This window comes from Oreochromis aureus, linkage group 14 (genome assembly GCF_013358895.1).
Source record: "Oreochromis aureus strain Israel breed Guangdong linkage group 14, ZZ_aureus, whole genome shotgun sequence".
NCBI classification, from domain to species: Eukaryota; Metazoa; Chordata; class Actinopteri; order Cichliformes; family Cichlidae; genus Oreochromis; species Oreochromis aureus.
The window spans coordinates 22,056,276-22,200,454 of record NC_052955.1 but is presented as its reverse complement, the minus strand read 5'-3'; the positions used below and the strand labels follow the sequence as shown (position 1 = coordinate 22,200,454).

Sequence of the window (144,179 nt, the reverse complement as noted above, 5' to 3'; positions counted from 1 at the left end):
GCGGTTCCACTCAAAGTAATTTGTGTTGGAAATCACTGGTCTAACATCAGGTGAAAATACTGTTGAATTTTCATTACTTTGCAAAAGCCCCTTATTTCTTTAAATTTTGCTAGAAAGCGTTGCGATTTACTTACACGTGTGCAAACATGCATGGAAATGGAAATGCAAAACCAGAGGTGGTACAATTACAAAAAGCTTGAAAGTCAATATTTGATATGACTTTCAAGCTTTATTCTTCAACACAGCCTGAACTCTTTTAGACAAGCTTTCTTGTCATTTCTTTAAGTAGTCTCAGCAATAGTTCTCCAGGATTGGTGAGAGACATTCAAAGCTCTGCCTTTTGTTCTGTTCTCTGTCACGATGATCCCACACTGCTTCAATAACGTTGAGATCCAAGCTCTAGGGAAGCCAATCCATTACTGATACTGTTCATGGTGTGTTTTTCTATCCAGCTGTGCTTTTGCTGCATTGGCATTGTGTTCAGTATCATTGTCCTCCTCCATACATAATGAAGTCTTTGAACCAATAATTTCAAATTTGGATTCACCACTCCTTAAGACCTGTTGTCACTGAGTTTTAGTCCAGTTCTTTGGCATACATCAGCCTTTTCTTACATGGCTCTGTTTCCCTTCCTTCACAATGACTTCTTGACAGCTGCCCTTCCACTGAGACCATCTCTGTCGAGGCTTCATTGAACAGTAGATGGATCACCTAAAGGGTCAGCTGCATCTCTCAGGTCCTGTGTCAGGTCTTTGCTGGATTATTTTCTGTTTCTTAAAAACATGACTGTCAGATATTGTTCATAGATGCTATAGAGGTATTCCCTATAGTTTTCTGGAAATCACCTTGCTGTTGCAAAAATACAGTTTTATGCATGTCTAGCAGTTTTCAAACATTCATTTAAAGAAATGGGAAACATGTTGTGTTTTTGTGAAAGGCTGCTAAAGTGCCTAAAGACAATTTAAAACTGGGTCTGCGCTCGTTCATCAAGTTAGGTGATTTTTTATGCTTAAATGATTCACAAACGCCACCAATATATAATAAATAAATCTGTAATTGGTCATGGTATGACATTTTTTCCTCAAATAATAGAGGCATCCCAGCTTCACTTGTTAGTTGTTTTTCTATCTCACCTTTCCTAACCTTGTACATCGCTTCGTAATTCTTGCTGCTTTGCCTTTATTTTTTTGCATCATCTGTTATTTTTGACATATCTCCATCTCTCTGTCCTGTGTACCTGCATTGTTTCATCAGTCACTTTCACACGACTCCTAAATCATTCCAATCATCCCGCCCTTCCGCTTTTAGGCCTCTGTCTTCCTGCATCTTAAAATGCAAGACCGATGGAAGCAACAAATCCATCCATCCTTCCACTCCTGTATTTATTCCTCCTTCTTCCTCACCAAATCCATCCATGCTTTAGTCTCTCAGTGGGGCGCCTAGAAGATGTCTTCCATTTATTATTTATTTCCATCTCTTTGTCCAGCTGCTCTCTACTGTCGCATGTACACACACACAGACACACGGGAGTCTGTCTCTTATCCTCTTATGGGTTTATTTTAGTAAAGGCAGTAGCACAAGTATGCACGTTTTGTATTTCAGTGAGCACCACAGAGGATAGAAGTCACATCTCAATTAATAAGATTTAAATCAATATTTAAATCAAGTCATATTTTTTTAAGAAAAGGGATAATAATAAAAATACATGGATACATAGAGCAATAGAAACAGAAGGAAAGGAGTATTTATTGAGATGGGTGAAGGAAGGAGACAGATGGAGATAAAGACAGAAGGGAGAGAGAGTAAAGGCTTTGTTATACTAAATGGGTGCCAACTGGAAAACTGGCAGAACAATTTGAATCACCAGGGCCCTCCTCACTTTCACTCCAGTCAAATACTGACTGCATCGATATTCAGACTGGGTAGACCTGGTGGCAGTTTTTAAAGGCGATGAAGCTTCAAAAGGCAAAGAAGTATCAAAAGTGGAGACAGCTGAAAACATTTCATGTTGATAATGGCAGAATCTAGCTAGCTAGCTAGTTAGACCCTGATGAAGACTTTGAGTTGAAATGCCGGTGTCTGTCTTTTTTTTAACTGCTCAATTGCACTAACAAATACATTTTTTAAAGTTTTTTCCTTAACAGGTTGCCTCAGCAATCTTTCTCTTTTTTCTTGAGTTTTTCTGTCCTACTGATGAGCACCTGTTGGAAAAGCTTTAGAGCCACCTAAGACTTCATTTTATATATACAGTGTTTCCTGATTTCCTGTGATTGCCCCCTAAACTTAATAACTGCAATCAAGCATTTGTGATAACTGACAATGAGTCTTTTACAGCGCTGTGGAGGAATTTTGTCCCACTGATCTTTGTTGTAATTCAGCCACATTGTAATGTTTTCTAGCATGATCTGCCTTTTTAAGGTAAGCCACATCATCAAAGTCCTCATTTTGTTTTTGTTTTTCTTAAGTCTTTCAGAGGTGGACTTGCTGGTGTTTTTTTAATCATTGTGCAGAACGCATGTGCGCTTCAGCGTTAGGTCACGAACAGATGGCCGGACATTCTCCTTCAGGACATTTTGGTAGACAGCAGAATCCATGGTTGCATTTTCCACAGCAAGTCTTCCAGCTTCTGAGGCACCAAAACAGCCCCACACCATCACACTACCACCACCATGTTTTACTGCTGGTATGATGACCCTTTTCTGAAATGCTGTGTTACTCTTATGCCAGATGTAATGGCAAGTTCAACTGCTGTCTTGTCAGTCCACAGAGCATTTCCCCCAAAGGTCTGGGGATTATCAAGATGTTTTCTGGCAAAACTGAGACAAGCCTATATGTTCCTTTTGCTCAACAGTGGTTTTTGTCCTGGAAATCACTTTTACACACAGAGGGTTCTGGGTAGGTTTGATTTTTTTTCCCCCCATAATAAGAAACACCTTCATTTAGAAAGTGCATTTTGTGTTTACTTGTGTTATCTTTGTCTAATACTTAAATTTGTTTGATGATTGGAAAAATTAAAGTGTGACAAATATACAAGAAAAACAGGTAATCAGGAAGGGGGTAAACACTTTTTCACGCCACTGTATATATAGTAGAAAATGAACTGAACATGAGGCTTTTCTGCATAATTATTTATAACCTTTTTTAGATATAAACCGAGAATCCAACCGAGACTGTAATAAAGTGATTTTAGAATACCCAAAAGGGATTCTGACTGTAGAGCCAATAAACAGCTCTTAGCTGTTTAAAATTACTTTTAAAATAACCTTTTGTGGTTTAGTGCCTTAAAACAAATGGATTCTGTGAGCACTCGAAAATACAAACACTCCCAGTTTTGTGCTGCTCTGATTCTGTGAATGCCAATTTGCAAATGTATCCTTGATGTGCAAAGAAGAATTTCATTGTCACATTATTGTACTCACTGATTTCAGTAATCTTTTGCTGCTCCATTTATTCTCGCCACAACTGTTCCCTCTTAGAGGCAGCTGGCAAAATTCAACAGTTTTTTTTTTTCTCCATGGGAAACCCAGAAGGAACCTGGCCAGGATGCTATCCCAGAGCAGGGGGAACTCTAATGCCGGTCCAGAAGCGGGCAATTTCAGTTTTATCCAAATCATTTTATGACCACTGTTGAGGACAGAACTACATGTACTTGAAAAGTGTATTTGAGTGACAGCATATTGTTATCACACTCATATTTTCACAAGCATCACTTTATTTTAAACACTTGTCTTTAGACAAGTGTGAAAAACACATTCTAGCATCAGATCATAATGTATTTCTGGCACTGCAATTGCTTTTTAGATGTGTACTTTTGCCTTTTACTGTATTAAACCATTCTCTATTTTCTTGTTTTTACAGTGCAGTAAATTCTTTTTTGTTACAAACAGTTACACAAAATGAAAGAGTCGAGAAAAGTAAGTGAAGTTGGTTTCCCAAAATGTGTGGTGGTGGTTTGACATACAGTGTGTATGTGCGGTTGTTTGACAGAGTGAGACAGATTCCTCAACTCCTTTCAATTATCTGGAACTCAAACTGTTCTGAAGCTGATAACACATTCTGCAGCCCACACAACTGCACAGGGGGGAAGAACAACATTTTGCTTTCAGCACACAGTCCTTGAGGTGTGTGTTTACTCAACATGTGTGCTGTGTTATGGAAACGGCTTTTATGCATGTTTGTGCCTATGTATGTGCAGGAGGAACATTTTTTTTTCATTCCTAAATGTTCCTAGCATTGTGACTGTACCTCCGAAGTAAATTTGAACTGATGTGTGAGCACAAATACAAAAATCCTCAGGTCACATTTGAGGAAAAGCACAATACACCAGACACAATAATCTCACACTACAAAGCCTAAAAAACACACACAATGACCAGAGAAGAAATAAGCAGATATTCTGCGATAAAATAACCAGACACTTTATTAGGTACACCTTAGTAGTACCTAGTTGGGCCCTCTTTTGCCTTAAGAACTGCCTTTTTCCTTTGTGTCATAGATGCAAATTCAAGTTTATTATTGTTATATACAGGTAACAATGGCACAGCACTGCCGTCATTGAAATTCTTAGACTCAGAACAGCCTCAATATAGCAGATAAACAAGAAAATATTAGTAACTATATTAGTTTTTTATTAGAAAATATTTTTAAAAATGAGTTGTACAAAGTTTTGTGTGGAAACTATTATATTCAAACTGTCCTGTGTTTTAGCAGTTCAGCTGCCTGATGGCTTGTGGGTAGAAACTGTCCCTGAATCTGCTGCTGCGGGTCTGGATGTTCCTGTACCGCCTGCCTGAAGGCATGAGCGTGAAGAGTGTATTGCAGGGGTGGCTGGGATCACAGTGGATCTGCTGGGTCTCCCTCCTACAGCACTGTCTGTAGATGTACTGGATGGCAAGCAGTTCAGTATTCCAGAGCATTGCAACTGCCGTACCAGGACACAGCCAGGCAGAATACTCTTGATGGTGCATTGATAGAAGGTGGTGAGTTTTCAGTCCAGGCCAAACCTCTTCAACCACTGCAGAAAGAAGACCTGCAGTCTCACTGCCTTTATGATCACATCCATGTGATGTCAGCAGATCTCAGATCCTCACTAATGTTGATCCCCAGGAACCTGAAGCAACTGACTCTCTCCACCTCTGTCCCCTCAATGTAAATGTGGCTGTGTTCTCCACCCTGCAGTCTTCTGTTCTCCACAATAAACTCCTCGGTCTTGCTGACGTTGAGCAGCAGGTTGTTGCAACAACACCAAGATGTCAGGGATTTCACCTCTGCTCTGTAAGCAGACTGTCTCCATCTAAACAGCAATCGTGGTGTCATTTGCAAGTGTAACGATAGTGTTGGAGCTGTGTGTGGCTATACAGTCATGGGTGAACAGAGTGTACAGCAGGGGGCTGAGCGTCAGTGTAGATGATGTGACACTGCCGATCTGCACCACCTGTGGTCTGCCCGTCAGGAAGTCCAAGATCCAGTTCCATTTTAAGACACTCATGCGCAGATCCTGAAGCTTCATGACAAGACTGGTGGGATTACAGCGTTGAAAGCGGAGCTATAGTCAATAAACAGCATCCGCACGTATTTCATTCATTAAATTCAAATTTATTTACATAGTGCCAAATCACAACAACAGTTGCCCCAAGGTGCTTGTCAGTTTTGGCCGGCGGTCATAGGTCCCATCCAATAATATGACACGAGACTGGAATAAAATATATCCATGGACTGGAAAACTTTATTAAAGAAGGCACATGTTAACACAGCATAAACACCAACACCAGCTAAAAAGAAAATGGGGGTTAACTAATCAAAATGAAAACATAACCCTCCACACAAACAAACATACAATAACATTAGAACCCATAAAAACATATACATACTTCCAACACATACTATAAACAAATCGATAACATAAGCTTCAACCATTACTATCTAAATTAAAACCATACTCCCCTAACCTGGCACACTGGTCTGCTCCAGGAGCTCATAAGCAGGTGATTGCGCTGCTTTCACTCTTTTGTTCCACATCCTGCAAGAAGCAACCAGGACAGGTGAGTACTGTTACCAATTTTCTTTTTACACAAGTGTTTAGGTTACTGACAAGTGGTTAGATGTAAGCAGCTCTAACTTTGGCTCTTTTCTGACACAGGTAGGATGGCCAGTCCCCTTGTCTCTTCACCTTTACAAGCTGTCAATTTAATCCTACATCAGATAAACCTAATAAAGAATTCATAAGAACTAATGTGTGTTTTCTTTTTTATGTTTTTAAATCCCAGTCAGTCAATGAATTAATAAAAATACAAAGGAGGTAAAGGAACCCCTGGACTCAATTCCATATGCTTTATATTATAAAGACCCTCCAATCATGCAGAGAATACAGAGAAAACCCCAGCTATGACCCTCCATGACCAACAGTGGAAAAGAGAACTTTCTTTTAACAGGAAGGATAAGCAGTCAACTCCCCAACACTCTAGCTCTTCCCCTTGTAGTCTGTTATGGTCTTTACCTTACTACACATGTGTCTGGTTTTGAGACACTGCAAGAAGACTCCACTTTTTCCCTGTACTGTCTTTAAACTGTTTTTTTAATTTAAGTCTGTACATTAAGCTGCACTACGGCATCATAAATGCATTTGTTTATGTATCCAGCAACATATTCAGTGTGCTCATTTACATTATTCTTGGCAGCAGTTTGGAAATCACACCAGTCTGTAGTGCGGAAGCAGGGACGCAGGACAATGTCTGGTTGGTTGGTTTAATGCTGAACCAAGTCCGTCATTGGCTGCTCATGCTTCACCCTCTGCCTACAGACTGATAGCAGCAGGACTGAAAGGGAAATGATCTGCTGAAGGCTGATGAGGGGCGGCATTTGTAGGCACCTGTGAATGGAGATGTAAACATGGTCCAGGACGTTATCGACATGCACTAAAAAGTCAACATTTCAGTAGTACTTCGGCAGAACTTTCTTCAGGTTGGCTTTGTTAAAGTCGCCAGCCACGATTAAAGCCCCCTCTATGTGTAGCACTCTCTCATGGTCCAGTGCCTGCAGTATCCAGCACCAACAAGATGCTGGAAACATTCTTCAGAGATTTTGATCCATGTTCACATGATAACATCACAGAGATGCTGCAGACTTGCAGATACACAACCATGATGTGAATGTCCATTTCCACTACATCCCAAAGGTGTTCTATTAGACTAAAATCTGGTGACTGGGGCCATTTGAGTACAGTGAGCTCACTGTCATGATCTAGAAACCAGTTTGAGTTTATCTGAGCTTTGTGCCATGCTGCTTTATCCTGCTGGAAGTAGCCATCAGGAGATGGACAAGATGAGGAATAGCAGTAAGGTAGACAGTGAAGTTTAAAAGATGTTCAGATGGTACTAAGGGGCCAAAAGTGTGACGAAAACACCCCTTTGACCATGTCTACAGTACATGCTTAAATGTATGGAGGCACTAGATTTGATATATGCTTTATTGAGCAGTTGAAGAGGTTTACCTAATGAAGTGATGAGTGTCTACACTGATATAGATTTAGATGCTTGTCCAGTTTGACTAGTTGGCCTATGTTAAAGCAAAGATTAAAGATTATTTGACTTTTATTTTTATGCATTAATATTTCTCATACACGTGAGAAGAGAAAGGGGCTCTACCTACTTCGATGTTACATGAAATTTTCATATTGCAGGATGGACGTTCTTCCTTATAGTAGGAGTCAAATGTTTCTTGTTAGGATGTGAGGGAGCCATCATCCCTGCTTCCCATTTTTTCTTTGGCTGACACACAAGCAGGTGCGAATGCGGTTCATGAATCTGGCCTGAAAGCTTGTGTTATTCATGTCAGTGTGTGCACAGGAGCACTGGGAGCAGTGTATCATTGACCTTGAAGGGGTAACAGCCAAATTTAAATCAGGTGGAGTTTTCACCTTTTATCTCTCTTCGGCTGGGGCAAGTCAAAGACTCGGCATGCCACGTGAATCAACCTGGTGTGCAGCAACTATCTGCTTTCTTTTGTTGTTAACTGCATGACTTGTCACACATGGGCAGAGGAAAAGAAACAAGGAAAGGAGAGAGAGAATTTAAGAGGTGACAAGGACAGAGGGGAGGGAGGGTTAAAGGAAGAGGCTGATGGACAGAGAAGAAAACAGGGAGGAAAAGAAAGCCACACAGACATGTTTGTTGTTAACTGCATGAATGGACACAGACACACAAGAAAAGAGGACAGAGGAGGAAAAGAGACAGGGGTTCGCAAATGGAAGATACGCAGATGAATGTGTGTTAAAGACGAAGGCACTTTGGTTGGTTTCAGTGTTGCACAGTTAAAGAGAGAATGGTGTGGAAAGTGTGTGTGTTTGTGTGTCTGTGTGCTGTGGTGATAGAACAGACACAGGTGTGCTGTAATCCGTCAACCCATTTTCACCAGCTGTGACGAAGGTAGAGTCATACATGATTTAGAAGAAATGTTTTTAGAAAAAAGGTTAGAAGTTTGAAAGGGACAGGACACAAGGAGGACACCTGAGATTGTGCATTTATGCTCCTTGCACCTCTTAAAGTGGGTAGTTCACATATGTTGCAGTCGTAGTCGAATGGAGAGATGGAAAATTGGTCAAGGAAAAGAGGTCAGACAGTATTTGGAGTTGGAGACTAAAGTCTGTTCCCCGAGTTTGAAAAATTGAGTCAAAGATCATTCGGAATGTTACCTGTAGTTTAACTGGGTCCATGCTTAAAATACACCCTCTTTTTAAATGGACACAGACCTTTCAAGATCTAATATAGGTCACAGAAGCATAACATTTTATTTTGCCTTTATTAGACAGGACAGTGCAGAGTGTAGGCAGGAAACTGGAAAGAGTGAAAGTTATTGGCATGCAGTACGGATTCTAGCCCTCGTTATATGGGTCGCCTGCTCAGCCATGGAAAGTATAGCGGCACCCCAGTGACATATTATATGCTTTATGTACTCTTTAATCAGGTCCTTTAGGGCAAAAAAAAAATATATCAGTAAAAGAAAAAAAGTGACTTATTTATGTAATTTTTGAATGTGAATGTAAATATAGATGGTGCTGGGGGCTGCATCCCAGCAGGGATTTAAATGGATGAGATTAAAAAAAAAAAGCAACATTTTAAATCTATGTTAAAATAGCAGAATCTCAGCTAATGATTAGGATATAAACCAAATTGAATGCATTTGGTTTAAAAGTATCTTTTCTTTATGGTGTTTAGGAAATTAAGCCATGAGATGAGTCTTTGAGACTCGTTGGCTTAATATGTGAGAAATGTCCTGCTGCCTAGTATTTGTTTCTGATACTACATCTACTGAGTGGCAAATCTCAAATATTAATTTATAAGACTTAAGAACAAAACCCACGTCATTAAGGCACAAACAACTGTACAGTATAAAAACTCCATTGGTAACACAATTAGTCTCAAACTAGTGATGATATCCTCACATAATTGTCTCTTGGAAGATTTATGGGTTTTTTTCCAGTATTTTAGCTATTTGGCTATTAAGAACATTTTCAACACAATTTTCATGCAAAAAGATTTTTGGTCAGCTGTAAGTCACTACTGCTCTCTTTACAAGCGCATCAGAGATCTCTTGCCATTACATGTGTGCACCCAAAACACAAAATACACACACAAAATATCTTAATTGTGGTGACACTCTTTGACATACTGCATTAGCTCCTTGCCCATAAATTAACTTCCTAAAAATTCTGTAATCTCACAAATCCAAACTTTCAGCACAAAGTCAAATATTTCCCTCAATCAACCCTTTGAAGTTGTAAAGAGAAAGCAAAATGTCTAACAAATGACGAATCCTCACTACATTAAATAAAGGTTGCTTTTTGTCAAATTACAAACGGACTGGTTCTTATTTACTGCTTCTCTACTTGAGCACTCAAACCACTTCATACAACATATCCCATGCACATGTTTTCTAAGTGATTTCTATCTAACTTTCAGATTCCGATACACACATCGGGCACCACTCTGTTCAGTATCTTGCTCAAAGATTCTTTGGCATGCAGACTAAAGCAGTCAGGGATTGAACAAACAACCTCCTGATTAGCGGATGACCGGCTCTGCCTCGTCAGCTACAGCCACCCAAGTTGTGCACTCATACAGATACTCATCAATGGATAGAGGATAGAAGCAGAGCTTTGGGGAAAAAAAGTCAGCCTGAGAGCTGATCAGTGCTTCACTAATGGAGTTCTGTGGAGTCATAGCTCTGTGGTCTCCTAATTGACTCCCTGTCATCTACATATCATTTACATACTGTTACCCTGGGCGACGAGGTGTATGTCTGTGCTCCTCTGTGTAGCTGAGTGGAGATGAGTGCAGTGTAAACGCTGTTAGATAGACCCATTAATCATGTGCTTAACCTCATCAGGAACTACACACACGTACTCGCACAGTGCGAGACAGTGAGAGTTTTAGAGAGAAACAGATGGATAAAAAGAGAGATAAAGAGACTAAATGAGGAAAAATATCTCAAACAGCTGTTAGCAGTGGGTGAGTAAATTGTTAATCAACCAGTAAGCTTATTGTTGAACCTACTTTTCTTCCTGGCCACGTAGCTGAGTGAAAATGGACCTTATTGTCACAGGGTTCAGAAGCAAGTAGTAGTTGAAAGTTGACTTACAATACAATACAATACAACTTTATCTATATAGCACATGTAAAACCAAAGGTACACCAAAGTGCTTCACAAGAAGGTTAAAACATAAGATAAAAGATAAAATGCTATAACAGAGTACAAAAAATGGATTTGATGGATTACAAACAACAACTCTGAAGAATCAGCTTTCTTTTTGTAACTTATAAAATGCATTTTAATTATAGGAGAAGCAAAAGCTGGACAGGGAGGGAGGAAGTGGAAGTAATGGAAATACTTTATGAAAAAAGGAGAAAGCAGTAGGCTAGTGTAATCAATTCATCTTTTTCCTTCCTTCTGCTTATCCAATTCAGGCTCACAGGAGAGGCTGGAAGCTATCCCAGCTGTCATGGGGTGAAGGGCGGGGTACACCCTGGACAGGTCGCCAGTCTATCTCTGGGCTAGGCTAGTGTAATCAATACTGAGAAAGATGGGGACAGAGACAATGATTATCAGAGAGATAAAGACTAACAGAGAGATGAGGAGGGGACCAAAAAGGAAGAGAGTGAAGCAAGGCAAGAGAAGCAGAATTACTAACTGAGCGAGAAACCTGCAAAAGCCTGAGAAACCCTGTGTCCCAAAAAGGAAACTAAATCCAGCTTGATCCTATTCCTGTGTTAATCTGCCAACAAAACCAAGATGATGGGGAGAATAATGAGATTAAGTAACAGAAAGCAGTGTAAGCATTGGGACACACACCTGGAAATATAGATGCAATAGACCCTGTTTTCTCTGCTGGTGGCATCTGCAGTTAGTAATTACTGGGACATTGCTCTGTCTTGTCCTTAGAAAAAATACTACAAAAAAACTGAAATCTCCTGGGAGATAAATGCAAATTATACTAATTTGTGCATGCAGATTAGTATCTTGCAGTAGCAAGCTATTCTGTCTTTCAGCCTTTATTGTGCATGTCAGACACCCTCGATCTATCACAGCTGTCACTCACTGCTACGCTTCACTGGCACGCACTTGAAAGCATGCAGACACTGTGGTGACGAAACGTTAGTGACCTGGGAAACCGTCCTTTAGCTGCAGGACCCGTGTTCAATCCTGCATGACAGCAGCCATCCATCCTGCTCAAGTGTCCTTCAGCAAAACACAGAATTCCTTCTAAGTCAGCTCCTCCAGTATTGATCGGAAGTATCACACAGTAGAAGTACAAGAATGAAACAGTCTAAGAATTTCACCGTGCCAGTACAAGCATTGCATGTGTATTATACGACTTCTGTATTAACTTCCAGTCTCAACCCAGTCGCGATCACACAGATCGAATGTTTGTGTGTTATTTGGATGTTGTTAATATGTGTGCACACGCGTCGTGGGATAATGTGTTATTTTGAAGTCTCATCTGATAAAAGGTGTTTTTAGTGTGTAATGACAAGATTGCAGAGCAGGGGCTCAGCAGGAGGCAGAGGAAGAGAGAGGCTTAAGAGACACTGTGAGAGAGAAAGGGAGAGAGGTTGTGTGCTAATCTTGTGGGAGATGAGAGAAGAGGCTAACAGAAAAGAGATGAAAGACAAAGCAGCCAAAAGCTGGAAGTGGCACGGGGAGATGGAGAAAGAACAAGAGGACTGAACGGAGAGAGAAGGAAAGCCAAAAAGGGAAAGACAGTTGTTGGAGGGTTTAACCTAAATTGCTCTAATAAAAGGAACACTAATTGGGAGATAAATGGGGAAAGGGCCCAGAGAAAATAAGAGGGGGGCTAGAAGACACAACTGATGTTGTAGTCCAATACATTTGATTCATTTGGGATTAGCCTGTGGTGAGGTGGTGTAGACAAACATGGAAAAGTAAAGAGCAAAGTACTGAGATTTGATCATGGTTTCAAATCCAGGAGTTGAGTTTTCAGGATGCTGTCGCCACAGTGACATCTCCCATTGGTTTCTGAAGCCTCCTTCAAGTTGTATGTTTTCGCTGTCACAATCTTGGTTGTGAAAAATCAGACGTAATGAGGAAGTACGGGTCTCACTGTGAAATCCCATGTTCATCGGCAAATGGCATATAATTGATAATCCTTTGATTTTAAACATGGTGTGACACAATTTACAAAACAAATATATTTTTTACTTTTATTAAGAATCACCCAAAAATGTCACTGAGCCAAGTCAGTCAGCTTTCAAGTCAGAAAGCTATTTTCCCACAGACCTCTATAGGACTGGAAATATTTTTGCAACCACAGTTATCACAGTCTGGTGGCCTTCAGATAGAACGTAGGTTTTGGGTAAGTTTTTCTACACTGAATTCATTTTTCAGACATGGAAGCTACATGACTTGCCTCTGACAGCATCCCAGGGGCTGTGATTAAAGCCTGCGCGGACCAACTGGCAGAGATCCTCACCAGGCTGTTCAACCTCTCCCTGACTCATATAGAATAGAATAGAATAGCCTTTATTGTCATTGTACAGGGTACAACGAAATTGGAGTGCCACTCCCTTGGTGCAAAATGCAATAATAAATATAAATGTAAAATATAAAAGGTACAATAAAACAAACGTAAGTACTTCCAAAAGTAAGTATGATATTTACAGGATAGCAGCATTAATATAATGACAGTATGAATAGCAGCATAATATAATGACAGTGACAGTATGGTATGGCTAAGCAGGTTCAATTGTTTTTGTGCTTATTTACAACGGTGATAGCTCTGGGAAAGAAGCTATCCCTGAATCTGTTTGTCCTGGTTTTATGTGACCTGTACCGTCGGCCTGACGGTAATAGTTCAAACAGTTGATTGCTGGGGTGAGAATGGTCCTTGATGATATTGCCAGCTCTGCTGAGGTACCGAGAGTTTGCAATGACCTCCAGGCTGGGCAGAGAGCAGCCAGTGATCTTCTGGGCTGTGTTGATGACCCTCTGCATTACTTTCCTGTCTGCAGCTGAGCACCCTGCATACCATGTTGTTATGCCGTACGTTAGGATGCTCTCTATGGTGGCTCTGTAGAATGTCACCAGCAGCCTCTCCTCCAGGTTGTTCCTCCTGAGCACTCTCAGAAAGTGGAGACGCTGCTGGGCCTTTTTTACCACCGCAGTGGTATTTGCAGTCCAGGAGAGATCATCAGAGATCTGCACGCCCAGAAACCTCATGGAGTGTACCCTCTCCACACGGTTCCCGTGAATGTAAAGTGGGGCCGGGTCTGCTCTGCCCTTCCTGAAGTCCAAGATGAGTTCTTTAGTTTTCGTGGTGTTCAGTTGGAGGTTGTTAACTGAACACCACTCAGTCAGTCTGTTGACCTCATCTCTGTAGTCCGACTCATCCCCCCTTGTCACCGTTATGTCACCGTTCCCACCTTTCTGAAGACCTCAACCATCATTCCCATCCTCAAATAGTCTGGTATAGACAGCCTCAATGCCTACAGAGCTATAGCCCTCACATCTGTTGTCATAAAGTGTTTGAGCGGATAGTGTCTCAGCACATCAGAGACCGCCGTCTACCTCCCTCCCTCGATTGATACCAGTTTGCTTACAGAGCAAATCGGTCCACGGAGGATGCCGTCACCATCACCCTTCAGAGTGCTGAGCCACCTGGAGAACAGGAAGATCTACGTGAGGATGCTTTTTGTGGACTACAGCTTACCATTCAACACTATAACATCAGACTTCCTCACCACCAAACTGGACCACCTTGAAATCCCCCCTGCCAACTGCTCCTGGATCAAAGACTTCCTAACCAACCAGCCTCAACCAGTCAGACTAACTGGTCCAGACTAATAACCTGGACCAAAAACTGCTGCTAGCCTTCTACTCCTCCTTAGCGAAGAACGGTAGACTTCTGCTCCCTGGGTGTTTGGTACACAGAGCATACAACACCACCCAAAAAATAATTGGCTGCCCTCTGTCATCCCTGGAGAACATCGCTAGATCCTCCTGTCTCAGGAAAACCAGAGCCATCACAGGTGACCTCTCGCACCCCGCCCATCACCTGTTTGACCTACTGCCCTCTGTTGAGCATCTCAGGTCAATCAGGTCCCACACCTCCACTCACAAACAGCTTCTTCCCCTGGACCATTCGGACTGTCAGTAAACACTATGCCCCCAGAAGACTGATGTGATTGAGATTTTAAAATAACATGTGAATGTGCAACTGAACAATTAATTTGGTGGTCAGGAATAAGATGAGTCAACTGGGAGATTTTTGAGATTTTATTTTGTTAATTTAATCGTGTTCCTCTTTGTGAATTATACTTGATAAATAATTAGCTGAGAAGAGCGATTTCAAGTCCATGCTAATAGCAGTTGTATACTGAAGATAAAGCACATTCTCGTTGCTGGAATTTCTGTCATTCACAAAACAGGAAAGTGACTGAATGGCAAACAGTCTCTTGAGGTGACTACACAATCTACTGGTTCATTAATTAATGCAAAATAAGACCTCAGCCTTAAACTATATGTGCAGTTGTGCCCCATAATCATTTAATAGCACACGTTATCTCTGCCTAGAGGCTGTGAGCTGTTGTCTAATTCCTTTGTTTTACATCCTACAGCTTGCTGGATGTATCTAGTTTAAAACCAAAATAAACCTAAATAGGTGATTTTAAAGCCAGTTTACAACAAGCTCTTCAATGAGTGCGTTTAATGAAAATGGTTTGTGGGGACTGAGACGCCCGCCCCCGTGCCATTATACACTAAATGCTAATGTTTCACCAATCGCCTGTTGTTGGACTGATGAAGGCCAGTGGGAATTTTTTAAAGATCGCTTAACCCTAATGCGCATGGGAAGAAGATTTTTTTGACTATATGCTTATACGCTTTTTAACAAAAGCAAGGAAAAGAAGGGCTGATCACAGCCTCTGGCTGTTTGCTCGGTATCAAATTCTTCATTCATCTCTGCATGGTAGCTTCTTTGCATTGTTTGCTTCTCTCACCACAGACAGTGTGAATTTAACATTAACAGTATGTGGTCCCAAAGCAAATTGAGGTCTTTTGCATTAGAGGTGGCTGGGTTAAGATCGGAGTTAGAAGGCAACAGAAATAAATCCAGCCACCCATCAAACAGGTGAGGAAAACCCACTGACTGAGGAACAAACGCACTGTTTTCTGCAGAGACTCCTTAATTGTCTTTAAATTAACATATATACATACAAACACACACACGCAAAAACTAGAGAGACTGAATTTCACTGTTTTAAAGACACACATGCACAAACATATACAATCACAGTGTGAGTGAGGGTTATTAAATGCCTTCATATCAAAACCACACAGCTCTCCCACTTCAAAGAGGAGTAGAGACCTGAGGCACACAACACAACTTAAAACTCACTATCTCTGCTTACACGCACACACACGTCTGAGGATAGTCTATTAAACTTTCATTTGTTACCCTAAACTTGACCCTTACCATTACATACCAAACAGAAGCGGAGAGGAGAAAGATGTCAAAACTTCTCTCCATCACGGACGATGTATCCCACCCTCTACAGCTAGCCAGCGAAGCATGTTTAACCCAAGTAAAATGCTCCACTGAATGGGCCTCATTCACAGACACCACATATGCATGTTTCTCGCAACAAATCTGTTATTTGTCAATGTTCAGTTCAATCTTGCCTGAATTTTTCTTGCACTAAACAAATTTAAAACTGCCTCACATCATGTATGAGAGCAAATGATGGGTCCTATGTTCTCTGCTTTCTCTGTACTATCATAGGGTCTTTACCTTACAATATAAAGCACCTTGAAGCGACTGTTATTGTGATTTGGTGCTGTATAAATTGAATTGTCTCTCAAATGCTACTGCTGCTACCGCTATTACAATTACTACTATGATGACTAATAAAAACAGCTATTATTATTGTTATTATCATTAGTAGTAGTAGTAGTAGTTGTAGTAGTTGTAGTAGCAGTAATGTTTCATCATGATGATTTACACTTTTTCAAAACATCACAACCTAAAAATACTCAGAATGGGAATTAAACATGTAACAATCAGATATAAATTGCATGTGATGAAGACAAAATGAGGAAAAACCTCTAAATATTCTAACAGACATTGTGTTATCTTGTCTCATCCCTCCTTGCTGGATGCCATCAGGTGCCACTTAATTTCTTGGCATTATCCCAAAGATGCTGGAGATTGTGAATTTATTCAACAATTCTGACAAATCATTCCACCATTTCTTTTCTTATGGTCTGTTTCCTGTTTTCCATTTGATGTCAAAACTTTACTTTTTTTTACTTGAGTTGCAATGAGTATCTTAGGGGAAACAATAATTATCACCCCAGTTATGTTCACCTCAGCCTGTTTTCTTGTTTATTTTTCATCTCTTTTGTGGAAACATGTTGGAAATGTGCACCTCCTTGGACACTATTGTTTCCATTTCTTCAATCAGATTTTCTCCCGCTTATTGCTTTAGTGGTGCTGGCTGCTCTCTTACAACAATTTTCATTGCTTTCTCCACTTCACCTCGAGGAAATCATGTTTCCTGATAAAGAGGAATGGGGCTGTAACAGTTTGCAGGTAGATTTAGGAACAAGTAGATTTATTCTCATCTTAATTATTTTGTTTGGCAATAGAGACCAGACAGGAAAGCAGAGAGCAAGGAGGGAAATAGTATACAGGAAACAGTCATCATTAACCCAGCACAGTTATAAAATTATTTTAAGCTGATTTAGATTTTTTAAATATGTATAATGTTTTCATCTGTTATAAAGCATACATAACCACTGTGTTACATATGCTGCAGGCCAATATGGATTATTTAACAGTATTTCATAAACACACAGAAACAAAGAGGAGGATGGATAATAGACTTCATTCATTACAATCACAGACTTTTGTTCACGGGACAGCAGAAGTAGGTTTGTGTCCAGGTTATTACCAACACTACTACAGAAAATGGAAACAATATCTGGAAAATATATCTAGCTCTTGCCCCCACGGTGTTATTAGGACTAAAACACTATATAGAATAGACAGTTGGAAGTAAGAGGTTATCGTGATCTGAGTATGACCAGTAGTGTTCCAGTCTTCTTTGGGAGTAAGTTCTGTACCATCCATGAAACTGAGACAGACAATGCTCTCCTTCAGCCTTTAGGTGACTGTACTCTGCTGTGCCTACATCAGAGTTGTCACAATAACCCTCTTTTTAGTCATGGATATTGAATTTGAGCGATTTGTAGTCATCTAAGTGTGTGTGTGTGTGTGTGTGTGTGTGTGTGTGTGTGTGTGTGTGCCCTAGGGGATGTTTACAAGATGTATTTTACTCCATTTAAGGTCCCAGATCACATTTCACACATCTCTTCTTATTGGCTTCCTTTTCCTGCACATCGATTTTTTGGTTGCTTCTTAGCTGATTATAAGGAACTATCTAAGATAAATAGACCAATAAGCCAACAAATAGATAGTTTTAACTGCACAAAGTTAAAGTAATCGCCACCGTGTCTCAATAGAGTTTTGGAAATTAACTCTATGATTATTTCTTATAAATGCAACCAAACAAAGACATTTTGACTGGCAAAAACCAGTTAAACCAATTACAGTTTGCTTTGCCCATCTGTCATTGTGCCAGTCTGAATGCTGCACCAAGCTGTCATTGCAACATACACTAATTATAGATGAAAGGGCAGGAATGACTGGAGGAACTGCAAACTTACTCATGCACTCATATAGCCTCCTTCCCTCTCTCTCTCCACACACACAAATGTGCCTTCTCACACAACTATGCTGCTGTGTGTACACACGTCTACATGCACACAGCAGGAAATGGTAAGCAATCTCTAATTGGGGTGATAATAAGATGTTTTCTCTTCAGCTCATTTTGGTATCCTGTTCATCCAGATTTTCAGCACTTTAATCAGTCTGGACTGGACCTAGAATTTCCTTTCTTGACAGAATTTCAGAGACAGTACTTGGAAAAAAATCGACTGTTATATTCAACCCAAGGTCATCTCCTTGTACATCAATAGAGTGCATCCAATACTACTGTTATGTTTGGATCAATCTCCTTATGGTCAATTGATTGTGTTAGTGTAGAACTTGCTAAAAATTGTGATTCAAGGTAATAAATTCACAGTGCAAATTAGCATGAATGTTAAGGCAATGGGCACTTCAGCTAAAGCTTGTATCACAGCCAGAAGCCAGAACTTTTTTTATTTTATTTTGCATAGTTTCCTAAATCTTTGATTGCCCCTCATATTTATCTTCGTGTATGACTCATATAAAAAACAGTTCATTCGTTCTAAAAGCCATTGTTTTATTTAGTTTATTCATGTTTTATTTCAACTGCAGACACTTTGCAGGTCACCATTAAAACGTTTAAAAACCAAGTGGCACAGCACTGCTTACAAATTAGAAAAACAAAAAATGAATGGATTGCACCATACAGCTGTATAGCCTGCATATGGATCTATGTGACCACATAGGTCTACACCAGGGGTGGGGAACTCCAGACCTCAAGGGCCGGTGTCCTGCAGGTTTTAGATATCACCCTGGGTCGACACAGCTGAATCAAATCATTAGTTCATCACTAGGCCTCTGGAGAATTTCGAGACATGTTGAGGAGGTAATTTAGCCATTTAAATCAGCCGTGTTGGATCAAGGACACATCTAAAACCTGCAGGACACCGGCCCTCGAGGCCTAGAGTTCCCCCACCCCTGGTCTACACAAATCTAAAAGCCTGTGGGGATATCAACGTGAGGACAACTTTTGGGACCAAATCTAAAGTCCTGTTTCAGTTACGCAACCGCATAGTACTTTTTTCTTTCTTTACACATTACTTAGGCGAGAGGTTGGCATCATATTTTGAATACGTCTGTTTACACATACCCCTATTTGTAAGCATGCAGAAGCAGAAGTGCTGTCTTTGTGCCTGCCAGCAGCAGTCTGTCTCCACATTTGTCACGGAGCATGATCAAGTGCTTAAGTCACTAAGATGCAGCAGCAATATAAAGTATTTTAACAACATTAAAGTAGCTGCACTGTCTTTTTTCAAACAGTCTTCAACAACACCTTTATTAATGCAAATGACCAGAAAGTGACCATTTGAAAATTGACACTGTATTAAAAGAACAAGTACGAAACTCAATGATAATGTTCAGAGGTGAGCTGAACACTGGGAAAATGTGCTTGTGGGCTGATTATTGTTAATTGGAGTGCCTGACCTTTGATTGGGCTTAGTGTACTTTTACCTTAAGTAAGTCAACAGTGTCAAAAATGAACAGATTAATGCTCTTGAATCCCACACTTATGCTTGCATATTTTCAGAAATATATTCATTATTCGATAAAAGAAATCACCTCTGCCAGGAAATCTGGTGAATTTCTATTTCATGTCCAAGTTACCTCTAATTTACTGAAGTCATTATACTGTAATAGCACGGTTTTTCACAGTGGTCAGTGTTTTATATTAACATTTTCGCCTTTGGATTACTGCCTCATGAATAATTAAAATGACTAATTTAATAAAAAAACTATCTACCATGTTTCTTCAGTGTTTCTCGTTAGCACATGTGTATCCAAAATCCGTAGATTCATTGCTTTGGAAACCAGTCTGCCAACGTAGTATTAAATAGCATTACATAGCTGATGTTCAATTCTGACACCAGTGTAAGAGCCAAAAAGAGAATTCTGCTTATTTGCTACTTAGACAAATATTTCAAATATGTTCATGAATATATCAGGAAGGAGATCACACATCAGTAATATGAAATTTAAATTATTAGCTGTAAGAAGAATGTCTAGTCTGATCTAAGGTTCCTACATATCAGAAAAAGGATGATTATGAAAACTATTCTGGTTAAAGATGGCAGGAAAAAGATTTGTTAGTAACAACATCAGATCGAGGAAAATCCAGGCCTATGTTTTTAATAGATACTGGACTGCCTTTACTTTAAAAAAAAAAAAAAGCAATCAACACGGATGTCTTTCTTTCTTTGTACTCTACTGTCTGTTGTCCAATTTAGCCTTCTAGTCCTACTGTTGCTTTCATTGATGCAACTTGGCTCTTATTGAAGTTTAGTGATTCTTTCAAAGCTTATGAAAGCAAAGTATTTTATGAATGTACATTTATTTGGTCACATTTAGTTTTTTTACAGCAGACGAAAACAGAAGAGATTAGTCTTGTGGTGTAATTATGTGGCAAAGTTTAACTGGTTAATGTATGAAGAGTAAGAGTCACAAAGTTGAACTTGAATAGTGGTGTGAAATATTTAGATTGGTAGTTTGGTCTGGTAGCTTTGTTGTAGATCCCATTAACTGCTTTGATTTGCTGTGAGCTTTGTTCTAGCTTGGTTCCCTCTTTGTTGGCTTTCTGAACATTTTGGTTAGTGCGAATATCTTTTGTTCAGAAGAGCCTTTTGGTGTGCTGCTGTGGTTGATGCCCATATTTTAATTCCAGCTCTGGTTGTTTGTTGCTGGAGTTTTGGCAAAGCAGTGCTGTGTTTGTGTGTGTGTGTGTGTGTGTGTGTGTGTGTGTGTGTGTGTGTGTGTGTGTGTGTGTGTGTGTGTGTGTGTGTGTGTGTGTGTGTGTGTGTGTGTGTGTGTGTAGCTGCAGACTATGTGGTGTTGGGCACTGGTGATAAGACCTGGTGCTCATTTAAGTGCCAAAGACTAGATTTTCACTTGCTGTTCCTAGGTTAATTTTTTTTCCTGTTCAACCTATTTACAAGGATAGATTTTCTATCTGGGGTAGATGCATTCTTCCCTATACTACTTATGATTATCAGAAATGATCACAAATCTCTGTAATAACAACCAGTTAGGCCAATTTACTATACCTGCTAACATTCACTTTTACTCCCCACCACTCCTTAATTTGTTCCTGGGGTAGGAAACTGGATTTGGGAAGGGGGTGGGTGTAGGCTCGTTTGTGGACCAGATTGTGTGGTAGCCATTTTAATTAATGGGGGTGTTTTAATGTTACCTTCTGTTGTTGCTTTTTTATTTTCTCTTTTCAGAATAATTTGCAGTGTCAAGGTGGAACGTCATGAACGCTATGGCCTGCTGTTTTGCTGGCGTGGGAGGACTGTCAATTAATGCGGGTCACGTGTGCCTTACAGCCTATAAAAGCCTGCACAGGTGAACTGCTCAGTCTCTTCAGCTGAGCTGATCAACTTATTAGGGTATGTTTAAGTAAGTAAGTAAACTTCTTGCCTGAACTCTCTCCTTGAGATATATTTATTATGTTGTAAGAGGTGGTCTATCAATCAAATTATATTCATGTTAATAATAATAATGATAATGAAGAGATCAGATCAACATGTGTGTCTCATCTGGAAGCGTATCGCTATTTCAGTGAGCCATCTGGATATTCAATCAGCGTTTAGGGAAATGCAGAGTATTAAGTGACTTGAGTTGGTATTATGTACCTAAAAGCTAATTGGAATATCCCAACTATAAACTTGATAGAGGTATCCTATTTAGCTGATATTCAGTAGAACAGATAAGCCTGTCTACACCAATTAAGATGAAAATAATTTACAGATGTTTAAGTCGGCTTTTTTTTTAAAGTGGCTTACTGCCAGGAAAAATTAGACAGCATCTAAAATTAAGAGGCTTCTCCACTATAAGCTTTTGTTAGTTCAATGATGTTATGATAATATGCAAAAGCTGAGTCTTACTAAAGTGGCTAACTGCCAGCTAACTGCTCGGGTGCATAGCTAATCTTTACTTTTCTGTGATACTGCTGTCTTTGAATTTGTAATAAGGGTAATGATAGGATGATCCTATCTGTTTTCCGAGCATCCAGTGCAGGCAGGATGCCAGCCAACTACCCAGTTGGAGACCGGCACTGCTCTTCACTTTCAGTCAGTGCAACTCTACTTTCAGCTCAGGTTATTTTACTTTTCCTAGATCTTTATGGATCAAAGCCTGTTTTTAAAAGTCCCATGAAATAGTTTGACCTTAACTAAGGTGAATGATATATAAAGCACTGGCTTATTCTGGCCAGGGAAATGCTTGATTAAAACAAAAAATGTCACAAACTAATAAACAGAATATAAACAATGATATGGTGGTCCTGAAAGGTCAAACCCACTGCAACTTAAAAAAAAAAACCCATCAGCAAATAGAAAAATGCTGCAATAACGCACAGACAAAAAAAATACAACTAAAGCAGAATAAAACAGAGTGGAAGCTGAATAAAAAGTTGGACAAAGACAAAAAACAAAAAAACCTAATTTATCTACAGTATTATATGAGTCATGTGATTAGAACACATATTACTTTGCATCCTTTTCTCACAGTAAAGAAAATTTTTCCTTTAAATGTCTCGATGCAATACTTTCCATGTTTTAGTTTCTATCATTTCTGTAGCTGTTCCGTCGTGTTATTGTCTCCCTAAACACCTTGCATGGTTTTGCCCCTGTTTATGTAGCAGACCTGAGACCACATTTCAGATAATGTCTGAACTGTTCTACACTTTCTTTAAATCTAGAAGTGATCCTTCCAGCACCTAAACCTTTCAGCCCTTCTCAACATCTAATGATTAAATTAAATGTCCACTAGCTAAGGTTAGCTTTTTGGAAAGAATTTGGTACTTGTTTGACTTTTTTGGGCATGTGCCTTTTAATTTTAATGTGTATGCATATACTTTATGCTGCAGTATGTCTTATTTTTTAATTTAAGACTTGAAGTACTTAGTAACTGTACCTTTAATTTCGCCCCCTTTGGTTGGGTCCAGGCATGATTTCCCTGTTTAAAGTGTGCCTAAAGATCTGGCTTGCCTTACGATACTGAAATCACACGTTACATATACATATTTCCTCATATAGATGCTTGATGTCACTTCACTTTTCAGTGTTTCTAAGTCATGAGAGCAGCTTGCACACACAAGTTAAGTTTGAGGACATAATTTTATTGTTACTTCTTTTTTTGTTTAGTTAATTTTTGGAAATCTGCTTTTAGTGTTTTCAAAACTATTTACATTCTATCTGTATTTTCATCTTTTCTAACATGTGTCCATCAAAAATCCCATCATAGTGCTTAGCTGTGTTTTTTTTTTTCTTCATCTAACTAGCAGGTCTTCTTTTTATCTGTTTTTCTTCCTTGAAACCACCTGCAGATGGTGGAGAAAGAGATTGGATAGTGTGCCAGAGCACAGAAAAGGAAGGTTTTGTTTTTTTCCTTAATGTGTTCAGCCATATGAGGGAAGAACTGGGATGCTGGCCAGCCAAAATACTATCAAAGAAAACACACCACATTGTGAAAGTGTAACACACTGCTGCACACACACACACAACCAACTGGCTTGTTGGTAAAAGGAAGAAGAGAAAATGAGGCAAGTGAGTAATGACTAGGCATCGTAGGGAGAGGAGAGAGGAGGGGAAGGATGAAACTGGTTTTGAGGCAGAGGGACAAAAAATGAAGCCTAGATATTAAGGAGATAAGGTGGCAAACACAGCTGATAGGAAGGCAAGATGTAGAAAAGGGAAAGGAGGAATACAATTTAATTTCCCACCACTACCACTATTGACAGGTAATTGGACACGCCCTTTGGGACAGTAAGACAAACTCAGACTCGGATGGTGAACAATCCACAGTACAACACAGACCAATTTAGAGATACCTATACAAACAGACAACAAGCACAAACTGAAACAAAAGAACAAGGTCAGAGAAAGAACGATATGAAGGAGATAGAGTAAACAAATAGGCAAAAAATTACAATCCATGTGCTACATCACTAAAATGTGCATGCATGCTTGTACAGACAGGTTTGACATTTGATTACCATTCTTGTCCCTCCTCCTGTGTCTGCACTTCTCTCCTTTCCTCCACCACAGTCCATCATTTTATTCCCTCTTTCATCTTCTGTACGTTTCATCTGTTGTGTAAAAGGATTGTGCTGCTCTTTGAAACAACAGTTGCATAATGAACTGACATGACAATGTCAGCAATGCTTGTCCGTGAACTCTGACAAATCTTTCGTGCTTTGAAGTGTAGTGTAAAGAGCAAGTCATCACCGAGTTCATTCACAGCAGCAGTCTAGAGTGCCACAAAAAGGTATTTTGTCACCTTCCTGATTTCTTCGTTGCATATTTCTCGCACTCAAATGTTTCAGATCATTAAACAATTTTTATATTAGACAAAAATAACATGAGTAAATACAAAATACATTCATTTCTCTTAATAAATGATGACTTCATTTATTAAGAGAAAAAACGCTATCCAGACCTACCTGGCCCTTTTGTGAAAACGTTATCCTATCCCCTTTTGTAAATCACCAATTAATTGTGATTAAGCACATATTTTTAGAAGACTTAATTACATTTCACTACCTATTTCCAGCACTGATTACTTCCAGACCCATTGAAACTAGAAGTCACTTACATAAAATCTTCCTAACAAAGTGAAGGGGGCTAAAAGATCTCAGAAAGTAACATATTATGCCATGATCTAAAGAAACTGAAGAACAGATGGAAACAAAGTCGTGGCATCTTTCAGCCTGGAAAGGGTTACAGAGCCATCTCTAAGGCTTTGGGACTCCTGTGAACCACGGTGAGAGCCATTCTCTATAGATGGAGAAAACTTGGCGAAAGGCTATCAGCAATGACATGACCTTTTTTATCCAATAGAAGCACTCGTATCACACGTGAACGAAATGGTGGTTGTTTAACTCTGGCTTCAGGCTGACCAAGATCAGGTTTTGGTGGACGTGTGATCATAACACAGGTGTGCCAAACAGTCATCAGTGGGGTGGAGGAAAGAGTCCAGCCACAGGTAAGCTTCCTTGATAGGTGAGCACTTAATTCTTGTTGGTCCTTTCAAATTCTCCTTCATCCAAATAGCTGAAGATTTAAAATTTGCACCAGCCTCTATTCTGTGTACCTATGGAGAAACCGAAAACAAAGGGGAGGGAGAAAACAAACAGTCTGCAAGACATGTGACATCGAGCCAGGCAGGATGAAATCCCTTTGAGCAGGTAGAAGCTCCCAAAACTTCCTCTAAGTTCCAATCTAATATGGCAAAAAGGAAAAACTGTGAAAGTCTATGTCAGGGTTCTGGAAAGGATACTTCGTCTGTTGGTCGAACCTTGGAAACAGGAGGAACGATGTGGTTTTCGTCCTAGTCATGGAACACTGGAACAGCTTTTTACCCTCTCGAGGATACTTGAGGGTGCATGGGAGTTTGCCCAACCAGTGCAGATGTGTTTTGTGGACTTGAAGAAGGCATTCGACCGTGTCCATCGCAGTGTCCTGTGGGAGGTGCTTCGGCACTATGGCGTGTCTGGCCCATTGCCATGGGCCATTCGATCCTTATACAGCTTTTGCAAGAACTTGGTCCACATAGCCGGCAGTCAGTCAGACTCGTTTCCAGTCAGTGATGGACTCCGCCAGGGCTGCCCTTTGTCACTGATTCTGTTCATAAATTTTATAGATAGAATTTCTAGGTGTAGCCAAGAGGTGAAAGGCTTCCACTTGGGTGGTCTCAGAATCTCATCTCTGCTTTTTGCAGATGTTGTGAGTCTGTTGGCTTCATCAGGTGACGGCCTCAAACTCACACTGGAACAGTTCACAGCCGAGGGACGAGTTCCTGCCCCAAATGGAGTATCTAAGGGTCTGGTTCATGAATGATGGGAGAAGGGAGCAGCAGAGTGACAGACAGATTGGCGCTGCAGATGCAGTGATTGGGACGCTGTACGTTGTGGTGAAGAGAGAGCTGAGTGTAAAAGCGAAGCTCTCACTTTTCCCCTTCATGACTGTGTTTTTCAATCATAATATACTCAATATAACTTCTTTTTCAGATTATACACGTTAAAGTCAGAGATTAGTGGTCTCCTCAGTGTCTCACTCACTCCCCCCTCCCATCCTCTCGCTCTCTCACACACCCTCCAAGGCCATTCTGCACAAACAAGTTAATATATACTGATTCTCAGTTAATGGCCTGTTATTACAGTAATTCTTATATTGGTTAAACTTATACCTAATTATATTCTGATCAGTATTAAGCAACTAATGATGATTAACTATCAACAAAATCACACATAAATTATGATTCTGTGTTTATTTATTAAAATATACTTAATACATCTCTCTTCTTTAAATCAAGGATAACGATGGGCCGGAGACACATTTCTTGTTCACATTACTGCAGCAAGTCTCATACATACATTAATCTGCCATGGTCGAAGCTGAATCACATCTATGCACACAAAATCCAGACACTAAAATAATTTTCATTACTCAAACTACATTTCTCATTTATCATATTAATTAGACTTATACTTTTTAGATTAAGAATTAAAGATGATTTACTAAGCAAAAGCACATATATGCATATATGGAGTTGAAGCAATGTCCCAAAATAAAGCAGTTGAAAAAGTGTTCTAAAGATATGATCTTCATGAGTTACAAAGAAAGGGAAAATGTTGAAATTCAGGGAATGTCTTTATTCAGAAAGTTTCATGACGTGATGTATATATTATATCAGAAATCTGTTCACTATTTTTTTACTGCAGATTATATCAGTAAAGAAGCTGACTAAATATTGACTGATAACTTATGGCAAAGGGGCGGGATTAAATAAGTGTGTACTTCTTCCCACTCCCTTTCGATACGTAACTGAATCGGAACAGTTGAAGCAATATTGAAATGTATTAGCTTTATTTTGTATAGCATTATTTTTCTCTTCTTTTCTTTGCTAAATGTTTTTGTATATTGTTTACATGATCGAAATAAATTAACAATCAATCATCAATCAATAAATAAATAGATAAGCTCTGCTATTGCACTCTGTTTCTCTTTTAACATAAAAGGCTGGATGTTAAGGCCTGTTACCTTCACTCAGACGTAATAAGCCTGGAATTTCAGTCTCTTTTAATTCCACCTTTCTTGAGAACTGTTTTGCATATTTCAATTGCTGCTGTAATTAATTCCACTGTAGCAGCAGTATGAAATTGTTCAGTGAAAATGAAAAATGAAAAATGTAATGTGTTGGGTAAGTATCTTCTAGTTCATCATCCATCCATCCATCCATCCATCCATCCATCCATCCATTTTCTTACACTTATTCTAGGGCTGGAGGCTATTCCAACTGTCATTGGGCGAGGTACATCCTGGGCAGGTCATCAGTCTATTGCAGGGCCAACACAGAGACAGATAACCATCCACACTCACATTCACACCAATAGGCAATTTAAAGTCACCAGTCAACCTAATCCCACTAATTATGTCTTTGGACCGTGGGAGGAAGCCTGAGTACCTGTAGAGAACCCACGCAGACAAGGGGAGAACTCCACACAGAAAGGCCAGGTGGTGGCTTATCTTTAGCTTATCTTGATGTTGTTTATGCTGCTCATTTAATCCAGTTCTAGTATAAAAATACACAAGACTATTATAAAAAGCAATACAACACCAGTTGTATTGTGGGTTAAACACTAATTCTCAAAGCCCTTCAGCTAGTTAGAAAAATATAGTATCCAATGGAGAAAACAGGATCATCATCAGTGACATCACAACACAGCTTACATTACAAGTCAGAGCGATTTCTTTTTCTTTCCTTTTTTTTCTGTGCAGCCACTGGGACTGTGTATGCCTGTGGGTGGTTTACTTGGTATCTCGTGCTCAGCTCATAGTTGAACACTTCCAAGAGACACAATGGTTTGCTTTCTATCAAGTGTTTTGTATATATGATCGCATTAAGCTGCTGGGCAGTGGGTGTCTTTTGAGCAGCCTGTAGACTGTCTACTGAATAATAAGTGTTTTCTGTGATGCTTTTGTCACTGTCTGAACAAAAACAAAGAAAAAAATATTTTTATTTACTTTTGACTGGCAAGACAGCATGTTTGGATGGACTGGGCCCACCCCTGCACTCAGCTAGACATGGTCTAGTTCATTGGTCCTGTTGTTTTAAATGAAATAATACTAATAATTAAAAAAGCTAAATGTGTCCTTTAACCATTGGAGGAGGACAGAGGAAATGTTAAAATTCCATTGTCAAACTAGCAACCTTCTTGCTCTGATGGGGAAAACTGAAAACACACACTCAGAATTCTTGAAAATGTGGGAGGTGCAAGTTTGAAGCTAAAATGTGAAGATATGTAATTAATGTTAATTTTTATCAGAAGAAAATATCATCTTTTAATGAGCGAACACTCATCCATTCCTTGATTTACAAGTAATGATTTTCTCAAGTATTTCATAAGTGAAGACTTTATCGGTTGAAGAATAAAAGCTCTCACGTTGATTACCACAGTGTGACTGCACTGTATTTTAAAAATTAATTAACGTAATACCCTTCATGATATGAATACTTGTTTTCCAAGGATTTAAGGTTTCAGAAGTCTCTTCTTGACCTGGAAAAAACTCATTTACTTTGTGCTTTGTTAAATCCTTGACATTTTGGAGGTCTTACACTTTTTAATAAAGAAAGAGTTATCATGGAGAGTTTGTGTGATACACAGTTTATTGTAGTTTTCAAATGTATAGCAGCTAATGGGAGTAATCCAGTCTATTAAACTCTTCTCCTGTTCATTCAGTGTATACTAGAAAAGTGTGTTGCTATGCCAACCAATGGGAGACATTGGTGCATCTTCAGACCTTGAATAAGAATAATTCACTTTTCAGTTTTTTTTAACATAACCTGAACCGCTTAAAGAGTAGAGAAGCATTTAAATAAATATTACAGATAATTTAGATATTCTGTAATGTAGTATAAACACAGGATTTTTTTCAAATAATAATTTCCTTTACCCTAAAATAATCCTTTCAGTTGGGGAAAGGATCATGTCTCAGTTATTGATTGGAATAAGTCTTTCCTGTTGTTTTACTTGACTGAAATGAAAATGAGTCAGTATCAATCTGAGTTTAGTTTTTAATTGAATAATATATATATATATATATATATATATATATATACATTCTTAATGTTTTGCTTTAGTCAGCAGCCACTGTCTGATGAAATAACAATGTATTTTTTGTTATCCTTCAATTTCACTGAGGGAAGGAAAATCTTCCCCTGGAAACTCAGCTTTTCCAGAAATAGTTAACATGTTCTCCTTGAACAGCTCTCTCTCTCTCTCTCTCTCTCTCTCTCTCTCTCTCAGTGCTTTTTGTTTTCAAGGGAAAACAAAAATAATATTTTTCTTAATGCTTTTTTTTTTTTCTTTTACCATCACATTTTCACACAACCCTACATTCACAGATGTATTTTAGTACTTTTGCTTTGTGGTTCTCCTGTCCTTCCCATCTGTTTTTAAAGTTAGTGCTACTGGAATTTAAGCATGTTATAAACTCCCATGTAGTCTTTGTTCATTTATCAGATGTTTTTTGCATTTCTTTCACTTGTTTTTTTAAAGCCTTGGCCTGCTGTATGAAAACAGCGATTCAATTACCAGGCCAGTTTATTGTTCATGAGCAAAACAACTTGATTTGTTTTCACTCCTATTCAATTTGGATGAGTGTCCTTGAAGTCAGGGTGAATTCTACAACATGCCTTTCTCTCTGTGATTTCCTGGACCCTACAGTTTTCTCCTCTTTCTCTGTTCTCTTCTTCTAACTAAACCAATATTTCTGATAGGCACTTAACTTTTACTGTTTCTCTCCCAAGTCTCCAAGTCCTTCTTTTAAAAATTCATTCTCTTTTCACGTTTCCCGTTTTCTTTCTATTTGTACAGTATGCGTCCTTCAGCCTGGATTCAGTATGGGTTAAGAACATTTAGATTTTATATTGCACAATTAATTTATCGTTGATAAAAGTCAGCCAAATGGAACGAAATCTTCAAAGCAGAGCAGAAACCTGAGACTCAGGTAGTGGGTCACCTGTGAGCAGCTTTGATAACCTCACAGATACAGCTGAGACTGGAGGGCTTTGGGACTCAGCTCTAACTGTCCACCCAAAGCTCTGTGGTTTGCACCCCATAAAATATCTAATAAAGACCAGAAGAGGACATTTCACAGATACTTTCCAGAACATCTGATGGGGAGAACTCAAATATTTTATCTTCTTATTATGGCACCGACTGTGGCGAACAGAGGTTATTTATACAAGAAATTAAAGCTTATTTTTTATTAATTACATGGCGACAAATAACTTCATTTAAAATAAATATGAATTGCAAAAACTGTATCTTTTTCTGGCAGAATAAACTTAGCTGATCAAAAGGTGGATCACTTTTTAATTGTACTCTATAAATAACTCTTTACAATCTGTACAAATGATCCTGCGCCATAATTTAAAGCAGCCAGTTCACCATATCCTTTGCATCTCAATTTTTTGTTTTTTTGTTTTTTTGCTCTGCACACCTGTATTCATCGCTTCGGGTTGCATCCCCTTCCACCTATATTATAGCTGCAGAAGTGATCCACTGACATTCTGCTTGAAGGGTATGTCGACCGGACGCTTACACCACCCTCTTTTCCCTGCTCATGAAAAGAGCATGTTTCTTCTTTGGATGTGGCAGCTTCTACATTGAAAGATAAAATTCACTTTTGAAATTCAGTGAACGTCTGTAATGAACGACCCTTAACTTGACTATGTTTCATTTGTTACTGGGTTTATTGGCTTTACTGTGCAATAAAGTTTCAATTGGAGGAAATATTACTATGAAATGAAATACGAAGAGGTAGTTTTGCATTTTGCAGCCCTGATTTATCATCAGAGCTCACACACAAATTACCATAGGTGTTTCCAGGTAACAGATAATTATGTGTTTATCTTCAAATAAAGTGTAACTTTTAGCATTTTGGTAGAATTCATTTTTGCACTAAATTGCCGCCTACATTTCCTCATTATTACAATGTTACTAACATGTAAATGTCACTATATTGAATATGTTGACTTCCAAATACTGCACAGAAATAACAGATTTATTGCTCACAGTATCATGTTGCTACAAAAATAAAACTATGCTGTTACTAACTTTTGTTACTTTTCTTTCCACATTATTTAATTTTCCACAGCTATTGATAATTAAATGGTATCATGGAGAGACTACCCTTTTATTTAATGTAACATGCAACCAAAGACCAAAGATAGATAGATAGATAGATGATCGATAGAAAATATCATTAAGAAATGCAAACAAAGAAATAACAGAGCTTAAAATTTTCTCACACAGGAGATAGCTGATCTAGAGAGCAACAGATTCTCAGACTGGGGCAGGTGGTATCTCTGCTCAAGGCTCAAGGTGCCCAGAGCAAAATGAACATGACAAATGGCTTTGCCAGAGAAAACTGTCAAAAAATGCAGTAATAACAAAATAAACATACGCTGTCTAGAGAACAAAGCAACAACCATTTATTAATATTTAAAAGGTCAGACTGTGTTCATTAATAATGTACTTTTTGTTTGCATTAGAATGAATGCAGTGTAGTTGTTTGGGTTTCTTTTTCGTTGTTGTATTAGTCTCTGTAAAATGACTTTAAAAAAAAAAACTGTTGATGTTGCCTAAAACAGGCCAAAGTGTTTTTTCTCATGTTTGAGGTAGGTACAATAAACCATTGCGGTAAACTCGGGGATGCTGACAATAAGAGACAACACTGAAACCATTATCAGCTGTGTTTAACCACATTCTCACTAATTAAAGCTTGCAGTAATTATTAATGTATTTGTTTATGCTGCTTGTTTTTAGTACTACTAAGTCTTCTTGACGGTATATTGCCCCAAAAAAACTCATTCCAAATTTTTAAAAAAGGCCATGAGATTAAAATAACATAAAAAAAGGAAAAAAATAAACAAACAGACCTTTTTACATCAGGCATTTTTACTAGAGTAATCATAGGACCGGTGGAATTAATGTCTCCATTAAATGTACCAGTCAACTCTAACTCTGAACCAGCATGTACAAAAGCAGGACCTCTTCTAAGTAGAATGTAGCCATTATGAATACACCTGTGCTTTCCTTACTGTGACAATTCAGAATGTCTGCGACTTTTAAGCGATAAGAAAAGCTATGTCAAAAAGATTAAAATAGGAATACCATGTAATATGGATTTAACCTGATCTTTATGGAGGGAGTATTCACACTGCATGATCACAGATGAGTTTTAAAAGGTTTCAGTAATAAAGATTTAGTATGAATGTTGGATTATATGAGTGACACAGGCAGAAATAAATCCTAACTTTAGAAACATCCATCCAGTGGCGGTCCTAGCCTGTTTGGCGCCCTGGGCAAACAATCCTCTGCCCCCCCCCACACACACACACACACACACACACACATACACACATATGAAGAGAGAGAGTATGCATAGTATGCAAACGGCTACTAAACAGACATCATAATTCGTCATACAATGAGAACTGGACAAATCAACAATTGACACTGACTAATTAATATTATATTATTGTATATATTGTTTGGAGTTTAGTCTGTTACTGTTACTTTTTTACCATTTCTTCTTGGAGGAACTGTAACCCACATAATTCCCTTAGGGATTAAGAAAGTATTCTGATTCTTAATGTTTTAGGATACATGACCTGCCATTATCCAATGACACATCTGTTTACCTGTATCTTTGCTCGTTTCTCCTTCTAGGAGCCATAATTAAATGTATTGAATTTTAATGATCACTGGGTTTTCATTTGTTTGGTTGCTATGGTGATGTGTAACGGGAGTCACGTGGGTGCTAGCGGTGACATTAAGAGTCAGTCTGTCTTTCACTGGTTTGATTTTGACAGAGAGGAGGGCTGGGTAGGCTCAGTTTTTGTTGACCGCAGCACAACGAGTTTCCCCTGTTGCATTAGAGCCTGTGATGTTTTAAGAGTTTGAATCGCGAGCCAATCACATTGCTCTGTCAAGTTTTCAAGCACTTTAACAAACAAGCAAGCAATTCCACCTCTCGCATTATTGCGTAAAGTTGACAGCGCGTCAGGCAAATAGGCAGGCTCAGTCCCCGGCCTCTAGCGACTGTGGAAGTCGCTACACTCCTCCTCTTCTTTTCTCTTTTTTTTAAACTGAGCACCTGATGGCTTTGATCTTTTCTTGTCCATCTTGGTTTTAATTTTACACTCCAGTATGAACACCCATCCACCAACCAGAGGATCACCACAACATAACCTAACAGACCTACACCTTAGTTCACAGATTCGCTTTGTCTAGGGTGTATTTCTGGGATTTCGCACAACCCAGGATTCAGATCATAAATACATAATGGGCTTGGATTTACAACATTATGAATGAAATGTGCTCTATTTGGGAGCAACAGGTCTCCCTCCCCTTTCCACGGGTTGTGTGTGAGACTTTAAATCAACAAAATATAAAATATACATTTCAAATTGTTATTGATCCCTTTACCCCGAGTCCTAAATTGTATATTTATTTTTTTACTCTTAAATATTTATTGTTTGTTTACTTGCACTGCTGTAACTGGGCCTCGTCGTCTCGTCTCTCTATATACTGGACTGTATGTAGCGGAGATGACAAAGTTTACTTTGACTTCAGCAGCGCGCAGGCGCACCGAGGGCTCTCGCGCTCTCTTTTCACGTATAGAATTTCGAAAAAATTATAAGTCTGTATCATGATGTCTGGTGTTTTCGTGTTGTTGGTTTGTTTTTATTTTGTTTTATTTTGCGAGTTGGTTATTAGATGCTGCTCCAGCCAGCCAGAGAATCCCCCGCCGCCCCGCCCTCTCCTCCCTGTGCCGCAAGCAGCAGGCGCACCTCGCAAACGGAGGGCGCCCTTACTCCCAGCAAATGGGCGATAGAAAACCGATCGGTGCCTATGCCATCCCTAATATGCGCTGGCATGATGTCGGGGCAGCATGAGTACGAGCAAATTTATTTATTTATTTTTTGCCCGTGATGCCGCCCCCACCACGATGCCGCCCCGGGCAACCGCCCGTGTCGCCCGTATCTAAAACCGCTACTGCATCCATCCATCCTCTTCCGCCGGGGGCAGGGTACACCCTGGACAGGTCGCCAGTCTGTCACAGGGCTAAAACACACTCATATTCACACATATAGGCAATTTAAAGCTTCCAGTTAACCTATCCCAAACATGGGGAGAACATGCAAACTCCACACAGAAAGACCCCTGTCTGAATTGAACTCAGGACCACAGCGGATTAAACCATGCCTCCTACATGATGTGAAACACAAAAGCAAAGCCTGTTCTTTATAAGAAAACTTGTGTAAAACTTTCTTCTGCACTCAGGCTCATATTTCAGCTCCGTTCTCACTCAGCTACACATTGTGATTGTGGACTGTGAGCTGCCGTGTTGAAAGAGTGATTAGCAAAAGGTTAAAAAATTAGGGCTGGTACAAATGGCTTTTATACTAATTGGCAAATGTTGGATGGAAATAATGAAGGAGGTGCTGTTCGTAAAAGGAATTCATTTATGAAGTGCAGTAAACACACAACGTTCAAATTAAACACTTGATGCTGCACTTGATGCTGGAGGTAAATGCAAATTTCAGATTTTTCACAACAATGTTTGGACAGAAAAAGTAAAAAAGTTCATTGGTTCTGAGAACCGATGAACTCATTTTTGGTAGGCTGCCCTGGTCTCACTAAATTATTACTAAATTTCTTCTGCAGTGGCAGACATTCAGGCTTACCCAGCCAAGTTCAGTAAAGGCAGCAGTTAATTAGGGAGGGCTGATGATTAGAGAACATTTCCTAATGCTAGACAACATGATTTCAAGTCCTGCATGTGTGTCTCTGTAAGCGTGTATTTGCATTTGCACCGTGAATATTACTGTAGTGTACTCATTAAGATATAATAAAGGAAAAATAGTGAGACGTTATTATGAACCAGTAATAGCTGCATGAATCAGCCTGTAATACTGGAGTGCTTTCAAAGTAATAAACATAAGGAAACAAAGCAGGTGTCAAAAAGTTTTTTTCTTTGTAAACTTTAAATGCCCCTCCAGCCTGTGCTGCTATACAATAGTTATGTTCTGTCTTATTTAAAAAAACATGAATCGATCTTCAAAGGAAAACATGGCTCAAAGAAAATGTAAAAGTGTATCTAAAGAAATTACAGTAAGATTAAATAAATGATTTCATGCCGAAAAAGAAACTTCTTGTCAGATATCTCAGCAGTTAAGCAGCCTGTTCATCATATAAAATCCAGTGAAGCGTTGAGATTGATATGGCGGGCCACAGATACGGTCCTTTTATATAACGATAGGGATCAGAGTGAACGGTGATGGCAGATAAGAAATAGTGGCCTAAAAGGCACTCGCAAACATATATATATGTTGGCTTGAAATGACTTGAGCCACAGGCGGTCTGAAGCAGGTCCCTCTGAGTCTAATCTCTGCATTTGCTATGATTGACTGACGGGATTGCTTATCTTTGATAGGATCGTTTCGATAAAGTTGTCCTCTAACTACACTCTTCTTTGTCTGTTTTCTCTGCTTTCATCTTTTTCCACATCTGTCTTGTGAGTTAAATCTTGAAACTGCTCGCTACTGTTTATTTAAATGATTTTTCAAGCGTAGCCATTGATGTGGAAGTTATTGCATATAGCGATATGGGAAAAAACTGAAATAAAAATCATATTTCAAAACACCAAATGTTTGAAAGATCCCCTGTTTATTGTTCTGTTTTCATTCTCTCCTGAAAAACTTGTAGAAGATTGCGTTGGACAGCATATTGTGTTCTAATATTGCTTTTCTGTTACTCATAACAACCACCGACATAACAAGGCCTCTCACTGTCTAAAACTATTAGTCTAAAGCAAACATCTGTTTTTGTCTTAAATAAATTAAGAGAAAAAATACGACAGAAGTTAAAGAATCAGTGTGTGTACACTAAATCCAGAGAGTTGGTGGAAATGTCTGACTTTTTTCTTTTTACTGCTTTCTACAAAACTGCATCCTGTACATCAGCTAACATCTTGTTATTCCTTAGTCTGAATGTAACTGTAAAAAAAACTTCACTCATACGTGAGACGGAGGGATTCAATTTATTATTCAAGTAAGATTGGTGTCTGCCTGCCTCTATATTGTGCTGCACTCTGTGCTGACATCAGGTTTCACCAACTGTTGTAAAGTTTCCACTGAAGTGAAGCGAGCGAGAGCCACGACTTGATTATTTTCAGATTGCTGCAGAGAGACAAACCTGATAAAATTCCAAATTTGATGCATCTTCAGTACAACTATAGCTGTGTCGTGCAACTTTCTCAAACCAGTGATAAGTGATATTTTAAAATAACAGTGTAAAAGTAGTCCTGCAGAGAATATTCACTGGAATTTTCGGCTTTATAAGTGTCACACCGCTGTTTTGCTAACCAGCCCTCAACTATTTTGGTTGGTTCTCACCTCCCTTACTTCCATTTTCAGTCCCTGCAGGGAGCTCTTTTTCAGTGATAATACTCTAAAAGCCACTTTTATGCTTTAGCGCCAAACAGCAGAGACACAATTAGTGATTGACATAATGGGGCATGTAGCAGTTTGGAAGTGAGTAGAGAAAGTTGTGAATATTGCATTTCCACCCATCAATTGGCCAGAAAAACAACAGATATGATAAAACATATGATAACTGTTGGATTTGTAAACACTACTAATTCCATAAGCAGATATATGCCCATAAATAAGAATAATTTGCATGAAAGGGACATATTTGCAATACTGACAGTTTTCTGGTGTCCTTTTGAAGGAACCCTTGGAGTCAGGTGGGATGCAGAGATTGCATTTGCTGAAATGCCATCTTGAAAACAATGGATGTTATCTGAAGATGGAAACAGGGTTTCAAGAGAGCCAGTGGGGAGTACCTTTGGACAGATCTTGCCTATCCCTGGCTTCCATCCTGTGGACGCGGCGTGCATCTCGTCAAACCCCGCAGCCTTGCCCATGCTCCAGATGTTAAGATCTACACCCTTTAAATGGCTTTATTAAATGCTAGATCGCTAGCAAACAACTTCTTCAAGTCACAGCTGCTGGATTATCTGTATCTGACAGAAACGTGGCTTCAACGTGGTGAGTCTGTAGCTTTTTCTGAACTTCTTCCTTCAGACTGCTCATTCTTCAGGCTCCCTCAGATCTCGGGTAGGGGTGGAGGTTTATCTACTGTGTTCAACACCCGTTTTCATTGCCATCAAACACTCATTCTCCAGTTTCAGACTCCAGCTGTTTGAGCTACACCTGAACAGTCCTTTGCTGTGTGCTCTCATATATTGTCCTCCTAAATTTAATAAGGACCTTATCCAGGAGTTTTCAGATTTTATGGCCAGAATTGTTCTCAATTTTAATAGTCTTTTAGTCCTTGGTGATTTTAATATTCATGTCTGCTGTGAGTCTAACCTTCTGGTCAAGGACTTTCTAAATGTTATAAACTCTTTTAACCTGACACAGTGGGTCACTGGCCCCACTCATGAAAAAGGACACATACTGGACTGGGTGCTATCTCAGGGGTTGGATGTGTGCAGAAATGTCTGACTTGCATGTCTCTGATCATCTCTCTGTTTGCTGTTCTCTATAATGTTACACTGCTCTGTAGATTAGCCGTGCACTCCAGCACGTAAAAGACGAGCCCTTAATGGTTTAATGGCGCCTCAATTTTCTGCTGCATTTCTTGATCCTGGGATAATTAACTTAAGCTGTGAAAGCATCGAGGACTTTTCTGATATTTTTAATTCCACCTGCACTGATATCTTGGACTCAATCGCACCACTCAGGACCGTGCCCTCTAAGCCATTGTCAGAGCCATGGTTGAATAAACATATGCACTCCCTTAGACATGAATACAATGCTGAATGGAGATGGAAAAACTACAGTTGATAGAACTACAGTTATTCTTGACTTTTAGTCCATTACACTTCACAGCTAGTAATGTTTTTTGAGAAAACACTAATGCTAGCATTGACATGACACCTTACCTTACAATTCTCACAACCCTGTTAAAATACACACAAAAGAAACATAACAAGCACATATTAAAAACATTAAAATATTATTAAACAAGATTTGTGTGGTCTTGAATTTTTTTATTTGTCATTGGGGGTTTTTTAGTCATTCATGTAAAGGAACCTCATAAAAATGTTATTATTTTAAATTCATCAAAGCAGAACTCTGTCAAAATGAAAAATATGCTCTTTTATTTTCATTTTTAAAGTCTTTTACTTGTGTTTTTAATATGGCGATGAGTCTGTCTTGGGCCACTGAAAGGAAACTGTAAAACCTCTCCCCTTTCAAAAAAATGCCTTTGATGAACACCGAGTCGTGATGCCACACAAGGTACAAACACATCCCCCCCCGCCCAAAAAAAGTATGAACAGCTGCAGACAATAAGGAAACATCTTTTAATTCTCCCTCTCAGAGTTTTACACACAATCCTAAGATTATGCACATTTCATATTAATGTTGACAGTTGTTTTATGCAACCATTCTGTTGTGCAGGTGTGACACCAGATGTAATAAGTCCCAGTACAATGACAGAACTGTACACAATAATGTGACACAAATCAGCATGCTGCACTGGTTGGACAGGTTTCCCTGCTGTTCCTTCAGATACAGATTTAGATCCCTGCAACCCCCCGCTACTTTCTGCCAAATGTGGACAAACACTGCATACTTTGACAAGATTTAGCCCCAATTAAGGAGTCATATGCATACAAATTCAGAAAATATTTTCAGAGTCCAACCATATAAATGTTTTTCCTTTGTGGTTTTTCTCACAGCAGCTCCCTCATCTGTAAAATTTGGGCTGGGAGAGTATGGTAACTTTGGGTTTAATTAGTTGAACTAAACTTGATGAGATCTTGTGGTGTGCATCCAAGCTAAGATAAAACCAGGGGAGAGCTGAGTTTTCAGTTATCTTGCACCGTGAGCTGTCCTCATTAAAACACATCTGATGGTTGTCTGCAGAAGATTAAACGAAAAACACCATGAGGTGCTCTTATTATAAATACTGAGTTCTGCTGATTACAAACAATTGCCTTCATCACCCCTGCTCCTTTTGCTTAGCAAGTAGATATCCTCTTTAAAGTCCATTTCCACTTCAATGAGGGTTCAACTGTAGACACTGTGGAGTTTGTAAGTTTTAAAAAAACAGAAAATCAGACAATGATACATTCAGAGTTATTCACAATCTATTTAGCAAGAAGAAAACCACCTATTTAGCGTTAATTCATTCAGTGACTAAACCACCAGCCTGACCCAGGTGAAATGCAGGCAGGTAGATGGAAAGACATTTTATTCATCCAGTGAGTCATTCTGTCACTTTTATAGCTCGAGTCGTTATGAAACACAAGGACACATGGGGCAGGGTGCATAAATGATGTGTATGCATAAAGCCCATACATATGCTTATTCCTCCACATAAACAGGTATTTATTAGGGGAGTCTGTGAATGTGCAAAGATCTCGGATTCTTTAAATTATAATATTTTTTAAATGATTTTTTTAACACAACCCCAGCCTGATGTTTGGAGATATGTCAACAAAACATTTAATATCGATTTATGTTCATTTTGGAAACTTCTTTTGTTCTTGTGTTTTTTATAAGGCTGCTAGAAAAAATAATACCTTTTGTGTGCACAGAGTTTAAGTTGGGAATCTGCTGAGTGTTCAACGAATCCATCACTGGCATGAAGGGGCAAAGAGGGGAGTGCATTTGGTATAAAAACTGAAATGGCACAATGTCAACCCGTCACCATTTCATGCTCTGTTACTATGGAGACATCATAAAGGAGCCCTGTCATACCCAGTTAAAAATATGAAGTATTTACCACTCGTTGCCATGTTAGTTCATCCTCATTGTTTGGAATCGTGAAATGTGGACAAAAGGCTGAAGTCCTTGATGCAGCTAAGGCATGAGAGGATGAGAAATCCTCTGTGCAAACATGGTCCTTGATTTCAACAGCTTTAAGCCTTTCTTCAAAAGATCCTTTTAAGAGAATTTAAAATGTAAAAAGTTCTTAATGTGAAGAGGAAAATCGTGATGATGAAAGTATTATTTCTATAATCCTTGTAAATAATTTGGCTAGTAGATTATTTGCATACAATAAATGCAAATGACCAAGAGCTCAAAGCCTCTAGTCATTGACTTCTATACTGTGTGCACTTTATTGTACTTTTAACAACTATGTAAAAAATTAAAGCCAGCATTATTACCGCTACTCAAAGTAAAGACATAAAGCAGATAACAAGTCAGAAGTCTGAAGGACTCTATCGCAGTTTCCTTCTAATTTCAAGCCTTGTGTAATTTATGATAATTCAAATAGATGGTAGAGGATTTAGTAAATTTTAGTGTTGAGTAGTTTCAGCAGTGTTCTGACAGTTTATTCTTTCATGAAATTTGTGCATATATGTGGTATTTTGGTGCCAAGCACAAGACGCAGGTGGGAAGAGAGGAAGAAAATAGGTAGGGGGTTGTGCAAAGCTAGTTATTGGCATTCTGGTAGAAAATGTCTATTTTTGCATGGAGAATAGGAATCTTAAACCTATGTGTGATGTTGGCACCACTCTGATGACACTTTGCCAATGAATATTCAAATGTGCATAAAGAACGAAATCCAAAATGTAATTTGCAACGGATATGTATGGACTACAAAAATAACATTTATTGTGGACCTTGCTGAAAAAGTCTTTGCAGGAGGAAAGACTAGATCCTAGAATAGATGTTTGAAATAGGCTCTCAAAGAGCTTAATAAGAGACTATAACAGTCTTAAACAAGAATTTGCAGTACGATCTAACACTATCTGGTAAAGCTGGGCATACACTGTGTGATTTTTCCAGTCGCGTTATTCAGCTTCAGCTCAAACTGTACGATTGACTCGCAGGGGTTAGAAGTTCGTCGGTCACAATGCAGGGTCTCACACTATACGGCCCGATGCTCTGATGCGACCTGAGTGCTCACACTGTGCGTCCATAAAAATGAAGGTTATAACAGAAAATCTGTCGCTCGCTCTCCCTCTCTGTCTTTCACTCACACAGACTCACGCCACCACCATCAACTTTGCTAAATTGCTAATGAAAAACATCAACCAGGCAGCTGTGATTGAGCAGTGGTGTAGATCCAACTATTTTCACGGTTGTTGTGGTCGTGATAATTTTGTGATGCCACATCGAAAAGACTCAGATGGGCTTTCCAAAGTTCTACAAGTGCCTCCATCGCTTGTGTCCAGCTCACACGCTGCACTGCTGTGCTACTCTGTCTTTTTCACCGACATTTACGTGTTTGCGCGTGCGCAGTGTGAGCGGCTGCGGTGACACCCTCACGACGGTCGGGAGGATTTCAAACCAAGCGATTGATGATTGGGAGCTGGTCGTGAGGTGTTAATCGCTTCTCGTTACCCCATGTATACTACACGATGCACGACGCACGATGAAGGCCAAACTCGGGCCGATCACCAAAACGGCTGAAAAACTGAAAAATCGGCTCAAAATAGGCCAAAAATCGCACAGTGTAAGCCCAGCATAATGAGGAGTAAAGAAGAGGGTAATAATTGCTAAATTAACAACCAACTTATACATTGTATCACCAATGGCTAGTAAGGTGAATCATACTAATTGAAGCTTTATTTGGGTAGCAACTGGGTAATAATGTGGAAACAAACATGCACCTATGAGGCTAAGCACATTAATACGAGTGTAGTTACATATTGGTAACAATGTGATAACCTCTATGTAATAAAACAGTAACATCTCTGTATTGGGATTTTCATTACCTGTAGTATTGGTTGATGTTTTAACATATTTGGACATTATTAGGATGTTATGAAGTTGGAATAAATGCTACCTTATGTCCACCAGCTTTTGTTACTGCTTGAAGGTAACAGTGTAAATATTATTTATTAATTATTTTAGGTTTTTTATTGTAAATGTTTTATTTAGATGTTTTATTTATCTATTTTTTGTTAATATGTGTTTTTGTATTTAATTTCATTGTTACGCCAGGATGCGCGGTGAGGGAAACATTAGACTTTACACTGTCTTAACTGAAGTAATTGCTTTATTATCTCATGCCAATATCATGCACATACAGACAGCAACATCTCAAAATGGCCCCCAATCCATTTCCTGCTCCCTTTAAATACTCTAAAGACCACGCCTTCTCAATTCAGACTGGCCTATAAAAGAGCTGCAATTGAGGCAGGCCACCTTTTTACTGGGAAAACAAGATGGCCACCACAGAGGTAACCTGCAAAACACTCTGTTACATGAATGCTTCCCAACATTCATTTTCAGCTATGTTGCCTTTAAGGTGCTCCAAGGGCGTAGATTTGGCATGGACGGAAGGGACATGTCCCCACCAATATCCAGTGATTATTGAATTGTCCCCACCAATAATTTGATCTCTTCGAGTAAAGAAAAACAAAACTGATAAAAAGAAAAAAACGATCTGTCAACATCTCATTCACCTAGCGGTGCAGAAAGAGTTAAATTACGTTCTCTACTGGAGTCCTACCTCATGTGACAAATATGGCCAATGTGATTGGCTGTGCCTTTCAGGGAGCTTTGTTTAGTTTTAGCAGCAGCAATCCTGCGCTGCGCGGACCTGCAAGGAAGAGAGGAGGATGGCAGCAAAAAGGAAGAACCTGGATATAAGAAAGTATTTTTCAAAGAAACCTGTAAGTCACTTAAAGCCAAGTTCACTCATAAAATGTGTCCATCATAATAACGTTACAGGCTATGCTAGGCCATACATGCCAACCCTCCCGATTTTTCCCGGAGAATCCCGAATTTCAGTGCCCCTCCCGAAAATCTCCCGGAGCCACCATTCTCCCCAATTTCTCCCGATTTTCCAACCAGACAACAAAATTGAAAAACCATATCCCAGATTGGCCCAGCCAATTCCAGTTTCCAACAATGGTTACTACTACTGCAGCTACTTAGTTTTAATATTACTCTTATTACTCTTTCTGGGTTGCAAAATAAACTTTTAACATATTTTCAGGTGAGAATGTAGCTGTGTAGGCTTTGTGAGTAAATCTGTTTGGCTGAGATTAAAGTTATTAGATTAGATTAGATTAGATTAAATAAAACTTTATTGATCCCTCTGGAGGGTTCCTCCAAGATTTTCACACAGCTGAATAAATGTCAAACAGAAAACTGATTAAACAGAAGTGTGAGATGGCTGAGAATTTACGCCAGTGTCCGGTTATATTTTAGATAGCAAGGAGCAGATGGCAGAGTTTCACTCCACCGAGAGAGCTTGTGACGTAATTCTGAAGGCTAGACCGTCCAATTTCACTGTCGCTCATTTCCGGTCTACCCGGCTTTCGGAGGACCCAGCCCACTTAGATCGCGAAGGCCGGGTCCTCAGGTGGACGCACCCTCTGAATTTGGACACCCCCGGCCTGTTTCCGGCTGGACAATAATAATGGTGACATTTAACTTATGTTATCCGATAAATAAAACACTGTAAAATTCAAGTTTTTTATATATATATATATATATATATATATATATATATATATATATATATATATATATATATATATATATATATACATATGTCTACCACTCCCCCAAACGGCCCTTTTGAATGTCTCCCTGATTCTGAGGTCTCAAGGTTGGCAAGTATGTGCTAGGCTTTGGCCCACATCAGTCTAATATTGTATGTAACCATGAATAACGTGTTGCCATGTCCACCAGGAGAGACTGGGCAGTATAGATGTAAAACAAATATGCCAGCAGTTCATCTCAGTTAATGAGAGAAGAAGACATGTGTTTGGCTCCTTCACATAGTGGACATTGAGTTGTTGTGTGGGACACCAGTAGTCCATGTCCGTTGCTGTAACAGTAGTTCATGTTTAGAATAAAAACTCCAAGCTCATTTATTTGATCGGGGCAATAGTGCCTAAAATGCTGCATAATTTTGCTGAGAGATCTTTTACTTTGTTGTAATCTTATGAGTAGTTTTATGGACAAAAACCACCAGGTCATTCAGTGTTCCCTTAGTGCTAATGTATAAGAGATGTTGGTGTACTATAACTGAAGTAATGTTGTTAAGTCCTTAAAGTCATATTCTTTTATTGTCATGACTGTATTTGAAGCTATTTTTTTTTGTATGATACCTGATTTATATGGAATATGGCTGAAGTAAACTAAAGTCTAAAATTCTTAGTCAGTCATTTGTTTAATAGTAATTTAACATTATATAATTCACATATAAAACTATAAATTGTAATTTTAAATGGTTTAAAAGCATGTAGAATAGCATATGCAGGCAAGTATATTTCTCCCTTTTTTTTTTATCAAGAAGCAAAGACAAAAAGGGAAAAAAAAGAAACAGGGCAGGGTTCGGTGGTTGAATCATCCGTCTCCACCAATGCCAAAACCAAATCTACGCCCTTGAGGTGCTCTATAGATACAGCTGGGATGGATTGGATTGGATGATGCTGTGGCTTATCACCTGGAAACATGCATGTTATGGCTATTTTATATTACAGCACTAGGAAGTAAACAAATTATATGTAGCTATACAGTCAAACATAGCTCAGAAAAATTTAATGGTGGGCCAATACAAAATGCTTTGGTTACATAAACACACTCTGATCACGCCATAAGACCTATGATTGTAACTACAAATACATTTTTAAAAACACACACACTTTAACATCCTGACTATGAAAGTTCAGTTAAGCTACCACTGTTAACACTACTATAATTAACATGTTATTATTATTATTATTATTATTATTATTATTATTATTATTATTATCATTACTAGTGTATAATGATGTTGCCCTTACTTAAAAGTAATCAGGGCCAAAAATCAAGTGTTGTTTTTCTCATTGACTTTGTTTTGTTTTTATTACATAAGCTTAGTCCTTTGTTTTAGGTTACAAGATTAATTACAAGCACAAAATGATGACCATATGTTGGGCTTGACAGATGTGCTGTCCTGGCAGTTTTGCTAGTTTGTGCCTCTGCGAGTGCAAAACCGTCTAAGTTTGCTTTATGTGGAAGCTCCAGAAAAATAATGGGCAACACTGATTTGGCCTGCTTGTTTCCTGTGTAGACGGGAGAGAAGGGAGTCCTCACAGGCAAAACACATCCAGGTGTAACAATGGATGCCCCAAGTGTGAACGAGGAGGGGATGTTTAACACTTGCAAATGAGATTCCACCAGATGTCGTGGGTTTAAATCTATCTTAGGATGTTGGCCACATGTCCTCCAATGCTTTCTTTTCCAGCATGTCTTGTATCAGTCCACTGAGACTAGATCAAGAAGGGAAAATATATTCAAAAAGAAACTCAAAACATCAAGCCACTGAGTGTGCAGGCAGTCTGGGGGAAAAGAGGTTTCACGGTTTACACATAAATCATTCAGCCACGCAAGTAGTGATGGTACATAGAGTAAATAATAAAGAAAATGAACATTAACAACCTTTAAAATATATTTTTAACAAACCCTTGTATTCATATGCAAACCTGTCTCTGAATGTCTTTCCTTTCTGATTTCTACCATTCAGGCCCACAGCTGTGAGACATCTGAGGATCTGAGGTTGTTTATGGACCTTTCCTTTCCTGTACTGTTTCTATTGTACCCTATAGCACCTTGTACAATTCCTTTGAAAGGTCCAGTACAAATTTATTAATATGTATGTGGGTGTTTTTCAGATGCACACAACGTGTGGACTTCTTTATCTACTAATATGACTTGGTGTTGCATTTGTAAGAGGATTTTCAAGGCTCTCTAGTCAAGGCTAAAACTGTCTATAAAGAAATGTTAGCATTACTATCTTTTTTCTTTTTTTTTATCGGGTTTGCACTGACTCTGTGGTTTATCTTCTAACCTATTAAAATTATAATTAGATTTTTTCCCTACTTTTCAAGGTTTAGATTTAACAAGCACTAGAAAGAAACACTCACTGCGGCTACGCTGATAATTTCACGACCTGCCCAGGACACCACGATAAAAGTTCCTGCTCTTTGTATTTCTTCTTCTTCTTAATTCCATCATGCTGACACATGTCTGTGTGCAGACTTTTGTTTTACTTTACTTTGTGTGAACATTAACTTGAGAACATGACAAGAATTCAACATGTACACGAAGTCTGGCCCCTGTAGAGAAGATGGTCTGATTAAATTTGGAGTGCCTTGCTGAATTGATTTACATATTAATAAATGAAAAATAATTTTCCTGAAAGCACTAGGACTATTCAGTGTTGTAAGATATAGTTTAGCTTAATACTTTTCCAAGAATGTTGACATGAGTATCTGCTTTAATTAATGAATTCAGCAACACAACTTATTACATTTATTATACAGTATCCTGGTAATTGTGATGGGGTGTTGTCAGCTTAAATGCCTTTTGTTTTATTCATACTCCTTTCAGGAAAACTTTTGAACATGTACACATGCAAAAGTGACCGTTTATAAATAATTAATTCTTCGTGATGATAATGACTCTTAGGATGGTTTTGATTTTGTTTTGTACTGCGTTGTTTTACTCTGTTGATTTCCTGTTTTAATCACATTCTCTTCCTGCTGTAAAACTCCAAGAGTGAAACACGAATCCCAGTTTGATATTGGGTGCTTTCTCAAAAGGAAACTCCAGGTACTACATGTTCTAGAGCCTCTGATAACATGGATGACTCTGTGTCCATCTTTTTACCTCCTCTTTAGTAGTCATTCCCTTCTGTAATTCTGGTAGTAAGGATATATTTTTCTTTAACCTTCATTAAACTTCATCCATTGTAATTCTTTATGCTTTATGAATAAAGACAAAAAAAAATGGAAGGGACAGGAAATAGAGCTAACAGGTGGTGATGAGAGTAAAGGAGAACAGGGAGACAAGAATGTTGAAGAGCTGATCTGGCGATGGCTGCCTGCCAAGAACTACGGAGCAGAGAAGTGAGAAATGGAGTAGATCAGGGGAGCAGAATGGAGTTGTAGAGATCAGACTGGGTATTACATATGAGAGGGAAAACAGAGCAGGAGAGAGATGGAGAGATGTGTGGCCTGAAAGTTGGGACAGTGCAGTATGAGGGAGAAACGCAGTGGTGACTGAGGTGAATAGATGAAGGGAGGAGATAATGGGAGAGGAGGGAGAAGAGAAAGCAGACAGATTTATTGCATGGTAACAGGAAGCAATAAGTGGGATGGAGAAATGCACAGCACTTCATTTTTTGCAAATGGTCACCTCCCTTTTAAAGGTTGTAATGCTCTAGTATAATACAGTGTGCTAGTATATTTGTCCCCATGTTGGATTAATCCATCTGTCAGCATATGCACAAAATAATGTGAATAAATATGGATAAATTTGATTAGAATTTCCTACCAAAGCTTTACTGATTTTTCATTTTGGACATCACAAACACTGTAATTTAATAAATGAAGCATTCCTCTACTCAGAAGTGCTTCTTTGCGAAGATTGAAACACTGATGAGTGTTGATCTGAAGGCATCTGAATTTTCTTTTTCTCCCTTTGCTTTCTACTCTGAATTGAACTCAGCTGACAGGAGAATCGAATCGTGAATCTGTCTACGTCACGTCTGAAACAAAACCCTGGTCCCAACAGCAATGTTTGATCTCTGACATTCAATGTGAGCTTTAACATACCACACTTCTGAATTTCATGCAATTGCTTTAATTAGTGTAGTAGCATAGTAGTACTATTGCTTTTTGCTCAGTGAAATGCTGGGATAAGCTCCAGCCCCGCTCGGTGACCCTGAATTATTGGATAAGTGATTAAAAAAATGGATGGATGAATAAATGGATAGTAGTATTATATTCTCAGCCCAGAAATGAGAGCGAGTGACAAGAGAAGGACAGCTGCACACGCACAAACACTGTTTACATTGCCCAGCAGGTCTCTTGCATGCATGTCAAAAACTGCATGAGTACTATAGCTCCCTCCACCTGTTATGATTACGTGTGAATGAAGAATAACAGAAACCTCCATCTAAGACTGAATAAAATAACGCTGTACTGTCAAAAGTGAGGGGTCTGTATGTAAAGGATGGAACTCTAATCCCCACTTTATTTTACTTTTAATCTAACCGAATATTTCCTAATTGTCTAATAGTTTCAATCAGTTCATTTTGTAAATTATATCACTAAATAGATTTAAATCACAATATGGCAACATATGTGCAGATGTGCAGCATGCCCTTGGGTTCTCATTCAGGTTCAGATTGTTGTTTGATATGTGAAAACCTTTTTTAAAAACGTACAAAATGGCAGTTATTCTGGCCAATTAATATAATTTAGCATAATCAGTATTTTGGAACGAGGATAGCAACATTATCCCCAGCAGAGTTTTTATTTTTTACACGTGCAGCTCTTTGCAGATCAAGAAGGCTAAGCTTCCTTGTGGAGTCTCAAGCCACAGGAGCCAGCCAACAATACTGAGATAGACTGTGATGCTGAATAATGAGCCCACAACCTGGTCTTGCTAGATACTGTAGGTGACATGAATAACGAGGATGAACTAAGATTCTAAGGTCCCGATTTATTTAACTGTATGCCCAGTTTTACTATAATATAATATAACACATTTCAGAGTGAAAGGTATAAAGGTATAAAAATATTTTTCCAAAATGTTTGCAGTGAAAACAACGAATGTCAGTTACATGCTAAAAAATGTTAGTTTTTGTTTTTTAAAGGTTAGTTTAGTTTTAGTTGAGTGTATCAGATGTCTGCAACAACTACAGCAATCAACAAAAAAATCAAATACTCACAGTGGCCAGTCTGGAGAAGGTCATCCATTTTTCTTTAATTTTATTAGAAAATATCCACACACCATAAAAATTACATGTACAAAACTATAAGATTTGAAATTGCTTTATGTACACATACAAAAGATAAAGCCCAAAGAAAAAAGTGAGAGGAATACAGGAGGGGAAAAAGTGAAGACAATGTGTTTTTATTTTTTTGGGTGGGGCGTGGTCGTGGGGTGTGTTGCTTCTGGAATAGGTCAAAAGTTTTGAGGTTCTCCATCTAGTTCCTGGTCTTCTACCCGTCTGCAGGGAGCTGTAATCATGACGATAATCATTACGGAATGGCTGGGAGTGCAATTCCATGCACAGATATGAATAATGCATATCTGTGATGCCGTATATATCACATATCCCTTTTACACAAACCAGAGTCAAAGCACGAAAATGGTAAGGGAGATGCTAGTAACAAGCACCTGGAATACTCTGATGATTAATATAAAGGGATATCTGCCAGACACACGAAGATGCAACTCCTCACAGATAGAACATTAGGTAAGATGTGGCCTGTTATCGCTCATGCCGTGTGCACGTAAATGCACTCCACTGTGGTAATAATGAAAGAGATAATGGAGATGTGCAAGGCCTAGACGACAACAGCCGAGCTATTAGCAATGTAAGTTGTGCAGTAATATACAGTCATACAGCATTTTTCTTCACATTAAACTATTCTGATTTGTAGTGCAGAACTCTTTTTCTTGTAAACTTATTCTGTGATGAAGGTTCAGGTTGATGATGTTTTGGATAAAAATCTCGGATGATATCAATAATGACTCATGATTTGGAACCCTGCTACTTTGCTTGTTTTCTCTTAACCATTAATTTGTCTTTCTGGACTTCAGACATGCGGCTTTCCTTCTGGTCACTGGGTCTGAAAGACAAAAAGAGAAAGAAGTTAGTTTGGATTTGATTGGAGTGATTTGTTGTGTCACACTAATCCAAATTTAATGATCTTTACAAAGGACTAAAAAAGTTTCTAATATAGACCCAGAATTGTTTTAAAATTTCAAATATATGAGGGTTTAAAATGACTTGTCCTACTTATTTCCTCACCACAAGACACGCTTTGTTACCACCTGATAGGCACAGCAGCCATATTTTTAGCCTAAAGCTAAAGGAAATGTGCCTTTTATCTGAATAACAGCTGTTCTTATTGTGTCAGGGGCAAAACATCTGAAATGTGTTTTTGTTTGTGTATAAAAAATTTTTTTCTAAAAGGCCACAGGGATTTGACCACTTTTTATTTTTCATTTCTTCTGTCAGTTACATCTCTGCGGATGAGATCAAGCCAAATCCACAGACGATTACACTTCAAATTGAAGAGAGCACTTAAAAGAGGTATTTCCTGTGCAGCCCGAGTGAGAACACATCTGCATCCCGTATGGGTTGGTTGTGTCTTGTTCCCATAAAAAGAGACAAACTAGCAACTAGGTTAGTGTTAATACAATCACCCCAAGCTAGACAGCTTTGTCACTTTCAGTGCTCTGGAGTACATGGAAAATCAAGTGTTTGACGTGATAACAATGATAAACCTCAACTTTGTGCAGTCAACTTATCACGTACAGCTGTTAAACCTGCAAAATAGTTATTTAATATTAATGTGTTTCAAAAGCCTCTAATCTGACAACAGCTACAAAATTACATAATGGGGCCTCATAATCCCCTGTTTAATCTGAACGAATACCTGTGCAATGCAGTATTAAATGACTATAGATTTATTGAGAAAATGTGAACGAAGGCATCATACTCTTTGTAAAACTGGCCTAATTAGTACTGTAATGTTAGCATGCTAAAATGATTTCAGTAGCGGTCACAGTGTAAGTGGTCCATGTGGGGGAACCTGGTGCTCATTGACTGGCGTGTAGAAAAGAGACGATTTAATGGTGATGCTTAAAAATAAATACATAAATAAATATGGAAAAGGGGCGACCCACTGGACCAGTGGTTGGTGTGTGTAACACATGGGTGCAAATGCCATAAGCAACGAGCAGCAGGTTAGACACCTGATAAGTTATTGTGCACACCAATAGGGCCATATTGTGCTCTTTGTGAACACCTGAAAGACTCACCCTCCAACACCATCCACACCTATCCTTCCTAAGACAAGCACAAGAAATCAATCTAATGATGGGAGTTTCTCTTCTGCCTGCAAAAGGAAATTATTTTCTTCTAAAAGATAAATGCAAGGGTGCTAACTTAAAGTCTGTCTAGTTGATAGATGTGCAAATGCTGGTTATACCACTGAATTCCCGCCACAACAGGATGGAAAATGTGTGTGTGCGTGTGTGTGCGTAGTCTCGGTGACACCTCCTGCTGCAGGAACAACTGCAAAGATGTGTTTTAATCATTTTGCCGGTATTCATTAGCCTGGTTGCCAAGATAACTCCCCATCAACATCTTTATCAGGTGTATAGCAATTTTTCTACTACGTAACATTAGATTTTCAAACATGAGTGCTCGTTAGCATCACAGCTTAAGTAATAGCCAGATGGTCTCTTGTTTTATTTTTGATTGTCACTCTGCATTCAGACAAACACATTGCATACATTATCCTGACTACTTTGTTTAAATGCTTGAAATGAAAGTTGAATTATCAACTAGGTGACTAAGTTAATTAATGTCACACTGTATTAAAATGTATTGAATTTCTAATTTCTGTGAGTATAGTCATAGAAAAGCAATTAATCTGCATTCGCTATACTTTATCTTACTCTGTGTACTAGAGCAATTACAGCCATGCAGAATTTCATTTATCGGGAAGAAAAATGCAAAGCTGTAGCTAATTATATGGAAATTGATCAAGGTGTTTTATGTTTTGAGTTGCCATTTTGTAACCTTCTGAAAAGCGCTAACATATTAGTTTGTTTCTGTCCCCCACCCACTCCCCCCAAATGTATCCTGAAGGTGCACCATACATCAAGCAGAGCTGTGGCCTGCTGATGAAATACAGGTACACTTTTCTGCGTTAGCAGAGGGCGGGAGAGAGAAAGAGAGAAGATTTTTTTTATACACGGGACATATATAATTATATGTTCTATATCAAGTAATCAAGTAATGCTGAGCAGCAAATTTTCAACATTCAATTATCACTTTCCTTTTTCCAGCTACTGCTATTATAGGGATTGTCTCTCTCTCACTCGTGCTCTCTCTCTCTCTCATGTGCATACACGTTCCTCTGATGAAACACAGTTGACTTTTACAAGTCCGTGTATCACTAAATGTCAGCCAGTTTCACTTGCTATCATGTTTAATTTTTAACATGGCTATAAATATAATCACTGCTCCCACATGCAAATCACAGGCTCTCAGTGCCAATTAACGATTATTCAGCTGTCCTGAGTGCAGCATCGTGCTGTATACGGCAGATAAAAACAAAACAAAAAAATGCCCACTGCCAATAAATCCATCCATCAGATTTAAATAGTCTTGCTATTGTCGATAAATGGTGAAACTCTGCCACGATCGCTGAGCGCTACAGTAATATTTATAAGCGGGGACCAGGTGAAGGTAAAATCATTGCTTTGCTTATTTTTAGCTCTGAAATTCATATTCCAAAACTCACTCTGTTTGATGTGATTGTGGTGGTGGGCTGTCGACATTTATTGAATACACAAATTGACAGCAATGCTTTTAAATGGCTGATTATGCTACTGACCTTCCCAAACTGACACTGGAGCATTTAGAGCAATCTCTTTTGCATAACAAATCCTGCTGGTGCTCAGATGTATGCATGAAAAACAAGAAAAACAATGGCTTTTAACATTCTGCAGCCCAGTCCTAAAAATGATTTTAGTACTGAACGTGGCCCAGAAAGATTAATTTTGTTTTCTGAGGAATAGTTTACTACTCACAGACCCTGCTCCCAGGAATACAACAGGCTAAAATGCAAAAGTTTTGAACTGAATGATGCATGCACCAGTTAGCTGCGATATTAAAATGAACACAGGACCTCTGGGTATGTCCTGTGGTGTCTGATAGAGTGCTGGCAGTAGATCTTTCAGGTTCTGTGAGTTTGAAGGTGGGGCCATGGATTAGGCTTGTTCTATCTAGCACATCTGGCATATGCTCAGAGTGGGCTCCTATTTTAAGCCATTTCTGAACAGGAACATTGCCCTGCACATGCCATGGAATAATTGATAAAAAAAAAAACTGAATAGTTGTTATATTCAATGAAGGACCTCTTCTTGGCATCACCTGAATATATTTATACATTTTAAAAATTTCATTTTCTATATTATTAAAAACTTGAACCTGTTTCGGTTTAATTGACAAAGAGATGCTCAAGTAAACTGCAGGGCACAGCATGTAAAACCAGAGGTCAGTATGATACAGGCAACTGGCCAAACGGGCAGTTAGCCAAGCTAAGAAAAATGGTGAACCAACCAATGCTGACATTGGCCTGACAGCAGCCACTAGTGGGAATATGTATTTGGGTGGTCAGCTACATTCAAATGTTCTCATGAATGAACTGTCTGCTGAATGCCCTGAATTATTAAACTTGTTTATTTTTTCAGAATTTGGTACAAATGTTGACTTAGACTCCAGAAAGAAATAATTAGGCGCTGCCAGTTAAAGATCAAGGTCAATGTGACACATCTGTTTCATTCTTGCAAATCTCTCAGGAACACAGAGAGGAAATGTTATCACATCTGGCACATCTACCTTCACTTTGACTCACGGGTGATCAGATCAGAATTGGGAAGTCAGACTGAGGAAACACATTTTAATGATTTTTCATTTTCTATTCGAAAAGGACAAAGACCAAGTCTACACTCTAATTTTCTGCAAGAACACATTTTTTACCATTATTTGTTGGGAACAGAGGGGGTGGATTGTGACCATAAGTCAACGCTGTTCAGATACTGAATTGCTATTACAAATGTTTGGTGTCAACTTTTTGCATTTTGCTTTAATTTATGTATATCAGTCTGGACAGATGTAAACTGCAGCTTGGCTGGTTGGTGGTGGCATCAGGGAGTAAGTAAGCAGAGAGCAAACTTATTTAGCCTCTGAAGTCTCATCAGGCGATACACATATTTTTTTCATCATTCACTTCTTCATCTAAACGTATTCACCAACTCTGCTAGCAATCAGTGGAGGTCTGGTGTACGTCACTGTGACGTATAATTCTACATCTGTATCTTTCTAAGCATGTCAGTCTAACCACCTTAGGTGAATATTAGAAAAAAAGACAAATCATCAAAGTTCACCAAAGCTGACTGGTAATTTTCCCTCGGATAACGCACTGGAAATGACTGATGTGCTAAATTAGAACATTAGTCACCTGTAGTTTCTTTTAACTCTGTGTTGTTAATTACTTTCACCTCTGTGTAATTCCCCTCCTGTCATTCCCTCATCAGCACTCAGTGTATAAGTAGTCCTGTCTCCCTGTTTATTCTCTGTGTTGTTTGGTTCATTTCCTGGTTTATGGCAGTTTATCTGTTTGTTACCCTTTAGCGTTTGTTTATTAGACTTTTTTCTTAGGCTTGATTTCTTGATTTTTGTTGAACCTTCGTATTGTGCATGTGGGTCCTTGCCTCTACACTCCACACACTGTGGCACAATGAGCTTCTGAAAGGAAAAGGGCTGCAGCCAATCTTCCATCCCAATTTATTGACACAGACCTGTGATATTGCATGTTCTTTCAAAATGCTGACTTTTTTTTCCATTTTGGTTACAGTTCTGTCAGATAAGCCCAACTGCTTAGTCTCGATTTAACTTCCTGAAAAGAGCTATACTTCTTTCCAGAGCTTTAATCCTTCTATTAAGAAAGAGCTCATTAATTATGACCAATATGGATTTAAGCGTTAAAAATACTCAAAAAAGCAAATAGAAAAAGCACAAGCAAAAAAAAAATTTAAAAAAAAAAATCTTTAAGATTTAAAATTTCTAACCACATTAAACCCTTAAATTATTACTAGTTTTACATTTTAAAATTACAGTTTATCAAATATTATGATTTGTGGAAAGACATCTGATGGCACCACTCTCACTTTTGGGATCCTTCAAAGATATATTCTAGAGCTACTCCAATTCATTGTGACCTGACGGCAGCAGTACCGCCCTTCCCATTATTTAGCACTTCAAATGCAATAAATAATCTCATAAAAATCCAGCGTTTTATATTTTTAATAAAAAGTGACATTGTAAAACTCTTGGCTCACAGAACTTAATTATCAAGCTCTCATCCAAGTCTTTGTAAGTGATGAACCTTGGTGACAACCAAAGGTTGGTAGGGAAAAATGTGTATTCTCCAACTGGGTGGCAAGTGGTTGCTGGAAAGGTGACTTTAGGTGCAAAGAGGTGTGAGAGGATGCACTAAAAATCTATCTAGGGACTGTTTGCAGTCAACTAGGCTTGTTCCAGTCACACTACAGGTGACCAAAGCAATCTGGGAGTGACCAAAACAATAATTTGCGAACGACTCCTTCTACAACTTCTTGATTTCACCAACTAGGTTGCTGGCTGTCTATTAGTTGGGTGACTGAGCTCAGAGAACATGCATTTTTCTCTAGCAGCTGGAGGTTGCCAAGGGGTTGGTGACCAAGCTCTACACTTGTGTGATTGGGGGATAAGTTATCGGATATATATTTAATTTTTTTGGAGTATGACGTCAAAACCCTTGATACTTATTAACTATTTATGTATCTCTCCACTTCCACCTCTGCAGGCCTTGATTTCACATATTTGACAGCAATGTGAACTCAGCTAAAATATCTTTTAAAAAAAGAGAATTCATTGCAAACTACATTATGCCCAACACAAAAATATCTCCTCATGGTACACTTGTGACAGAAAAAACACTGTCCCAATTAAAACTAGGAAAAATAAAGATGAGTGTTTTCTTGGGGGGAAAGAAACACCTATAATATGCCTTGTACGTAAGTGAAAATGCATGTTATAACATCACACAAAGAATGAAACACATGCTCAGAATGTACTCATTAAAATACATGCACGTATCCACTGCATGTGACATGACGTTTCCATAGGAATATCTCGTCTGGCTGAATGTGTGTCCACGTGTTCACACATTTGTTCATCTGTGCACATCATCTGCCTTGCAACAAGATCTTTCATTTGCCATCTAGAAGAGGCATCATACAATAAACACGCTTAAAAATAAACATGCATTGTGTGTATGCATTGTCATCTGTGATTCATACTATCATTTTTTTCTTTCTGAGTAACCAAAGACACCCTTATAGCACAATACAGCTGTATCTCAATAGACACTGCATAATCCTCCACACATCCCACTTGCTGTTCTCCTGTTTTCTGTGTATTCTTTCTCCTTTCGTTCTCCTCCTGTTTCACTCCTGCCCGTCGCCTTCACATCTTCTCTTCTCTCCTCTTCTTTTTCAAACTGTTTTTCTCCTTTCTGCTCTACAAAATCTTTATTTACGTAGCTTCTTATCATCCTCAGATTCTCTTTCTCATTTCACTCTTCTACCTAACAGTTCAGTTCAACAAGCCTTATTGGCAAGATAAAATTGTGGCTGAAGCACTTGTGTATACCAGAACACCACATTAGCCTATAGTGGACAAGCATGCATGCATATTTTGAATGATCTCACGGAGCCCCCATTTCCTGCTGGTGTTATCTCTCCCTTGTATGAAGCGTTTTTAGCATTTCTTTCCTACATTTTCACATTATTCTCCCTCTGGTACATGTGAGCTTCTCTCACTGTTAGGACGTGCTCTTGTAAGATTCTCCACTTATATCATTACAGATCAGACACAGCAGTAGTACACACACACACACACACTGACAAAGACACACACTCCATGCTAACAGCGTAGTCTTTTTGTGTATTAATTTTGTGTATTTTCCTTTTCTAATATCTTGAACAGCTGTTTTTAGACATGTAAGTGTAATTGACAGAGACCTCATACACTTGTACAAATAAATCAAATATAATGATTTTGATCATGATGTTTTTGTTTTTTTTTTACCATTTTTGACATGCATAAACTGATCAGTATGCCTTCTTTTCACATAGAGATTATAATTAATGCAAAAAATAGGATCTTAGCATAGTGACCTGTGCTTAACCTTAGACATAAAGGAATGTCTTTCATTTGCAGAAAAGAGCAATAAATAATATGAGAGAGGAGATAACAAACTTGCATCAGTCATTCATCATCATTAGTGTGTGCAGCATCTACCAACCATCATTCACTTTAATATCTTACAGAATGGAAGGTAAAAAAAAATGGCTGTCATTTTTATTAGTGAAGATAATGTTTTTTTCTTTGTTTCTTCCCCCAGCTGAACGATCATGGATAAACACTATATTTATGTAGGATGATAAACCAAACTGAGCTCATTGAACTTGTTAAGGATTTTATAAAATCCTGTCACATTAGAAAAAACAATGTCATAAATCAGTTTGACACGTCAGTTAACGAATTACATAAATTTGTTATCAATCATGTTGCATTATGTAACAATGCAAAAGACCAACCAATGCACTTTTGAGATAATGCTGTGCAGTCTGAAGAGGTCATTACAAAAATCAATCACTTTGTGTTTAATAACGGCGTGCTAATTGTTAATTATTATGATCAGAGCTGGGTTTGCTAGTGTCAGGCTTGCTAGTGTGCAACATTTGGCTTTTCAAAAAAGCTGGAATGACATCAATACCCTTTATGTCAATGCAACAATTACAATGGAATGAATCAATTTCTCTAGTTCATCACACACTAACAAGTTGGCAAAGATTTAAATTGAATGTACAAAATAAAAAGAACTTCAGCCAAAGGCGCTAAAGGCTAGTTGGAAGATAAAAGAAGAGAAATGTTCGCTTATCAGTTTTGTCTTATTTCTCTCTCTCTCCCTCTCTGCGGACAATCATCAGCATCAGTAGTCAGAGGAGATGCTTACTGGCGTAAACAGTTTCTGATATCTAAACCACTTCTGCAATCACACTTGTGCTGGTCATGGCTTCACGAGTTCACATAGATGCACACAGACAATTACTACGGTCATAGGTATATAAAAACTGTTAACTGTGATTGAAGTACTCTTAACAGCCACTTTGGTTCTTGGGTTTGTGTGCCAGACCAAGAACACTGACTGATTGATTCATTGCTGTTGCCATTACTGAATGAACAATGAAGGTGTCTGTGTCACTTTGTAATTGAAATGCAAATTTAAGCTGGAGACACCATCATTACTGGTTGTCCCTGCAACATCTCATAACCATCACTTACCAGAAGAAAATAACATCTTTGTTGTGCTGCCCAGTCAAAACACAGCAGAAATCACACGTTTCCTGTTACATTTTATATCCCTTTAACGTTATATACAGGAGTAATTACATGTCTGTAACATTTTACAAATTGTTTTGTTTTTATTTTACTTACTGAATCCGTAACCTGTGGTCAAACTGCAACTACATTTAGTTTCTGATGTGAATAAACTGGACTAAGTAAGTACTGTAGGAAACTGTAGCAGAACCCAGAAAAAACTGATAAACACAAGCGTGTTTTTAGAAAACCGCAGAAAAAAGGTCAACACTTTCTCATATTCTTAACTTTTCTATTGTTTCTATTGTTTGCATCTTATTCCCTGACTCATATCAGATGCCTTGTTACCTCATTTTAAGAGAAATTACCCCCCAAAGCTACTTATAGTTACTTATAATAGGAAAAAAGTCTTATTTTTATTAAGCTGGCAAGTCTATGGATGGTCATTTAACATTTTATGTGTATTTCTTGCACTGTTTCCCCACAATCAAGCTAATTTCTCTCCATATTTTTTCTCTTATGATATCAAGAGCTATCCCTCACAGTGAGCTAATTTCCCTACATAAACACCACTACAAAAACAACTAATCACATTGTGCTCTACACAACACAGAACTGCTGTTAAAGAAAATTATTGTTTGTTAACAGCAAAGGTAAATGCCCTTAAATTATGAGAGGAAATAATTCTGTTTATATTTCATGGCAATTACACCATGGCCTTAAATTGCCTATTTTTGTGTAAACACAATAATTGGATCAGTTAAATTAAGTCTAGTTGATAAAATGCTCTTTGTAGAATTATGAATCTCTTATAAGCAAATTATTAAAGCAGTGTTTCCGTCTGTGGCCAACAGAGAACAGTAAATCTACTATTTGATTAAAATTCATTTGAAACAGTGTGGGTGCCATTGACACTACATGGCAGGGGGGAACCCAAATTATGTGGAGAAAGATATACTTTCAGTGAGAACAGCTAAAGCTGCATGACCATTCTAATCTCTGCTGTTTTTCATTTAAAGCCATTTAAGATAAAAGAGGCACTTCCTTTGTAGATTTCTGTCAAATAAACATCCCTTTATGGAGTTTGGAACAAGATTTCTAAAACGACAACAACAAACGAATATTGTTGTGATTACCTCTAATAAGAGGATAAATTCAATCTGTAAGTGAAGATCTCTTTTTAGGCTGAGCGCTGGATAAGTTCTGAAGCATCAGACTTCTGTACTGACTAAGCAGATATTGTTGATCACCCCATCCCCCCATACAGGCAAAGTCCATCCCCGGGGCTGTGCTGTTCCCTCATAACCATATCCTCCTGCAGCATATTATATTCTCCACCAGTATTCAATCACAGGCTCAGGCGGGAAGGGAAAAAGTGATCTGATGGACAGAGGGAGTGATGTGTATGAGATAAGGAGTGACTCAGACGGTAAAAGACCAAGAAACAAACAGGATGGGGATGTATTTCCTGTCGCCTGTTGTGATATTGCCATAGGAGAGTATTAAGAAAGCAGATCGTTTAGCTAGGATAGTTCTCTAATTGTCTAGGTGACAGCAATTAGATAGGCACTCATTAAAGCATTGCCCTCATTAGGTTACAGACTACTCACTGCAGGAGGAGAAATTGCAGAATCTAAGTGTGTCTTAAACTCAGGGGCAGGACTGTGGATGGCCAAGGTGACTACTGGTGGCTTACTGGTGACCATATGTCACGCTAATTAATGAGCCTGGGTCTTTGGGCTCAAGAACTTCTCATTAGGCTCCTACTTTGGCTAGGTTAAAAAGCTAATTAGCAGATTACTCACCTGTTTAAGGGGGCGAGGAGAGATGTAAGGGAGGTTCATCAGGTCCTCACCTGTCCAGTGGAAAGCAGAAGACATAGAGGCCAGAGCTGCAGAATACACACACTAGACCCAAACCAGTCCTTGGTAATCTGGTACAGTTTAATCAGTATCAGAACTCTGATCACTGTACAGTTCTAGTTAAAGTCCTGTTGGGTCCAGGTTTTTTCAATTCAAGTTTTACTATGTACTATGCTTTCCAAGGATAACATTTTTATTAAGAAATATCAGGGTCTGGTGAGTTAATGTCCATCTCCAGTTCAGCCCAGGAACAGCTTTGCTTGGTTCAATTTAATTGAATTATTTTATTCCACAGGGATAAAAACTGGTGAGCCACCTTGAGCCAAGAAAGCAGCGTATGTTCATGCCCAAAACAGACCCCTCCAGTAGCTTTTTTTAATTCTTTTTTTAACTGTTTGTGCAGTCTATCACATTGTATTCCTAGGCTGAATGTGATTATCTATGCATTCATCTTGCTTGCTCACTGTTCGGCCTTTTCTGTCCATGCATGTTGAAGTTTTTGTCCATTCATATGTTGAACATATCCATATGCCCCTTTATACGTCTCCGCTTCAACACTGGTAGAGATGCTAAAAAGTAAAAACAAATCTCTTCCATGAAAACTGATTGGTATGTCACACTGTCAGCCAGATCCTGCACCAGCTGGCCAATCAGCAGCCAAGCAGACACCAGGCCTTGACACAGTTGTCCAATCCAGAAATGAGAACCAGGATAAGCACTCGAATGTAAACCGAAGACTACAGGTCTATAACCCTGTGATATTCATGGCGACAAATTAATGGGTACAGTGAGATACAGGAACATAAGCTATAGGGCCTTTATTCTTCAGGTGGTTTCACCAGCTTTTCCCAGTGGGAAGCGTCCAGTCTTCACACAACAACATCAGGGCTCTAAAAGAAAAGAAGATTGAAAACAAGGTTTGAAAATAGAACTGTGGGTATACAGTGTTAAGATGGGGGGAAAAGCAAATTACTATCAGAACAAGAGCAGGTGTAAAAATGAGTATTTAGAACCAGCAGATCATTTTTTAGCTGCCTTAACTTAAAAGATTAAGAAAAAAAACTACTGATAAAGTTTTCTGACAGTACCTCCTAGGGTATAACACACATAAACTACTTTTATAGGTAGTGAAGGTTCAAATGTTATGTTGTTGCTGGCTTTGTTTTAAAATCACACCTGGCTTAGAGCCAGACATTTGAAAAGGACAAGGCTACAAATCATGTTTGGATCAGTTTAGTATTTCTAAAGGTTAAAGGATGCAATGTCTTCATATCAAAATGGCCCTTAAGAACAAATATGTACACATTAGTATGAAAAGGGTGTAGCTTGTGTTCTTTTGTATCTTAAGGTGCAACTGCTGTTTGTCGAGAGATACAATAAATGCCCACGTAAGGAGGGTTTGCTGACAAGAAAAAGCAAAGATGAGCAATAGCTGGGAGAGTGATGAGGTTGTACTTGTTGTGGCAGTATGTTGCTGCAGGTGTTATTTGTAATGTGTCTGTTTGTCGGGAGAGCATTTCTTAACTGTATCTGTCAGCAAGAATATTTCATAACAGCATTTATGTACAGCCAGTGCTTATTGTGTCGGTTTAATAATGAAGAACAGTCTTTTTAATGCCTTGGACTGTATTCATCCATCACAACCACTGCATATCTCCACAGTTTTCTCCTTCATCATTCTGCACTCCACTCACCTCTTCTCCTCCATCACTCTTTGAGAGGAAAAGGTAGTATATGATGATCATAAAACAGTATGAGGGGTGAAACACAACCAGACAGACAAAGTTGTTATAAATTTAAAACAGAAAAGAAAAGGAGACGTAATAATGGATAGAAGCAGTTTCAGCAAAACAGCAGCCAGCAGAAACAAGATGAAAGGAATGTCGGGAAGAAAGGAAGAAGGGAGCATAAAGTGAGGAAGACAACTACTTATTTTTCCTGAGAATATAGTTATAGAGTACTATGCAAAAGTCTTAAGCCACCCATTATTTCTTTATATTTTGCTTCCAAGTAGCCAGACTTTCTTGTAATTTTTTAATGTGGTCTTGAGCAATAGTTCTCCAGGCTTTCTGGAGGTGATTCAAACTTTTTCTTTGAACATTGCCTTTTTTCCCCTCTCATTTTCAGTCCAGTGCCTATACTTTACCATTTTCAGAGGACTTAACACTGACCTATAAAACATTCAAACACAAAAAGGCATCTAACTCAAGGGATGAACCAGTGTTGCATCTACACATAACAAAAACTTATCAAAAACTTCACTTTTTTTGTTGGAATCCATAAAAAATGCCAAAAATAAGACATTTTGACAGGCATAAAATAGTATCTTTGTGCCAACAAGATGATTCTCAAAGAGCTTTTAGCCAAAAACCTGGCATATCTCAGCATTGTGTGCAATGTGTCCCTACAAAATGTGAGCAAACTGGAAAGGTAGATGACAAAAAATAAGTTGCAAGTCTAAAAACACTATTTACAGCAGATTAACAGCATCTAGAGGTCATATCTTTCAGAAAAGAAAATCCAACAACTTGATAAAACGCATCTTGCTATGTAGCTGATCCATCAACTATTCACTGAAGCCTCTTTAGAAATGGTCTCAGTGGACGGTTGATTGTCAAGAAGCCATACTTACGGAAGAGAAGCAAGGAGAAAAGGCTGAAGTATGCCAAATTATACACTGAAAACAGGAAAAACACAAAAATGGTTCCAAATTTTTTCTGTCTACACCAAACAGCTACTGTTGTACTTTTGACCTTTGTTTTGTTTATTGGATGAGATGATTCAGGTCTGATGAAACAAGACATATTGGCAATTTAACAATTCACCAGTTTAACAAACAGGGGCATCAGCAGGATGTGGACGAACAATAAACAGCCACAACAGCCTGGTACCTCCTCCTCATGCTGCTCACCAGCTTGGTCAGACACACTTCTGATTGTTCAGTCAGTATTTATCCCAAGTTAGCCACTGTGGCTGTGCTGGTTATGCTGTGCTGGTTATTCTAGCAGGAACAGCAGGTCCGAACAGATCCCAGAGTGTTGAGGTCAGAAGTGCAGGCAGCATGTTATCTTGAAGGATAGAGTTCGGTCCCAGACTGTGGAGATGTGGGATTGCTACTGGTTGCATAATTTCTCTCTGCATTGAGATTGCCTCCAGTGATGCAACCCTTGTTTTTCCAGCGAGGGAGACGCCACCTAACACCATAACACTGCCTCCACCAAAAGCTGTTATCCTGTTGGTGGAGCAATCATTGTAGAGTTCTTCTCCACACTTCGAGCCTGTGATCCAACCGCTGTCGGCAGACTCTGGACTCATCGCTGAACATAACATTCCTCCACATGTTGAGGTTACAGTGTTGTGTTGGCACCAGTGCCAGAGCCTAATGGTGAAGGGCAGTCATGTCAGGCCTCCTGGCAGCTGTATGAGACCAGAGATGGGCTGTTTGCAGTCTGTTCCGCAAATCATTGCGGAATCATTCTGCAAATCTTGATTCTGCAGAAGACTGCCTACAGTTCTTATCTGCTGACAGGATGAGAAATGGTCATCTTTTGGTGTTCTCTTTTTGGGACGGCCACTTTTCATCCTGTCTCTGAAATCACCAGTTCTGTGGAACTTGCCCTTCAATTGGGAGATTTAACTAGGGCTCACTCCAAATAAAGCTGCAACTTGGTTTTGTGGAACATTAGCTTGAAGTTTAAAGTTGACCTATAGCACGGGCCCTATCCAGATTAGTCAAATATAGTATGTTTGGAGCCGATTCCATACTGTTGTAGCGGGGTCCATGCTCACAAGTGCTGGTAATCAGACACCATTAAGCCATCTGGGGTACCAGGAGCTCAAGACAAGAGTCAGTAGCAGAACAAGCTGTTTGGCATTGTCAGAGAAGATCTGGCAAGTTTTCATAGGTGCAACACACAAACTCAACTCTGCTGATCAACCCACAAATGCATTTTCCTTACAAATGTCCCATCACTTAGGGGAAATACACAGGCTTTCCAGTGATTAAGATTAATGCCAAGAACAGTTCTTACAACAAATAATTTCCTTACTTTTCATAAACTAAGGGAAGTAAAGTTCATTAAGTAATAAGGGGTGACTCAAGATTTGTGCACATTCCCATAGCTGTCAAAAATTAACAAATTATAACTAATAATTTCTCAGAATTGTTGAAATAAAAAAAAAAACTAAACAACCAAAAATGTGGTATAACTTTACTCAGCCAGATTTTTTAAGTAACTGGCAAGTTTGCCCAGTAGCCAGAAATGTAAAGAATTTTCAGTTTATGTCCACACAGGTCTTTGAAAAGCAGCAGAATTTCACAAATGATGAACACGCTTACTTTAAAAATGATAATTAAGTAAAATGCTATTTAAATCAAATGTGCCCTAATTGTTATCAGTCATCTAAGGGACTAATTCTTGTAACTATAGGTATTTTCATGATTTAAAAATGCTATTTTCAGTCATTATAATACAGCAGAGGCAGGAATTTCAAGGATACATCTCTCAAATGTCAGTACTCAAAATCACTAGATAATGAAACACAATTGTGGTTGCTGTTATTTAGCTACAGTTACTAAAGGGTCAGATTGCAGCATGCTGCAAAGACGTGAGGCTGCAGTAGGGAAAGACAGGTTAGGAATAATGACATAGGTAAGAGAAAGGAAGAAACTGCTTGCTACAGGAGAAAACAAAAACCAGGGAGCGCTACAATTTAAAGTGGCAGTCATTACTCTGTGTGTTGTAGTGGCACAATCTCTTTGAGAGGCTGAGAGACCTTCAGATGTTAAAGTCCCTCCATTCCACACTACGAGGCCGCCTGTCGTCTGCTGCTGGAGGCGTCCAAGAGTCAGACAGAGAGAGGGGGAGAGAAATGGAGAATGAAACGGAGCAAAAAACAGCGAATGAGAAAGAGGAAGCAGACGAAAAACATTGATATAGATACAGCTAAACAACAAAAGAAATAATAAAAAAAAAATCTATTCAGCGGAGAGAGAGAGAGAACAAGCAACAATGTCAGGGCAGTCGGAAAACGGGTAAAGAAGATGAGAGAAAAGCATGTGGGAGCACTTGTGAACAGCGGGAGGGGAAGAGGCCTGGCCGATTCCAAGAGATGTATTCAGAGAGACAGACGGCAGTGAAGAATGAGGCCGGGCATATGGGATGACAGTGAAAGGAGTGATGATAGATTAAAATACACAGAGGACAGACAGGCTACAGGGTCATGGATGGGCCACGGGGAGAACACACACTTGCACTTCACACAGACTCGCACATCCTTGCGCTGTGCTTAAGTATTTTTCTATCCTGACTAACCTTGTGGGAACATATGTACTGGCTCAAGGCAGATAAACCTTGTACATAACCACACACAAATGCAGGCACAGACCTGCAGGGATTTGGTGACTGACCCTGAGCTTACATACACAAATTTTTTCCATCTCTTGTAAGGACACTGCACACTGCATTTGTTACCTGATGTCTTGTCCCTAAATTAACCTAAATGTTCAGTCTTAACCTCATAAAAGAAGCGGTTTATCTTGTTTTTTTTCCCAACAATGTGTGCGTCTTTGTGTGTTTGTGCTCTAACACACATACAAATTCAGTGTTTGTTTGGCTGTTATTGAACTAATAATACGTTGCTTGACATAATCATAATATGTTTGTGTCAAGCATATAATTACTACTAATCCAGATAGAAAATTCCCCACTTAGTATTCAGGTTAAAGAGCTGCTTCTAATCCTGAATCCACATGCTGCATCCTTGTGTCATAGAGCTAAAAAGCAAGGTGACAACTTGACTGCTAAAATGATCTCTGCTGTGCATTTCTTTGTTGATTGATTTTCAAATTCTGTGATAGTTTTACATTTTTCAAGTTGAAAGTGCCTATATTTTATTAATTTATGGACTCATGTCACATATTTATGTACTGATCATTTCTATGAGAATATTGTTTATTGTTTTAATGTTCAAAAACCACATATTTATCTCGTAAGTACATCTTTCCATTCCCAACCAGAAAAGCCCATTCGGTTAGCTTTATTAACAGTTGTCACAGTTAATAAAGCTAACCACAGCTTTGTTATGTTTAAGAAAGTGTGTCTTTTTTAGTCCAACACTGAAAATTTTGTCTTAGTGCCATAATCGTGGGACTTCTCAAATGTTTAATAAATAAATAAAATAATGTATTCAGTTCCTGTGAATATATGAGAGCAAATAGTCTTAAAGAATTAAACTACCATAAAGAAAACATGTTTATTTTTTTCACAACTGCGGGCATTTAATGGGGTTTTTCTGTGTATCTGTCAGTTGCTCTGTTCCTCAGGCTCTCTGACTCACTGTGGCTCTCTGATCAGATCAATGTTGCCTTTCTCTGCAATGCAGCAACCAGTGAAACACATCACAGACACAGTTACACCCTGAGAAACTCCAACAGCCTTTGTACAAACACATGGGTATTATCCCTCACTGTAGGTTTCCCTCAAAGTGCCAACGATCCTGGAATCAAAGGAAGGAAACAAAGAACACAAAAGGCCAACGGTAACTTTTTCCTCCTGGGTAAAATGTCAAAATAAAAACTATAATAATTGGTTTGTTTGCATGTCTTTTAGTCTGGGATGTTGTTTGGAGGCGTCCCTGACTGGCACACTTCAGTTAGATAAGGTTGAGACAAGGTTAATTAGGCCTATAGGGGGAATATTTGAGTTTATGCATATGGTGTTACCTCAATGGTGCAACAAAATAAAATTCAAGGTTTTTGTTTTTTTTTTCACAATTCCCAAAATTCTAACCAGTTTTAATGAGCGCTGCCTAATTCATCTGCTTTGCCACCGCAATGTGGCCATCAACCTCCTGGCACACTTGCTGAATGTGTGTGTAAAGTTGTCGTCAAAGTTTCATTAGTATTAAAAAAATTAAAACAGCTTAAAACAACGTGTTTGAGTACAGTACTGTGCACAGCTGTGCAAAGCCTCATTTCTTTATATTTGGCTTCTAAAGATCCAGACTTTCTTGTAAAGTTTTAAAGTGAAGTTAACCAGTAGTTCTCCAGGTTTTCTGAAGGTCTTTGAACATTGAATGCTTTTTCACTCATTTTCAATCTAATCCTTGTACCTGACCATTTTCAGAGGAACTCATAATTATGGGAAGCACATTATTTGTTTCCATTTCTTTTGCTAAATTTACAAAATATGTCAGAGGTAACACAGTTTGGCCGGCATAAAACTATATTTTTTGCACAAACAAAGTGCTATCAGCACATTGTGCAGTTTATCCTTTAAACAAATTAAGAAAATGGGACAAGTAACAGACAAAAAACGTGGGAGGCCTAAATAAAATAAGTGTATTGGAAAGTCATGTCCTTAAGAAATAGGAAGAAATCCAGCAAAGATGCATTTGGACTTTCAGTTGAGCTACCTACTGTTCACGGAGGCTTGTTCAGAAATGGTCCAAGTTAATTACACGAGAACTGAACTGAAAATCGGTGAAAACAGGTGAAAACCAAAGAACAGAACAGAAGGCGGCAAACATCCTTCAAGAAGCCTGGAGATCTATTCCTTAAAGAAATGAAAATAAAGTTTGCCTAAGATTGTTCAGGCTGTGTTAAAGAATACAGGTGGTCATATCACATATTGACTTTAATGTTTGTTAGAATTGTGCAAACTGTTTTTACCTTATATACAGTATTTCAATGTATGTTATTTCCTATTTCCCCTTTTCCTGGCAGTACAAGTGGGTGGCTTGAGATTTTTGCACTATAATGTCTGATGTCCAAAACCAATTAATATCCATGGTACACTTTTTATTAAAGTTCACGCAATGAATTCTGATAAAAGCAACATCTAGCATTGTTGTATTAATATAAGAGAGACAACCAAACTGACAAAGTTGATGAAGGTGAAAGCGCTCCCTCACTTTGCTGGCTAAGCTCCTATACTCTGCACAGATCTCTCGTTTCCTCCCCGCTATCAACATGAGGCTCAATGACACCTCATTTCAGCTCATTCACAGAGGCCAATTGAATGACATATCAACCGCTGATAAAGTATTTCCACTCAGCTCTTTAAGACCCTCATGTGAAATGATGTCTTCATTTATTCATTCCAATGAAACCCCCATTTCCTGAGTGGATTAGTGTTAAAGGGGAAATGCACTGGAGTAGGCTTAGTACAGGGAAATTTTACTCCCCCAAAAAATCCACATGATTTTGTGGATTTATATTATAAGGGATCTATTGACGGTTTCAAGCAATCTCTGAGAGCACGTGCAAGTCATTTCAAAAGTTTGGAACAAGGAAGTGCTCTTGATTACACAAAATAGGTTTTATCTAATAGCTGGCAAAGACTGTTACGTAAAAGCAATTTTCCACCAGTATCTTGCATGCTAAGAAAACTACAGTAGAATTATAATCGAGCAGATTTGTGCATTATCGCAATCATGTATTTTGCACTTCTTGGATAATTTGCACTCTTCATTAAATGATTACAATGACAAATTATCTATCTATCGTTCTATTTCTTTCAGACTGTCAAATACTTTTTTAAAGCTATTTTCTGAAGGCATGCCAAAGGCCACTGCAGTAGAAACTAATAACAGTATTTTCAAGCTGACACAAGAGGCCGATCGTTGATTAGACCAAAGAGCCCAGAGATAAAGAAACAGTGAATGGAAGCCTAAAGCTCAAGTAGTACTAATGGTTCTGAGGATTTAACCAATTTCAGTTCAGCAATGAGACTAAGCTTAATTTCAACCTGTCAAGTGCATCATGTATATTTTCAAAATGTCTTTTTGTTATTTCTATGGATCAAACATAAATATTTAATATTATTATATAAATATTTAATGATTCATCTTCCCTCCACTGTCCAAGGTAATCCAGCCTTATTTATTTACATTTCTTTGTTTTATATTCCGTCTTTTTGATTGTGTATTTTAAACTTCCAATTATACATCATCATGAAGTACTGTATGAATAAACCTAGCTGTAGCTTTTGGTGAGTGTTTTTGCTGCTCACAGGAGCTTGCATGCCTATTACACCAGATGAAAAGGTTGACAAGTACAAGTTGTTGTCTTATATTGTTTTACATTCATTAATAATAGCTGTGTCTGCATTATGTATAGTGTATTACTTCTATATAACACATGTGTGGCAGACTCTGATAACCCTGGAGACTCTTCAAGTAGATTTGTCATGAATCTGCTGTAAAACAAATTTCTTGGATTCACATAAAATGGTTTGTTGCACGGTCTCCCCCTTTCTCCTCTATCGCTCTCTGCAATACAGTATTTAAACTAATCTGGTTCTCTGTATGGTCTTTAACACTTTAACACTGTAATAAATGTTTATTACAAAAAGGGAAACACAAAAATTTTATATAACCCCCCCCACCAGATCTAGCATTCAGTGCTATTGAAGTCACATTTAACTTTATAAGTGACTTAGGTTTTTTCCAGCTTGATATTGAGTGTAAGCCAGTGCATACAGCCTTTCTTTTGTACTGAAGTAGCTTTTTCACTCTTTAGCACTTGGGATGTGTCATTTCTAAAGGCGAGCAGGCTTTCTTGGAGTGCTTAAAGACTAATGGTTTGCAGCGCTCTAATGTGAGAGGTGTTAACTGGAATAATGTGTGACAGGTACTCCCACATGCATTATCAAATCCCTCTCTCCTCTAACACAAAAACATAAAGATTTATTTGGTTATTATCTGTTGTCTAGCCAAGCTTTCCAAAAACTAAAAAAAAACTAAAATTTTGGCAACAAGGTTGGAGCCTCATTCTTTAACTTCTTCACAAATTTAAAGACTTTGAGTCAACATGAGCCCCTTCTGAGCGTTCAACAAAAGAAGTCTGGCATTTGGAAAGAGCTGAAAACAAAAATAAATGAGCATGGGGGAGGTCTTCAGTTCACTATAGGAAGGTTAATTCAAGACTTTTTTTCCATTCGTTTTTTGGAAAAAAGGAATGTGCAATCATACAGAAGAGATTTAAAAACAACTTGAGTTGCTGCTGCAGCCCTACAGACTGAAAGTTGATGAATTGTCTCACCCTCTGTCTCCCTCTTACTTTCCTTCTAGTGCACTAGAATGGAATCTCTCGTACTCATTTTCTCATTCACACACTGCTCTTCTCTTCATTATTATCTTGCTCAATTTCACACCCTGAATTTCACATTGTCTATTTCTCATCCACCAGCTTTTCCTGTTTGACCGAATTTCTTTGTGTCCCTCCTTTCCACGTTTTCCCCACTCCTTCTCTGTCAACTTTTACTTTTTCTAAACTCTGCTCAGCTGCTTGAATTTGCTATGTCTGTGTCTTTTCCTCTAGCTCTCTAATACCTGCCAGTTCTTTGGGAGAGGTGGGCTCTTTGGCAACAGATGGCGGTCGAATTTTCATCTCAATGGCGACCCTGGAGGAGAAGCGGGACTTTGTGGGTGACAGCAACTCCTCGTTCGCTGACGAGTCAGTCCTTGTCATTAGGCTCCGTCCACTGCTCTCCTCCTCGACCAACGTGACAGTGTCTCGCAGAGTGTTGCTAGGCGACATTGCCCTGGATGGTCCGAGGACTTGGTCATCATGACTGTCAGTTATCTTTGAGGCAGAGTGAGGAAGGACTTGGACCTGACTGCCTCCTTGTCCATTGCTCTGTGGTCTTGGAGCAGTCGCAGTGATGGCTGCTTTTCCATGGCCTGCTCCTTGGTGGCTGTAAACCTTGTATCGTATCATTAGGATGATAATAAAAACAAGCACAGAAGCAACAATAATCCCTCCAATGATGATGATCATAGTACCACCCAAGAAATGGCTGTGCAATGCTTGGCACTGGCTGAACTCTGTGTCTGTGGTAAATGACAGACAGCCCAAAGGACGAGTTGCAGTCAGCGATGTGACGACGTCATCAAACACGGCCAGGACACAAAGATCATAGCTACGTCCAGCAGCGAGGTCCCGCACCAGGAAGTCGTTGCTGCTGGATGGAATCATTCTGTCATGACAAGAAAGAAGAACACAAAGGAAAAGAAGATGTGAGTTCACCTTCACATATTTTTTTCCCTACATGTAGAGCATGTTTAACTGATGCTTCTCTATTAAAATTGTTCATCTTACTCGCAAGTTTGTCCTCAGGCTTCATGGTTGGTATATGTATGGTTAAGTGGACATGCAATTAGTGTGAAACAAGCATATTTACTGATAGCAAATGAATTTCCTTGGATTTTCAGGCAATAGTATGACCAGCAAAAACGTATCACCAGATACACAAATTGGAGATAATTTATCTAAATTTCAAGGGTGGGACCACACCTCATCACTTCCCTTTCAGTTCCATGAGTACATATGCCTTCCTGCTCTATAGGCTGTTTATTTTCATTTTTTTGCTCCACCCTGCTCCCCTTGTCTCAGTTCTCAAGCCTCTCGTTAGTACATGGGAATCTGCACAGCCCAGGAGCCACTCTCTTTCATGAAACACCGTCAATCTAACTGAGGATGTGGTCCCTGCAAATGAAATGTTTGACAGAAATTACCACAAGTGGGATACTAAAGACTGCATTATTACAACTTAAAAAAAGAACATTTCTATTTTTATTTCATTGAGTCTGAAACTTACTTTTTTTGAGGCACTTACTTTGTGGCTTTTCACTGAAATAAGCATACAGAGTTAAACAACCTCGTCTTGTAGAAAGATATTTCTATAAGCTAAAGGTCATCTCATTGAATAACTTGCATTTTTAATTACTTTGACACTCCAACAACGCTATCAGCCAGTTTATAGTTCAGACATGACATTTTGCTTTGAGTGGATAAAGCACTACAATTGTGAACTGCAGCAGAGTCATTAGATGGTAGTTAGGGTAATTAACTTAATAAATTACAAGAAATGAACAGTTTTATATTAGCTAATTGTTTACTAGTGAAAGCTATTAGACAGAGTGCCGCAATATCTTGCTGTGGTGATTTCAGTGACATTGCACAGCGCTCTCATCAGACCAACAGAAACCTGGTTTATCCAAACCTGTGTCCATTTACTACTACACTGTACCAATTAAACTAGCCAGGAAGAGCCATACAGTAAAAAAGTCCTTTCTGAAAATGATTTATGCACCTACCTGTTTTGCTACCTTGTATTTTGCTGTGTTATGTTATAAAAGCTGCACTGATGACACATGCACTATCATTAGATATTTCTGTGCTGCCTATGGCACAACAGTGACCTCAGTGGCCTAATTCCCCCAGAGAGTGGGAATTTATAAGTCTATGACTTGGCTAACAGAAAGAGTCATCCCTCACAGCTGTAGAATTCATCATTCTCTGATTAAACACTCCTGATTCTTCTCATTGTGCACTTCTTCAGTATTTCAAATGATAAATACTATTGATATATTTTTCTATTTTTTTGATAGTATACTTTTTTAGGTGTTTGCCACTTAGGGAGACATCAGAAGCAAAAAAATCACCATGCTTTTTACTTTCTTCTTCATTCCTATCATCAACTAGTTAATTATCAAAGAGCCATATACCTAGGCTACATATTTCGATATGCTTTAGCCATGATTTCCAATGCACAGCAGGCCTTTCTGCCTTTGCCCATCCCCAAACCAATCAATGTATTTCTCTCTCCACACAGAGACAGACAGCTTTGCAGCATACACAGACTGTAAAATGGTGGTACGGATGTAAGACTTGTATCTGCTTGGGTGTGTTTTTGTAAAAATCCAGAGAGGAGCACGGTTTTGGCTGGCCCAGTCTCAATAACAAACTCACCAATAGCATCAACCCCAATCAGGAAGTATAACTTGGCAGATAACACTCTGTGTGTCGTTCTATATTTGTATGTCTGACTGACCTCTCGTGTGGTTGTGAACTAATGTCAAAGGATCTCTGAACTGAGATCCTAAGAATTGAATCAGGAATCTTCAACAAATAATAGTATGATCTGAGATCATGGCAAAGAGGTTGCTAAAAGCAGGCACTCGTCCAAACGGGATAACACGAGGCAGAACTATCCCGATCATGAAGGATTCCCACAAGGGCACGACACCATTAAACTACTGGACGAATACCTCCCTTTCCACAGCATATAAGCTTCTCTCAGGCATTGTAGCAAACAAGCTGAGTAGGCACATGAGTCAATACATGAGCACAGCTCAGAAGGGCATTAAAATAACAACAGGGGGCCAGTGCAACAGCTCTTGGTTGATAGCAATATGCTAGGATTCTAAGATCTGGCAGACCAACATGAGCAGTGCCTGCACTGACTATAAGAAAGCCTATAAGTTCAATGCTCCACACATGGATACAGAATTGTTTAGCACTGGACAAGCCCAATAGTGTGATAATAACATTCATCAAGAACTCAATGTGACTGCAGAAGACAACACCAGAGGCAAACTTGAAGTTTGTTGTACCAAGTAGGTCACCATCAAGCACAGAGGTGCCAAGGTGATGCACTGTCCCCGCTGCTGTTCTTCACATCCCTAAACCCACTAAGCCAGCTCATCAATAGCACTGGATCTAGGACATCTAGGACTCAGATCTAAGAGAGGAGTCACCATCAACCACATTCTGTACATGGATGACCTCAAGCTGTATGCCAGAAGTGAGTGGCATATTGACTCACTGATCCATCTCAACAGGATCTATAGCAAGGACATCCATATACTATTCAGACTGGATAAGTGGACTGAATGGTCACAAAGAAAGGCTTAACCTTAACCATAAGTGGTGGGGATAGTGTACAGGAACATCAGTGCTGCATATGGACTACAAGACAAAATATGAGACACCAAGGTGGTTGATCACAACATGGCTGAGGTCCTGGAGTTCCAGACAGGCAAGCGGTTGCAGGCCAAACATCCTGGTAGTTAACAAAGACAAGAAGAGTGTGGTTGTTATAGAGTTGTTTGGAGACAAAAGGATCAGGAAGAAGTATGAGACTGGAGTAGATGAGATTAGCAGATTGGGTTACAAAAGTGTGAATTCAAATCAAATCCTTAGCTGAAAATTGTTTGCCAAGCCACTTAACACTGACCTATGGCTCATTGAAGCATAAAAAAGACACCTAACTCACACAGCATGAACAGGCTGAGAAAGTCAGAGTTTCAGGGAAAACCTGAAAAAAAAGCCTATATCAGCGGTAATATAGAAGTTTTTTTATGAGTGGTGACACCTGTCGTTCAGGAGAGTAGTGCAGTGATTAACCTTGTGCCCTCAGAGTTAGTATACATGCAATGGAGCTATGGTGACATCACTTTTTGCATGTGAAACGGCCAATGCAGTGACCATAAATTGCTCCTTATACCCATTGTTCTTACCCTTGTGAATGGTGCCACACGCCAAAAGTGACATCACAAGCTGGGCTTTGCTGTCGTTTCAACTGTTTGTTCGTTGTTTTGTAACCTCACACAGTTGCATGGTCAACGCTGTGAGCTTGAAGACATGAGGATAAGCTTGTGTCTGGTTTTATCGGTAATTTAAAGATGTATCAGCACAGAAGCTTTAGAGATTCATAGATTATACAGAGAAATGTTGCATAAGTTTGAAAAGACTTTCTGGTGAAAAAAAGCATTTTTTTTGCTTGTGGTTTTAACTTCTTCTCATCCTCTACTAGCACTGAGAGGTTTTGTCTCAGTGACAACACCTATCATTCAGGACAATGATGCAGCAAGTATATGCGTCCTCAGTGCTGGTATAAATGGTACAGAGCTGTGGCACACAACACAACCACTGCAGCATCTTAGCAACTTAGCAAACTCCTATTTTATACTGTATATAAACTGTATGTATCTATAAGTAAACAGCACCTTTGTCCACTTTAATAAACGTCAAACAACTGCAAACTGGGAGTTCTCCTAAAGCTGTTTAGACAAAATGATAGCTGTTTGTATCTTTTCTCATCTTTGCAGTGTGAGAAACTAAATCATAGATTACCAGGGGAGAAATTTTAGAAAACCTGTAGGAGAGTGGGGCTGGCAATGTCCTTTAGTGAAATCCACGAGGCACATGTGGGCTTCAAGTCCAAAATCTGCAGTATGACACATTGCTTTCAGTTTTAACAACTATCTTTTTGGTTAAACTTACACCATAGTCTAGCTGCTGTGAAAAGATGCAGCGTGTTTCACATGATGCAAACTGAGGTGTGTAAAAATGCCCTCAGGAGCGAAACAGTGTGACTCAAAACACATTATGTAAAAGTCGTGACTGATCAGAATTAAACTGTCATGGAGACAGAGGGAGCAAATTTTAATATTTGTCACTGTATTGCTTCCAATTATAGCTGTGAACTACTTTTCATAATATAAAGTAAATAACAAGTTCAATGAATGCTGAAGTTAGAAAATACTAGTGGTGATATTCCTTCAAAATGAAAGTGCAGTGGAAAGTGTGAATCTCTCTGACAGAGTATAGGGGATAACTGCACCAATATACTGTGAAACAACGGAGAGAAAGTAATAAAGACACTCCAGTGTGTAACGTGCAGTCTTCTTAGCCAATCCTTGATATTTTCGGCTTTGTTGTGATTTGCTGTCATTTGGTTTTGTTTCAGTGAGTTCTTTGTCATATTGATTTGATTTGTTTTATTCTGTTTCATAATGATTAGGCTGAAAAATATGACAGACGCATCCTTCTGTGGGACACAAGCTCATTGAAAGGAAACTATGTGTATGACTTTACATTACAATAGACAGAGCCATTTTTCTTATCAATTGGCACAAATAGTAATACAAATTAAATGAATAGGTTTTGGGTTAAGCCATAGTCTGTGATGTCTAGCTAAAGTGGATGAAGGGCAGACAGAGTACAAGGAGTAACTGATGATAAATGATCTTTAATTTAACAGAAAAATAAAATTTTTTATTAGGTTTTATCTTCACAAGGAAATCACACTGCTCAAGCTGGCTTGCAGTCTGCACTATTTAGTCTTGAAACCATACAGACCACTGGGCCAGGGTAGATGTAAGGTCATTAATATCATGTTGTAAGGATCAGTCTTATGCAGCCACACTGCGTATGAATGGATCTGTGAACCTTTTCATTCTATTCAAATTCTCTTTGCCCATAATCATCGTCTAGAAGGGAAAATCTATTGCAAAACACTAGGGGAATCCCCCGGTGTGTCCCCCTGCCTATAAGTGCTCTTTTCCTAATAGGAATTAATCCAGGAAACGTCAACTGCCCTGAGGCTTTGCTAAAAGGCAGCTGCACGTGAATCGTAAAGCGAGTGGGTAGGTTGAGGTGAGGCGAATTCTAGGGAGAGATGTTATTCAAACAAAAAGTACCACCACCATCTGCTATGTTAAACTTTAACAAGAAGGATTTGTTAAGTAGAGGACTATTCATCTCCGTGTTGTGTGTTGCATTTTTGAAATTGGCCTGTTCTTATAGAGATCCTTTCTGACTTATTATTTCACCATGAATGAGTTCAAATAGGATCACTTACGAAACAGTATTGGAGAAACGTAGGATTTAATGCCTTTGGCAAGGAGTCTCGCTCAAGGAATGTTTGCTGACACAGGAGGGTGAACATATTCCTTCAGCTTGGAGGATAATTTTCTTATTTACCACCGCACAGTTTTGCCAGATACACAAATGGTAGAATAAACTTCAATTATATCAGAGTAAATTAACATATGGCATTTAATTTGCACATTGGCCGGCATCTGTTTGTGTTTTGTACATCCGCTATTATACAGATGCATGAGGATTGATGCAGCATTTCCAACCAATCAATAATTAATTGTGCCACGGAGTTTTTGATCTTGTGTAAGTGTGTCATGACTTTAAAAAGGACAAGGACTGCTGGGCCAAGCAGAAATGCTTCAGCATACCCATTTGACACTGCAATCATACTGGATGGTTTATTCAGTTAATGGGTTCAACCACAGTCGGACACACACACACACACACGCACAGAGAGAGAGAGCACACACACGCACACACACACACACACACACACACACACACACACACACACACACACACACACACACACACACACACACACACACACAGAGTTAACTTCCTCCATGATTCACATTCACACAAACACACACTACTACTGATCTACACTAATGGTTTGTATGACTGCTGCTCTCTCTCTCTCTCTCAGGCACCACACAAACAGATCAACAGTCAGTCATGTTTTGTCACTCTTCGGTTTAATGCTCACACCCCCGGGCTGACATGGAAACACGCGTACACATGAATCTGCGCCTACACATAGCTATACTAGATCCATTCAAGTACACAAAAAGAATCAATCAGATTACCGGATATTATGCGTTCACATGTTTAAATATACCTCAAGCAAGAGACTAGTCAGATTAACGAGGTATTTGGAAATGCAAAAAATGACAGTTTTCTTTTCTTTAACGTCACTAAAATGACACATGGAAGCTACGCAATGAGCTATTGTTTATGTAGAGAGAGCAGGGAGAGCAGCGAGGCCCCTATTCAATCCTTGTCCTTGCAAAGCAGTACTGTAGGTCTTGGGTGCACCAACTATGTGGGTGTCTCCAAGCACACCTGCTATTTTGGTTCATGTAGGTACAGCACAGCAGTCTGATTACAAGCATATTTGTTCCTGTGAGGGTGCTAGGGTTTTTTGCTTATGAAAATTAGAACTATATATCTTATAAAGATCGATATTTATATCAAAGTTGACCTTTTAGTTGCTATGTCCTCTGTGAGACTATTTCAATTCAATTCAGTTTTGTCTAAATAGTGCCAAATCACAACAACAGTTGCCTCAGGCGGCTGCTTGGCAGTTCACTTTTTAAAGAGGTCTAAAATACCACAAGTGGTAAGAATCTCAACAGTAAGTGTTGCTAACTTGGGGTGCATACAGTGGGATGATTGTCATGCTGGATATAAATTGTTCACTATACATTTTATGTCTGAAAATTCCAGAGATCCCATGTCTTGGGGACAGTGACTTTGTTTCTAAGAATTAACTATGTGTACGTGTTTTTGAAAATAATCTTTGTGGAAAATCAGGTTTTACTACTTTGAGAAAACAGCATGTAGTGTGCTTTTTCCTTACACCACAACCTTACACGGAAACACTTAACCATTTTGACTTACACAAATCATATCCATTCAAATACACAAAAAGAATCAGATTACCCCTTAAACTACTATGTGGCTGAGTGTACACATGTATAAAAATACTGCATGCAGGAGAATAATCAGATTAACAAGTTTAATTGATTGCATATGCTTAAAAGTCATTTCTACATTTCTTTATCACTTTATCACTCTTTTAAGCTTAGACACAAGCTTGAACCACCAGACTTCTCAGGCTTGTAAAACTACCCGAAATTCAAATTCCACTTCAATATCCCCCAGATCCTGGAAGTTCTCTATGGTGCCTCTAAATTCCTGTGAACAGCCTTTAACCTGAATTTCTGTAGCAAGTTACAGGGCTTCTTACCGACAAAAATCCTACTTTTCACACAGTGTCTTTGATTTCTGGCTTAAAATAATTCCTATTAATATAAAATGCACTTCACTCTCAACAGACTATTTATAATCTTTACCGAGAGCCGATGGAGATTTCACAGTGACCTGTGATCAGTGGGGAGCAAGACATCCTTCCCCTGGGCTCTGACACAGAGCAATCTGTCACAGCACATGTATCATCCTGAATACTGAATAACTACGATAATGCTGCCATCTCTGCATATATTGTTTGAGGTGCGATCGGGTTCAGAGGAAATTGTTTGGACCCTTCAATCTTCTGATAGTGTGTTTTGAAAACCATCAGTCCTATTCTCTCATGTATCGCCGCATTTTTACAGAGACTTTATATTGACAAGTTTCCCCCTCCTTCATCAATGTTGTTTTCATGCCTTTTCATCTCTAACGTCTTTCAATGCAATTGCATTGAAAGACTAGTAATTATTGTAGATTGCTGTCATTTCCGCAGGTTATTCCTCGCCTGTGTACTGCAAAGCACAACTTAACTGTGCAATTCCCATCTAATGGTTTGTATTCCAAAGCACACTTTGAAGATCTAGGGACAGATGCACAGCGCAGTGCAGCCATAAATGTGAGAACGTACGTATATGTATTTCAGGTTGTTACACAAAATAATTTCTTCTTGAACTCAATATGAAAAAGTGGTGCTAAAAAGGTCACAAGAGTTCTACACTTCCATAAACTCACGAGATTGACCAAATTTCAACAACTACATATATTCAGGATTCAGGATATACAATGGCAGCAAGTAAATGTTACACATTATCACAAACATCTAGACTCAACTACCAAGTATCAACCTTATCTATACAAAACACCAGTCAAAACATTTAAAGTCAGACCCTTATGGTACTTTAAAGCATCCAAAGTGTTCATGAGATGTCACAGTCTAATGCTTAGTGTCAATTATTACATTATATAACAGACTGCAGTCGTGGTTTTCAGTTGAGAATGGCACAATATTTGCTAGAAGACTTACAGCGGAGCTATAGGCCTCAGTGTCTGTAGCCACAAATAGCATTAATACATGGTAATAGACCTATTCTCAGCAGCTCTACTTTGTTAGCATGTCATTATTGTCTTGTCTCAGGCGAGAACAGTGACAGGTTTGTTAGAGGCTCTTGTTACAACAGCAAAGTGACGAGGGGCGCTGCACTGCTCAGTCCTTTGTGTGCATGTTCACGAGTGAGTGTGCCCACTCTGAGTGTGGCTGACATTTACATGCACAGTGCAGTTATGTGTACACACATCTGGGTCTGTCATAAGCCTGACATTTTCATGCAGTCTGCATTTAGTTAGGTTGACTGGCAGGAAGAAGCTTTGTTTGTAAATACTGTCAATCAATCAGCCCTGGGGCACCCACAATGGATATCCACACAGGCAGGCGCACACACAGACACACGCGCTGTCACGGAGTCACATCCAGAGCTTTGGCTCGCGACTGTTGATCTAAGCAAAACGTCAAGTGAATATTTATGATAATGTGCCCTGACTGCTTTTTTAAATAATTTAATGTGCCAATTATTCAACCAGCGCAGACAGTCCAGAATAGAAGAGGGCAAAGGTTTGACAGCAAAGTCCCTGAAGTACACAAACTCTGTCCATCTGCTAGACGCACTGCAAAAAGAAAAAAATCACACTAACTGTGTCACTGAGCTAAACATGGATGTTATATTAACTGGTGGATTCGGCAGAACCTCGTCAAGCTTCACAGCAAAAGAAGTGGATTTCTTACAACTAAAACTAAAATGGTTTCATTTATTGAAACCAATCATTATGAAAAAAGTGGAATTTCAAAATACCTCAAATTACTTTCAAACCTTGTCATGTTTTTTTTTTTTTTTTGCAGAGTACCATAGCCATTAGGTATTCACAAGACCCAGGGGACAGAATTTGATGTTACAAGCTTTAATTATGAAAATAAGTGCCACATAATTAATGATTCTGAGTGGACCTCTCCTTTGGGACCTGGCAAACTGAGGGCCCTGTCTAGTTGCCCTATCTTAAGAGGTGAGATGTCCCCCTGCAGCTTCCCCAAGGGAACTGAGTCAGTATTTTTAAAGTCCTACTGACTGGCTCGATCTGTTCGTTTTTCACTGCAGTATTCATTTTGAAATAGCCGTGCTCTTTCTTTTCTCTACGTCTTTTTCTCTCTCGCTACATCATGCACATAATTTTCCCCCCAAATGGTCCTCAAACTTCTCTCTCTTTCTCTTTATCTTTTCATGTCTTTCCATCTCGCTCAATCCTCTCCTGATTTATTTCTCCCATCAAATTTAATTTCTTTGCTTCTCTGTCTGTTTAACTTCGATTCATTTCCTCATGCTTCACTTACACTCATATATTGAGGCAGATTAGATGTGTTTAACTGCCTTGCAACAACATTTTCACCTTTATAGATGAACTGGTGGTTAAACCATCAGATATTGAAAAAAAAAATGTCAGATCGAAAATAAATAGCCAAGGCATGCTAAATCAGTTTTTTTTGTTCATGCAGTTTTGGTATGCCTATTTACCACAGTATAGTTTCTCAAAGCGAAATTGTAATATCTTTTGAAAGCATATTTTTGAGAGCTCATTAACTTGGGGAAAAAAATCTTCTCATTGCCGCAGATACAGTTAGATATATAATTGTCTTCTGGATGTCTTCAGAGCTCCCCTTTAGCCCCTGTATGTGTGACAAGTTGATTTTAGTTGTCAAAGCTGCAACAACTTTCCCTAGAAAATAAAATAATTTGAGAGGAAAACTATGAGGTCTAAAGAAAGTCTGTATCATTATTCATCACATGGTGAGCTGAGACAAAAAAAAAAAAAAACAACAAGAAATAACTCAGTTTAGACATTTCTTCTATAAGACTGGTGAGTTTTTAAATGTATGTTTGATAGCTAATTGCATTGACTCTGAGACCAGAATTGGTATCTGTTCCTGTTTCTTTTTACTTTCAGTACATGCAGGAGCTACACTATTGTACTGTTTTCTATAGTCAGGAAACATTTAGGACACACTGCTTTCCTGTAACACTGCACGCTAAACCTGACCTTCTTACTTCTTACAAAATTTGAAGTAAACTGAAAACTGAAAGTGTTTGCTTTTCAAACGGGAGCTACATTGCTTAACTGTCTGTGGATGAGAACAGCCAGAAAAGCATACTGGCTTCTGTAGTGCAATATGTAAGACGTTAGTCTTTTAGACATTAGAAGCGGTAGACAGTAGCTGTCAGTGAGCTGCCCAATTAAATTCATTAAACGAGGGTGAAAATCTTGATGATGCACCCCCAATATTGTCCTTGCACTTCAGGTTTGTTGATCTTCAAAAGGGTTTCTGTTTCACATTCATTTACGTTAAACAGTCCTTAGTCTGAACTGCCACCCTGTTCCCTGAGAAACACATGTAAAAACCTATAATTACAGTGTATTGTGTTTTTGAGGTTACAAGTCTCAAGCTGCATCTGTGTTGTTAGCAATTTACTCACACCAGAATTAAGTCTCCTTGTGATCCCATAATTGGGTATTGGTCATTGCTGAAATAAACTGTCTGTCTCTGTCTTTATAAATTTGCACATTGTTACTACATCATGCTGAGAATTTTATACTCCTGTTTGTTCCCTTTTTGTGGTTTTATGTTAATTTACCTAGCTTAGTAGATCTGTGGAGCTAGGTGTGTAGCTTCATAAATCTGGAGCTACTCACCTCTTTACCCACATAATCCTTTGCTTCCATTTTCCTGCTTAAAATATTCTTCATAACACCTTTTCTCGGAGATGGATTATCATCGAGAAAACAGATAATTACAGTGGAAGAGACTTTCCTATTTGTTTTCCATGGCATATGCTCATTTTAAATCAATTTATTTTATTTAATGCTTTAGAAGAGGAGTTTTATTGATTAATTCAGAGCTGATGGAAACTAACATTAATTTGTTAATGAAATCCTTCTTTCATGTCTTTTTAATGACTTTATGAACATCAAGTTACAGATTATATGAATTCATTTTGGGAGCCCGAGATACTAGGAAATTTCATATCTCGCTTTTCTATGTTATAAATAAGCTGTTAGTGGATGCATAGAAGAAAAATATGGTTACCTTACATCTGTACATGATGTCTATTATAAGCAGAACTACTCACTCACTCACTAGGTTAGAGATGTAGAGCAGTAAACAGCACTCATCAGACTTTTTAATCTCTTTGAGTCACATTTTCTGTCTTATTATTTACCTCTTGTTCTCAGTATGTTGCACTGGTCCTTTTCCGCTCTAACGAAATAACCCATCTGTTCTGGTTTCTCTGACTGAAAGGAAATCTTCTTAATCAAGCCTTCCATTTCAGATGTCAGCTTTAAACTTTAAGCATGGTCTTCAATCTTAAATGTACTTCTCAATGCAATCAGCAGCAATTTTAACTGTTACACAGATGCCGAAGTAGGGTATGGGGCAAATACAGAACATATAGTTATGAACTTGCTTCATTGTAACACCAAGTGTCATGTTTTTCGAGTTGAACCCAGTAGACCTTTGACACCGCAGCTGTCCCCGTCTCTTTTTAAATTCTAGTGACAGTGGGTTTTACACTTGTCACACAAGCACCTTAAAAAGTGACCAAATGATTACATATTTTATCATAACAAAGATAAATCTTGCACCTTATGAAAGTCCAGATTTACTGAAACAGCACAATTTTGATGTGTGAAACAGAGTTTTCCATCAGAGAAATAGTGAGTTGTGTTGTCCAATAGCCTAAAAATCTCCTAATTTGTTCTGTGAAGTAAATCAATCTATTACATGCAAATTTCTGAGACTTGGGATGAGGTAAAATATCTTTCTGTAAATTTGATTTTTATTACTCAGTAGGGCAGAAATTCAACATGTCCTGATTCAGTTCTTTAGAGTGAAATGACACAGAATAACCCCTGATTACTCTTTTGTTCACAGATTTTGTCTCCTTAGAATCTTTTCTCCATTCATGATCTCTTCTGATTTTATTGCATACAACTGCTAGTTCTACGCATGTCACTGGAAATGCATTGTTCATTTCTAAAGTTTTAAATATGGCTACAAAATACAAGCCTGACAATTGTGTTGTCATCATTTTCTAACACCTTCAGAACAGGTATTTATGAGCACAGCATGGCCACTTTCCTTTTAGAGCTAATAACAATTACAGTATGCAGAATACCGGTTTAGATTATCTTTTTGGAAACTATAATGAGATGATATTTTGGTTTTGTTTTGTTTTAGATCCCACTGGCTGCCAAAAGCAATTATATGATGCCAGAGTCTGTGATGAGACATTTGGTCTTTATACCAACTTTCACAGTGTGAGCTAGACAGTGATAGGAAATCAAAGCTGGACTGAAGTCTGAAAGTGTCCAGTGACGTTATGATGGTATTTTTGTTCACACATAACATTCTCCTTTTGCTTAACAGACTGTGATTTCCTGCGTGCATTGGAGCATTTCACTGTTGAATTTTAGACTGTGTCAGAGTTAAGCACCAACTCTCTTTTAGAAAAGGGTCATACCCATGATCTGATGGGTAGATGAAGCAGCTGCATGAATTCAGGCGCTTCACTGAACGATGGCAGAAGACAATTCAGGGGAGATGCATAAATCTTTATCAGTCTGATTGTGTTTTGACCTGCACCTTAGTCAAAAGCTTTGGGCAGTGACCAACAGAATGGGATTATGGATTCAAGCAGCCAAAGGGAGGTTTGTCCACACACTAACTGGGCTTGGTATCCGTGACAAAGCGAGTAGCCAGACAATCCAAAGGGCCTCAGAGTTAAGCTTGTTCCAGTGCATTCAGACGGCCAAATTATATTGTTTGGCAGCTGGTAAGGATGCCAACCCCGTCATGTGCATCCCTTTCAATGTATACCATCTACGGCTGATTGAGAGAACAGTCCACCGTAGGCCGAGGATGGCTGGATATGCACGCTGGAGGGGCTTCCAGCTGGCAGGAGAGCTCAGTGGGACTCCCCATAAGGAGCGGAGTCTGTAGGAAAACAAAGATGAATACACTTCCTTTTTTGCTGATACCTCAAACATGACGTGAGGAATAAAAAGACAGGCATCGAATCATGTACTGTCTGGCATGAAACCATAAACAGTAGGCACAGCTTAGTGTGCAACAAATTGCCAAGAAAAGGGTTTCATTTTTTCAAATAATGTGGGGCAACTACAACGGCTCCAGTTCCTTTTTAAAATACTGAATGTGTTTTCTACCAAAATGATAAACCTTCTGTTTATTAATACCATAATAAATCATTCTGCAATACCTAATGATTCTGTTGAAACAGCTGAAAGTCACTGACCACTTTGTTAGGTACACCTATTCAACTGCTCGTTAACACCAGTCACCTTGCAACAACTTGATTTAGGCATGTAGGCAAGATGATCTGCTGAAGGTCAAACCCAGAATCAGAATGGGGAAGGAAGATGATTTAAGTGACTTTGAACGTGACATTGTTTTTGGTATTTTCCAACACAACCTTACCTGAGATTTGCAGAGAATGGTCTGAAAAACTGAAACTATCCAGCAAGCTGGGTTGCAAATGCCTTGTTGATGTCAAAGGTCAGAGGAAAATGTCCAGAATGCTTCCATATGATAGGAAAACAACAGTAACTGCAATAAATTTAATAAGAAAAGATTGTAAAAACCTCCTTGGGTCTGATGAGTCTAGATTTCTGCTGCAACCTTCGGATGGTTAGGTCAGAATTGGACTTAACATGAAAGCATGGATCAATCTGGTGCCATGTCACAAAGCTCAAATCAACTTACACTGGTTTCTTGAACATGTCACTAAATGCACCCCACAGTCACCAGATCTCAATCCAATTAAGCACATTTGTGATCCGATGGAGTGGAAGATTCACATAATGTACGAACTGTGTGATTTCATCCCATCATAGTTCTACATAATAAAGTGTCTGAGTTATAAATGCTGTTATTTCTAAAGTATTTTCACCTGCATTACCAGAATATTCCCGATTTAATGTTGAGAGCATTGCACAAAAAATAGCACCAGGAGCCCTTAAATGCCAGACTGATGTAATTAATAAAGTCAATCATTATACACAATCTTTTAAAGCTGGAATATAGTTGTATGTCCTTTTTGATCAGGTAGAGTACAGATTCTGGATTATGGTATGCTTGAAGAAGGATAATACCCTGCCTTTGTCATAGATGGAATTAGAATATGACATCGCATTGCTCAATATGGAACATACCTCAGGAGGCGTTGACTGGAACTGTCGTTGTTGTTGCAGATTTCTTATGTCTAGTACAGGCAAATGGATGGCACTAAAGCACAGTTACAAGTAGGTCAGTTGTTTTATTTATGCTCTTCAAAATAAACTGCCATGTTCCAATATACAATGGCAACGAATGCAGGTGCTGCTCCTGTTTTTTATAACTAAAACGACTTAATTTTCCATATTACCATGGTGCCGTTAAAGATAAATTTAATCAGTTTTACTTGCCGGTAGACATTTAATTCAATACTGTGATATCTAACCTTCAGCGCATTGTGTCAGAGGTTAAAGGATTACCAATATGAGATTAAGTCAGCATTAATCCCCAGTGTTTCTCTTTTCTATAAAAAATATAAGCCAAGACTTAGCATCCAGCTAAACCCTTTATTTTTTCCAGTCTTCTCACTAAAGATATTTGTCTTTGAGTGTCAACGACAAGCTAAATACAGAATCCGTGGTAGTAATATATGCAAGAGTTACCTAAGTCTTTATCCTGTGGTTAAGGATAGAGGGAGTCCTTTATGAAAAATTGCAAACATAATATAGTTAGGTTAATACTTCTAAAATAATATGCTAGCATGTAGAGTATGATTAAAAACATCACTTCATTTTATTTTTATTAACATTTTCTTCAACAGAATATTGTCACAGTGTCTTTTATTAATGTGTCGTTTTGTGTCCAAATGTACTACAGTGTACAGTTTACAACAGTATAGTGCATAGTATTAAATATACTATATCATATTTTATATATCAGTATTTTAATTTCATATATATTGCACTCACCATTCACGGTTGGCGATTCATCCTCAGTTTTAGGTACACAAAGAAGTGTCTTGGTTTAAAAAACACTGGATGTGACAAAAATAGACTAAAAAGAAGCTATTGCGTTTTAACAGGAAAAAAGTAAATAAAAAAATATATACAAGGGGAACTTTGCTAAAGATAGAAGATGATGATGTCAGATGTGATTAGTACAGGAATAATCTTCTCTGCTGCTGCTCTACAGTTATGATCTTTGATTCAATACTACCTAACCCTGACATTTGAGGTCAAATGATGACCTTCATGGGATAATTTTATGACATCATGTCCTCTTTTATATTAATACTGTACCTCAGTACATGCCTGTGTTGTAAGATGACGCTCCCGTCGACCTCAAAATCTGTTTTAATCCTAAATGAAGTGCAAAAAAATAAATAAAAAATAAAATAGCAGCAGCATGTGTTAAAACAGATTTTTGCTTTACAGTGTGGTTGTACCTGCAGTTGAACAATTTTCTTAGTTTTCCTTTAACATATATATTTTTTCATGAACATGGCGAATAATATTATCTGTAAAATACAACTTTTTTTTTCCAGTGAGACCTATATTATTACCTATAAACAGGAGATAATTAAGGGACTTACTGTACAAAAATTAACCAATTTTAAGCGTACCCTGCAATGGTCAGGCCCTGCTCTGCTATAAAAATGCTAGCCTATTGTGATGTTGTTGCTAGGCAACATGATTGTGTCATAAAATCACACAGTATATCACAATATTAAAGTTACGTGGATACATAAAAGATGATATTGTTGTGAAATCAAATTACACGATGTTCTTCAGAGGTGTTCAAGGTGCATAAATGCTACAAATGGTCCATTTTAGCCAGTTGGTAGGTGGTTGCTATGCAACATGATGATGTTATAATATGTGATATAGATAAGAGCCTTCAGGGCCCTAAGATGCACCTGTGTGCGAAGTTTGGTTGCTGAACTCCAGACTATGCAGGGGGAGATTTCCGGTCGATGGAGAGAAATATTTGGTCTATTATTGTAAAATGTGCATTTTACACATTTTTTAAAATCATTTTGATTAAACATTTTATTTTACTTATTCAGGTATTTCTTAACCGCATTATTGTGTCCACCTCTGCTTCTTGTACCTTGCAAATATAGATCTATCACATCACATTTCAGTTATTATAAAATACTAAAGTACTCCAAAACAACAGAAGGGGCGTTTATATACATCGTAGACTCTTTTGTCAGACTACAAGGGGTCGGTCAATGCAGCGCCAGTGATAACTCATTCTCTCATTTCCTGTGCCACTCTCACTAAAGTTGTAAGTCTGATAGAGCACAGTCACCCAATCTGTGAATGTCATATCTGTATGAACTACAGAAGTTAGTGACCTCATAACTGTAATCTCCCTCTCTCTCTTCCTTTCTCCCGCTCTACTGTTTGCCATTCCATTCCCCTAGTAAACAGGAAGAGATAATCTGAGCAGAGATTATTGTGAGATTAGTTGTGTCTACTGTATGTTATTTGTTTGTAATGTGGCGGAGGACACAAATTCATTGGCGACACATAGTCAGATGATGTACGAAGGGAATGACTGACACAGGAGAGATGGACGAATTATTTCCGTGGTTAAGAAAAACTTAACAACATCTAACCAAGTCAAGAACACTCTTGAGATGGCAGATGCATCACGGTCAAAGTCTTCAATCAAGAGGTGCCTTCATGAAAGTAAATACTGAGGTTTTATAACAAGACGCAAAACACTGATTACACTCAAGACCAGGATTGCATGATTGTACTTTTTGAGAAAACGTCAAAAAGAGCCTGAGAGGTTCTGGAAAAAACAAACAAACAAATAAAAACTGATCAGCCAGTGATTCAAACTGGAAATGGATAATGACCCAGAGCAGACGGCAAAAGCAACCCAAGAAAAAGCAAAGATAAATGAGACGTTCTCCAATGGCCAAGTCAGTCACCTGATCTCAACCTAACAGCGTTATCTTTCCCTTTATTAAATATAAAACTGAATATAGAAAGACCCACAAACCATGGTTGTCTAGACTACACGTATTGGTTTCAAAACTTGTAAAGTTAGGCTTTATATTTGAATTTACGTTTTGTTTGTCCCCCTGAAATAGGAGCCTGTGTGTAAAAAAGTCTAATTTCTAAAGTTTAATCGTGGTGTACAGGGGCAAAGATACAGAAGTTATGTCTTTCTCCCAAACAAACATTATGGATGACACTATATAATATGAATTAACCATTTATCCTTTCATTTGCTTTCATTTTGTCATGAAAAGCTGCCAAAGCAGTGGTACAGCGATCTTTGACCTAATTTCAGACCATATTTGTGAACCAAAATTACCCAACTGGTCAATTCCATGTGTGGCACAGTGAAACTGTGGTAAGTACGGTAATGCCCTGAGTTTTAAACCACTGGCTCGCTGGGCCCTTCAGTGTGGCGTATGCTCTGTCTATGCCTGCATGGGTTCTCTTCAGGTAATCTGGCTTCCTCACATAAACCAAAGACATGCATGCTAGGTTTACTGATGATTAGAAATTGGCCGTAGGTGTTAATGTGAGTGTGAAAAGTTGCCTGTCTGTGCAAAAGATGGATAACCTGTTCAGGGTGTACCCAGCTTCTTTCCCATAAAAGCTGGGATGGGCCCCCCTCGACACCGAACTGCATAAATGGGAGAAAATGGATGGATGCATGGATTCATGGATTGCATATAAACTAATATTTCTTGGCTGTATTTGATCAGAATCTTCTGTTTGCTGTCTGTGCATTTGGGCAACTGTGTGTGCTTTCTCCACTGCCAATCTTATATTGTTTTAAAGGGCAGCTTAGAGGCCCTGGGGTGTCTGGACTGAAGAAAATGCAATATATCAACCTGCTGAATGTTGTGCTGTTAACACTTTGGTAAAATAACCCCCTGGTCATAAAGATAGATAGCCTTTTTTGTAGCAAATTTTGCCGTTCCTATCTCAGAACACTTTATTATTTGCTTTGACTTTTAGTTTCCAAGATATGGATGAAACTGCAAATCACACTTGAAGCTTCTTAATTCCGTATTTTTTAACAAGACATTTAGGGAAAGACAGAGTAGGGCAAAAAATACTCCAGTATGGGTTGAAGGTTCTGCAGGTGATCTACCAACAGTTTGCTAATTTGTAGGTAAAGTCAGTTCCTTTCACTAATTACAGTTCAATCTAGTACACTTTGCAAGGTAAAAAACCAAACAGACCTGAAGGAGCACACAATCTACAACAACAACAAAAAATAAAAGTATCATTTTCACACAGGTCTTTAATATATCCAGATATGGGGCAAACTGATGGGTATCGTATGGCGTCTTGGGGGCTGGACAGCTGCTCTCTGGATAAATTTGACAATTTGGAGTGCAGGATTCAGAGAATCCTTTATTAAAAACAAGCCCACCTTATTTTATATCTATGTGTAACAGTGACTGAAAAACTGTACTTACTATCAGATCCTCCTGAGAGCCCCATGTTAATTAAGTTATTGTCACTGTGCCATGAAGTAAATTCAGGCATGACTTATGTTTATGTATTTATGTTGTTCATGGAGGTTAAGTTTGAATTAAAGATGAAATGAAATAAACGGATAAACAACCACCTGCAGGCCACACCCCAACAGTTTCTGCAAAACCTTGAATTCCATGTACTGATACATGAATGGCATACGCTGACATTCGGATGGTAATTTAGTAGGAGGAGTAGGAGTACTCTGCTCCCCAAATTTTGTCCTGGAAGCGAAAAAGGTCAGCTGCAAAAAATGCCAGCGTCCACGTCGAAGTATTGCAAAACTGTCAGTGGCCCTCTGTTATAACGCACGTTAGTAGTTTTTAACCACATTACAAGTACAGATTGTTAATTCTGACCCTAAAAGAAGCGACTGACTAATCCAAATCAAATCCAAATCCAGATTATTGATCATGAGTGCCTCCATTAGGCCTGGTGTTTAAATATGCACACTCTGAAAGTGTAAAAGTGTATAAGATGGTTGTTTACACTTAGTTTTATGCCTTCAGCGAGACGTGGCATGTGTTGCAATCACTGTGTAACCCATATGTTTTTGCTATTTAATATTATTTGTTAAACTACAACAGACACTATGTTGATTTTGTGTTAGGGAATTTGAAGACTTCATAAGAAGAAATAAGAAGAAGATTCTAATTTAACTTTCTTTTCAAATAAACTGAATTTGTAAAATTTATGTCATAGACACATAAACATCCACAAAACTCTCTGTCCTTAATTTACTGTTCATATATACGAGCACAGAACACAAGGCCATACCACAATCAAAAATACTGTGCTGCCCTTCTGAATGAATTATGTTCTTGCAACATACAGACAGATATAAGTTTTTGTAGCACAATGTAAATAAAAAAACTCAAAGACATACACACACACAAGCACAGTCACTCGCACTGTGACAGTCATAACCACGCAGGGGAAAATGTCAGTCTCTTTGTCAAGCAGAAGAGCCTGACAGAATCAATTAGCAGGCAGGGAGAATGGAGAATACTGGATTCAATTAAACTGACAGCTTTCCCCATAGGCACACCACTCACTGGGCCATTATTCAACCAAACTGTGTGTGTGAATGAAAAAGAGAGAGAGCGACTAAGAAGGTGTGTGTGTGTGTCTTTGTGTGTGTTAGAGAGTGTGTCCCTGTGTGTTTATCTTGAGGATGAACTCATTTCACTCCATCCGCTCCGAGGTCAGCTAGCTCTGTTAGGGATTTAGACCAACACAAACACAGTCAAAGTCTAATCCCGCCTTCAGCCGTCCCCACCAAGCCACACACACAGTGTCCATAGTTCAAAGAGCAGCTTTGGTATCAATACAGCAGATTCGTGGGCTACATTAGCATTAGCAGGAAAATGGCTTTCTGACACTGGCTTTGAAGACAGCTCCAGCAAAGGAGATATTTCTATCAGTCTTGATTATAGCCATATTTACAGTCACTGGCAGGGATATTGTTAGGAGAATTTGTGGCTTAGCCCTGGAAACTGTTTCAGAGCCATAGTAGGAGGAACCAAGGGCATTCACCCTTGCAGAAAATATATAACATTTCATAATCAATAAGGAGAATGTAGCTGGTGATATACATAATGTACTTTATGCATAAATGAAATAGCACAGCAGCTGAGTTTGGGTGGGTGTGCGGAGGTTGCACTTGATTGTTGGTGTTATTATTGTATGCTAAGCAATTTGTTCAGTCCATCTGTAATGCGAAGTGTTGTTAGCTATTTGAAAATATTTATCTGTAATATAAAAATGTCTTGGTGCCTGTTAATGTGTGTTTTTGTCTGGTCATTTCCATAAACACATACAGCCCATCTCCTAAAAATTACATTTGAATATGGAATAATTTACAATTACAGGGAAATATTTTCCTGGATTATGTTTATTTGCCCCATAAGTACGTCTAATCCATTTATTACTTGCTTACTTTGTGCCGGACTGTTTGCCCTTAAAACCCAGATGACAAGGTTAACAAATATAGGTTTGTAAAATGCTGCACAATTAATCAAATTTGCATCTTGATCACCATTTTGGGTATCCACATGCTTGACCAATACAATGCAAAGCAAAAGCAAATCAAGCAAAAAAACCCCCACAAACAAACAAAAAACAGCTCGGCCACATTTCTTCATGTACCAGTCATAATAGTCCCTGCACTGTGCACCGTGAAGTTACTGGGGTGGTCTGGGCGAGTAACACTATGTTAAAATATAGCTATACAGCAAAAATCAAATGTCAGACACAGCAGAAGCATAAAAGCTTGTCCTTCAAAGCAGATCATCAAATCCTAAGCAGAAAGTGCTGCACAGTTGTATCTGTGCTACATAGCAACACAACTAACTTATTCAGCTACCTGAAAACACCACAAAATGCTGTTTAATACAGCATACAAGAAACACTGTCAAAAACGCGCAGTGGTTGCTAACGTGCACTCAGACATTCATAAACCTGGACCGCACAGTGCGGTAATTCAGATTATTTAACTATATGTACCTCAATGTATCAATGTATGATTCATTTAAATGTGTTAATCCATCCAGCTCACAAAGATGCACTGGAGTCACTAATAAAATCACATTTCCTTTAGCCATAGCTATTTGTTCAATAAGCACAGTTAGCAAATGGTCAGCATGCTGGATAAATGGTATATCATCCCCAGCCATTACTTTTCTAAAGTGGTAAAACGTCACAGAGGAAATGCAGAGTGATCTCACAGCTGTCAAAGACTTTGGTAAGAGTGTTTTTCACATCCATTATGTAAGTACAAACAGAGTGACACACTTTATATATTTTGCTATAGGACAGGCAGTTAGGTCAGGTGAATAAGGATGCATCTTCAAAGCATCTTCAAAGATATTTTAATTAGGAGGAATGCAGGACAGTGTACTGTAAAGCTGAAAGCAGTGCCCTGTTCATTGAATTTTGTGTTTGGTTTTGGTATATTTTCCTTGATTCATATGCATTTCTGAATTTAGGTGAATAAGGAGTTTCAGTTGTATTTCATGCAAAGATTTGTACATTACCAGAAGTGTCGGACAACATGAATGTTCAAGTAGTGTTATGGTTATGTGACAGAGAAATAAAAATAATCTTTATCTAAATATTTAACAAATAAAATCATTTTGGCCAAAATCGTACAGCACTAAAAATAATATAAACCTTTTCATGTGACTTGCTACCATAAAAAAATCTAAATGACAGAATTTCTACTTTCATGACTGCTTTTCTTAGACCTTGGACCTTAGTAATGTAATTTTTCATCACTGTATAATATAATAACAAGAATGCATCCATGTTTTCAATGTCTGCAGCTCTTGTGATTCTGCTGATGTGTCTAATTGTACAATTTTTTTGGAGAAAAAATGACTTTTTTTTAAACGTAATCGAGAAAAACATAGAATTGTGTGGGAATGTTAGTTTGGCACAGAAAATCTTAGCCACATGCATTACTACACTGTGCTTATCATCAATAAACTGTAGTTTGAATTCTTGCTCATCTGTTGATATATCTATCAATCTACCGCCACTGAAATGAACAGAACCTCTAATCTAATCTTTCTCCATCTCTGTCTCAAGTCTCATTGAGTTAAACTTGTGCCACAGATAAACAAGCAGAAGAAATTCAGATTGAATTTATAAAACGTAATGTTCAGTGCCAGTCTGATGGCCAAGTGTTTAGGTGTATACCACACGAGCGCCAGTGCTGTCACCTGATACCATTACTGGCCAGCTGGACCTTTGCAAGCCCTACATGTTATTAACTGATTCTGGTAGTCAAGCATTACACAGATACTAATCTCACAAGATATTTACGGTAATTTCTGTATTGTACTGATTGTGGTAAAAGTCCAGTTTTTTCCAAGTTTTGTGTATTTGATACAGAACAAAGTATGAATGCAAAATGAAAATCTTAAGATGAATACCCATGACTTGACTTGCTCTGACTTGATCTTAAGCAAATAATACGCCCTATATCAAAATGAACTACAGTTAGAAAACTGTTGAAACGAAGGTAAGCCTCATATCCTCTTTGTCTCTTTATGTCTCTAAACTAAGCCTCTGTGTGTGAGGTAGTTACAAGCAGTGTATTGTGGGGGCTACAGAAACTCCCAGAAGCAGCTCGATGTGACTCTAGTGTCACTGTCTTTTATTTCTCTCATTTATCACCCCACAGTATACCTGGAATATGGTGGTTTCTATGTACTTAAACAAAGCATGGTTACGGAGGAGCAGCTATAGCACTAGTACACCCTTTGCTACATTGGTTTTCTAGCATGAAAGATGCTAGATAATACAGGGACAAATAAATTCAGTCCAACCATCCAAATTTATGCAGAGACACCACTTACACACATAGGTTTAACAAGAGCTGGAGTGGTGGAACAGAAGGCAGCACAGAGGGAGGAAAAGCTCTCTAAACTGGAGCTGGTGGCAACTTGTTAAAAATGAATAGGTCTAGGCCATACCACAGTCTGTGTGTATACATTTGTTGTCAAATAGGTGTTTTCCTTCTTAACAGAGATAACTGACTGTAGGTCAGCTTAAGGTACATTACTGACTATTGCCCCACACCTGAAATGGTGAGGAAACATCAATGTACTAAGAAAGGTGGTGCTTCCTCACACTTATAATTCTAAAAAGTAAATAAACAGCAATCAAACTTAGAGTCAAGAGCATTTTTGAAAATGGGCAATTTTTCTGTCATGCAAAAAAAAAGAAATGTTGATACATCTTAGCACACACCTTGTTTCTCCTAATGACAAACGGTCTTGAGACTGCTGGCCATTATTTGTGACTCCAGCTTGACAGCCTTGTTTTGACAGTACTTTAGAGTTTTAAGCTCATTTTATTTCACAAATTCTGAGTGTTTGATAAAGTTAGTAAAGAGCGAAGTTTTTTAGGTGTTAGCTAGCTAGGTGGGAAACATGGGTGAGACAAAGAATCACAAAGACTCAAAGGTACACAGTTGTTCGCAAAACTTGACGACAAATAATAAAAGCACAAACGCATTTCAACCACTATATAGAGAGTCAATATTACCATTATTAACGAGACAAAAGCAGGAACACTATGAACACATGTTAAAGGTTGTCTCTATACAACATTAGAACAACATTATTTTTAATTTGCACAAAAAAGAATACAGCAGTATAAGTGTTTTAGTTTGTCTGAGGCAGTGTACTTCTGGTAACTTTGCAACCTGTTTTCACTGCTGATTAATAGAGTCAGTAAGGTAGAGTGGCAGTTGCAGGTAGACTTTTCTCAGCTTCAATCTGGAACATTCAGACAGACGGGCAGGGCTGATAAGGTTTGCTGCTTTGCTCCCACATTAACAATATCATTTTATTATCAGCCATAGCCACAAGCTGTTACCTTAATGATACCAGCTAACGTGGCTATCAGGTAATTGCTGATAGTTAAACGGCTACGTTAATATGTAAGCAGGTTTAAATTTATGAAAATGGTTTAATACTTAAATTTTGTCAAAACGGGAACTTTGCTGACCTTCTAAATTCCTCATAAAGTGTTGTTCAGTGTGGTGAACAATGACTCCTTCAGTTGCTAATGAGGGGATGGGTTCTATACCTGCCTGTCTGAAGATGTAATAGCTAATCAGATATTATTATATATTTTTCTACTTTAAATATTGTTTTTTAGTATCATTTTTGACACTAGAGTGTGTATGCATTATTTGTTGCTCTGAGTTTATTGTTGAAGTAAGAAAACAAGTGTTTTCATAGATGAGATACCTTGGTTGCCAGTCCCACCCTGCCCAGAGCTGGAACAGTTCCAGACTACTAGGATCTACACCACTAGACTATTTTTTTCTTTTCTTTTCATTTTTTCACAAAACTCAGGAGCAGCGTCTAGCTGTGTGTCTGGGGTAAAACAGTATTATTTTTGAGCTACAAGCACACTTGATGTTACAAACAGTGAACCGTGTGGTCAGATCTGTTTATTTGAATCTAAAAAATTGAGCTTTGGCTCGAGTCTGAGTCTGAAATATGTTTTTAATGCATTCAATATTTTTCAGGTCTGGTGTGTAAAGGCCCTAACACGTACTTGGGGCAAATAACTGTTAACTGAAAGTCAGTATTTGTTTTAGCAACTACATTACCAAAAACCCATACATTCAATTTCAGAAGAAGTCTGCAATGCATATAAAGTGTAATTCTAGACCACAGGGAATGGGATCAAGTGAGAACATTCATTATATCTCTGTGCCAGGTGAACAAGTAAGCTGTACTCCAAGTCCGCTGTCTGCTTCTGCCTAGGGCTGGGTATCGTCACTGATTTCTAGAATCGATTCAATTCCGATTCACAAGGTCCCGAATCGATTCGATCCACGATTCGATTTAATTCGATTCGATTCAATTCAATTCGATTTAAATCTGGGAAATTTTGACAGTCAGAAATATTATAATTCAGATCAGTACATTTACATATTTTTGTATCAATAAAAAGGAAGCTGACACACGCAAGACTTTATCAAAGGTGTAAGTGTCACAGCAGATGCCTTTGTGTCAAAGTAGCTGAAGATAAAACACAGAAAAACATGAAGGTGAATATTCCTGGCCTGAGATTTTATAAAAATATTCTGCAGTACATCAGAAACGAAAGAAAACCATTAATCAACATATGAACGTTACCTCTGATGTTACAGCGGTTTTATTAGAGACACGGCTAAGCGTTTTGAGTTTTGCATAATTTTAAAAAGTTTAAATTGGTTCAGTATTGAACGGTAGAAATTAGGTTTTCTTTTCAGAAGTATGTAAAAGGGGAAAAAAACAGCGGCCGACAGCGCTGTAAACAACGATAGATTTGTGAGTAACAAGCAAGCGAATAATGAAGAAAACAGATTTTTAGACGGGAAACTGTTCTTGAAGTACAGAGAGAGAGAGAGAGAGAGAGAGAGAGAGCTGTGCATCCTGGTGGAAGCAAAACAGTAAAAGTCAGAGTTGTTGTTGTTTATGTGAAGCGTAGTTTGGATCTTCTTTTGCTGCTGGTTCAGTCAATATTGTTTGGAGAGAGATAAAACTAACAGCTTTAGAATCAGCGCAAAAAGGGCGTGAACACAAAGCGCGGACCTTCCAACAGATCAAAATCAGCGAGCTGTCGGCTTTCAGCCCCGACCGTGTCCGTGCCATCAGGTGAGAAAGGCGACGTCTCACTGATCCGCGCTGTGTGTTTACGTCTTTGTGCAGAATCCGTGTACCTGCTCTCACTTACTGTCTTAGCTGTTTGGTGGTTGTTGAAATTTTGTGAGATTTCACCAGAGATTCTGGCATTTCGGGCAAAATAAATTTATATTAAAAAATCGATTGAGGATTTTAATGAATCGATTTTACGTTATCCAAGCCAGAATCGATTTTAATCGATAAATCGATTATAAAAACCCACCCCTACTTCTGCCTTTTTGTAAGTAATTTACACACACACACACACACACACACACACACATGCACACAGACACACAGAAAGGCGGACACAGACTTTCAACCAGTTAGCTCCTAAACCAACTGTAATAGGTTAGATTTTGAAGAACCACGGGCACATTTCCTCCTATTTTTCAAAACTATCGATCCACGAGCCGCCCAAGGCCCATCAACCACAGAGAGAGTGAAATGGGCAAACAAGAGAAACAGATACAAGGGGAGGGAGATAGAGAGAGGAGATTAAATTCATTTTAAGCGCACTGTTGACAGTGGGGGCCATGTGCTAATTATAGCACATCTATCATAAACAAAACCCGTGACGGGAGATAATGAATGAACGGACTAAAAAAAGGAAACATGAATGTGGAAGAGAAAAAGATTAACTATCATGGAATGAGCAGTGTTGACACTGGGGAGCATGTATTTAGTTCAGCTGGCGGATTAAAGCCTAATTTTACATCCATCTAAGTGGGCCATAGGGGGGGAGAGTGGGGCTGAGGGTGATGCTTGTTAATGGCTAAAGAGTCTTGTAAGGGCTGGGACAGACTTTGAATTCAATGACAAGTTGTGCTTGATACACGATAGAGGTTTTAGAGGCTTATTTCAATAGTGTTAAACAGAAGATATACAACAGCTGAACCCTTCACTAAATGCGTTTCTGCAGTTAAATCAAAACCAAACACCTCAAGTTTATTTTCTATACTTGTGTCCCTAATCTCATAGCCAGGAAAGCTCACTGAAATTTGACACTAACCACATACTGTGATGGCACTAAATCAATCACTCTGGAGGACAGCTGACAAAACCTAAAGACGCGTGAATAGCCTTGACCTTCATGGCGATTGTGTTACATTGCTTCTACTACTGTACAGAACTATGTTGAAGTAGAGCCTAATTTAAAGGTATTAACTACTTGAGAATATAAGAAAGAACCAAAAAAGTCTATCAGTTATAAGCAGAGGAGTTAAGCATTGTAGAAAAAATACAAACAAATAAGAGAAAAAACAGTGACTATAAAGTTGGACTGAAAGTGAAAGAAAAGCTCAGTTTTGAGCTTGCTGGATATTTTAAGCAGGGAAAACACGTAATGATTCTGATGTTCAGCAGTGACATGAGCAGACTTAGTTATGTGTTTACATTCTGACACATTTTTGCAAATGATCTACTTGGCTTATGCAACAGTAGCAGCAAGTGCAACAACATTATTAAATCAGAATGTATCCAAACGAAAAGTGCCAAGGCCCTTTAAATGCACACGTTTCAAACACATTCAAATCCCAGGATTTACATAATTCATTCAATCCATCAATATATGCACGCCAATAATTAACAGACACAGAAATGCACTGCATGTTGTGAGCAATGAAAATGCAAAAACAATGTAAGATAGTACTCGTTCATTCCATGTTATTGTTTGTAAGCTTCATAAGCGCGCTCATTTTTCTAGGTGTTCTGTCTTTGAAACTTAAAATCATGGTCATGTAAACGTCTTTGATGATTATTGATAAATCAGTCATTACTGCAGCTGGTTAAAAATGAATACACAGTGAGAGAGAATAATAACCAGAGCAGAAGAGAGTGTGAAGAAGCAAAAGAAGAAACACGGACTAATTGACACAGACAGAGAGATGGGGCCACAGCATGATCGACAGCTAAGGAGGAATGCTCTTCACCCGCTTTAAGTAACTGATGGCAGATCCCGCATGAGCTTCCATGATTTGATATGTACGGACCAAATGTACACAGGCCAGCAGGCTATAATGAACTGAAAATGGCCAATTAAAAGAGGATGCTACTGAGACTTTGTCCCATTAGCAGGGATAGGACACTGTTTTAACAATTAACAGTGACTGCTGTGGCCCAAGTGAGGCCATTAGCTCAAAGCACAAAAGGGACTCTATATGCTTAGCTTTCTGTGAATATAGTAAAAGATGACCTCATTTCCAGGAGTCATGAAGTGTCAGAATTCTTTAATGTTCCATCCATTATTACTTAAAAAAGGGCACAGATGAAAAGTATTGGCACCCTGCATAGTCAGCATTTGCAAATGTCATAAACACGTTTTGAACCGAGCTGAGAAAGTAACAATTTTTGGTGGTGAATGTAGTTGGAGGATTGGGGGTGGCAGCATTCGGGTTATATCGGTTATAATCTTTTTCTAATATGCGTCTAGCTCCATGAGACTCCTTGTTTTGATGACATTTAGAAGATTGTGAGAGGTGTATCTTTAAGGGAGGTTGTGGCTGTAGATTGTGGTGTATAGGCATTTCTGTTGCTGATGCCATCCTCGTTTAATCTTCAGGGTGTTTTTGCTGAGGTGTGATGTTATAGGATTATGGTGTTTAAATGAATCTGTATACCAGTGAAATGTTCCCCGTGCCAGTGACTGTAACAGAAGCCTGAAGCACCATCGATCTAACTCAGTGCTTAAGAGTCAGAGAGGTGCCTTTTCATGAATTTCTGCAATGTTTTTTCTTCAATCATATATTTGGTCACTGTGGCATGAAATGCCGATTTTCTTATAGAATTTCAATTTTTGTAAACGCTGGGCTCATCTGGCTATTAGAAAGATATTCAGAAACGAAGCATAGCGCTGATAAGCTAATTAAGGTCTGAGAGTTTGGTAGAACTTTTCTAAGAAGTAAATATGTACATAACGTACGTACACATGCCACAGACTGAAACGCGCTGTCCCCTCTAGTCTTCAGCCTTGTACAAGGAACAGCCAACAAGTTCTCAGTGTTTAATAGGAAGCTGAGATAAAAAATTGGGAACTTGTCCATTTTGTGCTTTGTATGTAAGTGCAAGACTTTTGCACTGTCCTAGATTTTGCACTGAATCTTGTTCAGTTTGTGTTTCATCTTTAACTGTTGGAGTTCGGTTAATCTCTACTCATCTCTACTCACAAAGTTTCTCCAGGGGTGTTCGAAACTTTGCAGTCCATTGTAGGTCTAAACAAACTAGGTGAACAATAATCCACTGATGATGTACTGATGAGCTATATCGGGTGTGTTCATGATCTCAGCCCCACTGTGACTCTGATTTGGATAACCAGTTATAATGGACGGCTGAATGGAAGGAAAAAGAATATCCCCACCAAATCTGATGGCAAGACAATTATAAATCCTCACTTTATATTGCCACTACAGATACAGTCAGAAGGCCATTAAATGTAGAACTCCTTATGAATCCTTGATAACGTTGTGATAGAAAATTTCTTGTTTATTCTGTCCAAAAGTTTAATGTCAGGGTTGAGCTATATCACTTTGGACCAAAGAGCTGAATAGGCAATAGGCCAGGTAGCAGTTGCATTACACAGAAACAAAAATTTGATTCATACATATCAGAAGGCACTAATCTAAATACCATATATTATAGGCTACTGAATAATATAAAAGGTCCTATATTAAATAAATATATTTGCTTCTGGTTACGGATAACTGTGTTTTCATGCTGTCTTCAACAATGCATTACACTCAGAATGATTTAGAAATACCTCGATTCATCTGGCTGACAACCGCATTCCCATCTATGCTTGTTGATGATATGGCATATATGATACTCCTCATCTCCCATCCCTCCAAACACACACACAAATGTATGCACACGCACACAGACAAACAAAGATTTGTTTAGAACCCCAGAGAACTCATTGTCAGGGTTCGATGGGACCGTGGCTTAAGAGTTGGGAGTTCGCCTTGTAATCGGAAGGTTGCAGGTTCGAGCCCCGGCTCGGACAGTCTCGGTCGTTGTGTCCTTGGGCAAGACACTTCACCCGTTGCCTACTGGTGGTGGTCAGAGGGCCCGGTGGCGCCAGTGTCCGGCAGCCTCGCCTCTGTCAGTGTGCCCCAGGGTGGCTGTGGCTACAACGTAGCTTGCCATCACCAGTGTGTGAATGTGTGTGTGAATGGGTGAATGACTGGATATGTAAAGCGCTTTGGGGTCCTTAGGGACTAGAAAAGCGCTATATAAATACAGGCCATTTTACCATTTACCATTTTTCCAAACTCAGAAAGCCAATTTTGCGATAGCGCTGGTCACAAAGAAGTCTAAGTAGATCCTTTGTTTACAAGGCAGCAAACGGAAACTCCAATATGCATTTAGCCATAGTAATCTTAGACAAAGCTGTGTGCAGTATTTGCATATCTATAGCAGAAAAACAAAATTCATTGTCTTTCACAGCATTCACTGTCCAGGTATGTGTCTTCTGTGTGGACAAGTATAAGGCTCTGTTTTCCTCTTGGTTATATGTCTGAGTGCATCTCTGAGTTTCTTCAAACTTTTTTCCATCTGAATGAATAAGTCATGGAGGTTGGGCATTCAAGAGCTCGGTGACTTAGTAGTTGTGCCTTAGAGCTTTTTCCATGTGACCCCTGAAAACAGGACCTTTGTGCTGAGGCAAGCCAGGGTCCTCACACTTAATGAGGCATCCATCTTCCCAGCCTTCTACCTTCATTTCATCTTTCTTTTATCTTTCACTCCCTTTGCACCTTTTGTATATCTCTCCCGTCTCTACTGCTTTTCATCTTGCTCCTTGCCCTTCCACATTCCTTTACTGTTTTCTTTGTTTCCCCAATCACTCTTTTTCTTTCCTTTTCTCTTTTTTTACCCACCACTCTTGTCTTCTCTTTCATCTGTCCTTAACTTGAACCTGTAACTTCTCCTATGATTCTTGCAACACATTTTTCTCTTCGTTTCTCACTCTTACCTCTGCCCTATTTCTTCCCGTCTGCCTTGCATTTCAAAAATATGAAAATTAATGAGTAAAAGTGAAATGAAAATGAATATATGCACCTCTTTGAAGTTATTGTAAGTCACTCCAGATAAGAGCAACAGCCAAATGCTTAAAAAATGTTTATGTAAACGAGGATCAAAGCACACTACACTCAAAGCTATATTTGTCTGCTGGGTGTGTTTTGGACCAAAGAGAGATGATATTTGTGGGAATAAAGCTCCCAAATTACATCAAGTGTCGGGCAACAGACTCGACATTAGCAGCGAGTTTATACATTTTGTTCATTATCAGGATTAGAGGAATGAAAAAGTCATTCAAACTATTTAAAATGCTTCAGTGAATTGAAAAATATATTTCGGGGGGGGGGGGTTACATTTGTTTCATAGAGTTTTAGGTGCTAAATTGTTTTTTCTCTCAGAAAGAGAAACAAATTAAACTGCTTTTCAGAAATAATGACTGATTTCTGTGACGGGGGAAATAAATCTCAGCACGATTCAATTCCAATTCAATTCAATTCAATTTTATTTATATAGCGCCAAATCACAACAAAAGTTGCCTCAAGGCGCTTTATATTGTACAGTAGATCGCACAATAATAGATACAGAGAAAAACCCAACAATCATATGACCCCTATGAGCAAGCACTTTGGTGACAGTGGGAAGGAAAACTCCCTTTAACAGGAAGAAACCTCCGGCAGAACCAGGCTCAGGGAGGCGGCCATCTGCTGCGACCGGTTGGGGTGAAAGAAGGAAAACAGGATGAAAGACATGCTGTGGAAGAGAGACAGAGATTAATAACAGATATGATTCAATGCAGAGAGGTCTATTAACACATAGTGAGTGAGAAAGGTGACTGGAAAGGAAAAACTCAATGCATCATGGGAATCCCCGGCAGCCACGTCTATTGCAGCATATCTAAGGGAGGATTCAGGGTCACCTGGTCCAGCCCTAACTATATGCTTTACCAAAAGGAAAGTTTTAAGCCTAATCTTGAAAGTAGAGATAGTGTCTGTCTCCCGAATCCAAACTGGAAGCTGGTTCCACAGAAGAGGGGCCTGAAAACTGAAGGCTCTCCCTCCCATTCTACTTTTAAATACTCTAGGAACAGCAAGTAGGCCTGCAGAGCGAGAGCGAAGTGCTCTAATAGGGTGATATGGTACTACAAGGTCATTAAGATAAGATGGGGCCTGATTATTTAAGACCTTGTATGTGAGGAGCAGGATTTTGAATTCAATTCTGGATTTAACAGGAAGCCAATGAAGGGAAGCCAAAACAGGAGAAATATGCTCTCTCTTTCTAGTCCCTGTCAGTACCCTTGCTGCAGCATTTTGGATTAGCTGAAGACTTTTCAGCGAGTTTTTAGGACATCCTGATAATAAAGAATTACAGTAGTCCAGCCTGGAAGTAATAAATGCATGAACTAGTTTTTCAGCATCACTCTGAGACAGGATATTTCTAATTTTAGAGATGTTGCGCAAATGGAAGAAAGCAGTCTTACATATTTGTTTAATATGTGCGTTGAAGGACATGTCCTGGTCAAAAATGACTCCAAGGTTTCTCACAGTGTTACTGGAGGCCAAGGTAATGCCATCCAGAGTAAGAATCTGGTTAGATACCATATTTCTAAGATTTTCAGGGCCGAGTACAATAACCTCAGTTTTATCTGAATTAAGAAGCAGAAAGTTAGCGGCCATCCAGGTCTTTATGTCTTTAAGACATTCCTGCAGTTTAACTAATTGGTCTGTGATACCTGGCTTCATGGATAGATAGAGCTGGGTGTCATCTGCATAGCAGTGAAAATGTATGCTATGTCTTCTAATGATGCTGCCTAAGGGAAGCATGTATAATGTAAATAGAATTGGTCCTAGCACTGAACCCTGTGGAACTCCATAATTGACCTTAGTGGGTGAAGAGGACTCTCCATTTACATGTACAAATTGGAGTCTATTAGATAGATGTGATACAAACCACTGCAGTACAGTACCTTTAACACCTACAGCATGTTCTAATCGCTCTAATAGGATGTTATGGTCAACAGTATCGAACGCAGCACTGAGGTCTAGCAGGACAAGCACAGAGATGAGTCCACTGTCAGAGGCCATAAGAAGATCATTTGTTACCTTCACTAAAGCTGTTTCTGTGCTGTGATGAGCTCTGAAACCTGACTTAAACTCTTCAAATAAGCTATTCCTCTGCAGATGATCTGTTAGCTATCAAAATGTGTTTCACAAATTAACAAACTCACAAATTCCAAAGTAATATTTAAATGCAAATAACTATAACTAAATTCTAACTATAAAGAGTGCACTTACCTGAACTCCACTTTAACACACTGACTGTGTGGCGGTTCACACTGAGGACAGAATCCAGAATCTCCTCAGCACCACTAATGTTCACTTAAGGGTTTTATTTCTGTGTGCAGCAGAAGCACTTCATTGCTTGTGGCAGCCTTAATCTCCATGTATTTGTGGCTTAGGGAAATGTTATAAATAACTGATTATTGCCCTGTAATACTGTACAGTAATTATTTAAAAATACTGTTAAAATATTCAAATTCAGATATTTCTGAGTTAAGAGAATGCTAAAAATAGCTCACTTCATCAAGTATCGCGTAACCCTTCCATCCATTTATCGAGGTTGGGGTCATGGGGGGCTGGAGCCTGTCTCTCACATTCACACCTAAGGATAATCCAGAGTTACCAATTATTCTAACAGGAGGAAGCCGGAGTACCTGGAGGAATTCCTTGCAGATAAAAAAGACCAACCAAGAGGTACGTATCAGGAACCTGTGAGGCAAGTGTGCTAACCATGGTGCCATCATGCTGCACAACCATGTATCAGCCATTCCCAATTATTATCTGGGTTTAAATGTTTGAAATATGTTTTAAACATCTACATTCATGAGACAATTCCACCCCTGGTGACTGGAACAGATTGTGGCTGTGACTGTGCCCCACTTGTACCCCAACATGATTTTTAAAAGTCATTTATAAAGCTATTTTGCCTTTATTAGTGTAAACAGTGGGTAAAATGACATGCAGAAAATTGCCTGAGGCGGACTCAAACCCTTGGTACATGGGATGCTGCCTGAGCCAGGAGAGCTATATTAGCATCACCACTTGTTTGTTAGTTTGAGCACAAGAATCTGCCAGACTCTGAACTGTATTGGATACAGATCGCCCTGTTTACAGAGTATTTATAATGCAAGACACTAAAAGCCAAGCATCGGATCAAAATAGATTTAATGATCGATAAAAAAAGACGGACAGCAAAACAGAGAGAAAATGTGAGGAGCAAAGGTTTTCAGTTCACAAAAAACTGCTAACAGATAACACTGCAGGTAAGTGTTACAGCAAGCCACTTCTGAAAATAGAAAAAATATGACCCAATGCAAGATGATATTGGATCACTTTATACGTATATGCAGAGGCATGTTTATGTGTATTTATAGAGGGAATTTAGAAGACACCAAGAAATAAAAGAAGTCACCTGGGAAAGTAACAAGAGGATAGTTATCCTTTCATGGATAATGAAGGGATCAAGAGAATGACAGAATAAGAGGAAAAATGAGTCAGAAAGAGTGTTGTGTTTCAACTCTATACCGACAGGAAAAGGAGATATCCTACTGTACACATCTCACAGAGCATAGCATCAATAACTCTATTGTAATCGCGTTTCACTGACCCTCAACAGATATGTTCCTCATTATGGATTCACAGCCATGTCCTTGTTCTGTATGATATACAAGCAGTCGTGAATAAAACGCTCGTCTCAAAGGAGTTTCTGCTCTGAACAACTGAAACGCTTTTTAACAACCTTTCTGTTTCATCAGTTTAGCAAAAAAAAGATGTTTCTTTTAAAAAGGGGGCAGGTTGAGAAAGGAGTGTTTCAAGGTTAGAGTAACTGCTCTGATGATACTGTAACAACTAAAAGAGTTTAGGGACAAAACAAAAACAAAAACAAAATCATGCAATATTGAGGCATACAAATACGACAAACAAGATTTCTGCCTTTCTTTATTTCTTTCAGTTAGAGACATATAATCTGTTCTTGTTTAAGGATAAGGCCTGAAAAGCACAGAGACCTGAATTTAGATTTAACTATGTGTTCATCCAATTCACCCAAATACAGCGCAGTGCTGTGTAACTGTTTATGGTTCTTCTCTTTCTTTGTTTACATAATTCCATCTTAATTGTGGTAATTAACAAAAATGAGTGACTGCAGTCATGAAAATTAGAACCTAAATGGTATGCCATATGTAAGGAAGCTCAAGTAGCTGATGTCAAACTTTGGAGTTGGATAATGTGACCAGTTGCAGTTATTATGTGCTGAGAGAGGTACTCATGCATTTCTTAGATTATTGCTTCATGTTACTAAGGATCTTTGCGTCTTTACTGTTTTAAAAAGTAAGTAAAATTTCCATGACTTCATTCAGCTAGCTCAACCGCTGCTGTACCAATTAGAAGCATTTCATGAGTCCTGTGTTTCCACTTCATTAGCAACAAGCATTGCTATACTACTTTGTGTTAAAAAAAACACACAACTGGACCAGATTGGAGGGTGCTCAGTGGCTACATTTACACTGCCACTAGCAAAAGAGCTGTTTAAGAACAGGGAACAAACAGGAACAAAGTATTTTTTGTAGCTAAATTACTTATATTTCATATAGTAAAGATTTGTTGACTATGTTTTATAAACAAATAATAAATATAAATAAATAGATAAATAAATAATAAACAAAAAGTGTTTGTTAAAACTATTTAACAAAAAAGAAATGTAGGTAATATTTTAGAATAGGCTGAGTGCTCCCTATTAGTTCCAGTGGATCAAACTCAGTTTCTAATTAGCTGAGTAATAATATTAGACAGACTGACAGTTTTCTTTGATTAATGCAGTGAAGTAGTGAATCCCGAATAATTATATAAATTAAGTGATGATTGATATTGCAAACTTGATTAAGATGTCCTAACCTCTCACAGCCACTGTCCTTATACAGAAGACTAAAACAAAGCTAAACCAAACTAAAATATTAAGCTTCTGCAAGCTTGTGATTAGAAACTCCATCATTAATGACGAGTTTGTTTATTCGTATTCCACTGAGTGCCGCTGGATGCAATCCATCCGGCAGCTCGTCTCTTATCCCTGCTTATCATCCAAATCCCCTCTTCACCTTACCCCCCATCCTCTTCAGTTCCTCTTTTCCTCTGCTCCTCCCCCTTCTGCCCTACAGTCTCCTCCTCTATCCCACTGCCTCTTTTCTCTAATGCTTACCCATCTTCCTTTGCTCTAGCTTCTTCTCTCTTCCACTTACCTCCCCCACTCTTCCTTGCACACTGTATGACGTGTGTTTTTAATTACTCTTCCCTCTGTCATTGAAAATGTGAAAGCTTGGTGGGAGGCAAAGAGAGAGTGAGGCTGTGGACATGGGGCTGCGATGAGGGGAAAAAAAATGACGGATAATTAAGCATTGATTTGGGACGATGATGAAAATGGTAACATGACACCAAACAAGGGAATTATGGGTCAGACACCCAGTGAGCTGTGCTGCTGAGCTCAGAAAATATACAGGACATCAGAGGCGAGGGCAGCAAAGCAATGAAAACAGAAAGAGAGAAAAACTAGATATAGAAAAAGGAGGAAGAGCAGAAACAAGGGTCAGTATGGAATTATGGAATAAGAAGAGATAAGCAAAAAGCAAATCAGAGCAGGAAAGGGCAAGACAACAGAAAAACAATGCATAGAAAAAGCAGGAAATGAAAAAAAAAATTTATAAAGGTGGTGAGTTGGGGGTAGACAGTGCTTACATGACAAAATTGACCAAGAGTGTCTTTCAACTTCACCTCTCTGATCTGACTCACTAGTGTTGTGTTTAATTGGCGTAAATACAGTAGATACTAGTAATGCAAGTTAAGTAAGGCTTGCACGTGTTTCTATGTGTGTGTGCATGCAGTCCTTTGTCATTATTGCTTTAAGCTCATTAGGACATATACAGTGAATCATTCAATTAAATGACAATGACCTACAGCCGCATATTGCCATGAGTGCTGTATGGAGAAGTACACACGTCTCTGTGTGTGCGTATTATGATTGGGATGAGTTCATTTTCCTGATACTGTATGTGAGACTGTATTAAGCTTAATTGACTACAAAAAAATCCACTGATAGCAGTTGCAGTAATAATAACTGTAAGTGTAGAGAAATAGCTGTAAATACAGTATTAACAGTATAACTTTGGTACAGTTCTGCTATACTAATTTAGCATTTTGCATTCCAAGATCACATTAAATTGACCAGGTCTCACACATTAAACTATATTTTAGTGTGAAATGAGGCCAGGCAAAACACAATCATTATCCACATCATGTAACTGAATAAAGAATGTTTATATTATAAGAGTTTAACATAGCTTATGAACCACTTAAACTAGTGGTTGTGTAATTGTTGCGCGCACATGTGTGAAAATAGCAGCACTTACTGTGTCTGCTTGTTTATGACATGCTAGAGGAGCTGATGGCTGGTCATCCATCCATCCATCCATCCATCCATCCATCCATCCATCCATTTTCTCAACCATGTATCTAACATAGTGTCACAGAGGCTGAAGCTTCTAACCACAAAGTTAAAGGGCAAGTTGCAGGAAACAAGCCGGATGCAAAGAATAACAAGCAAATTCTTGGACTGCAGGTACAGAGCTGCAAAGGAATTTAAGTTCGTGCTAAAGAGCATGTTGTTTATTACTGCAACACTGTACTGCTGTGTTATGGCAATTCTTACAACACAAATATGTCGGTAATAAATGGTAAATGAGGTTGCAAACCCACCTACTGTTACATATCAGTAGCTGATTTATGTCTTTTTATTGCTTCCTGTGTTGTATCAACATATTTGACACAGTAATAAAACAATCAATATAAAAGTTCAAGATAGAACGCTACAGCTTCGGCTATGATGACATCGTATTCTGCTATTATTATCTATTATTCAATAGAGTCGGAAATGTTATTTTCTGTATGAAAAAACTGTCATCAGTACGCTACCTGTTAGACTATGAACGAAAAATACACAAGCGATAATCCTGTGTCTCATATTGTATCTTATATCAACCAGTTCTCACTCGACCTGACTCAACTCGACAAGCTCAACATGATCTCTAACATTGGTTCCTAAACCTAAACAAACTGTGGCAGAAAAGGAAAAATCAAACACCAAAGGGGTGAAAACATCAGTCCAAGATGAGACTTGACCTCTTCATATTTTAGATAATTTTGCATGATAGTGATTTACTTAAGAGACTGAAATGTAACCCCCCCCCACTCCCCCACCCGTGTACCAACAAGTGTGTATGAAGATTAAAAAGAGACACATGAGTCACAGATGTAAAGGCTTATTTGCGTTTCATATTCTGTACATTTAAAAAGATCTGCTATATTTACCCACCTGATCGATTACATAAGCACAAATTCTCTTTTTCTCTCCTGTTCTCTTTCTCTTCCACCATGTCTTCCTCATCCAGTCTCCTGCCTCCCGCACTACTGCTATGACTCTCCAACATCCTTTTACTACCAATCAAACACACACACACACACACACACACACACACACGCACACACGGACACACACTTACCATTCCAAATTTTGTTCTATCCTTGACTCTAAAACCCTGTCCCACTTTTTCACAGGTCCTCAAAAATATAAATGTGCAAAACAGAAGCACACAGAAAAAAATTATTGTACTGAAGTCTTTCACACTTAAGTTTGATGATGCTCCCAGTTCACTAAAAACATCATACAGTACACAGTCTCCAAATCTGATGCATATGAATATCTCAGGATTGCTCGTTAAGAAGAGAACATCCATCCATCCAGACTGGAGCCTCATACAGGTTATATTTAATTAGAAATATACAATGCTTACAATCAAGCAATATATTTCCTAGCAAAGAAAAAAAACCTGCTTATAACAGCTACATCTGCTCTGAAGTTGAACAAATAACAACATGATGATCGCATTAGTGTTATAGGTTCACATTAACTAATGTTACATAATGTGCCGAATATCCCGAAGCTTAAAAAAGTACCTGACAGAGAGGATACACATGAATGACAGTAGTCATCCTCTCCTAGTGAAATAAATGTTATCGGTGCGAGATTTCATTCACCATATCCTCAGTTTGCTGGCTTTTTCATGTGCCTGTCAGTACAAAGATGCACAAAGCATAGACAGAGCACACAAGTGAGACCGAGAGGTGTTAAGTCACATGACTGGACAGATGTCTCGATTGGTGGGTGCATGTGTGTTTTCATGTGTGTATGTGTGAAAAAGATTTACATCAACCTTTTTCTGCCCTTGCCAGTGAGCATTTGTATCAGTAAATAAGAAATTGTACCTGTACTTTCTGCACTTTTACAGAGCAAAATAAAGATTTTATATATTGTTGTGTTCAATGTATAAAAGACACGTCTCACTTTAAATGCCACTTACAAATATACACATAAAGACACAAATTAGACAATGAAAATGATCTAGTCATGTATCTATTTTTCCGTTAATTTTTTTGTCTTTTAATTGGACTGATTTTAATTAATATGTATCTGGCTTGCAGTGGTTTCATAGGTTTACACATTCACCTAACAAGCAAAAGTCCCTGGGGGAAGACAAAATCCCTTTAGAGTAAGGCATCCTGTGTAAAAAATCTACCTATTTGAACATGTGGAGCTATCGCAGTAGCAACACCTTGTAAATAAGGGAGCAGATGACTGGAGTTTTCATGTATCAAACTCACCATATAGGTAACAAAACGATGGGAGAATCAGATCAAATTCACTAATCTGCTTGTTCATACATTCATCCACAACCAAGTAGGTACTGATGATAAAGGATAGTCAAGGGATTTTGAGGAGAATATCTTAAATAGAGTGAACTAATACAACAAGTACACACATGCATGCACACATACATGCTAACAGATACTTGATGTTATAATAACATTGATCATGCTTTTGAAGCTATATCAGCTATATCTATACCATTTACAGCCTGGACTTGGACTTGAAATGTTCTGATAACATGGCATATGTTCGAAATGGAGATGCCCTAATAAGACTTAAAAAGGACGCCGAGCACAAATCCTCTTGCTGATTTGGCGTAACCATGAATTGAAGTTCTGTTTGTGCTAAACACGTATGTGAAAATGATACAAAATTCTAATAATGCATGATCCTAACAGCAAATCTGTGTCACTCTTTTTTTTTATCGTCTCAAAACGTGCACTTAGGCTACATTCACACTGCAGGCGAAAGCGCATCAAATCCGATTTTTTTGACCCTATGCGACCCATATCCGATCACGGTATGACAGTGTGAGCGGCACAAATCCGATATTTTCAAATCCGATCTGGGTCACTTTCGTATGTGGTACTGAATCCGATACATATGCGATGTTTTAGAAAGCGACTGCTGTTTGAACGGTCATGTCACATTAAATCTGTCTTTTACGTCACTGACACAAGACAGACGCCAATTATCAGTGCCGGAGAAGCGCCCAAGAAGACATCGCAAACGCTTCCTGGCCATCCAGTGTAGATGTCAGTGAAACTGTTGGGAAGACAACGTGAACATTTTATTTGTACTGTATAATCTGCAGATTCTGACAGAAATCTGCAACTATCCTTTGAAGCACCGCTCCTCTCTAAAACTGCAATAAGGATCATTATTAGGTTATTTACATTATTATGTAAATAATAGAATAATTTAAAGCAAAAACTGGGAAATGTAAAGTCTGAAGTCTTTATATTAAGGCCATCAGTCAAACAATATTGTTTGCTCTGGGTCTAAACAGAGCGCGTTGTGTGTGACATCTTCTTTTGCGCATGCGGGCCGCTTTGAGCGTTCACACTAGAGCGCGTTTGCTGTCGCATTTTATTTGTAGTGTGAACAAGCAGACAAAAAAATCGGATTTGATCAAAAAATCGCAATTGAGCATTAAGACCTGCAGTGTGAACGTAGCCTTAGAAACCCCTTAGTGGTTGTGTGACAAAGCATTCGTTTTAGCCTCTCATTAGTTTGAGAGAACATTCACTGATCTTTCTTTTTTCACTGCAAATCAACAATTAAGATTCAACAAATTTGAAATGAATACTGTCTGACAAAAACAATATTTGTTTGGGCAGCAGAGCGTTAAATGGATATGCTTAGCTATGGTTTCTATTTTGTAGAACACTTTTTTTTTTTCTTTCCAAACATTCTGTGTTCTTGATGGTCCTCAGCACTTTGTATCATCTCCTCCAGACTGCTGCCTTACCTCCTCTCTCTGCATGGCATTGTGCCTTATCCCTCCTAATGGATATCGACCATAGAAAGACAGAGAGAAGCTGTTCACATATGGACACAGTGGGTTGTTTCTTTTTTTTTTCTTCAGCTCAAAGCTAAACTAGTGCTTCATTGATGCATTCTAATGGATGTTAATTTCACAATGCCATATGGTAACATCAGACTTGGATTTTTAGCCATGATCTTATAAAAGATTTTCCATCAATCCATCCATTCACTTCTGATTATCCTTATCAGGGTTGCGGGGTGGCTGGAGCCTATCCCAGCTACCACAGAGCGAGAGGTGCGGTCTACTCTGGGTTAAAATAAATTTTCTTTTAACAAGCAAAACAGAAAAAAACAAAACTACTGCAATGGGTATAATTTTAGGCATACACTCAGCGACTACTTCATTAGTTGCATCTTGCTAATACTGGGTTGGACCCCATTTTTCCTTCAAAACCACCTTAATTCTTTGTACCAAAGATTCAACAAGGCTTTGGTCCATGTTGACATGACAGCATCACACAGTTGTTGCAAATTCATCTGTGAATCTCCTGCCATTCTGGGGGAGCGCTATTGGATTTAGATGTGGTAATTGTGGAAGGGTTTTTAGTACAGGGAACTAAGTTTGAGATGATCTGAACTTTGTGTCATTATATGTTACCCAGCAGCTGGATACACTGTGGCCATGAAGGGATGAACATGGTCATCAACAATACTCAGGCTGTGGTGTTTGAATGATGCGTGGTAATAAGTGGCCCAAAGTGTGCATATCCCCCACTATTATTCCACCGTCTGACCTGTTGGTACAGCGTAGGATGAATCTATGCTTTCATGTTGTTTACGCCAAATTTTGACCCTACCATTCAAATGTCACATGTGATTTGAGACTAATCAGAACAGACAACATATTTCCAATCTTCCGCTGTTCATTGTGCTTAACAAGTAACAAGTGGTTATTTGAGTTAGTCTTGCCTTCCCATCAGCTCAAAGAAAGAAGCTCAAAGAAAAGCTCAAAGTCTGGCCATTCACTCTGACTAGAGACCTGCTGCTTACTGGATATTTTCTCTTTTTCTAACCATTCTCTGTAAATCCTAGAAATGGTAGTGGAAAATCCCAGTAGATCAGCAGTTTCAGAAACACTCAGACCTGCCTTTCTGACACCAACAACCATCATGCCACATTCAAAGTCACTTAAATCACTTTTCTTCTTCATTCTGATGCTTAGTTTGAACTTCAGCAGGTCTTCTTGACCATGTCTACATGCTTAAATACAGTCTATGCAGTCATTACCCTGTGACTGACTGATATTTTAACAGCTGAACGTGTTTACCTAATAAAGCGATATAACAATAATGTTATATAGCATAAAGACATATGATGATTTTTTTAATGAATGAACATCTTTATTGTATGTAAAGATTAATACTTACTCATGAATACGTACTAACACATTGGAAGTAGCTGCAATAGGATATATTTTAAAAATACATTATAAAATTACAAAGTAACTGTTTCTTCTGAAGAAACAAGGAAATATTTTGGTATGACGTTTATAAATCAATGAATGTTATTACTATGCTCCTCATATGTTAAATATATATAACTAATAGATAGTTAAATAGATAGTGTAAGCAAAATATTTTCCATAACCACGCATCTTATCTTGTTTTAGGACCTACCATAGAACCGAGTCTGCCAGAGCTTATCTTCATATTTTTAGACGCTGTAGAGCCATTTTTGGGGGCATTTCAAGTTGCTATACATCAATACAACTGTTATAGCCCAAATTTTAACAATATGTATGCAATAAGTCCATAGTAACCACATAAATTGCAAAAAAGTGCAATAAACTACAAAAAAAGTTCTTGTTTTTTTTTTTACAAATATTTCTAGTTAGAGTAATTTAAGAGGTTTATCCCTCAAAACTGTAAATACAAAAAAGTTGCCCAAAATAGTTTCCAACCACAGGAAATATATTTTGAGTGTCTTCATAGTTTCATTTTTGAAATACACCAATTTTTATGTACTGCAGGAAAAATGAAAATAAATATTATAATGCAAACTTGCAAAAAAACAGCATGTGCATCAAAATAAACTATTTCCAGCAGTGCATTTGAGTTTTAAGCATCCCAGAAACTATTCAGAAAAGCACAAAGTCAAACATGACTTTTAAAAACACCAGTATGGGCTTAGAAGGCCCTGAAGGTAAAAACTACATTTTCCGCGAAATGACGTCACTTCCGGTTTCGGGCAGGTAATGGCGGACATGTGATAGTTTGCGCTGACGTCTATTCCAACGTAGGAAGTTTTATGAACAGCTGATCAGATCGGCAAAGCGTGTTTCTGGAATATTATGTTTTTGTTGCTGCAAGTGCTTTTTATGCAGTTTTTGCAAAGCTATATGTGGAAGGAAACCGTGACGTAGGACAAACTGATGGCATAAGATGTAAGTACAACTCCTCCGGTTTCATATGCAAAAAAAATTATTGCGCTAGCTTATGTGGTTGCAGTTCTACAGGAATTTAGAAATAGTTACGCAAAACGGAGCGTGCCTGCTCTGACCGGTCTTAAAAAACAACAACATTACAAGGGCATTTCTGAAAACCCCATTTCCATCTCACAAGTGTTGCAATTTCACAAATGAAGAGGAACTTTCTTTCTCCTGTCAGCACGAATGGATTCAATTCTGTCAAAGGTTCTTTCAAGACTTATTTCCCCTGAGACAGAATTATAACTGTTGATCAAGACTAAAAAGGCTAAATTGGATTTTAGACAATTTTGTAGAGCGGTAAAAACATTGTTGATTTACTTCTTCAATCACAGAAGACAGAGTGAAATATTTTACTATTCAATTTGTGGCTCACATAAAGACAAAATAAATAAACAGTCCAAAATACGCATGTCAGATATTATTAAAGCCACCTGTCACTCACAACATTGCATCGAACAACTGGCAGATTTTTCAGACCTGTTGCCACGACAACTCCTTATATGTAAAAAACCCCTCAGAACTGAAAATAAGTAGGGCTTACCCAGGCTTTCAGAGAGTCAGAGTTAGGCAATAACAACACCAGTGTTTTGGTTTTTACACAGTAATGTGAGAGATTCTAAGAGCACTTAAAAAAGAACAACTTAGAAAAGAATTTAACTGGAACCCCAGGAAGTGATTCGTAGTAGGTAACACTGCGCTTTCCTTGAATGCCGATGAAGCAGTAGAGTAGGTGGGAAGGACTGAGGAGAGAAATCTCCCTCACTGAATTCCAAAGAAACATCCTGTATCAAAGGTATCAAAGAAACCCCTTATCAATAAAACTCACAAGTGGAATACGAACCACCAACAGCAATGCATCCCAAAATAAACCCAAGGCTTTAAACAGTCAAAAAAATGATGGTGTGGTTTATACACCAACTTTTTTTCATCCCGCTGATATTTTTTCAACATGGCATTAAATGCATAGGCAGCACTTTACAATATGGTATACAAAATCGCAAGTATTTATCAAGGAGCAAGCATTTTTAAGAAATGAGAAGATCTGCTACCTGAATGATGCAAATCAGATGCTTAATGTAAGCAAATTGTCAGTTTATATGTATCTAATTCAAAGTGGCGAATGGCTTATTCGAATCAGCAGGGATTATTTATTAAGGTCAAGGTTTTATTGTTCCCAAGTCTGTCTTAATTTTTGTCTTTTATGCCAAAGAACCAAAAGAATTAAGAGGCTGAGAGACAGAGACGGTTAGAGAGAAAGAGAAAGAAAGTTGTTCCAAAGAAAATCCATCTGGTTTTAAACTAAGCACTTGTAGCCAAACCACATGCAAATCTGAGTGCTGCTGACCTCAACTGAGGATACTGTCAGGTGGTGAAATGAATACTTCAAAGGCCTCCTGAACCTCACTAACATGCACTTAGTACAGGAAGTAATGTCTGGCCAATCACTGTGCCTGAGGTGTTTAAAAAAAAACTCCCCTGTGGACAGGCCCCTGGATGAGATTTTCCCTGACTTCCTTAACCCTTTAAAGCCTGTACCATGAAATAATCATCAGAAAGCTCAAATGTTTTGAAAATCGGCTGTTTAGTGAACCTCCCGATGAAATAAAAAATAGTAAAACAAATTTAAGATAGCATTGCATGTATGAGTTTTAAATTGTATCAAATTTGCTATATCAGTCTTTTTTTTTGTTTGCATTTTATTCCTTAAAAATGTATTTCGCAATTTATTTTGTTTTTTCAGAGGGAAAAAGTCACACTGGTGATGTAAATGTGTCAAAAACACACGTATTTGTGAAGGTCTACATCTATGTGAGGTCGCTTCTGGTGTCTATGGTCGCTGTTCCGTAAGTCATGTGGTTAGGTCATCTGTCTGAATTTAAGCTGATGATGGTCTTTAGTATCACTTGTCTAATTCCAATTATATACTATGTTTAGGGGCTGGAAAGCAGCCATAACAGTATTAAAGTCCATCTAACATCTGCTCATAATGCGATTGGATAAATGCACAAAGAGCACTAACTCTCAGAGTTGCAGCAACAATACAGGTCACATAGCCTGTCACAGTATAAATCAATTCTGAGAGTTTTTTTGAGGTGAGTAATTTTAGTCTTCCAAGATCTCGGAAGCCTAGATTTGCCCAAATCTAGGGATGGGTACCGGTGTCCGGTGCCATCTGACATAAACGGTAGTAACCAGACCGAAAAGCAGCGCACATTTCGGTGCTTTATTTCGGTGCTTTTTTTTTCCTGAGCCAATTCTAGCCAATCATTTTACGTTTCCGAGGATAGTAGGCGGGCCCAGGTACGTACGTTCTTTTAGAGCAGAGCTACAGATTAAAAATGCCCAAGGCGAAGCGGTAAAAGTCTGGCTGTACTTCACAGCAAAAGATGCAAACTCAGCAGCCTGCAACAAGTGCTTTAAGCTGATACTGTGATACTGTCAAAGGAGGTAACACCTCAAATCTGATGAAACACCTGGCGACGCATAGCGTTTTTTTTTAAAGCTGAGAAATGCGCCGTGTTTGATAGCTTGCTGCAAGACCTCACACCGTGCACATCTACTGCGGGTGTGGTGCCTGTTATCGGACCCGGAGTTAGCAACATCCCCCAAAAACCCGAAGAGTAGAGTCCTGGCCCCTAGCCCTGTCAGCGTAGCAGAAATGATGACGGATGATGATGGCAGCAGTCCTCCTCTGCGTGAGTAGCTTCATGTTGTTCGTGTGTAATTAACGTTGAGTACGCTAACCACATTATTACATTAATGCATGTAAGGTGAACTAGCAAACACCATCGTAGTTACATGCGGCTGTCTTCTTGTTTGATGGCAGATACTCCCTTCACTCTGGCCAAAAAGGCTAAAATGACCAAAGAAAAAGTGGAAAACAGTTAAACGTGAGAGGTTTTTGGACAAAGTTTGTGTTTTTCCCATTGTTTAAGCACTGCTTCCAGCCAAGAGTGAGACCATATATGCCCTATAGCTGCAGAAAAGGCTAACATTGTTATCTTTTTACAAAAAAAAACAGCTGAACATGAGAGGTTTTTGGACCAATTTTGTGTTCTCCATTCTTTAAGCACCGGTTTGAGCACCGTTTAAGCACCGGCACCGTTTCAAAAGTACCGGTTTGGCACCGGTATCGGATAAAACCTAAACGATACCCATCCCTACTCAAATCCCACTTAAAAGCCCCACGGTCATAGGAATGAACATAATCATGATTTACTCATTTAATTTTGAGGTCTCATAGACGCATAAGAGTCTAACATGGCTACTGTAGTGTGATTAATATGTTTGACCACAAAATCAACTCCATCCATCCATCTTTGAAAGAATCTTTGATTCTTCTACAATTTCTATTGACATGACAGTTTGTTCTAAATAAACTATCAGAGCATGTATCTTCTTGATTCAGTCATTTCTTAACGTAATGTCCCTCCCTTTTCCACATTAACACGTTAACTATATTTGACACTCAGATCAAATCAGAGTCACATCTGACATAGTGCTGACAATGCCGTCCTCCTCAAACAAAGCCCCACAAAACATTTAGTACTAACTCGTTCATAAATTTATAATGTAAATGCTGACAAAGAAAGCATACAGCAAACTCATCAGGACAGCAATAAAGCAAACTAAATGACAACCGTTGTAACTTGTTCAGCAGACATTCGTGACATTTGGCCCTTATTCCCCCGTATTCACCGTACCCAACAATGGCTCTGTTCCACCACAGATGTCTTTATCATTTCGCCTGATTAGACTTTTACGACTGGATGACACTATCATTTATCATCTGCCCTCATCCTCATTGCATTTGCTGATGTCTCTTGATTAACTTACACAAAGCTGCAGATACACACAGACCCACGCATAGACACCCCTACACACACTTACAAACTCATAAAGGCACATAAATGCCTTTTACTATTATGACACCATAGAAACATCAGACAGAAAATTAAAAGACGCAGGGCAAATAATGAATTGACAGTGCAGACAGACAAACCTGTAAACGAGTGTGTCATCCCCAGAGCTGTTGTACTGGACTTGGAACATCCTGACTCCAGATGTAGGGGTTTGACTGCTCCATCTAATGAGGGCAGAGTTTCCTGTCAGCTCCACCAATGAAACCCTCCTGTCTGCTCCTCTTGTCTCGTTGTTGGGCAGTGCAACCTTAGAGGAGGTCAGGATGTCAGAGGGGGCCGGTTCAGAAGAAGGATCTCGACTGCGGCTTGTGCTGTTTGCCAGATGGGGCATTGCTGTGACGACTAGCTCCACCCTTCCTGTGGATTCACCTGCCGTGTTTGATGCAATGCAGGTGAAGTTTCCTGAATCCTTTAGGGATGTTACATTGATCTCTAGGCTTCCATTAGGGAAGACTAATGTTCTGAAACAAAAATGAAATGGAAAATGAAATATCATTAAGATATCCATCAATTGATCAATACATGAAGTCAAATGTGAATGTTACCAAAAGTAAGCTGCCTGCTGGATTCTTATTAGATAAACAGGATATTATTATAAGGAGTATCTGATACTAGCAATAACTTCCACCAATATCTACGGTACTTTGACAATATTTAGAATGACTGCTATGCTAATGCTATGTTTCTAACTGTGTGTTTTGGCATAACCAAAGGTGGCACTTGACAAGAAAAATGCTACTTATGTATTTTCCTTTGTAATTTGAGTAATGCAAATTATAACTGCTAAATCAAAAATGACTTTTGAAAGAAAAGAGTTACAACACTCAAAACACTGTCAGTGATTTTATAAGACATGTTTTTTTTTCAATGCAAAACCATAACTAGGCACTCATATCTGTGCCAAATGGGTTACCTGATGAAAATTTGAGAAATACGTTATAGGTGAGGAGATTATGGCCTTAACAACTATCGTCCTGAACCATTTCAGATTGGCCCACACATGTCAAGTGCCTACACCCCCCTACAATATCTGACTTTCTGACATAGCACAAAACTGGAAGAGCAAAATATTGTAAAAACTCTGTTGCATATGCCAGTGGGTTTCCCAGATGTATAGTGGCAAACTCAGTGGACAAATCATATTCCATAGATTAATACCACAACTTTAATTTTTCAATGAATTTACAATGTACAGGGAAGAAATTTAGTATACTGGATTAAACTAGACCATATGTTGATGTTAATACCTAGATCCATTGGATATGAGTCTCCCTTCAGGGCTGATCCAGTGGACTTCAGGCTCAGGGTCACCATTTGCTTTGCACTTCAGACTGGCAGGCTGACCTTCCATAGCCACAGTATGAGGTGACTTTCGTGTTAGAACTGGTGGGTCACAAATAAACTCCTACCACGAAAAAAAGATAAGGTCACACTTCCAATGTCAAAGTGATATATTATTATTATTTTTGTTATAGAACAAAAAAGCCTAGTGCCAAACTTTGCCATTTTTTTCGATTACTGCATGAAATTATTAAAAATTGCAAAAAGTATCACCTCTTCCGGTATTGTCCAGAAATACTTGGCACTAAGGTCTGGGGGAGAGGCACACGTTTCCAGATCATCTTCTCTGGTTAGTCTCCTCAACCACAGAAGTTCACAGTTACAGTGAAGAGGGTTACCTCCAAAACTCAACACAAGAGAGGAGAGGGGGGAGCCTTTGGACTTGGCATAAACTGGGATTCTCAGAAATAATGGGTCTGGGGGAATTTTCTTTAGCTTGTTCGACGTCATGTCTAACCTGTTACAGGAGGGCATACAGAAAGAAGGGGAGGGACGGACAAGAGAAGAAGGGGGGTATTTATGAAACGAATAGGGAGAGGCAACAATATACCAATTCAATGCTGCATTTGTACCTCATCACCAAAAACACACCATTTGCCCTTTTCTATGTCCTTACCTTGCCAGTTTGTGCAGGTTGGTGAATACTCCCTGGGGAACATTTTCTATGAGGTTATGATCCATATTTAGGGTGTTGACATTGGTTAGGCGTCCAATTGTGTCCCAGGGCACCTGGGCAAGGTTATTGTAACTAAGGTCCAGGTCCTCCAGTGTGGACAGAAAGTCATCAAAGGCATGGGGAGATATAGAGTGAAGCTGGTTATTGGCCAGGATCAGATGCCGAAGGTTGGTCAGACCTTTAAAATGGTCATCCTGGTTGTTGAAAAAGAAAAAAGAAAAGGCAGTGAGTGGGTGTGAGTACGAAATGATAACGACATGTGAGTGGATTATAATAAATCAGGGATCTCTCTTTTTCATTCAATGTCATCCATCCAGCCACCCATTACCTTGATCACAGTTAATCTATTAGAGTCTAGGTGGAGTGCTCTCAGGCGTCGCAGGTCACTAAAAGCAGAAGGAAGAATCTGGCTGATGGTGTTTCTGGACAGGGTTAGATGCAACAAGCTGGTCATGTTGGCAAAGTCCTTTCTTCTGACAGCTGGAAGCAAGCGTAATAAACACATAAAAAGACCTCATCAACAAAGTAAATTAAGAATCATTATATACTGTACACAGACAAGTCATCAGCTGGCTCATGAACTGTAAAGATGTTGAGTGGAGGGCTGAAAAGTGGGATCCCCATGACGTTGGGCAATAGAGTTCCTACGTGGTAAGGAGGACATTCCCCACATAGCAAAATTGGTATGGCCCCAATCTGGCCCACACAATGTGCTTACACATGGCCCACATACCGCGAAGAATGACGGCCCTTTGGTGGCCCAGATCAAGTTTGCCAGAGGTGGCCCACACATGGGCCAGCACAAGGCCAGCTGCAGACACACTGGTGGTCCTGTGCTGGCCCATGTGTGGATTACCTCTGGCAAACCTGATCTGGGCCACCAAAGGGCCATCATTCTTTGTGGTATATGGGCCATGTGTAAATTGTGTGCAGCCACGGGCCAGTTGCAGACACAATGCTGGCCCTGTGCTGGCCCAGATGTCAGCCTAATGTGTAGCTTAATCAAGCCATGTAATAACAACATGTGCCGGAACATAACAGTGCAAAAGTAACATGTCAAAGCTCTGTTCGCAGTGAATTGACTGATTCTTATATAGCGCTTTTCTACTCTCTTGGATTACGCAAAGTACTCTATACAACATGCCACATTCACCCAATCACACACTTTCTCTAGACTGAGTGCTTCCTAATTACATTCATAAAATAAATTGTCACTAGGTTTTGGATAAAATGTACACTCACAAACCTGTCAAATCTGCATTTGAAACGTTGGCTACCATAGCAGTATAGTATTTCAACATGGCATTTGGGTCTTCTAACTAAAATAGGAAAATAGGAACATAAACAGTGGCGTCATTGCCAGACCTGGCGCACATCTGTTTGATATACACCCTGCCACGACACCAGTCAGTCAGAAGTGCCAGCTTGATGCCAGATTGAGGCCAGACCTGTTTTCTATGAGCCTGGGCCACATGACCCAAACCACAATTGGGCCAGATGTGGCATGCCATCACATAGACAGTGCCATCTATGCCAGGCCTGGCCCATATCTGGATGACATAGGTCTTGCCAGAAGTCAACGAGTATTGCCGGCTTGATACCAGATCCAGGCCAGACCTGCTTGCTATGTGCATCTGGGCAAGTCAGGTCCCTCCAGACATCAACCAACTTTTCAGAAAATATGACTCCTCAGCCATAAAAACTATAGATTCAGTTCATTTTTCTGTTCAACCAGTTGTTGGTCCATTTATGCTATTAAACTGTTCATAAAAATAAACTCCATATGTGAATGTTAATGAAATTAACAACAAGCCTAACAGAGGCTAGGAAGGAGAAAAGAAGAAAGGTGATCGGAGAATGCAGGAGAATATACAGCCCGATAAAAGTCACAATTCATACAAGAAAAAAGTCAAACTGAAAGCAAATATATGGTGATCAAATTCAAAGAAAGATAAATAGACAAACTGACAAAACATAGAAAAAACAAAGGGCTAAATAAAACAGTTTAAGACAATAAGTAAAACCAACACATAAGAGGAAGACTGAATGTGGTTCCCTCAAACAGGGTAATGCAAAACTTAAATTAATTAAAATTTAAATGATCATTCAGGGTACTGTTAGATCTTTTTTTATAGCTTGTGTGCCTTTTGTTTTGGAGAACCTAGGAATAGAGCGCTAACGGGAATCCAGATTAAAATAACAAGATAAAGCAGCACTTCAGTTCTTATAAAATAAGTATGTTTCAAAGTCACAAAGAGAACTCTTTGATATAAGCAGATGAATCATGAATGAGCTTAACTATGCTGAACCATAAATAACAAAAAAAGTATTAAAGTTAAAAAGAAATACTCGGGCTCATGAGAAAAAAATTAGTCATTGTCAGGCAGAGACAACAGAAAAGCTTCGTGACTGAAGCCAACATTTGTACTCACTGTTAACAAACTCTTCAGTTACAACCAAGTGTTTTGAAATAAGACAAATATGCTGCCAATTATCAGACAGCCTTTTAGTTCATTTTCATGTATACAGCCAAACCAAGCAAACTCGCTGCAAAAGACTGGAAATCTAGTCGAATTTCAGAGGCGTATTAAAATAATGAAATGCAGGACAGACTGCTACGCAGTTACCTGTAATGAAGTTCTCTTGAAGCCGTAGCTCCACAGTGCGTCGATCGATGGCAGCAGGAACAAACAGCAAGCCTGTCTTGGAGCAGAGGATAGCGAGAGATGGGGAAAGGCTCTGGCACATGCAGCGTTTCGGACACGGCTGTCCCCTGCATGCTGCAGCCAGCAACAGCAAAGAGAACCACAGCCGTTCCATTATCCTCCACTGGCAACAGGGTAACTGGAAGACAGAAAGGAAAGAGCAATCATTTAAAGTAGATATGATGAAGAAGTAGATATACATAAAAAGGACAATGTCATAAAGTGGCAAACTGAGGTGAATCTAAGGTGAAGTCTTTGTTAGCTTGAAAAATCAGCCAGCCAACTGCAGGACTTTAATGCCAACAGTGGAAGAGTAAATCTAAACACTATGATTTGATTCACAGTTGGCAGTAGTCATCTTGTTGCATTTCAGTACAAGTACAATCGTAGTCATAGTTTACCAGACTGTGTGGCAGCCAACAGCTCCTAGGTAAGGCAATCTCCAAGCAAAGTCATATTGTCCGAAAAGGTTCTCTTCTTTACAGTTTGGCTTATGTGAAAAAAAAATGTGGTTCTCAAAGTGTCAGCAAAGTCATCAAGGATGCACTTCTACATGTCACAGTTTACCAAAACAAGAGTTCTACTCTCACACTCTCACAGCAAAAATAACTCATGATTTTATATCTGTGTATCAGTAGGCAGCGGTATGTTAGTCGTACCAGTTTGACTAACAGGTATATCCGTGCCATGGAAATTCTGTTCAGCAGGAGGTCTGTCTGCTACTTCTCTAGCCGGCTTCTCCCTTGAAGCTTCGAAAACTCTAAAGAAAACATTATTAACAAGGCGTGGCAGTGTACTATAGCATCTGAATATTTAAAATATCCAGTGTTTCTATTTAGAAACACTGTTAGAGTCCAAAAAGTGAATCTTATGCATTAAAAATAGAAAGCATACTACGATCATATCCTTTTTTAATGTACACAGAACAAAAATAATAACTTGCTTACTCATAGATATCTACTTTTGTGCCATGCTTTTTTATTTGACTCTTTCTGTGGCATGCAATGTATTTCCTTCCATTAACTGATAATTAGTGCATGCCCATGTCCTGCTCTACTATTTAAATGCCATTTTAGACCATTGTTAGGCGGTTGCCAGGCAATATGATGGTGTAATTAAAATAAAAATGATATGATGCTTTTATAAGGCTGCATAATGACATTGTAATATGTGATATAGATTAGAACATAATGCATTTTTTAAAGATATATAAATTTGATGTCATCCAATTAAACAACACAATGCTTTTATAAGGTGTTATAGGTGCACAAATGCTAAAGGTGAGTTATTTTAGCCCACTGATAGGTGGTTGCTAGACAACAGGATGATGTTGTTATATCTGATATACATAAGAACATTCAGAGGCCTAAGATGTACCTGTTTGCTAAGTATGGTTTCTCAACTCCTCATCATGAGCAGCTGACAGAGCGTTTATTTACCACAGTAAGATTCTACTGTACCTCCCTCACATTTCCTTCATGCAACACGTTATTCACATTTTTCTGTCATCGAGCCTTATATTTAATTTTCTCTTCACACTTAACTCGCTCCGTTACTTCAACTACAAACCAAGATGAATGCATCACATGAAGCTCTTCAGTAATGTGCAAAATGTGATGTTACAATTCTTACTCTGTCACTCTACGGCCCACTATGCTCTAGCTGCTTGTCATTCAATATATTAATTCTATTCTGTTTAACAAAGAGTTAGAACCCAAATCAAAACACAGCAATCATCATACTTCAAAAACAAGTCTACAAAAAGTAAGAAAAAAGGAAAAAAACAATTCTCTATCAGTTCATGTTTGAGAATATGAAACAAAAGAACAGTGATTTAAATTGGCTGAAGCTACACAAAGTTTGCCTTTAACAATTGTAATGTGTTAGTCTGAATCATGTATTTGTATGCTGACTATGAGTTACAGCAAAAGGAAATTTTCATTCCCTTGCTGGGACTTCAGTTTCCATATACTTGTTGCCTTAATTTATCTCATGTGTACTCTCTGGTGGACAGAATCTAAACTCTGACATTGTTATTATTATTATTTTATTTCAAGATGATTGAAGTATTTATTTTTTTTAAACTGTATCAAATGTATCTTTTTTTTTCCTATCCAGATTGATTTTATGTCTCCTTCCTTCAAATGATGTGATATCAGCTGAGTTTGGATGATACAGATCTTGATTAGAAGCCTAAAGTTTAAATGTAGTTTCTACAATTCCTGGGGCAAAAAATTGCTTTTCCCACATTTTGTGCCATAATCTTTGGTTCTTTTAAATATTTCTCACTTCCTACCAAATTTTCATCACAGGTTTAACAGTTATAGTAATGTTGCTTACCTCTCACCACTGCCATTGCTTGAATGGACACCATGGTCACTTTCCCTTAAAAATCGTGACAATAATGTATCTGTCTTGATCTACATACCACTTTCAACACTTAACAAATCTGAATGTGTCCATTCATATTAATGGATAGCCAGAAACACGCATATAATCGCCCTAATATCTCACTAGCTCTTTTTTTCCAGTTTGCAATAAGATTAAAACAACCACTGTTGGTGCATTTTACATATTCGCAATTCAAAAGAGACATCCCTTGCCAAGCCTGTGTGCCACAGGGTACTTTCTCAGCATCACCATGCAGCCCATAAACACCCCAACTGCACATTGGCATCCTTTACCTAGTGACAATGGAGAAGAGGCCTAAATTTTGAAAATGGTCCTGAATAGGCTTTGTCTGAAGACTGCTCAAGCTGTGAGAAACACTATTGTAAAAGTGACTGAATGAATCCCATATGTGAAAAGGGGTTCTTTCCATTTTATTGTAATGCATCTTTAATGTGTTTATTTTCCTGAAAATGGTAACCACTGTGAATTTGAATGCATGCATCCTTCATGTTCTTAACCCACTCATCCAGATCCTATGTATTCAGAATGTATCTTCAGTGTAATAACTGTTACACTTTGAACATTTAGACATACCTCACTTGGTTTTCTCACTCATCCAGACTATGGGGGTTTCAGGCGATTCAATTATGGATATATGTTTTTTGTTTTATGTGGAATTCAGTGGGGATGCTGGTGATGAGTCACCCACCCTTACTTACAGCCATGCTTGTTTGTCTGTAGAGAACTAATAACACCACAGAAACAAATGCAAGCTGTGTGTATTTGCTATCACTTAGATTGGGCCATTATAATCGCTGGCAATAATCTGAAATACAATAAAAATGCTCTGCTAATGGTTTGTTAAGATATTGGTCGGAACCAGTTGAAACAGTAAATGGAGAAATTTAGGGACAAACACAAACTTAACACAAAAAAATCTGTTTTTGCTAAGTAAAAAAGATCAGAGGTGATTCTAGTTGATTTCGATTTTTATTTTCTTTGTTTTGTTGGTCTTATTTCAGAACACCTGGTCGGAAAAATTCTTGATGGACACCGGTTTGCTCAAAAGTCTGCTCTCCACCATAAGTTTAACACTGTGCAGTTTACAACCACTCACAGGCCAGGCCTTTCTCATCAGTTTATTCAGTCTTTTGGTATCTGATGCTGCTCCACCAGCAGACCGCAGCAAAGTACACTGCACTTGCCACAACTGACTGACAGACAATCTCCAGCATTTTGCTGTGCAAGTTGAAGGATCTCATCTTCCTCCGGAAAGAAAATTCCTGCTCGTATAGCCTCTGTGCTGGTTTTCCAGTTTAGTCTGTTGTTGATAATAATGCAAAGCCACTTGTATTCCTCCAAGAAGTCAACATCAACATTCTGTGTCCCAGAACAGACAGACACAACTGAAATTTGGAGGCTCGGAAGCTGAATAGGAATCGGGACAGTCACTTGTGGAGTTCCTGTACTGCACACCACCAAATCAGACATGTCACTGCCCAGTCTCACATACTGCAACCTATCTGTCAGACAGTGAGTAACTCATGAGAGAGAGATAATTTTACTGACTTTCTCTGTGTCTTCTCTCAATAACAGCAGCTTTGTTTTGGTTTGATTTCTCCAGCTGTTTCCACATCCGGTCAGAAATCACAGTCAAGAGTTCAGATGTTTATCAGATATTGTTATGGGGCTGATCCACAGAGTTCATTTGACAGGAAGAAGGGGAGAAGCGCCAAATCAGTGAAGGTAGTGAAGGTGTGTAGACGTCAGGGTGCATGGTGAAGGAAGCCACAGATGGCTGTGAGCTGAACCTGTTCAAACTGTTTAGTTCATTTGCTCTCTCCAGGCTACCTACTGACTGCCTGCTACTTTAAAACCAATGATTTTCTTCATTACAATCAACACATCCTTCATGCTGTTTTGTAAGAATCTAGCCACCACCTTCCTTTTCTCAGTTTCACCCTTAGGTCATGCTCCTCTCTCCTTACTTCGTCCCTGTCCCCAGACCTGAGGGCTTTCAATTAAGCATTTCTTTCAGGTCAATAGTAATCCATTGTTATTGTTCACAAAGTAGTTGTGGCTGGTAAAATGGTGTGTTCACAAAATTTGATATATTCCTTCATGCTCTGTCCTTTAGTCAAACTGTGAACCTCTTCTCGATGTGGTGCACTTTAGCCTGTGTCCACAAAGCAGTCCTGCAGTGTCCCCATAGCCTCATTTGCCAAAGTGTTTTACTGTTTAAGAAGAAGAACACACTTTGGTGCTTTGGTCAGATCTGTCAGGGGATGGGAGTGCAGTGGCACCGGATGCTTTAGTAGCATTTGCCTACAGCAGCAATAACATTTAACAAGCAATAATATTTTGTGCCCTATGATCAACTGGCCATCTGTACAGGGTTTACCTTGATTCTTCTATGACAACTGGAATGGAATTTAGCACCCCTGTGTGACCCATCAGTGTTACATGTGCCAGATATAATTAGAAGCCATGCAGTGACAAACTCAAGTCATTCATAAGTGCCTCTTTGGCAAACAAAAGGTCTAAAAAGTATCTAAAAAGTATAAATGTCATAGGACCATAAAGTTAAAGAAAAGTGCCAACTAAATATCCTTAACCGATTTAAATCTATTTCCCCAAAACAACTTATTATACTGGATGTCAAATCAACAAAATCTGATAAATTTCTTCATATCAGCAGAAATGTCAGCGCTTAAAAACAACACCTAATTGCACCCAGCATCATTTTGAGATAATTACACTGCAGCTTTTTTTCTACAAGCAATTGTAAAAACTACCAGAAAAACACTGTGAATTTCTCCATCAGTTACAAATTTGTATGTTTTTGCAAAGTAAGACACAAACACACTGAGTTTCTTTGTTTTGCTTGACAGTATGATCTCTCCTTAGCATTAGGGAATCAATCAGCTGCTCCCAGACAGGGTATTTTTCAGTGTGTTTAGGCCAGATATTGTAGCAGAAAAAAACAGGGATTTCTACTCTGTGCAAAAAAAAAAAAAGCAAGAGATTCAAACACACTAGCAGCATTGCTTTGGAGTGTTTAGACTTCACTTATACTGGAGAGATCTGAAGAAAGCGGTAATTAGCAATGCACACTGGGGGAAAAAATCCACAATTTCTGAGAAGAAAACCCCCCAAAAAACAAAAACAAATCTTCACAGGTCATATTGACGCTCCCTGTGATGACAGCCCCTCGTGGTCCCTTGTGTCCTCCGATTAAGCCTGTGCTCTTCAGTCGGAAAGAACAAGACGTGATCAAAGTACTCCAAAGCCAGTGAACATAATGCATTTACAGCAAAATGGAAAACAAAAGAAAAACAATATTTACAGCATTCACATTGTAAATATCAAGGATGTGACATCACAAAGCAGAATTTACCAAAGGTCACACAAGCAGAAATGGATTAGTTGTGAGATTTAAAAACTAAGAGAGCAGTGTTATTACAGTCCCATCTGAAGCAATTTGCAACGCATATCACTACAGACACACATAATGGAAAAAGAAAGAGGCAGAGCAAAAATCAGCAGGAGAGAAACACCAGAAAGCACCACAGGTATAAATAAACATAACAGAAATGAAAATGAATAAAAAGCTAGTTGTCAGATAAAAAGAATGATTGTGGGAATGAGCAGGGTTTGAAGTGATGATGCAAAAATGCTCAAGATAAAGGTTTAGTTCTGTCTAATTTAAAAGGGATGTGAATCACTACACATATAAAGGCTAATCTACACCAATGAGCCCTGCTCTCAAAAACTGACATATATCTAACACTGTCCGTGAAGCTGGATTTAAGAAATAAGCACTTAAAGTCAGTGTTGGGAAGGTTACTTGTAAAACGTATTCCACTACAGATGAAAGAATACATACTCCAAAATGTATTTTGTAACATATTCCGTTACGTTACTCAATGATAGTACTGTATTCTGAATACTTTGGATAACTTAATATACTTTTGTGTGATTTATTACTATTACTGAAGGCTATTTGTACCAACTAAATTTTTAAATCTTAATATAAAATGAGTAACAGTAGGGTGGACATTAGGTAAGGCTGCACTTTTTGCAGCGATCTCGTATAGAAAACTATTCTGCGCGTATATAAAACAGGTCCACAGCTCCGAACCGTAGTAAAGGGACCTCTGGCTAATACGTCGGGTTCCGTGTCGGGCTCGTAACAAAAAACTAACTTTACTTTGTTGTCTGGGTCAACTTTGCTAGCGAGAGACAGAGAGAGGCGTTGAGAGGCTGCTTCAACGGAGCTTATTGTTTCGGAGGAAAACACGAACACAGTGTACAGTCGAGTCTTAATAGTAGCTTAATTACAACTGAGCTCGTCAGGCACTCTTCTTGGCTGCAGTGGTTATTATTATATTTACATACTTCCGTCTCCCGTTTCTGGTCAGTGACAACTCGTACTTTTCGACTCTCCCTTTTCTCCCTCCCTTGCGCTCACAGACACATAACGGGTATGGCAGTCCATTCTCCCTGCAGCACGGACTACACTGCCCATGTGGCTACATTCTTTAGGGCGATGCCTGTAACACTCTGTCTATTGCCTTCATATTAAATAATTTTTTGAACAATAATTTTTCATTATGCTGGCCGCAAGTAGGGGTGACATGGGCCGTGAGATTGAGACACAGGCATTAGAGCCTCTTAATGCATGTTTTGTTTGGGTTTTCACCGGCGTGGAATTACCAAAAATAGAGAGGGTATACCCTAACATATGAAACAGGAAAAGACCACCGTGTAATCCATTTATTTCAACAAAGTAACTGTATTCTGAATACCACCCATTTAAACAGTAACTGTAACGGAATACAGTTATTCATATTTTGTATTTTAAATACGTAACGCCGGTACATGTATTCCGTTACTCCCCAACACTGCATAAAGTTAATGTTTTAAAAACATTTTAGCACCATCTTCTGTCAGAACGTGACGTCATGTGGTTGGTTGGTTGCGGCTGATAGACTTACATTAGTTTATGTTAGCTAGCTAGTGACAGAATCGATAACTCAGAGGGAAATAAGGGCACTAAACCTTAAAATCAGTTTAAGGGAATCAGATTTGGGCGGCCCCTGGCTGCAACAGTGAGTTTTATGTTAAGAAACTGAGGATATACCGTCCGCTTTCACTGTCTGTCTTGTTAGCAGTAATTGACTGTTTGCTGTTTGGCTAGCTGCACTCGAAGACCCTGTTTGAGCCAGGTGGTAGGTGGTTCACTGGAGTGTACCAAGCAGCTGATCAGCTGATGCTATCAGGACAGGTAATAAACTAATCTTTCTCTTCCCAAGAACATCCAGACAGTTTACAACATAACAGCCTACTATATGTACATGACATCACAAATATAACAAAGTTTCTTACAGAAGCGGTCGGGAATCTATGGAAGAGGATTAAGGCCACTGGGGGAAAAAAGTAGGGATGTCTTTTGTTTTTAAACTTATTTCTTAAATCCAGCTTCACAGACAGTTTTAGATCTATGTCAGTTTTTGAGAGCAGGGCTCTCAAAAGCCTTTATATGTGTTGCGTTTCATGTGCCCTTTAAGTCATCTACAGATTTAAAATATCCGTTTAAGCATTAAAAAACATTTCCAAAAACAGTCTACTCTTCAAAATACTCACAGTCACCTGGTGACTTGACTCACATGCCCCATAACACCCCAGTGAGAGTAAAGTAATGACTTTTAAAAAATATATCTGAATTTATAACTGAATTCTCTGAAATGTGCACTGATTCAGGCCCCAAGTTTGCTTTCACTGGCTTAACAAAGTAAGGTCTGATTGTAACCTCTGGGCAAGCAAATGTCATCTCACTCTTCTCTTAATTGCCCATTGAAGGATATCTAATGGCAGCCTCTGCCCTAGCCTCTAGCTAAGTCCTGCTGATATGATGTCATATCCTTATGAATTTCAAAAGAATATAATTTAGTATAAGGGCCTCAGGTGATGAATTTTACTCCAACTGGCAACGTTTGATCTCACAATCAGTAAGGCTCATTCCTGCCGAAGTAACACATAAAAAATGATATACTGTATGAACATATCTTGCAGACTTTGTATATGCAAGACAGGAAGACAACGCCATTAAAATTTGTATGGTGCAATATAATCCACTGAATCACCCTGGAATAAAAGGCGAATTAACAAAAATTCACTGCTGGAATACCACATGAATGAGAATGCTTTTAAAATCAGCCAACAATAACTCCTTATTATTCAAAACAGGTGAGTGGTTTTTGAAATCTGTATTCTGCACTGTATTCTATAGGTCATGCTTTTGCCACAAACATAGATGGAACCCATGTGTGACCATTCGTATATCGCCACTACATCAACACCACCATCAATCTGTTCCTTTGGACAATCCTCAATTTTTTATTAACCAGAATAAAAAACCCACTGCACTCCAAATCAGCAAAGTATCAATTTATGCCAATAATAGTGGGTTTGTGCCTGTGTGCACATATGTGTGCTGAAGCTTGTATGCTCACTTATCCTGTGTTTCAGGCCCTGCACTTATCCTGTGTCCACCATGCTTTCCTAGAGTACGCTGCACCATGCAATGGAGATGGATTACTCTGTCAGTCTTCCTGCAGAATCACTGAAGAGCATCTTGTGTGTATAATGTACTGTGTGTGTGCTAAACATGCGCATGTGTGCCTCTGCACGTGTGCTTACTGACTGCTTATTATGTGCATGTTTCCTTCCTTTTATAGCAGTGCAGCTGAATGTCTGTTTGAATAATTAACACATGTATTTTTGCTTAAGGATCTATTTAAGGGTGTATAAGCATGCACTCCAGTCTTTACTATAGACAGTAGAAAAATACTTCCATTACAGCTCATAAGTGCACAAGTGTTCATGTACATAAGTCCATGTCTTTGTGGCTTTCTGTGTAACCACAGAAATGTATGTGCATGTATGTGTGTGTATGTGTATGAGCGTGCGTGTATGTGTGCTCATATGCCCTTTTGTGTGTGTTTCATGTTTTTGTCTTGAAGCATGCTCAATCATCCAGGTGGGGAAACCCCAAAAAGCTCATTCTGTTCATCTGGACCTAGTATCTAAAAACGCTACGTCCAGATGAACAGAATCAACTTTTTGGGGTTTCATATCTTTCTGCAGACTTTGCTCTATTGAGAAAACTGGGTTACTAACAAATTCATATCTACTCACCATTAACACATCATTGTACAATGCTTTCCTGTGCTTAATCTCTGTATAATACTACAATGATTGATGGCAAAAGTGTACACTTTACACCTTCACGTCAGCAATATGTCAGCTGTCACTGCAACAAAACTGCACCTCATATACACCTATTTGTCTTTTCTCGTGTCACCTCCTCAGTAATAACAACCCATTATGCTTTCTTCCCACTGAATCAAGCGAAAGAACAAAGTAAAGTAAAAAGGTAAAACTGATAGCCGAAAGCTAAAATCAAGGCACAGAAAGGCATGAAAGAAAGTGAATGAAGGACAGGTGAAAACGGTGGCGAGAGCAATGGAAAGAGATAAAGCTATAGCGAAAACAAAGTGCTCCTCCAGAATGGGTTATGTGTCAAAACCAGTGTTGAAGGCAAAGCTTTCATTGGCTGCAAATAACTTGGTGGGGGCCTGTAGCTAAGCAACAGCCAATGACACATCGATGGTAACAGTGAGGAGGTGGGAAGAATGTGTGTGTGTGTGTGTGTGTGTGTGTGTGTGTGTGTGTGTGTGTTATGCTTGTGGGGGTGTAGTGAGAGTGTGTGTATGGGGGCTGTGAGAAAGTACAAGATTGGTCTGGAGATCTCGCAAGTAATGAATCTGGAGTGTTGCCGTCAGAGAGGGTGAACGTGGGGGAGAGAGAGTCATAGAATGAGAGTAAAAGAAAGAAAAAAAGAGAGCTTGTACTTGTGTGGCATTCAAAGTACAGGAGCAGTGCAGTGTTCCACTGTTTATTTGTGTATGAGATACTATTTGCATTATTTATTTTCAAAACAACTAAAGAATCAATCCCAACCTTTTTTTAAAAATAATATTTGATCGCTTCTTATCAGTTTCAGGTACTCCCTAAAGTATATCCAGATTCCCTCTAGAGTCCCTCTTCGCACAACCAAGCTTGCTTTCTTTCTCATCTGATTCAAAATCACGTCTCTAAAACATGTTTAACAGTCAGTAAAACCTTGATGAAAATATATATAGAGAGAGGAGGAAAAATGCTTGTTTTGAATCACGAAGTGCATATAAGAGTTTGGCAATTTCTAGAGTATTGAAACAAAAACAAAAAAAGCAGTTAATCAGTGCAAAAACTATTAGAGCCCCAGCTGGGTTTAAATGTGCTATTTAAATGGGTTCTTTGATTAAAGACTGAAATTAAAATGCTGCTGCCTTTTATGAAGACAGTCTATCTTGCTATCTATCTAGCGAAAGATAGATAGATAGCAAGATAGATAGTTTAGTTGAGGGACAAGGGCGCAACCTCTGTATAGCAAGGATCCGCCTTACCAAAGGGAGAAACTGAATTCCTGATGGCCCTGTTGTGCTGCTCTGTAGCTGACCCTGACCTTCCCATGGAGGAGAACAAGAGATGAATGAGACACTTCCTCTGTGGGCATCACTATTATTGTAGCCCATGAACTGTGCTGTTCACTCTCTGAAATGAGTTGGAAAATGTGTTCTAGTTCTTCTCCTTGCCAGGGCAGCAGCTGCCTCAGCTAGAACTTCAGATGTGTTATGTCTTTAAAAAGAAAAAGAATAAAAAAAACTGTTTCCAATTAAATTTGTTTTAATTTTATTAAAAGTTCTGTGACAAATTAATGTCTTGAATAATAATTTGGGAAAATTAGCTTATTCTAAACTGAGTTTGCAATTAAATCATTCGGGAGCTAACGATCTACTGTAGTAGTTAATTTTGTAATTGCTATGTCCTCAGATTACTATTTCAAAATGCAAGGTTTTAATTTGAATGAAAGGACAAAAAAATCACAGTTTTTCTTTTAAACTTATTTTTCAAACTTCTTTTTACACTCAGCCTTTACTCCAGAGTCTGCCACAAGAACACTTTACTTTTCTATCCAGATGTTTTATTAACCTCCTAGGATCTGGCTTGCATATATGTGGACAACACATTTTGGGACATGATATTTTGTCTAGACCAAAACAATAAGTTTTGCTCTAAAAGGGCCTGATGCCCACTTACGAGGGCATTATACTGCCATTGCTTTAAAACAAATGTCCGCAAATGTGGATCTCATTTTTCTCAGAAAAAAAATCATGTAAAAAAAAAAATCTGGTAATTCTTTGTTCTTATATTCATCAGGTCCCAATCAGCCCAAATAGCAAAGAGAAATTAAAAATGCATGCCATGAAAGAGTTCGGGTATTTATAGATATGTACGTTTTCCTTTGTAGACCATTCTAGTGACGCTTATATAAACTCAACTTGGAACTGATGTAAACAGGTCACATGCATTGTTCAACCAGAAAGATCAACCACATTTTCAAGTTTCATATAGTCTTGGCACAGCTTGGATTCATATTGCAGTCTGCAGACTTCTATCATAATATTTTATTGAACTTATAGTTACTGAGTGAGGGAGTCTTTAATGTTTAATTTCTGGTCTTTGTAGGACACATGAGTCTCCCAGGGAGCACAGAGACAGACCATTGTGCATCGATTTGAGTCCTACTCTACTGTCATCCTGAACATCCTAGGCCTTCTAGTAACAGTACAGTTGTGAGGACTGTGTCCAGTAGAGTACTTTCTTTTCAAAGTGATATTCATGAAAGCATTCACATTTTCCATTAGTAAGTGATCATTACATGTGCAGACATTATATTTCTGATGCTAATGATCAAATGAGTTCAGTAAGAGGGTCTTAACTTCAGTTTAATACGCTTTAAGAAATATGTAGTAATTTATAGAACTGAAAGAATTTCAGTTGGCTGAGATGAACTGTCTCTTCAAAGGTAACACACCTGTCCTCTGACAGGTAATTCAAATCTGTCAAAGTACCGGATATGTTGAAAGCAAATGCCCCCCTGGGAACAGTGACTATGATGATACATATAATCCCTGCACTGTGCAAGTTAAATATACCACATGACTCCAAGCTACAAATACAGCCGTACAGCACATTCAAAATGATCTTTCTGAAAACCAACACAGGTTGCTGTGTTATGTTGTGGCAAGACTGAGGCATTCCTGATCACCTCCTTTTCTTTGTCACTAAAGCCCAAGGTTTTATCAAGTGCAGGGAATGTAGTTTCATCGAAAAGCTCCATTGTCAGATGTTATTTCTCAATTAGATGCTTTAGATGAATTTCCTTTATCTAACCGTTTGTTCATGAAATGTAAAGACTTCATAATCAAACAAGTCTGAATAGTTTTTTTTCTGTCTTAACTAAATGCATCCATCCCTCCATCTATGCAACATTAAAAAATACATACATTCTTTTTTTAATTATGGTCTCAAAAGGGACGGGATTGACTTCTTTCTAACCCATTAGGCCTCAGTCACACAAGCCTAGAGAGTGGTCTGAGGCCCTGTGATGAGACCCTGGTATAAAGATGTTGACTTTGGAAATGGGGTGGTTGGAGTTAAATGCACAACTTCTAATTTAAAAGTGGTTTTCTCACTTTTTCCAACTGTCACTATAGTTTCCGAAAGTATTAAGTAAATGTTGAGTGTTTGCAGACAACTCATCATCTTTGATGTAAACTGATTTCGCCCAACATCAGGCAGCAACGTCTAGCAACAACTACTGAGCTGGTCTGGGTATACACATTTTGGGGTTGCCAACTGTTCTCTTGGTCTGTGTGGCTGATGCAACATGACTGAATGTGAGTGGTTAAAGTCATCCCCTGATGACAGGTGATGAAACAAAGTCGTCCTGGCCAACCTCTACTTTCAGACACACACACACACACAGACACACACACACACAAGTACACACACACAAACACACACAGATGTCTTTCACAAATCTGAGCTGGGGAAAGTAACAGACACTTGCTAATGGCTTTTTGGTTACATGAGTCCTGTTGGTTACATGAGTCCTTATTTCTTTTAACTTTTCATTTTTTTAAACTCTTTTTCTCATCATGTGATAGTCATCCTCTGTTTTTTTTTCTTTTGGGGTTTTTTCCTCTCTTTTTTTCTCTGCATGGTTCTTGGACACTCCTTTGTAACATTCTGTTCTCTCCTGTCAGCACGATATGTAATGAGGTGGTTGTGGCTGCCGGGACAGTGCATCAGTGCTTGTTGTGCTGTAATACTACCATAGCATCTGGTTTATTGTAATACTAACCATACAAACACACACACACACACACACACACACACACACACACACACACACACACACACACACACACACACACAGACTAAAGGAGTATAGCAGTTTTATACCTGCTTAACACCAATAGCACTGTGTTACTCTATTCTTTAATTACTTACTTAATAATTCTCAACTTTAACTTGTAATTTAATTTAATTAAAATTTTCTAATTCACATTTTTTAACTTATGGCAGCACTGTTGCCACACAGCAAGAACGTTCTGAGTTCAATTCCACCATCAGGCTATGGTCTTTCTGTGTGGAGTTTGCATGTTCTCCCTGTGTTTGCGTGGGTACTCCGGCTTCCTCCCACCATCCACAAGCATGCAGTTTGTGGGGATAGGTTAATTGATTAATCCAAATTGCCCATAGGTGTGAATGTGAGCGTGAATGGTTGACTGTCTCTGTGTAGCCCTGTGACAGACTGGCGACCTGTCCAGGGTGTACCCCGCCTCTCGCCCTATGACAGCTGGGATAGGCTCCAGCACCCCCCGTGACCCTGGAAAGGATAAGCGGAAGCGAATGGATGGGTGGACATTTAAGTTATTATACTTTTACTTACCGTTATGCTAAGGAACAGTGTCCACTGTGTAGACTCAAACACTGGACAATGTGGCTGCATATGTCATTAACTTTTTTTTCTTACTTTGGATTTTCTGGTGGAGTGGGGCTTGTAATAATGAGCCACAGTAGCTTTGACAAACTAAAAATGTGAAATTTTATTATTTCGAAATTTCTCTCTCATCTCCTTCTGCCCAGAGTCATTTCTACCCTTACTCCCTAATTTCATTGCTATGAAAAGCATACTCGAAAGCTAATCATGCAATAGCAAAAGACAGAAACAACATTAACATGACTTCTGACAGAGCCAACAGGTTTAGGGAATACAAAGTGTATAAGCAATTTGACATTAGAACAGGGACAGCCATATTGAAAGGAGCAAAACTGGAGACCTATGAAAAGTGAAATAACCAAAATTTAGAGTTACTGGATTTTGTACTAATCACCAGCATCTTTAAACCAAAACTAATGGTCACAGAAGCCACACCTCCCTAGTTCCTTAGTGTTTCATTTATAACCAGAACAAATATATAAATATGTGAACTATCAACCACAAGAATTCAGTCACAATCAGGAGCCCAAGCTAAAAATATAAATGGATTACCATATATTATTGCTATAATGAATAGTATACTGGACTGGATACCAAAATGCTGAAAGGAAGATCCCAGATTACAACATGGACAGACTGGGAGTTCATTGTCTGGAAAAGACATTATTAGACTACATTATCTTTTGTTTCTTTAGAAAATGCTCATTGCTAAATTAATTATCAACTTGGAAAGAGCTAACTGCAAGATCAAGATTTAGCTAAAGTCACAAACTATGACAAAGACAATCATCTATCTATTTCCCTGTGGATGAAAATGCAGGTTTCTTATATCGTGGCCTTTGAGTGAAAAAAGAGTGATATACGGTTTTATCTATCATCTACCATATATCTGTTTTCTTTTACTCTTTTTTTCATTTCGTGCTTCCTCTCATGCTTTCTTCAATCTGCTCCTTCCTGTCCTTGTTCTTATCCTTATTTCCTCATCCTCTTCCGTCTGCTTTTTTAAGGTATTATACAAGTTTGGCGGCGAAAGATGTGTCTCAATTTGCAGATAGCAGTATCAAGCAGTTCTAATTTAGGGATTATGGTGATTGGAGAGTAATATTATTACAGGAGAAAGGTAAAAGGTAAAAGTAAAGCACAGATGAGAAGATTGAAAGAGTAGAAGACAGAAAGAGTAAAAGAAAAGAGGACATCAGACACATGGAGATAGGAAGCTGATCAGCATGCAATCACTGATGAGAGAGGTAAAGGTAAACGCAAAATATCAGGGAATGGTACGTAGAAAGAAAGGGGAGAGACATGCTTGCCACTTGGTAGTCATTACAGAGACGCTTTCTCCATTCAGGAGCTCGGTGTGCAGCTGTCGCTTCAGGGAACTGATCACATACACCCTGAGTCACAGACACAAACACACACACATATATACAAATACACACGCACACATGATTTCTATTACACACATGCACACATGCCTTGGGCTGTGCTTTGAACTGATCCTTGCCACTAGAGAGAGACACTCAGAGAGCTGGCTGATAATAATATTATCCTATGGCCTTCATATGGTAATATGGTTTTATTGCTATGAAGAAATATGAATATTATGGCTTTCACAGGCAGCTTAGGGAATTACATGGCTGTCATGGTTCTCAGCTTCAATAGAATGTTTAGATTCTCTATTTATCTAAGGTCTCTGGGTGGGAAATCTATTAAGTTTTGCTCTGATATCTGCAGGGATGTTGTATATACCTACAAGTATGGATAAAGACAAAATGCAAGACATGCTTCTCCACCAAGTAAAGGTCACAGTTTTGCACACAGACTAACACACTTCTAGATAAAAAAAAATAAATGAGGCTGTGTCATGATACAGCTGAATAAACTCAGATAAGATCATTTATCCCAAGATATTTGCTCATAAAATGCAAATAAACCTGGTTTGTGCAATAAAATAATTGTACTTTTAAACTATGTATAAATTTGCCTCTTTTTTTCTCATTTAGGTGTCCAAGTCCCATTTTGGTGGTCTAATTATCAGAATAAGGGCTTGCATTTATAAAATTACATTAATTCAGGCATAGCCTCTTGCCTTATATCATATTTTAAATGTATGGAGTTTTCCATAGTATCTGTTTAATGACTTTTGCATTAGGAAACAATTTATGTAGGAGAACTTGGAGAATATAAAGTGAATGTACTTTTTCATGGGAATTTTGAGAGTAAAGAACATGCACGTAGTTAAAAGTGTCACATACATACAGCAGGGGCTTGAGCCTATCATGCATCCTGTATATATCACAGGTCTGTCGTACAGTAGGGCTACCACCAAGTCATCCTTTACTATTATTATTATTTATTTTATGTTATTTGTGTCTTTATTATTACAGCTGTTTTACTTCTGGCAGGAGTGTCCCTTGTCCATCAATGAGGCTTTCCTAGCTAGCTTGCTAAAGGAGTAGTCAGTAAGAGAAACTTTATCTGTTAACATGAGTGCTTGCTGACTTGTCAATACTAGCTCTGTTTTCCACAATGTTCACCTCAAAACTGATCCCAGAGCAGTGAAAGCAGTGCCAGGTGCAGCTTGTATTGCATGCTAGTCTACCATCAGTATCTCATTAAAGACCACAGGTTTATCCACAATGCACACACAGTAGAAGCTAATGGCCTCTGAGCCTTATAAGCTCAAACCTTTTTCAACAGGCTATGGACGGGCCCATCAAACTGACAGATGCTACTGATTTCAATGGAATCGTAGTCAAGCAGAGTCAAGCCTGCTTCTAAAGACAATAGTCAATTATGGCCAGTAATTTAAAGAATGGATGCAAACAGCACTTTATGGTGTTTAAGATGTAAGAAGAAAGATCACTGAGAAAAGCTAAACCTGTTTTGTAATAAGTAAAAATAGCCAAAAGTATGGATATCACATGGTTTAAGAACACATTAATTAGAGTGTCTCATAAAAGTAATTAGGCAGATAAGAAGTAAGTTGTGTGACTCTATGTCTCGTACCACCTGCAAGTCAAAAGAAAGAATTGAATCTGCATACTTTGTCCCTATAGGCTTTGATGTTAAACAATGAATCTATAAAAATTAATCATCATAGAACTACTGCATTCACACAAAATTGCTGACTCTTTTATACTGAATAAACAATTCTTATTCAGTGTATAAAATCTAAATTAGCTGACCATGCAAAACTAAAAAAATAATGTAGAGCAATTTGTTATACAAAAAGGTAAATGGCCTTGCAAGAGTGTTATCTTCCTAAAGAAAATGAATTAAACATAAATAAAAAATGTACGACAAATATGCAGATCTGATGTGTTTAAAGTGTTCCTTTATTTTTTTCTAAATGCTGCCTATTTGAACAATATATAGAATGGATAATTATAGGTCTATATTTACTTCTTCATAGCTTTTCCTGTATAGCTTGTCATGTTCGTCTTGATAACTTCTGGTTTGTCCCTAGCAGTCCAAAGGATTAAACCATTCCAGAAAATCCACAGTAAGTCTGCTTTGGTAACAATCCCAGACAGTTTAAAAAAATCTCCTGGCTTGGTTTCTGACAAAAAAACAAGACATCCTCAAATACAGGAAAACGTAACAGTAACTATACCAATATTCTGTTAAAAAAAACAAAAAAACAAACAAACCCAGACATACATAGATCTCTCTCAGGGACTTCAAAGGTATCCTTTTAAAAGACAACTCTCTGTCCTTTGTGAATTTCAACTGACAAACAGGAATCTGACGGATGAAACTGAATGACTATGTGCTCAGAGTATGTTTTTAATCATTGCTACTAAAAACAAAAACAAATAAATAAACACTGAGGTTATGCTTCTGTTAAGCACAAATACCCTAGTAAAACACAATATATCAAATTTAAAAATATAATTGAATTTTAGATAAAGGCAGACGTGGCAGCTAATCATCTGCAAATGTTTTACAATGATAACTTATTTATCTTTCATCCATCCATCTATAGTCCTTCTATCCTGTATCAGGGCCAGCAAGGGCAGTCTCCCTGCTTGGCGTAGCTGTCTGCCTGCCTAAAGCAGTGTGCCTAATATGTCTGCAATACAGGCAGAGAAAAATGGAGTAAAAAAAACACTGCTCTTATCACACAAACACACACAAATTACTTTACTTCCACATGTGAATTTGTGCACTCAAGGGCACATGCCTTGTTTTCCCATTCACTATGCATAAGAAAAGCAAGGCTTGCAGCATGTTGCACTTACTGCTGAACTTGGAAGTATGAGGAAGTAGCGAATCTAACAAAAATGGATGTATATGTGTGTGTGAGTGCATTCTAATGATATCAATTAGAGCCTAATGTAATATCCTATACTTACCCAATTTCCCAGAGGATCATTAAAGTTTTATTAAAGTTAATTGGCAATAACTGTTTATGTATGTTTCAGGTGTAATTAAAGCAAAACAACAGTGTCACAGCTCCCAAATGAGCCGCTTTTGCAACCTCAGTTAGCACACTTTAAAACTCTACAGTACAACAAATACCAGTTAAAGCTGTAGTTAAAGCCATGCCTACCTCTATCTGGTGTTCTGTGTTTTAAGACTCAACATGAAGATAAACTGAGGTGGCAGGGAGATGGACAGAAAAGCAAGACAGAACAGCAAGCTGGATCCACAGACCTGTTGAAAAGAATAGAAAAACAAGACAAGGTTAGAATTCAAATGTTTTTAGCGATATCCCCAAAGTTGACATTAGTGACAATATAAAGCCTTTATGAAACATCTAGTTCATAGAATTGTAGCTGAGTAAGTTACTGAGAAGTGTGAATGAATAACTGCTAATTATAATCTGCAATTACTACGTGATTACACTTTAGGATGCCAGTGGGGCAAATTGACAAACACAATGGCGATTGGCCATCGGTTGTTGGTTTCACTGGGGTAATTTTTGGCATCAGTTTTGTTGTTCTATTTTGGCTAATTTAGTAGCCGCAGACACTGACACCGAACTGTGTCTGAGCTAAAGGGCTATTCAGGAGCCAGTAAGGGGATGTGCTGCACGCAAACTTTTGTGAACATCAGCAATCACAACACATCCCCAAATCCAGAGTAAAACTTAGCATGAATATGTTTTCTACATATTATAGTAATCCATCAAATTGTTTTTCACAGGCTTTATATGTGAGATTTTAAACACTGATACAACATCAAAAACATATTTGGAATTTGCAATGTATGCATGAGTGAATCAACAGCGCCTTTTTTATCTCAGTGTTTAGAGTCTCTGCTGCTGTCTTTGAAGAGATCATCTCTTCTCTGTCTCCCATTTTGTGTCTTCTCTGCTTCACACCATGTGTCGAACTGAGAAACGGGTGCTATTCTCCATTTAATTTACCTGTATTTAGAATGTTATACACTATATAAGAATTTTTTTTAAAAAGCTCATACTGATGTCACGATAGCTCAGTAATGTCTATTAGGAATAAGCAGGACAAAGAAGAAATCCAGTAAAGGGATGGGGTAGATGTCAGCAGTGTATCTGTTTGGTCTGTAGTCCAGTGATTCTGAATGTTGTATAAAGCACCTTTAATCAATACTACAAATGTCATTCTCAAGTAGCAGTACAGGAAAAGGGCTGTGGATGATCCAAGTCAGTAGGGTTAAACCTTGATGGATCATGAATGGGAATCTATTAAATACTTGCATATATTTAATTGATACTACTGTATAGACTAACACAGTCTATGAACTGGAGAGCTAAAAAGTAGAAAACTAGTTTCCTTTTCAGGAAGCTCTACTATATTGCTGTTGAAACTTTACTTGGATATCAGTATTTTCTTCATGCTATAGAGGGAGGCAGTTCAAATATTTTCTAAAGCGTCCTGCAACAGTAGTTAAAGACAATCCATTTGCCAT

General features: G+C 38.6%; 1 protein-coding gene and 1 long non-coding RNA gene across 3 annotated transcripts; one reads left to right on the top strand and one right to left on the bottom strand.

The window, feature by feature from the left end:
- Positions 1–49,508: 49,508 nt before the first annotated feature.
- LOC120443612 lies at positions 49,509–70,689 on the top strand. Its single transcript, XR_005615529.1, has 3 exons — positions 49,509–49,631; positions 50,400–50,474; positions 70,575–70,689. It is a non-coding gene; the product is annotated as an uncharacterized LOC120443612 (long non-coding RNA).
- Positions 49,620–142,946, bottom strand: zgc:172282 (leucine-rich repeat and fibronectin type III domain-containing protein 1-like protein). Of its 2 annotated transcripts, XR_005615528.1 has the most exons (10): positions 142,840–142,946; positions 123,860–124,076; positions 121,561–121,712; positions 121,173–121,426; positions 120,770–121,013; positions 120,463–120,620; positions 119,296–119,676; positions 70,586–71,232; positions 60,194–61,140; positions 49,620–50,007 (listed from the first exon to the last, which is right to left on the bottom strand). XR_005615528.1 is itself a non-coding variant. In XM_039622541.1 (9 exons), exons 2-9 carry the CDS (start codon positions 124,050–124,052, stop codon positions 66,732–66,734), a joined length of 2,046 nt encoding a protein of 681 aa, XP_039478475.1. In that variant the 5' UTR covers positions 124,053–124,076; positions 142,840–142,946; the 3' UTR covers positions 66,688–66,731. The 2 variants fall into 2 exon arrangements, 1 of the variants encoding a protein (XP_039478475.1); XM_039622541.1 differs by lacking the exons at positions 49,620–50,007; positions 60,194–61,140 and adding an exon at positions 66,688–66,748.
- Between the last annotated feature and the right edge of the window lie 1,233 nt (positions 142,947–144,179).

Coding starts and splice junctions, on each gene's coding strand:
- zgc:172282 (XM_039622541.1), bottom strand. CDS start 124,052: ATGGAACGGCTGTGGTTCTCTTTGCTGTTGCTGGCTGCAGCATGCAGG. Junction 121,713..123,859: donor TCAAGAGAACTTCATTACAG/GTAACTGCGTAG, acceptor GCTTGCTTCCAG/CTGTCAGAAGAAAGGACTTT. Junction 120,621..120,769: donor TCTGGACAATACCGGAAGAG/GTGATACTTTTT, acceptor TTTTCGTGGTAG/GAGTTTATTTGTGACCCACC.